This window comes from Felis catus, chromosome A1, assembly GCF_018350175.1.
Source record: "Felis catus isolate Fca126 chromosome A1, F.catus_Fca126_mat1.0, whole genome shotgun sequence".
NCBI classification, from domain to species: Eukaryota; Metazoa; Chordata; class Mammalia; order Carnivora; family Felidae; genus Felis; species Felis catus.
Window position 1 is genome coordinate 3,333,736 of NC_058368.1, and position 144,179 is coordinate 3,477,914.

Consider the following 144,179-nt stretch of genomic DNA (forward strand, 5'->3'; position numbering starts at 1 on the left):
GGGGCACCTGGGTGGCTCAGGTCATGATCTCATGGGTCGCGAGTTCGAGCCCCGCGTCGGGTTCTGTGCCCACAGCTCGGAGCCCGGAGCCTGCTTCGGATTCTGTGTCTCCCTCTCTCTCTGCCCGTCCCCAGCTCACACTCTGTCTGTCTCTCTCGAAAATAAATAAACATGAAAAAAGTAAAAAGATAACATTAAAAAGAAAAAGGAAAAAAGAAAGACTGACAAAATCCAGTCATTTCTTTTATGATCTAGCAATTTAACTTCCCAATTTGTATCCAAGAGTAATGAGTGTGTAAGTCCATCAAAAACATGTACAAGATTTTTTATGGCATTTTTATCTCTTTAATTTTTTTAAAAATGTTTATTTATTTTTGACAGAGAGAAAGAGAGCGAGACAGAGGACGAGAGGGGGAGGGGAAGAGAAAGAGAGGGAGACAGAATCTGAAACAGGCTCCAGGCTCTGAGCTGTGAGCACAGAGCCTGATGTGGGGCTCAAACTCAGGAACAGTGAGATCATGACGTGAGCCAAAATCAGATGGTCAACCGATGGAGCCACCCAAGCACTCCATTTTTAAAAAACTTTTTCATGTTTATTTATTTTTGAGAGAAAGAGAGAGACAGAGTGCCAGCAGGGAGGGGGAGAGAGAGAGATGGAGACAGAGAATCTGAAACAGGGGGGGCATCTTTATCTCTAGTAACTTTATTCCTAACAACTGAAAGCCGAAACAAACCCAATGTCCTTCAACATGAGAAGGGGTGAATAAAGTATATTTATATTACAGAATGCCACACAGCAACAAGATAGCAGACATTAATGTGGATGGATGTAAAAATATAAAGATGATTGAAACAATCCAAATAGAAAATTGTACATCATGTCCGATGCCATTTTAATGAAGTTCAAGGACAGGCAGGATAAACAGAGGGTACTAGAGGTTAAACCAAGTAACCTCTGGAAAAGTGCTACTGAGTGGGAAGGAGAGTTTGGAAACCCGCTTGAGTACAAGAAATTTTGTCTTTCTTCATCGGAGTGGCGGTTACACCTGCTAATTACCTCTAACGAGCCCTCAAGCTGTATACATTAGTGCATGTTACTGTAGGCATATTATACTGTAATATTTCTTTTGAAACAGAAAAGCGTGTTTTCAAAGCATGCGGAATCCAGAGTGACTAGGTACAGTGGGTATTCAGCTGGGGAGCGTAACTCTATACTGAAGAGATCACAAACTCGCCACCGATGTTGCTAGAGTGGGATACAGAATCAGAATTCAAGGACAAACAAAATAAGTAGCGTCTAATTCTAAAATAACGATTCCTTGAATTTTATAGGTGTAGGTCGCAATTAGAATCCTTTTCAGGGCCTGTGAAAGGCAGCATTGTGGGGCGCTTGGGTGGCTCAGGCTGTTAAGTGTTAGACTTGATTTCTTCAGCTCAGGTCACGATCTCACGGTGGTGAGAGCGAACCCTGCCGTGGGCTGCACACTGGACAGAGAGCCTCCTTAAGATTATCTGTCTCTCTTGCTCTCTCTCCTCTCTCTCTCCCTCTGCCCCTCCCCCACACGTTCTCTCTCTCCCTCCCTCTCTCTCTCTCTCAAAAAAGGGCAGGATTGCAATTGGTGTCCAAGGCTATGTTTGCCTTAATGCCTACGTGACTTTAAAATAGCAACTTTCTTATAAAACTTAGAGTGTTCCACACACAACACAGTACTAGTGTGGGGTCAAAACATGTGGACAGCAAGGCCTCTTGTGAACTCTCTAATCCTACTAAAAAAACGAAGATTATTACTATTATTATTTGACCGGAACTGATGTTGCAATGTGTGATGAGGACAAAGATCCAAGTTTAAAATAAAGGAAAGAGTTTAGGGAGCAAGGGACCTTTGAGAATTCTGACGTGAGAGTTCCTATTTATTTTTAGCTACCGTAACATCCCAGGAGAAGCACTTATCAATTATTATAGAGCTCTTTTGATACCACAGAATCATATGTATTTGGGGTTAGGTAATACCCATATATATATACATATATATATATATTTTACTGGGATATATTATATCCTAACGTGGCATTAAGAAGCAGATAGTTAATAGGTTGGTTTTACCCACATTAAAAAGAAATGTTCACACTGGAAAAGTGGAAAAAATCAGCAAATGAGATACTTAGTGTTTTTATTTTTGTTTTGTTTTGTTTCCATCTTTGTTGAGATATAGTTGATACACGACATTACATTTTGTGGGTGTAAGGTGTGCAATGTGTTGACTTAATACACTTAATGTATTGCAAAATGAATACCATCTTTGCAGAAGTTAACGGCTCTATCTCGTCATGTAATTACCATTTCTTTCTTTTTTTTAAGTTTACTTATTTATTTTGAGAGAGAGAGAGGGAGCAGGGGATGGGCAGAGAGAGGGAGAGAGAGAGAGCGAGAATCCCAAGTAGTCTCTGCTCTCCAAGCGTGGAGCCCAATGCAGGGCTCAAACCCACGAATCACAAGATCACATGAGATCAGGACCTGAGTCAAAACCAAGAATCAGACGCGTAACTGACTAAGACACCCAGGTTCCCCCTACTATTTCTTTTTTGCAGACAGAATATTTAAGATTTACTTCTTTTGCTACTTTTAGGTATATAATTCAGAATAATTAACTGTAATCATCAAGCTATGCATTAGATCTCCAGAAATTATTCTTCTTATAACTGGACGCTTATGGTCTTTGATCAACACATCCTATTTCTTTCACCCTCCAACCTTGGCGACCAGCTTTCTAGTCCCCGTCTTTAGGAGTTCAGCTTTTGTTAGATTCCACACACCAGTGATAACATCCAGTATTTGTCTGTCTGTCTCTGATTTATTTCACCTCGCGTGATGCCCATAGGTCATTCCATGTTTCCATACACGTTCAGATTTTCTTCTTCCTTATGGCTGAATAATATTACATTGTGCATATAAACCACATCTTCTTTATTCATCCATTTACAGATACTTAGGTATCTTTAAAAAATTTTTTTTAATGTTTATTTATTTTTCAGAGAGAGAGAGCGTGAGCAGGGGAGGAGCAGAGGAAGAGGGACACACAGCATCCCAAGCAGGCTCCAGGCTCTGAGCTGTCAGCAAAGAGCCCAACGCAGGGCTTGGACTCACAGACCCCGAGATCATGACCTGAGCTGAAGTCGGACGCCCAACCGACTAAGCCACCCAGGCGCCCCCGGTTGCTTATACATCTTGGCTGTTAGTAAGGCTGCAACATTGGGAGTGCAGATATCTCTTCAAGATCTTGTTTCCATTTCGTCTGTATATATACCCAAAATTAGGATCTCTGGATCATATGGTACTTCTGTTTTTAACATTGCGAGGCATCTCAGTATTGTTTTCCATAGTGGCCACTCTGGTTTACATTCCCACTGACAGCACACAATGGTTTCCTTTTCTCAACATGCTTGTTATCTCTTACCCTTTGAGAAGCTCAATAAATGCCAAGCAAGATAAAGGCAAAAAAACAAAACCAGAAAACAAAACATACCAAGACATCATAATGAATGTGCTGTAAACCAACAATGAAGTGCATATCATTAACGCAGGCTGTTTCACACAACGATTCATTTCATGCAAGTAAGCAAAGGTAAGAATGACTGCTGATCTCATGAGAAACCATGCGATGTGCAAGAACTGAATAACATCCTTAACATGAAAATAAAAATGACAGGCGTGTGCCTGGGTGGCTCAGTCAGTTGGGCGTCCAACTTTGGCTCAGGTCTTGATCTCACTGCTCCTGAGTTCAAGCCCCACTTCAGGCTCTTTGCTGACAGCTCAGAGTCTGGAAGCTGTCTCCCTCTCTCTGGTCCTCCCCTGCCTGTGCTCTCTCTCTCAAATATAAAAATAAATAAAATAAAATAAAATAAAATAAAATAAAATAAAATAAAATAAAATAAAATAAACATGAAAATAAAAATAACAAAAGAATTGTCAACCAGTAAATTTAAATGTAACAAAATTATTAAAAAACAGAAAAATAAAGATATTTCCCAATAAACAATATCTTAATAAAGTTGTCACTGGTGTTTCTTTAAAGATCTATAAGACATCTTTAAAGAATTTCTTCTAGATTAAGGAAAATAATTCCAAGTAAACCACAAAGGCATGCAAAAGAATGAACACAACCAGAAATGGTATATATGCGAGAAAATAAGCAAGGCTTATTTTTTTTCTGTTTTTTTAAGCCTTTTAAAAGATAATCAACTATTTACAGCAGAAATAAGTATGCTCTGCATGATCATTACCATTTGTGGGAGTCAAATATAGGCAAAGGAAAAGTCAACCTCCAGATTTTCAGATTCAGTAGACATGAAGTGGGGACTGAGAATTTGTATTTTTAGCAAGTTCTTTTTGAAAAAATTTTAATGTTTATTTATTTTTGAGAGAGACAGAGAGCGAGAGGGGGAGGGCAGAGAGAGAGAGAGAGAGAGGGAGACACAGAATCCGAAGCAGGCTCCAGGCTCTGGGCTGTCAGAGCCCAGAGCCCGACATGGGGCTCGAACCCATGAACCCACAAACTGTACGATCATGACCTGAGCTGCGGTCAGACCCTTAACCAACTGAGCCACCAAGGCACCCTTATTTTTAACAAGTTCTCAGGTGATGCTAATGCTGTTTGCCAGAGACCGGTTTTTGATAACCATTGATTTATAGATTTATCATTATCCCTATATAAATCTCAGCAAGCTTTTTCAAAAATAAATTGACAAACTAATTCTAAAGAGTTTATGAAAATTTAAAGAACATGGAATTGCCAAAATATTCTTGAAAAAATATAACAAAATTGGAGGACTTACACATTACCTGATTTCAAGATGTATAATGTAGCTACAAGAATCATGACGTGATGATATTTCTGTAAGGACAAGCATATAGAAACAGAAAATAAGTTCCAAAAATGGAAATTTGCATAGATAGGGTCAATACATTTTTAACAGACTTTGTCAACATAATTCAATAAGGGGGGAAAAAGCCTTTTAGACAAACATTGGTAAAACAACCAGAGATATTTACATATGTGTGTGTGTGTCTGTCTGTATACACACACACACACACACGTACACACATACACGTACACACATACACACACACACACACACACACACGTTTATATCCATATATGGAATTGAACCTTAATCCTTAAAATCACACCAGAAATTAAATAAGCTTGAAAGGTCACAAGTCTAGGGTTGCCTGGATGGTTCGGTTGGTTAAGCATCCAAGTCTCGATTTCAGCTCAGGTCATGAGCTCAGGGTCTTGACATTAAGCCCTGTGTTGGGTTCCAAGCTGGTCATGGAGCTGCTTCTGAAGATGAGATTCTCTCCCTCCCTCCTCCTCTCCCCCTCCCCTGCTTCTTACACTTTCACTCTCTCTCTCTCTCAAAAAAAAAAAAGTAAAAAGAAAAGAGAAGAAAAGAAAAGTCACAGGTCTAAATATAAAAGATGAAACTACAAAAGTTCTAGAAAATAAAGGAGAAAATATGGATGATATTAGTGTAGACAAAAAACAAATCATGAAAGAAAAAAACATATACAGTAGATTGCAACAAAATGAAAAAAATTCGCTCCTCAGAAGACACAGTTAAGACAACGAAAAGGCAAGTTAATGAAGGGAGAAAATAATCTCAATTCCAATATTTGATAAAGGACCATTATCTAGAATAAATAACTAACACATCAATAATAAGATGGCAACAAAGCTTGAACAGACCCTTCTTGAAAAAGACAAGCAAGTGGCAATGTACGTGGAAGAAAAAAAGTTCAGAATTACTCGTCATCAGGGAATTATAAACTAAAATCCCAGTCATATACCGTTACATGCCACGTAGAATAGTTAACATTCAAAAGACGAGCAATACCAAGGTTTGGTGAGTATGTAGAATGACTAGAACTCACCTCCCGCACGGCTGGTGGGAACGTAAATGACACCATGACTTTGTATTGCTTTTTGGAAGTTTCTTGAAAATTAAATGAACACATACCATATACGACACGACAATCCTACACATAGGCACCTACCTCGCAGAAATGAAGACACACTCGCACAAAAATGCTTGTCTACGGATGTTCATAAAGACTCTATGAATAGATGCAGTTGGAAACAAGCCAGCTGGAAATAAGTTCAACGTCGATCAACTGGAGAAGAGATGAACAAGGTGCGTCGTAGTCACGCAGGGTGCGTCAAGTCACGTCGTAGTCACTCAAGAACGTAACAACATCATGGAGGTCAAAAACATCAGGCTGAGCGAGCAGGCCCAAACAGAAACAACTTACAAATCCTCTACCGTTCTGTTTATCTAAAACTCTAGGAAAAACATTGAACTTTTAGCGATGGAAGCTAGATTAGTCATTGTCTGAGGCCATGGATGAGGGAGAAATTGACTATTAGGAGATGACGGATCTTTTGGTACTGATGGAAAAGTTCTACAGCCTGATTTGCACGCTGGTTACACGGGGACACACGTTTGTCAAACGGACTTCATTTTCTGTTGACAGTGGCTGTATTATATTGTAGGTAAGGTGTATCTCCCCACAGAGGATTTTAAAAGACATTGGACAAAGGGGAGTTCGGGATTACCTCTATTACATAAGACAAATACTGTAACATTCTTTTTTGACAAACTATCTTATTTACAATGTTTTTAGATGATTAAACGTAGTACTATACCTTGAGGAATCTGTTCAATTTCTAATGACCTATATTTTTAGCCTCTTAAAATCTATAATGTGCATCATTAGCTGTGGATATTTGAAGATAGATTTTTTTGTGTTAGTAATTTGCACATGAAATAATATGTATATATTTGTAACATTACACACAATCAAGTTTTTACAGTTGTAAGTATGTTAATATTGTCTCATTATGCAAGTATAGAATACCACCTAATCCATATTTTGATAATATTTGATCTCCAGCAAAGTATCCAATAACAATGGCTTCCTGTGACAAAATTTTTATGATTTTGTCTAATCTTTTTGCAGCAAGAATGCAATGATCATTAATAATTCTAATCCAAAGGCAAAAAAAAAACAGTCTAAAGAAAGGACCAAATTGTTCTCTGTCACTATGATGTTCTTGGGTTTTGGGGGTTTTTTTGTTTCGATTTTATTTTGCCTTGGTTAAATGAAAATGGTTGATGGATTTTAATTTCATTTTATCCCTTTAATTCTACAGTAAATAATTAATCTTTTATGATGAAATGTAGTCATGTTTAATAATTCTGTCATTGTCTTTCATTGTAGCCCTGACTCTTAAGACCTTTTGATCCTTAGATTAGGCTTTAGCAAATTTTCTTTCGACGTGCAGACAGACATCTTTCATCAGATGTAGGATTAACCAGGATTAGCAATCTTGCAGAGACAGGGACACCCAGGACTCTATTTTCTGCAATGATCCTTTTTCTGTGGGTTGCAAGGAGATGTAATGAACTACGGTGAGCTCTTCAACGTATGATTTATTTAAAATGGAAGAGACTAGAGAACACGGGGGTGGGGAAGAAAACTGTGAAAACATTTTTTAAGACCTAAAATGTAAAACTAGACTCCTGAACTTTGAAGGAAGTAAAAATATTGCATGAAGTGGGAAGAGAGATGGGGAGAAATAGTATCTTTTATGAAGACATCACTGCCACATTTTGCTTTCATGGGGCCTCTTGTCGCTCATACAATTCTCCAGAATGAATTGTGAGAGACAGTACACTTGAGGCCGAACGAGTTCTCTAAGATTTCCCAGGAACTCTCAGGAAAGAGGTGTGCAAGGCAATCCTTCCTTTAAATAATTAGCAAATTAATCTTGTAAATGGAGTAGGATCTTTCACAGCTCTTGTTTCTGGAGGGGCAAAAGCCTCTATATTTTATACTACTTTTGGGGGGAGAGTAAAGAAGTCATTCCCAAACTTCCAACATCTTGATGTTATCCAGTTTCCCAAATATTAGCATCGCTACGGTTTAAGCAGCATGGTGCTGGTGTATGTACATGGTAGGCACACAGGCACGCACACACGGACATGCACACACAGACACAATATGGCTCAACAGCAGAGACTCAGTAATCCAGACAGAAACCCCATAATTAAAGCTTGCGGGGCATCTCCACTCATGGCACTTTTGGGTTCCATGAACAAATCAAGTTATGACAGGAGTCAAGGTGGGAAAGCAATCAGTCTCTGAAGAGACACCATTTCCTGCTTGGGCTGAAGGTTGTCTCCATATAGGCAATTTGGACAAAGATGTGCTTAGGTTACAAGGAAGACCATCGTTACAAACTCTTCCCCTAATTTACTCCAATCCAATCCAATCCAATGGCATGGACATCTACATTATCAACAGGATGGGGAGGGGGGATATCTGTGATGAATGAAGGAAACACGTCAGAAATTATAGGATAACTCAGCTTGCGAATATGGTCCTCTCTCTCCTCCATCAGTTCTTGGCTCTCTATTAGCTCATTCCTGTTGGCGTGTAATTTAAAGAAATTCTCTTACACCTGTTTTTGGTGCCAGGTTAAGACTCCATTTGGCTCTTCCCCTTTACGGCAAAATGCATTCATACATACTTGCGTAGGTACGTAAATGGAAGGGTAGCGTTTTACATTCTCAAACCAAACTGTCTATATTCTAACCTCCCATGTCTTCTCTCTTTGTCCCTCCTTTGTCTTTTTTTAAAAAGTGTATTTACTTTGAGAGAGAGAGAGAAAGAGAGAGAGCAAGCAGGTGAGGGGCAGAGAGAGAGGGAGAGACGCAATCCTTAAGCAGGCTCCTTGCTGTCAGCCTGGAGCCCAACGTGGGGTTCAAACTCACGGACCAGGAGATCCTGACCTGAGCCAAAATCAAGAGTCAGATGCTCAACCAACTGAGCCACCCAGGCACCCCAATTTTCCTTTTTTTAAGTTTATTTATGTATTTTGAGCACAGCCACATGTGAGCGAGGGAGGGACAGAGAGGGAGAGAGAATCCTAAGCAGTCTCCGTGGTATCAGCACAGAGCCGGACGTGGGGCTCTCACAAACTGTGAGATTGTGACCTGAGCTGAGATTGGGAGTCAGACACTGAACCGACTGAGCCACCCAGGTGCCCCTCCTGTATTTGCTTTCAAGCAACAAAAATTTTATTTTAACTGGCTTCGAAGCTAAATATTTATTGCACAAAACTTTACAGATTGCAGTGTTTATAGACCACTCCGGCTTTTGAGAGCAATTAAGTCAGCCCATGCAAAACTACCACACGAATGAGCCAAGTACAGGCACGTTTGCATCTCGTTCCCCTGTTGGTATAGAATGGGAGAGAGCCGGTTCTTAGGATAAGCCCCAGGGACATAAGAAAGTAGATTTTGTTTGCATCCTGCTTCAAACACATTGATTTTTTAAAATGACACTTGCATACGGAGTTACATTAGGTAATATTTTTGTTCGACGTTAAAATGGTAGGGCGGCTGTGCTAAACAAAATTTAAGTACCTTCTCAGGGAATTTATGAGTGAATACAATGACGCTTTATTTTTTTAAGTTTATTTATTTATTTTGAGAGGGAGAGAGAGAGAGAGAGAGAGAGAGAGCGAGCACTAGTGGGGGAGGGGCAGAGAGAGAGGAAGAGAGAGAGAATCTGAAGCCGGCTCTGCACTGTCAGCACAGAGCCCGATGCGGGGCTCAAACTCAGGAACCGCGAGATCATGACCTGAACCGGCACCAAGTTAGACGCTTAACCGACTGAACCTCCCAGGTGCCCCCAAATGATGCTTTATAATCCTTTAGGGAAAACTGTTTAGCAACATGGATAAAATGAAATTAGGAAAATATTGGCAGTTGATGAATGTTGGTAATAGAAATACGCGAATTCGCTCTAAGTTCTACTTTGTTGTATGTTTGAAAAATCCTAATAAAAATTAATCTTATTAATGTAAGAATAAATAACATACTATTTTTCCTCCATATATTCAATATCAGTAAAAGTTCAAATATACACTTACTAATGAATAACTGAATTCCTACTCAGCAGTCAGTAGTCCGTCCTACAAGGAACAGAAAATGCCTATTTATGCGAGGATTTCAAGTTGGCCATACATTGTTCAATATGGTACATATATACTAAAAATAGAGACTAGGAAACTAAATGCCTAACATGATATGATTGTTTTTGAAGCAACTTTTGGTATCTGACTTAGCCACAGAAGAATTTTAACATGTGAAATATATACTTTAAATGAAATTGAAATTATACATAGCATAACATTTTATGTATGTTTGCATGAAGTCTTAGTTAAATCTGCATATTTTTAAAAAGACTGGATATGAAACAGAATTCTCATTCAGCAACAGAAACTACATAACGCCTGTTATTTTTCAAAAGGCCCAAGAAAACTCTTCATTAAATTTCTCTAAGACTAAATTATATTTCAGCTAGTCATAAATAAGGTATTTATTGATTAAATGATAAAGCAAAGCCAATTTACTACCAGATTATTTCATGATACTCACAGGCATTCGGTAAGATTTGTATATCCCCCCACCCCAAAAATGGAGGGAATCAATTAAATTCCCAGTAGGAATCATAGGTGTGAACTTTATTTGTGAAATATGCCTATCAAATTATATTTCACTCAAAGGATTAATATTAAAAGATGAGATTTGTTTTAGATTTATAATTTCTCATCCTCGAAAGAACTCATCCTTATGTCCTAGACATAAGGACAATGTCTAATAAACATATAATGCAAGCTACAAATGTAAGTTTCAATTTTTTTGGTGTCCACATTACAAAGGGAGTGAAAGGAAACCGGCAAAATTAATTTTAAAAGCGTATTTTATACAGTTCAATGTATCCAAAAGACAATTTCAGGACAAAATCGATCTAAAACATTTTAATGAACCTAACTTACTTTTTGTTACTCATATTGAGGTTATGAAATCTATTCTTTTTAATACATAAATCTATTTATTTAATAGGTAAATAAATAAGTCTACTTATTTTTTCCATTTATTTTTTCTATTTATTCAATAGATAAATAAATCTATTTTTTCTATAAATCTATTGTTTAAATTTTTATTTGAATTTTAGTGAGTTAACATGCAGCGCAATATTAGTTTCTCAACACTTCCATACATCACCCAGTGTTCATCACAACAGGTGCCCTCCTTAATCCCCATCATCTAGTTCACCCAGCCCCCCCACCCCCATCCAGGCTGGTAGCCATCAGATTGTTCTCTATAGTTACAGGCCTATTTCTTGGTTTGCCTCTCTCTCTGTCTCTGTCTCTGTCTCTGTCTCTCTCTCTCTTTTCCTCTTTGCTCAATCTAGTGTGCACTTCGTGCTTATAGGACATTCCAATTTGAGTGCTAAATTTTCACTGGAAATGTTTGAGCCACATTTTAAGCCCATAAAATTTATAGTTGAAAAAGTAGATTCATAGACTCACGTTGTTCCAAAGGTACCTAAAGTTTTCTATAACTTCACAGAGTGCCACTTTTTAAATTTCAGTGAAAACTAATCAATTACAATTATAGTTCCTCATTCTCACTAGCTGCAGTTCAAGCGTTTTGTAGTTACACGTCACCAGTAGCTGCCGAACTTATCCGCGCAGGCCTGCAGTCTTTCGGCACAAGCAGTTCAGGCATTGAAAGTGAAGAAGACTGAGTGATACCCATTTGGACTGTATATTTTAAAAGGGGGAAAAAATGAGGAAAATAAAAGTATTTCGGACTTTATCCCCCCCTCCCCAGAAAACAGCAAGGCACAATTTAATTATTTTCGCTTTTATATATTAGCCACAGATAAAGTAAAAACTTCAAAGTCGGTCTAGTATTCACCATTATACTTTTAAAAAGTTTATTATCCCTTTGAGTATAAAATATTTGCTTTTGGATAAACAAACTTTGTAGTTATTTCGTTTAAAGATACAAAAATGTCCTAATAATAAATAGCCTGGATCTTTGCAATTTTATTTCCAAGCCCTGGGCTGTGGGCTTATTGCAGGCTATAAAAACTGATATGGGGTAACTTTGAGCCACAGATGTCCTGCTAACTACAATTCCAGTGACATTTAGATCTACGCGTTGCCAATGGAAATTTATTAGTTTTCCTCCACAAGCATCATAACATGGATTTGCACTGCACCTAGGTTATTTATATCCCTGAATTACAGGGATATAATATGGTTTTTAACCCAAATAATTTATTTCAGTATGATCACACAAAGTGAACACTTGCATAGCACATACAATAGCACCCACGCTGATCTAGGAACGTTACTTGTTCAAGGCTGTTTCTTCCTCCTAATCCCCCTTGAATGTTGTATTATTATCTTTCTCGTTTACAGATGTGGGAACCATGACCCAGAGAAGCGAGGGCTGTCGCCCAATGGTACTCCCGTTGGTACTCCGGAATCCAGGAGTCTGGTCCCAGTGTCCACATCCATCCACTATATTCCCTATCGCTTCACCATAAAGGTCTTTGGCCCAACCTCTTGACAGTCATGTCCTGAAGTCAGCTTGTTTCTTTGGAATGACATGTCATTTCAGTTGCTGGTCCCATTATTCCAGGAAACATAAGCACAGCTAATCCATACAGAACCTGTCTTAACGCAATATACAGTCTTTTTATTTTTTTAAATATAATTTATTGTCCGATTGGTTTCCATACAACACCCAGTGGTCATCCCAACAAGTGTCCTCCTCCCTGCCCATCACCCGCTTTCCCCATCAACCCTCAGTTTGTTCTCAGTATTTAAGTCTCTTATGGTTTGCCTCCCTCCCTGCCTGTGACTTGTTTTTTTCCCTCCCCCTCCCCGCTGGTCTTCTGTTAAGTTTTTCAGGATCCACAATGAGTGAAGATATATGGTATCTGTCTTTCTCTGCCTGACTTATTTCACTTAGCATAATACCCTCCAGTTCCATCCACGTTGCTGCAAATGGCCGGATTTCATTCTTTCTCATTGCCAAGTAGTATTCCATTGTATACAGAAACCACATAGAGTCTTGACGCCAAGATTCCTCTTAGCCCCGCCTACATCACAGAGACTACAATGGCCATGAGTTCCAGCAGGGGGGTTTCAACCACCTGAGCGGCGCATCTTTGTAGTCAGGGAAACAGCAGTGTACAAGACACTTTGAAAATCTTTTCACTAGCTCTGGATTTAGGAGTCTCACTTCAATATTAAGATATACACGAAACTCTCCTGCCTCCTGACCTCAAGGTACCGGAAGTACCTTGAATTTGACTCATACTGAAAGTAATCTCTTGCTCAGTGGCCTTTTTCTATCACCAATAAGCTTCTGTTTGCCCTTCCTGGAACAGATCTCGATTTTGACTACGTTTTAGATATTGGCTATTAATGCATATGTAGATGGCAGTACAGCCTATTTGTTAACCTCAAACCAATGGTTTATATTTCTCTAAAATGAAAGAGATGGTGATGAGCTTTTTCCTTAAATTCCAGATAGCAATAAATTATTGACCTTTTTTGTTTTTTGTTTTTAACTTCATGATCCTGTCAATCACTGACAGTTGAATAAATGCCTCTAAAAACCTACCCCTTAATAGATTTGCATTTTTTTAAGACACATCTTTTTCTGCCCTCTATTTTTAATGGGTTTTTCCTTTCCTTTCTTTTTTTTTTTCTAATGTTTATTTATTTTTGAGACAGAGACAGAGCATGAACGGGGGAGGGGCAGAGAGAGAGGGAGACACAGAATCGGAAGCAGGCTCCAGGCTCTGAGCCATCAGCCCAGAGCCCCACGAGGGGCTCGAACTCACGGACCGTGAGATCGTGACCTGAGCTGAAGTCAGACGCTTAACCGACTGAGCCACCCAGGCGCCCCTTCCTTTCTTTTCTAACTTTAAATTTCTTTAAAAAAATTTTTTAATGTTTATTTTATTATTATTATTTTTTTTTTTTTTGAGAGAGACAGAGCATGAGTGGGGAAGGGACAGAGAGAGAAGGAGACACCAAATCCGAAGCAGGCTCCAGGCTCCGAGCTGTCATCACAGAGCCAGACGGGGACCCAAACTCAGGAACTGTGAGATTGTGACCTGAGCCGAAGTCGGAAACTTAACCCACTGAGCCACCCAGGCGCCCCAACTTTACATTTCTTTAAAATCTCGGCATAAGTCAGGACGCCTGAGTGGCTTAGTCGATTAAGCTTCTGACTTAGGCTCAGGTCATGATCTCACGGTTCTTGAGTTCGAGCCCCACTTAGGTGCTCTCTACTGTCAGCACAGAGCCTGCTTCTGGCCCTCTGTCTCCCTTTCTCTGCCCCTCCCTTGCTTGTGAGCCTGCACTCTCTCTCTCTTATAAATAAATAAGTAAATAAATAAATAAATAAATAAATAAATAAATAAATATTTAAAAAATAAAATAAAATATCAACATAAGTCAATATTTCAAAAAATGATATTTAGGGTAAGTGACATTTTAACAGTCATTGTTTTGTCTTTGATCCAAATAATCTGTGTTTTCTTTGTTTTCCCTTTTGCCTATAATCCTTCCACATGGTTCAGTCCTCCAATCGTGAAAGTGCATGGGTGCGCGGGTGTCTCTGATGGGTGTAAGTGATGGACAGGAAAGGCCCAGGGGGTCGGTGGGGGAGAGGAGACGGCTGCTTTACCATGATACAATAACACACTATGGGTCTATGCTTTCTTGAAACTATTCCAATTAAGGTTTCATACTCACCCACCATACTCTGGAATCACCAAATCTTCCCCCAAATGTTCCTGTGGCCCATCCAGTAATTGATAGGAATCCTCACTAGTCACCTTCTCAGAAATATTTGACCAAGTTGATCACATTTCCCTTTAAAAATGTGATGACTCAGTTTATAGGACACCTTACTTTCCTGGTGACTTTTTTGCAGTCACCTTTGCTACTCAAGATTCAGACCTATTATTTTGTCCCATCATATTTATTTTGCAGGTGATCTCATGCAATCTTATGCTTTCAATATCAACCATTCACTGATGCATCTCAGATTCTTATGTCTAGCTTTAGCCTTGAGCCTGAGACTCACTCTTAAATATACAACTTTCTACTGAACATCTTCGCTTAGATGTTTTGAATTTAATACATCCAATACTGATTCTTGATTTTCCTCCTTAATCTGCTCCTCCAATTTTTTTGTGTTTTAGTAAATAACAGTTTATGCAGTTGTTTGAACACGTAGCAATCACTTTTTGTTCACTCTTTCATCAATATTTCATCCCCAAAGCACATCTACCTAACTGATAAGAAGATGCTGACAATGTCAAACTGATAATTGTCTTAGCTCAGGCTGTCACAACAAAGTGCCAAAGACTTGGTGTCCGAAACAATAGAAGCTAACTTTCTCATAGTTCTGGAGGCTGGATTCGAGGAGCTGGCAACATAGGTTCATCCTGCAGTCTTTTTTCTTGGGCTGTAGGTATCTGCCATCTTGCTATATGCCCACGTGACACACATCTTTCTTTCTGCATAGATGAGAAAAAGAGCAAGCTCTCTGGTATTTCTTTGTATAAACACTTAACCTAATGACAACCCCACTCTCATGACCTCTCCTAAACTTAATTACCTCCCAAAGGCCCTACTTCCAAATATCATCACATTGGAGATCGTCATCATATGAATTTGTGGGGACACAAACATTAATCCAATATAGTCACATATGAGTCTCACGACCACCATTGAGTTTCAGTGCCTCCTTTGCGACACCCTAGATCAAACATCATCATCTCTCTCCCGAGTGCAGTGACACCCTAATTGGATTCTCATATGTCCCTGTTGCTACTTTACAGACTACTTTCCATAAAGCGTCCAGAGAAATCTTTTAAATTAATTGTACGTTTTAATAGGCGATTCTGGTACAGGGTAGCCTCCAGAACATTTGGTTTTGTCAATAGCCATGTTTTTTCTCTCATCACGAGGACCACAAATTAGAGAGTCTGAGAGCTTAGAGGCACACGTCTGTTTGTCATTCGGAGGTGCAATGAGGCCTTCTTTGAACTGTTCTTAAAAGTCTAGGTCATCCTATTCCAACTCCCTGTGAGGTGCTAAAGCTGTATAATAAAACGTTGATCTGCTCTGCTGGGGGAAAAAAACAATGGATAATATTGCTGGCCATATCTTACCACAAAACAGAGTCATTAAACTTGCAGCTTAGTAAAATTCATGGAAAATTTAAGTCTTAAAAAGCAGCAATACTAAAAGCTAAACAAACAAGAAATATTGAGGTATAAATGTCACAAAATATGATCAAGATCTGTACCCTTGAAAACTAAAAATACCAATGAAAGAATTTGCAGAATATGTAAACAAATATAGAAATGTACTGTATATATCCAACAGTCCCTCCTTATTTGTCCCCAAAAACCACAGACCTAGGCAACATTTCACATAAATGGAACCATGCTGTATGTGGTCTCTTGTGACCAATTTCTTTCATTTAGCATAATGTTTTCAAGGTTCGTCCATATAGCATGTACCATGTACCAATATTTCATTCCTCTTTCTTGGCAAATAATATTCCATTATATGAAAATACCTTGTTTATTTACCACTTGATATATATTGGGGTTGTTTCCACATTTTTGGCTATTATAAGTCCTAGTATAAGCATTCATGTTTGTGTAGATATATGTTTATATTTCCATATCTTGATTATAGCCTGGATGGGTGTATAGTGGCATATCGTTGTGGTTTTGGTATGCATTTCCCGAATGACTAATAATGGTGAGCTTCTTCTTAAGTGCTTATTGCCCATTTGCACATGTTTGGAGAAATATTTATTTAAGTCTTTGGGTTATTGTGAAATGCTTCATTTTTCGGTAGTTGGTAGAGTTCTTTATGCATTGTAGATATAAGTCTTTCAGCATACATGACTTGCAAATATTTTTCATTCTCGGTGTTTTCTTTTCACTCTCTCGATAGGATTCTTTGAAACACAAAAGTTCTAAATTTTGATAAAAGACAATTTTTCTATTTCTTTTTTGTTGCTTGTATTTCTGGTATTATATCAAAGAAAACTTTGCCTAACTCAATGTCACAAAGATTGATCCTATCTTTTCTTGTAGGAGTTTCATAGTTTTAGCTTTGCATTCAGATATATGACCTATTTTGAGTTAATTTTTGTGTATGGTGTGAACTTGGGATTCAACTTCATTCTTTTGCAGGTGGATGTTCAGTTGGCCCAGGCCAATTGTTGGAAAGATTGTTCTTTCCCTCCTTGAATCTTCTTGGAACCATTGTCCCAAGTCAACCAAGCATAAATGTAAGTTAAGGTTTATTTGTTGACTCTCAATTCTATTCCATAGATCCATATTTCTAGCTTTACACCAGTAACATACTCTCTTGAAAACTGTTGCTTTGTCATAAGTTTTGAAATCAGAAAGCGTGAAACCTTCATTTTTGTTCTTTCTTAGTTTGTTTTGGCTATTCTGGGTTCTTTCCCTTTTTACAAAATTTTATTTGAGAGAGAGAGAGAGAGAGAGTTAGTGAAAGTGGGGTAGAGGGGCAGAGGAAGAGAGAAGGAGAAGGTTCCATGCTCAGTTCAGAGCTAGACCCAGGGCTTGATCCCACAAGCCGTTATCCATTATTCCATTATCTGGGATAATGGCCTGAGCCAAAATCAAGAGTCTGAAGCTCAACCAACTAGGCCACCCAAGCGCCCCAGCTTCCTTCCTTTTCTATATGAAATCTAGGTTCAGCTTGTCAGATTCTGCAAAAATCCTGGCTGGTATTTTGTTAAGAATTGTGATGAATCTGTATATCAATTTAGAGAACATTGCCATCTGAGCAATAGTAAGTCTTTTGATCTATGAAAATGGGCTATCTTTCCATTTATTTAGGTTTTCTTTAATTTTTCAGCAATACTTTGCAGCTTTCAGAGGATAAATTTTTCACTCCTTTGGATAATTTTATCTTAAAATAAATTTCATAAACAAAATACCTAAGAAAAAGAAATAAAGTATTTTATACCATTAATGCTATTATAAATAGAATTGTTTTCTTATTTTAATTTTCAGATCTTTTATTGTTAGTTTAGAGAAATACAATTGATCTTTGTATTCCAATATTGTACCCTGTAATGTTACTAATTTGTTTATTAGTTCTATGATTTTTGTGAATTCCTTGGGATTTTCTATATACAAGATCATGTCAACTATGGAGTAGAGATAGTTTTACTTCTTCCATTCTAATTGGGATGACTTATTTTCTTTGTCTTTTTGTCCGGCTAGAATCTTTTGTAGGAGCTGGAATAGAAGTGGTGAGAACAGACATCATTGTATTGTTTCCTATCTTACGGGGAAGCATTGAGTCTTTCACAAACAGATGTTTGCTGTGGGCTTTTCATAGATGCCCACAGGTTAAATTTGAATTTATCAGATTAAATTCATGTTTATTGAGATGATAGTGTTTTTGTTATTATCCTATTGACAAGATAGATTAATTTATTTTCAGATATAAAAACACCTTGCATTCTTGGGATTAATGTCACTTTGTCATGGTGTGTAATACTTTTTATATGTTAGTAGATTAAATTTGTTTGTATTTTGCTGAGAATTTTTTGCATCTATATTAATAAGAGATATTGTCTACAGTTCTTTTGTTTAATGTCTTTGCCTGATTTAGATATCAGGAGAATATTGACCTCATAGAATGAGGTAGGAAGGGTTTCAATTCTTTATTATTATTATTTTTTATTTTTTTAATGTTTATTTATTTTTGAGAGAGAGAAAGAGCATGAGCAGGGGAGGGACAAAGAGTGAGCCATAGATTCTGAAGCAGGCTCTGGGCTCTGAGCTGTCAGCACAGAGCCCGACGCAGGGCTCAAACCCACGACCTGTGAGATCATGACCTGAAGTCGGACGCTCAACCGACTGAGCCACCAAGGCGCCCCTCAATTCTTTATTTTTTGAGCCTCTGTAAAGAATTGGTATTAATTCTTCTTTAAAAGTTTCATAGAATTCACCAGTGAAACCATTTAATACTGGGCTTTTCTTTGTGTGAAGTCTTTTGACTGTTAATTCAATTCTTGTTACACTTGCTTAGTTGTTATACTTCCCTTGTTATTCAGGGTTTTTATTTCTTCTTGAGTCAGTTTTTATAATGTGTTTCTTGTAGGAATCTTTCCATTTCATCTAATTTATCCAATTTGTTTGCCTACCATTGTTCATAGTATTTTTTATCATCATGTTTCTCTAATGTCTGTATTGATGTCTCCTATTTCATTCCTGATTTTAGTAGTTTGAATTTTCTTTTCTTTCTTTTTTTTTTTTTTTTTGGTCAATCTAGCTGGAGGTTTGTCAATTTTGTCAATCTTCGTGAAGAACCAACTTCTGGTTTCTATTAATTTTCTATCTTGAATTTCATTTATTGATGCTTTAACCATTATCATTGCCTTCCTCCTTCTTTCCTAGGATGTTTTTTGGTATTTTTCTAGTATCTTAAGAGAGAAATTTAGGTTATTGATTTGAGATGTTTCACATATATACACGTAAGCATTTACAACTATAAATTCCCTTCTGAACTCTGCTTTAGCTGCATCCCAATGTTTGGCATGTTGTGTCTTTATTTTCATGTATCTCAAAGTATTTTCCAACTTCCCTTGTTTTTTTTTCTTTGATTCATTTATTATTTAGGAATATGCTATTTAATTTTTATATGTTTGTGAATTTTCCAAATTTCTTTCTGTTATAAATTTCTAATGTTATTCTATTGTGGTCAGAGAACATATTTTGTATGATTTCAATCCTTGTAAACTTAATGAGTTGTTTTATGGTCTACTATATAGTCAATCCTGTAATTCTATGTGCACTTGAGAACAGTGTGTATTGTGCTGTTGGGTGCAGTGTTCTATAGATTTCTGTTAAGTTTGGTTTATAGATAGTGTTGTGCACGTGTTCTATTTCCATGTTGATCTGCTTAGTTTTTCTATCCATTATTCAAGCCTCCAACTATTATATGACATTATCAGTTTTTCTCTTTACTCAGACTTTTTCATATATTTTGAGGATTTGGTATTAGGTGAATATAACATTATAATTGTTATCTTTTCCTTATAGATTTTTAGCTTTCATCACTATAAAATGTACCTTTTCGTCCCTTCTATCCATTTATTTTCAACCTATTTGTCTTCTAATGTAAAGTGTATACAGCACAAGTTAGATCTTATATTTTCTAAACTCTGACCATCTTTGCCTTTTCATTCAATTTTTCATTCATTCGCATTAATTTTTTAAATGTTTATTTATGAGAGAGAGAGAGAGAGAGAGAGAGAGAGAGAGAGAGCAGGAGAGGAGCAGAGAGAGAGGGAGACACAGAATCCAAAGCAGGCTCCAGGCCCCAAGCTGTCAGCACAGAGCCAGATGCGGGGCTTGAACTCACAAACCAGGAAGGAGATCATGACCTGAGCTGAAGTCAGATGCTTAGCCTATTGAGCCACCCAGGTGCCCCTCAATTCATTCACATTTAATGTTATTGATATAGTTGCATTTACTTTTCACATCTTACTTTTCATTTGCTATGTGTGTCATGTTTTTTTATTCCTATTTTTTCCTTTCCCACTTTCTTTTACATTAATGAATATTTTCTAGGGTAACATACTAATTCCTTTAATTATTTTTCAATCTGCATTTTTTTGGTTATTTCATGAGTAGTTGTTCCATGGCTTACAATATACTTCCTAATTAATTAATATTAAATTCAGGCTTCCACTAATTTAATTCCAGTATGTTATAGAAACATTACTTCTCTGTACTTCTATTAACTCATCCTATTTTCTGTGCTATCATTTATTCATAACATCTGTGTACGTTAAAGGCCCAAATACGCATTGGTATAATTATTAACTTGAATAATTGTATTCCCTTCAGGGAAAGAGAGCAAGCATATGTGTATAGAGTCTGTTGTATTAACCTTGTTATTTTCCATTTGTTCCTGTAATTTCACTACACCGTGTTGTGTCGTTCCCTTTAACACAGCTTTCCTCCCACCCATCTGTTTTGTACTGTTATTGTCAAGATGTTACATATCTGTATTTTACACGTCCAATTCCATACATATTACTTGACATTACTGCTTTTGAAATAAGTTAATAGAAGAAGAGAGAAACAGATAATTATATGGTTTTTAGAATTACCTTAGTGATTACCATTGGCTGAACTCTTTGCTTTTCATGTAGATTTGAATTATCCTATGGGGCCTCTTGCTTTCAGCTTAAAGAGCTTGCTTGATAAAGTGATATGCTTCCAATAAATTCTTTGAATTTTTGTTTCTGGAGAGAGAGCACTGTCAGGTTTCCAGGTACCACTGCCAGACAGGCTTAGATAAATAACCCCAGATCCACTGAGGTTACCAAAGGAAGCATAACCATTAAGGACGATGCACCCCCGCATACGAAAGGCAGAAAAACAACCCAGAAGAAAGATAGGTAAAACAGAGAGGGGAAGGTAATCTACAAACTAAAATCTGAGAAATGGTAAACGTTGGGCAAACAGGTGAATGTCGATGTAAATGTAATATGTGTGTGCTGATGGGACGGGGTGTTTGCTGAGGTCATTTATATCCAGCAGAATGAGTCTGGAAGAATCAGTGGGACATAGGCTACCAGACAGTATTTGTAAAGGTGAACAGGAGTCTGCATCCTAAAACCAGCCCAGTAGGAACAGCAAAGTCAGCAATATGATGTCATTTGTAAATCCCTTCAAATCATTTTCCTGGTCAATGCGACACTATTTTTGTCACTTTGTTGTTTTACGTAAAGGAATGACAGATATTTGAGCTTAATCATCTAGCTACTGAGAGGTCTATAAACACATGAGGTGTTGCTTTAGGCTTTTTATCTTCACCTACCAGGTATTTACGCCAATCTAAGCAGTCTTCTGAGCGGATGAATCTAACCCATCAGACACGGGTATGTCAGAGGGCAGGGAGGGAAAGAGGCGCGCGAGAGATGGCAGTTAAGGACAACTTCAAAGTTGTTGGCATAAACAAAGGAGTGGCTGAATGTGACAATTACTGGAATTGGGACCCTGGAGAGGACAAGGAAAATCATATCGGGAGAAGAAAAATCTGTCCAGAGTCCATTCAGACTGTTTTGAGAATTTACTGAAATAAATAATAACGCAAAGGGGCCTGATCCAAATATTGATGGTGATGATTGATTGCTACCTTGCAGCCATGGGCTTCCCCCTGTACAAATATTTTGAAACCACTTCTATTATGTTCAACTTCATATTAAACACTGCCAAAATGTTTCTAGCTGTCTAGCCTATGTTTTGGCCCTAAATATAAATGTGAATGCTAATTCTTTTATACTCCTTGGCATCTCAGTCTTCAGTATTTTCTCATTTCACTGGGATAAACATAGCCGAGTGTTTTCTTCCAAAATACATCTACAGCACATCCAAGGGTTTTCCTATCGACATATTCCCAGAACACTGAGCAAAAACTAAAAGACGGAGTATAAACAAAAGCATCTCTATTTATAAAAATTGAACTTGAGATTGAACAGAGGAAGAATGAGTCAACACCACTCGCCATCAACAGATGTTAGAGGTCACCGGGGGTTGTTGTTGTTGTTGTTTGGTAAGCTCTGTCAGTTGTTGTTTTTAACTTTAGTGAGCATGAGATTCACCTGGTGGGCTTCCTACATGAAGATTTCCTAGGACACCCAGAAAATCCGATTCAATAACTGAATAAATCCCAGGGAACTGCCTTGTTAGCAATAATCAGAAAATAATGGTGAGATGATGTTGCCCGTGGATCACACGGGGAGAAACCGTCCATCATTTTGGTCGTTCATATTTGGCATGCTTTCTTTCCCTCTTTCTGCCTACTTTTGAAGATGACAACTGTCGGTAAGATTAAGCACACCGCGATGCCTAATGCCACAGCTGTGCAAGGGTACTCGCCTTCGCTGCATGTCTGTAGATGCCAGACTCCTCCTGCTGTTGTCACTGGTCCCACGGAACACTCTAGAGCTGCCTTGAGGCTAACACAGCTGCCTCACAGAGAAAGGAACTGAGAAATGTTTCTAATTAGACAAATCTGATGACCAGTTATTTTCAAAACATTTCAGAAGCTGTTTACCAGAGGACATGTACAGATTTAAATTTGACTTGATGATCTGTGTTCAGGGGAGTGTATGTCAAAGCCACATATTACATAATTGCTTGAGATTTCCTGCTGTGTCATTCAGCTATGTCTTCCTTGTAGAAGGCTTTTCTGGAGAAAAAATATTGTCACGACCTCAATTTCCCTTTGTCTTACTCCTTATTGGTGGAGTGCTCTAAAGGTTATAGGTATCGGAATTACAAAATTGGGATTGTGTGAGAAGAAACACATTAGCCTTGGGAGATTGCAAGCATTGGACGTGTCCTAAGATTTGAAGACGTATCTGAGCTGTTATGTTGGAACTCTCCAACCCACCGGAAGTAGGAGTAGATAGTAACTTCTGGAAAATGGAAAGTAATTTTAAAAACCATCAACTTATGATCAAATGGGCTTTACAAACCGTCTTTCAGAGTTTAACTTCCTTTTTATTGAATGTCAATGCTTCCTGAAAATTGATATGTGTTGCAGCTTTCTTGGGTGACACGGGACACAGCTAATTAGAGTTCTGAGGGGAGATGGTCATGACTCTGACACTTAAAGAGATGATACTCACCATCTTTTCTTCGGTGGAAATGGGAGGAGGAATTCCTAGAGCTAGGAGGGAACATTCACAATCATTTCGAGAATATTGGGAAAGTAGCTAATAATTCTTTTTCTTTTTTTTTTCAGTTTTATTAAGCTACAATTGACAAATGAGATTGTAAGATATTTAAAGTGTACGATGTCTTCTTTGTCCATTCATCTACCAATGGACACGTATTTACATATATCAGTCAGCCATAAAAAAGAATGAGATCTTGCCATTTGTGACAAGGATGGACCCAGAGGGTATTATGCTAAATGAAAGAAGTCAGACAGAGAAATTCCATACGATTTCACTTACATGTGGAATCTAAAAAAAAAAACAAAAACAAATGAACAAACAAACACAGAATCAGAATCATAAATAGAGAGAACAAATACCAGAGGGGAGGGGGTTGGGAGGATGGGCAAAATAAGTGAAGGAGTTTAAGAATTCCAGTTATAAAATAACTTCCAGTTATGAATGAGTCATGGGAATAAAAAGTACAGCATGGGAAATGCAGTAAATGATGTCGTAATAATATTGTATGGTGACAGATGGCAATTAATTACTTATCCTGGGGAGCATAGCTTAGTGTATAGAATTGTTGAATCCCTCTGATTCTAATCACTGTGCTCTAATCACTCTGAAACTAATATAACATTGCATGTGAATTAGATACTTCAATAAAATAAAAGAATAGATAATAAAAATTTAAAAATAAAGTATATAACACGACAACTTGATGTTATGTATACGTTGTGTGCACATACATACGCATTCCTTTCAGAGAAAGGTTTTTAAGCGTCAAGGGTTTGTCTTGTTTGTTATTATTTTGGTACTCTGGTGTGTAGTTGATATTCAATAAATAATGAGTGAATTAAATTTCCTAATTATTAGATTATTTTGATTGCCCTTCTCTATGAAAATATTTCTATGTGTTCATCATTTATCTTATATTTGAGCTTACTCCGAGTGCTGCAACATATCATGTTTTTAATCAATGTTTTTTTTTTTTAAACATACATTCTAGTCCTTCTTGAGCTCCCTTTCTAGCTGGGACTAGGATAGAATCTAGATGGAGAGAAAAGCAATACATAAGATAAGCAGCGAATTTCATGTTATGGTAGAAAGTGGTCAATAGTATGGATGAGGAAAAGAATACAGGGGGATCCAGTGATCCCTGTGATTTCCCAGTGATCCCAGTGATTTCCTTAGCCAAAAGCACCAGGCTAAGGAAAAATGAGGAAGCAAAGACTTGAGGGAAATGAAGGAATTAGCCATGAGCCATGTGAGGGAAGGACATTCAAGGAAGAGGGATTTGCTGATGTAAAAGCTCCAATGTAGCAGGGTACCTGGTGTTTCAGGAGGAGTGAGGAGGCCAGTGCAGCTGAGCAGGGTGGAGTGGGGGAATAGTAGGATTCTGGGGGGTATCATCGAGGGTCCTGTAGAATTGGCGTGTGTGTTCTCCCCCTCAAATCCCTGAGAACTCTACGTTTCTGTGCTTCACTCCGGCTGCTCTGCCAAGAATAGACTGTAAAAGCAGACTGACCAGTTGTGAAGTTACTGCCATATTCCAGGTGAGATGTGATGGGGACTGTCCCGTAGGTAGGCGTAGAGGCACCGGCATGAAATGGTCAGGATCTGTGCTTCTGGCCATGACGGTTAAGGTTTGATCAGCCTAATCGTAGTGGGACACTATCAAAAGATGATAAAATTGGAACCACAGCCACAATCTTCCGAAGGCCCCAGGGAACAGCCAAGGTACCTACAACTTGAGTGATCAAGAAGCTTAGAGCAGGAAAATGGCATTGAGGTGAGTCTACCGGGGCTCACCGCTTCTCTCATCCAGGTACCTGTCAATATATAAGGATGAGAGTCTGAGAGGATAAGGTGAGAGCAGTGAGGACATTTCAGAACTGCAGAAATTCCACAGATACGGGGAGACGAAGGTTGAAATCTAGAGGTACCAACGCGGCCCGGATTTGAGAAGGGTAAAGCCAGACAAAAAGGTAATCGCAGAAAGCCAAGTCTGTTATTTTTCATGGAAGCATTTGCTGATTCTTCAGTTAGATGGGGGTGAGGGGAGATGGCAGGTGAGAAGCCAAGGAGTCAAGCAGAACTAAGGTGACAATTCCATGCAAATCAAAGCATGTAATTCAGCATTTGGCTGAGAATGCAAACACCAAAGTTCAGGACAAGATAAAGAGGAGGGGTCATGTAACACTGCGGGCTTTCAGATTGTTAGGGAAAAATCTGTTATATAATGGCCAACAGGACTGACAAGGGAATTTCAGTCCCTGCCTGAAGACTTCCCTTCTGGGTTCTTGTTCCCACCTTGCTTGCCTCAGGTGCCAAATTATTACTAATGATGAATGAGGAAGTAACAGACTATAAATTGTCCCTTCTGTTGATGCTCTGGGCTCAGACCTCTGGAGAATGACCTCCTCTGATCCCACCCATGTAAAATAAACCTCCTGCCTTCCAAGATCTCCGAGTGCTACTTGGTTCTTCTCCCGGGTGATCCAGACCAGTTTCCATAACAAGATGAGATCCATGAAAGACTGTTTTCTAGGAGAAAGGCAAAATTAGAAATAGATTATCCTTCCCTGAGATAGAAACCCAGTTTGAAACATCTATCCTGGAATGGGTCAAGTTCATCTGAACTTAGAATAGGAATTCTAAGTATCTTCCAGATCAAAGGAAATAAGCCCTAGATGAAGGATAATATCTGTGAAGTCTTTACATATGTAGACACAGTATCCTCCATTCAGTAATGTATCATCAAGCTCTTAGGAGATCAAACCAGGTAATCAAAAACAAAGAGAAAAAATAGACACTAGCAGCAGCTTCACAGGTGATGGAGTTGTTGGATTAATTTGTTCAAGTAAATAGATGACAAGCTGGAAGTTTTTATCAGATGATGCGGATATATTCAATCAATCAAATGGAAATTATAGAGCTATAAAATAAAATCACTGAAAACAGCAACTCAATAAACAGTCTCAGCATCAGGTCAGACCCAGGACAGAGGGCAAGTAAGCTGGAGGATAGATCTTAGAGAAAAGACTCCCTTATGAAGGATAGAAAGAAACTTTAAAAATGAAAAGAAAAACAGTATAGAAAGTACATAGAAGATATTGTGAAGGATCTAAAATGTATCTATTCTCAGTTCCAGAGAGAGAGAGGCCATGGAATAGAAACAATATTTGAGAACATAAGAGCTGAGAATTTTTTAAACTGATAAAAGACACAAGTCAAAGATTAAAGAAAAACTATGGAGTTAAGTTAAAAAGCAAGTTAAGTTAAAAAGAAAATAAAAAGCACACATATCTGCACATCAGCAGCATAATAAACCTGCTAAATGACAGAAGAAATTTGCAATCATCCAAAGAAAAATAGACCTATTACATTAAAAGGAGTAACTGAGAGCTGAGTTCTCAATAGAAATAATTTAAGCATAAAGAAAAGGAAATGACAACTTTAATATGCTGAAAGAAAATAATCGTCAATCCAGAATCCTTTATTTAGGAAAAAAAAACTGAAAATGAAGTCCTTTACACACACAGAAGCTGATATGATGTATTGCCCTCAGACCTACGATGAAAGACAGAATCAGGGAGTTCTTCAAGCAGTAGGATGACGGTGGAAACACGGGAACAGAGAAAGGAATGAAGAACAATGGGAAAAAAGTGAATATATTAGTAAGTCTAAATGATGATTTGTCTCCACAAAGATAATAATAATGTCATAGACTTGAAAATATAGGTACAATGAAAGTACATGATATTAGTAATACTAAAGTAGAAAGAGGCTGATGGAATTCATCCTTTGCGTTGATGAAAAAGTGATAAACATTATTTAGAGCAGCCTTATTCCATTTAGGATTTATGTTTAAATCTGTAGAGTAATATACTAATAAAACTATAGACAAGAAAAATGAAATAAAGAACAGAATCATAAATATTTGATTGACTTAAGTAATTCAACAGAGTAATAAAAGAGCAAAGAGTAGAGGATAACGAGTAAATATTTTATAGATGTAAGATTAAGTAAATGCTTCAATTAAAAGGCAAGGGTTTACAATTTTTTAAACTCTCCAATATCTGCCGTTTATCAGAGATAAGCTTTAAATATAGGTTAAAAGTTAAAAGATGTAAATGACACAACATAAAGACTAACCAAAACAAGCTTTAATGACTGTGCTAATGCCAGACAAGGCTGAATCTAAGGTGAGAAGCAGTATCAGAGACATTTCATGAGGATGAAATGGTCCGTCTACTGGTAGATACAATTCTGAATTTGTTTGAAGCTAATAAAATAATCTTAAAATACATAAAGTAAAAACTGAAGAAACTGAAAGGAGAAATGGAGAAGTCTACGATCATAGTCTTTATCACCCTACTCTTGTTAATGAAACATACAAAAAAAGATCATACATAGAATATTTGAATAGCACATGTAACACATTTGACCTAATTCATACATCTGGAACACTGCACTTAACTTGTCAATGCACTTGAGATATACACTGCAATGGGCCCTATTCTGGGCCTTAACGCAAGTGTCACCAAATTTCAAACTATTGAAATCATACAGAACATGTCCCATCCTCCTCCTCGCCAAGGACTATGCACACAAGACTGCGACTGCTGGGAAGGAGCCCCCTTTCCTGGTTGGTACGAAGGCATTGGACAGGTGGCTCTGGGAAACTTGAAGGGAAAACGAAGTAACACAGGTAATTCTGAAAGTATTCTTAAAGCATAAAAGCACCAAGCAAACTGGGTTGACTACCAAAAAAAAAAAAATCAGATACTCATGTTCCTATGAGTCCTTGTTAGTGAAGCTGAGGATGAGTTGTCTGCAAATGCCAGACATGTCAGGCAGACAAGAAAATGATTAGGGAAACTGTCCTGCAACCACAGGGACTGAAAATGAGCAAACATTGTATGTGTCTGTAGAACTACCGGAAGTATGGTAGTTGAGGAAAAGTAAATGTTATATCGAGGGTGCAGAGAATGTGCTGATTGCTTCATCTGTAATACTTGAGAGACAAAGATTCTAGGTCATATCATGCCCAAAATTCCCGTAAGAGAAGCACAAGGCTGGGCATTAAGAGAAATAATATTGTTGTCTGAAGTTGGGTGATAGAAAAAAAATGAAAAGAGAGAAAAAAGAAATGAGATCACTTGGGGCACCTCGGTGGCTCAGTGGGTTGAGCATCCGACTTCGGCTCAGGTCTTGATCTCATGGTTCGTGAGTCCGAGCCCCGCGTCGGGCTCTGTGCTGACAGTTCAGAGCCTGGAGCCTGCTTCCGATTTTGTGTCTCCCTCTCTCTCTGCCCCTCCCCAGCTCACGCTCACTTGCTCTCTCTCTGTCTCAAAAATAAATAAACTTAAACAAATTAAAAAAAAAAGAAATGAGATAACTGTATGATTGATTGGAGTTTAGAAAATAAAAGAAAATAAAGCATGAACTAAATCCATTATTCTAATATATGGTTCTAATAATAATGGCCACTTCCACAACAAAAATGTAGCCTTTCCTAATTATCGGGGCTTCATAAAGAAAATCAAACAGAGGAAGAAGATTGCATAGCATATAACAGTTATAAATATAAATCAGAAACCAAAACACATTGTTTGCGGCTATAATATGGGCAGCGATGTGTTGGGCAGCAATCACATGTGAGAGAGGAAAACACTCCAGAGAAACCCAGCATGAGGGGCAATCTCGCACTTTTGTGTCAACTCCAGATCAGAGCCTAACCTGCTGGGACTATGTCAGCGGCTAGCTGACCCGGGGAAGGGAAATTGCCAATTCCAGCTCCCTGTATCCTTCCATACGGGAGAACGAAATATCCAACTCCAGGCTCCTCTAGCCATCCTTCGCCACGTGAGGCAGAGGGACCTGAGCTAGGGACGCAGGCTGACCAAGAGACTAGAGGATGCTCCCTGTTCCTGCACACCTTACCACTACATGACCAAAGGCCTACTTACTACGTTCGCTTTCACCCAGTGCCTCATGTTCAACTTTCAACAAAAAGTGAACGCTAGGCTATGGGGCGCCTGGGTGGCTCAGTCGGTTGAGCATCCGACTTTGGCTCAGGTCATGATCTCACCGTTCGTGAGTTTGAGCCCCGCGTCGGGCTCTGTGCGGACAGCTCGGAGCCTGGAGCCTGCTTCCGATACTGTGTCTCCTTGTCTCTCTACCCCTCTCCCCTGCTTGCATTCTGTCTCTCTTTCAAAAATAAATAAACATTCAAAAAAATGTTTTGAAAAGTTAATGCTAGGCTAAAACCAAAAAATATAATTTGAAGAGGCTGAGCAAACATCAGCACCGGAGTCAGCTATGGCAGATATTTTTAAAAATATGATGAATACATTGAGGGATTTGATGGGGAAAATAGGCAACATGAAAAAGCAGATAAATAAGGTCAACAATGAAATGAAAATTCTAAGAGAAGTCAAAAACAAATAATGGAGATCAAAAAGTCACTAACAGAAATGATGGGTGCTTTGGATAAGCTCATTAGTAGACTGAAGAAAGCTGAAGGGAAAAAAAAAAAAACATTTGAGTTTGAGGATATGAAGGGAGATAATTCCAAAACTGAAAAGTAAGGAAGAAAAAAAACCCAGAATATCTAAATAACAGTGGGACGTCTACAGAAGTTATAACAGATGCTTAATGGGAATACCAGAAGAAGATAGAAAAAAACAAAACAAAACAAAAAAACAGAAGAAATATTTGAAGTAATAATGACTGAGAATTACCTCAATTAATGTCGGACACCACAGCACAGATCTGGGAAGCTCAGAGAACACCAAACAGGATAAATGCTAAAAATTCTACAGTAAGCATATCATATTCAAACTTTAGAAAGCCAAAGATAGAAAACAATTTTTGAAAGAAGTCAGAGGAAAATCTTACCTATATCTTACCTATAGAGAGGAACAAGGATGAGAATTACATATGACTTCTCAGAAACGTTGCAAGGTAGGAAAAAAAAAACAAAAACAAAAAAACAAAAGACCAACCTAGAATTACGTAAAATTACCCTTCAAAAAGTGAAAGAGAAGCAAACACTTCCTCAGACAAACCAACCATGAGAGAATGTGTTGCCAGTGTATCTGACTCGTAAGAAATACAAGAATTTCTTGGGAATGCAAGCTGGTGCAGCCACTCTGGAAAACAGTCTTTAGGTTCCTCAAAAAACTAAAAATAGAACTACCCTACGACCCAGCAATTGCACTACTAGGTATTTATCCAAGGCATACAGGTGTGCTGTTTCGAAGGGACACGTGCACCCCCATGTTTATAGCAGCACTATCGACAGTAGCCAAAATATGGAAAGAGCCCAGATGTCCAAAGATGGATGAATGGATAAAGAAGATGTGGTCTATATATACAATGGAGTATTACTCGGCAATCAAAAAGAATGAAATCTTGCCATTTGCAACTACGTGGATGGAACGGGAAGGTATTATGCTAAGTGAAATTAGTCAGAGAAAGACAAAAATCATAGGACTTCACTCATATGAGGACTTTAAGAGACAAAACAGACGAACATAAGGGAAGGGAAACAAAAATCATATAAAAACAGGGAGGGGGACAAAACAGAAGAGACTCTTAAATATGGAGAACAAACAGAAGGTTATTGGAGGAGTTGTGGGAGGGGGGATGGGCTAAATGGGTCAGGGGCATTGAGGAATCTACTGAAATCATTGTTGCACTATATGCTAACTAATTTGGATGTAAAATACTCTAAAATAAACGATACACTTTGATACCTTCCCTCCCACACACCCCCCCCCAAAATAAATAAATAAATAAAAAGAAATACAAGAATTTCTCCAGAGAGAAGGAAAATGATAGAGGCCAGAAACTTGGATCTGTGCGGAGAAAGGAAGATCTTGAAAAATGAGGACGCGAAAGTAAAATAAAAACTTACATTTGTCTTACTCTTAGCTGATCAAACAGATAGCAGTGTGTTGAAAACAATAATAGCAAAACATACTCAATTATGTGGCTTATGAATAAGTGAAATGACAGCGATGATACATGAAATGCGGAGCAGGGATGAGGTGTGTTGTGTCGGTCCAAGACGCTTGCACCACAAAGTGCTACAGTGTTACTGTTGACATTTTGAGGAAACTCCATACTGTTTCCGGGGTAGCTGCACCAGTCAGCACTGTCACCCACAGCGTCTGAGGGTTTCTTTTTCTCCACATCCTCTCCAACACTTGTTATCTTTTGTCTTTTTGATCGTAGCCGTCCTGACAGGTGCACAATGATGTCCATCGTGGTTTGGATTTGCATTTCCCTGATGGTGAGTGAGGCTGAGCATCTTTTCATGTGTCTGTTGGCCATCTGTAGGTCTTTTCTGGAAAAAAGTCAACCAAATGCACACTGAAAAAAAACAGACGGATTGCCAGAGTGAACAAAAAAACAAGACCTAAGTGTATGTTGTCTATAAGAAACACACTTTAAATATAAAGACACGTATAAAGGAAACAGATGGAGAAAGATAAACCATGCTTCCACTCATCTAAAGAAAGTTGGCATAGATATGTTAATTTCAGAAAGAGCAGGCCTCAGAGCAAGAAAAATTATAAGGGATAAAGAGAAACATTACATAATGGCAAAATTGTCAATACTCTAAGAAGACATAACAACTCTTAGTGTGCGCACCTAAGAAAAAGGCACCACCATACATGAGGCAAAAATAGAACTGCAAAGAGCAATGTATTGGTCCATTACTAGAGCTGGAGAGTTCAAGACCTGTCCTATGAATGGACAGGTCCAGCAGGCAGAGAATCAGTAACAATATGGTGGAACATCAATCAACTGGATGTAATGGCATCTACGGACTACTTCATCCAGCAAGGGAGAATTCTCATTCTTCTCACGCTTACATGGAATACAAGCCAAGATCAATCACATTCTGCACCCTCAAACACATCTGAACCGATTTAAAAGAACAGAAATGGTGCAATGTCTGCTCTCAGAATACTACGGAATTCAACTAGGAATCGTTAACAGGAAGATAGCTGGAAAATCCCCCAAATACTTGGACATGAAACTCCATACTTCTCAACAACATGTGGGTCAGAGAAGAAGTCTCAAGAGAATACTTAAAACATTAATATTGAAATTAAAGAAACCTCAAGGGAAATTAAATGTTTAGTTCGAAACAGTTGAACGGAATGACAATGAAGACGCAACTTATCAAATTTTGTGAGATGCGGTGAAACATTGCTCAGAGGCCAATTGATAGCACTGAATGCAGATATTATTATAAAAAGGAATTGGTATTGACTAGGAATAAAGAATAGCAGGGGCTCCTGAATCAGCCATGCGGTAGGAGTGACCATGGCTCCCAGGGGCCTGTTCTGCAGAGGACCCTGCACCACCGAGAACCTCAACAGCCCTTGCAGAGGTCAGAGTATCCACAGATTTCGTTACTGAGAACCTCATCGTGGACCCCAGTGGATGATTCCACAAGGAGCCCCAGTGGCTTTCACCAGCACAGCAGGTGCAGACCTGCTGTGCATTCAGTGCTGAGGCCCCCACTGGTTTTTGTGCTCACAGACTCTAAGACTCTGGGTCTCTCCACACCTCACCACAGAAGCTCCAAGCCCCAGGGTCCAGTGTGACCTCCACACCTTCATGCTGCCGGATCAGCCCCCTGCAGCTGCTTGAGTCAATGCAGATGACCCCGCCACTATGCCCGTGCCCATGACTAGCCCGCAAAGTGCAAGGGCACACTGCCAGCAGCTACATGTCTGCCAACAGTTGGCCCCGTCCCCAGCCCTTCCCGTTCTCTGGGTGCCTGTAGCCTATCTCTGCCACCACACAGGCACTTGCAATTGACCCCCACAGTAAAGCATGTGTATACCACTGACTCCAGCCCCCATTTTCACGTGACTCAGTCCCTCAATGCCGGACCTAGAGGCACTGCTTTAGGTTCAACAATCCTTGAAGCCACTGAAGATCCTCCCCAGCATTCGTTACCGAGGACCATACCATTGTCAACGTCATGGACCCCAGTTTCCTACGCCAGAAACACAGTGACTCCTGGCCCTACAATTGCCACATGTCCCCCTCCTTGGTGCTCCACACCACCAGATTCAGTGTGCTCCCACCTGCCTGTGAAGGTATAGCCTTATTAAAGTCAGTCCATATAGTCTGGAAGAGGTGACTTCTTCTTCAAGTGCACTGACACTTATGCAAGGCTATAGGGATCATGAAAAGTCAGAGAGACATGACTCCATCAAACTAATACAATAAACTTCCAGTAACTAATCCCAAAAAAGGGAGATCCAAGAACTATCTGACAAAGAACTAAAAGTAATTGTTCTGCAGAAGCTCAGCAGGCTACAAGAGAACACAATTTAATAAAATCAAGGAAACAATACAAGGACAAAACGAGAAGTTCAAAGAAGTGAGAAAATATGACAAAGAACTAAACAGAAATTTTGGAGCTGAATAATACAGGGAACAAACTACAAAATAAATTAGAGCTCTTTAATAGCAGATTCAATCCAGCAGAAGAAAACCACCAAACTCAAAGAGGTCATTTGAAGGTATCCAGGGACTCAAGAGAAACCATCAAAGGAAACAATATTCAAGTTATGGGAGCCCCAGGAGGAAAAGACAGAGAATGGGAAAGAAAGCTGATTTAAACAAATAATGGCTGAAAAAATCCCAAATATGGGGAAAGATATGGACATTGAAGGTCGTGAAGTTAAAAGATGCCCAATCAGTTTCCATTAAAGGAAATCTTAACCTAGACACATTATAATAAAACTTTCAAAAATCAAAGTCAAAGAGAGACTCTTGAAAGCACCAAGAGAAACAAAGCTCATCGCACGTGAAGGAACACACATAAGGCTATAAGCAGATTTCTCAGCAGAAGCTTTGCAGGTCTAGAAAGAGTAGGATACCAGATGCAAAGGACTTAAAGAAAAAAGCCAACAACCAAGAATATTTTACCCTGAAAATCTATTCTTTGGAATTGAAGAACTCATAGACATCCCCGTACAAAGAAAAGCTGGAGCCTACCACCACTATAATTGCCTTATAAGAAACGCTAAAGGGAATTCTTCAAACTGAAAAGGGAGGATGCCAACTAGTAAAATAAAATCATATGCAAGTATAAAACTCACTGGTAAAAGCAAGTATATAGTCAAATTCAGAATATTCTGCTATTGCGATAGTAGTATATAAGTCAGGAATAACTCTAGTAGAAAGATAATAAGGCAAAAGTAAAAGTAAGTATAGCTACAATAATTTAATGGACACACAATGGAAAAAGCTGCAAATCGTGATGTCAAAAACATAAAATGGGAGGGAATGAAAGCATTGAGCTTTTATACTCAAACTCAATTTGTTCTCACCTTACAAGTATTTATGTAAGCCTCATGATGTCATACCCTGAAAACTAAAGGAATTAATATTGTTAAAATGTTCACACTACCCTAAGTGTTATACTGATTCAAAGCAAGCTCTATCAAAACTCCAGTGGTATTTTTCACAGAAATAGAGAAACCAATTGTGAAATTTGTTTGGAAACACCCAATAGCTAACACAAACACCTAAAGCAATCTTGACCAAGGAGAATAAAGCTGGAGATACCACTTCCTGACTTTAAACTATATTTAAAGCTATAGTAATCAAAACAGGACGACACTGCCCTAAAAACAGACATAGATCAAGGGAACATAGACAAGACCCCAGAAATAAAGTAATGAGTGCACAGGCAGCTGAGTTTTTAAAATGGTATTAAGATGACACAAAGGGAAAGGATAGTCTCTTTGGTAAGTTGTGTTGGGGAAACTGACTATCCACATGTAAAATAATGACATTGAATTATTTTACCATCTAAAAAAAAAAAACAACTCAAAATGAATTAATTAGGAATGGAAGCCATGCAACTTCTAGAAGAAAACAAAGGAGGAAAAGCTTCTCAACATTGGTCTTGAAAATAATTTGGGGGGTTTGACATCAAAAGTATAGGTAGTAAGAGGAAAAACAAATGTCAGACTACATTAAACTAAAAAAAAATTGCACAGTAGAGGAAACGGCCAACAAAATAGAAAAGAAACCTATAGAACAGAAGAAAAAAATTGCAAAGCAAATATCTGATAAGGGATTAATATCCAAAATATATAAAGAATTTACAAAACTCAATAGCACAAATCCCGAATAACCTGATTAAAAAATGGGTAAAGGACCTGGGTAGACATTTTTCCCAAATGGCTATTAGTTGCAAAGATGCTTAGCATCACTAATCAGCAAGGAAATGCAGATCAAAACCATAATGAGATATCGCCTCCACCTCTTAGGATAGCTATTATCAAAAAGTCCAAAGGTAAGTATTGATAAGGCAGTGGAGGAAAAAGAACACTTGTGCACATTAATTGGAGACAATAAATTTTAAAAATGTGATATATATAAAATGAAACATATTAATATATTGCATGTTATGCCATAACATACGTTATAACACAATAATGCTATATTATATTAGCATATGTGTTATATATAAATATGTAATAAATAATACCATATACAGCATATATGTTATATATAATGGAATATTACTCAGCCACAAGGAAAGGACACCATTTGTGACAACACGGTTGGACCTTGAGGGCATTCTTCTAAGTGAAAGAAGTCAGACAGAGAAAAACAAATACTGCACGATCTCACTTATATATGGAACCTTAAAAAATACCAAACTCCTAGAAACAGGGAACAGATTAGTGGTTGCCAGATGCAGGGGATGAAGGGTGCAGGAAATGGGAGAAGGTGGTCAAAAGATATAAATTTCAGTTATAAAATAAATAAGTTCTGGGCAGAAATATACAGCATGGTGACTATCGTATACTTGAAAGTTGCTAATAGAGTAACTCGAAAGTTTTCATCACAAGAAAAAAAATTGTTACTATGTGCGGGACAGATGTTAACTAAACTTATTGTGGCCATCTTTTCACCATATATATAGATAGATATAGATATATAAAGATGTAGATAGATGTAGTTATAGATATATAGATACAGATAGGTAATCATTATGTTACATTACACACCTTAAGCTAATACATTATATGTCAACGATATCTCAATGAAACTGGAAAAATATTGAAGACAAATTTTAAAGAAATGATTATGCATTGTAATATTGTTTATAAGAGCGAAATATAGAAACTCACCTGTAAGGATACCAACAAGAGTCTGGTTAAATACATTAGGGTGAGCAAAGAGAGATCTCTTTTTCAACTGAAGTATATTGACATACAATGAGAAATCTCTTTTAATTATTGTATAGACTAATCTTCAAAGGTATTGTTGGTTTGTTTTTGTTTTTGTTTTTGTTTTTTTTTTTTAATCAGATGCAGGGGCATCTGGGTGGCTCAGTCAAACATCCGACTCTTGGTATCAGCTCAGGGCATGATCTCACGGTTGGTGAGACTGAGCCCTGCGTCCGGATCTGCAATGAATGACAGTGCAGAGCCTGCTTGAGATTCTCTCTCTCCCTCTCTCTCTCTGCTCTGTACCCTGCTCACACTCTAAATAAATAAATAAATCAACATTTTTTTCTAAGTCAGGTGCAGAACAGCACATAAAGTATGCTACCACTCATGTAAAAGAAGAGGACAGAGGGCAATGACAAAATACGTAAGCATATTTCTTCCATTTGTGTAAAATTTCAGGAAAGATTACGGTCACCAGACAAAATATAGAGCACTAGGTTAAATTTTAATGTGCGATAAACAATGATTTTATTTTAGTATATGTGCATCCCATGCAATATTTGGAGCATGCTTACACTAAAAACATGTTCATTGTGTACCTGAAATTTAAACCGAGTTAGGAGCACTTTGGGTTTTTTTCTGCTAAATCTGGCGATGCAATGCAACTTATAACAATGTTTAGCTATGGGTGTGAAGAGTCTGGGGTACTCATGGCCAAACGGGAGGCAGGGGCTGAAGGAGGACTTTCTCCTTTGTACACTTTATACTTTTTGATCTTGAAACCATGTACCTATTACCTATTAAAGAACATAAGTAAAAATAAATGTGAATCAAGCGGAATATCCATATAAGTGCACTACCAAAAACCACGTGTCATTATATTCTGTTTATAGTGAGACCAGGTCCCATCCATCACCTTATAATTTGAAAATACAAATATTCAGAATTCAGTGAAAGTCGAAACATTAAATGATTTTTACAAAGTGCCCAGGCTCCCCCTAGGCTTCTTGTCGTCCCCATTTAAGCGGTGGAAAGAAAAAAATATCAAACATCTGAGGTTTGGGATAGAGGATAAAAGTGTCAGAAAGTATTATTCTTGAGAAGGCAAGCTTAGCCAGGTTTTTGAAATCTTCCCAAATCTTCCCCGCCTTTTGACAGCTTCTCAGATAACTCAAATGGCCAGTCAGACAGGTTGCTGTGTAGCGAGCACCAGGTGTGAAAAAAATCAAAGAGTATGACACACACTTGTTAGCGTGGCAGGCTGCACATCGACACCTGGTGAGCTCATATACATACACACACACACACACACACACACACACACACACACACACACACAATTACACGCGCACAGGAACCGAGCTGTAAAAGTAATGCGAGATTCTCTCGATCATTAGCAACTTGGGTTCTCATTCTAATCCAGTAAGTGTAATACTCAATTGGTGGGGAAAGTGAAAAAAAAATAAGTAATTCTGACTAGCTTTGGTCTCTCTTTTAAAAAAAAAAAAATAACATTATGAAGTTAGTGCAATGAATTAAGTTTTCCACGTGAATATCTTTGCTGTGTTCCTTTAAATTTCATTTTACTGTTTTTTATGGGGCGCCTGGGTGGCGCAGTCGGTTAAGCGTCCAACTTCAGCCAGGTCACGATCTCGCGGACCGTGGGTTCGAGCCCCGCGTCGGGCTCTGGGCTGATGGCTCAGAGCCTGGAGCCTGTTTCCGATTCTGTGTCTCCCTCTCTCTCTGCCCCTCCCCCGTTCATGCTCTGTCTCTCTCTGTCCCAAAAATAAATAAAAAAAATAAAAAATAAATAAATTTCATTTTACTGTTTTTTAGACGAGGTATATGACAAAATTACTATCAGAGGCCTCTTAAGTATTAAAAATGTAGCAATTTTTTTCTCTTAAGCAGGTTTTTGAAAAATTATAATTAAATGACCTGTTCGAGGAATGCAGGTAATATGAATTAGAAGAGATATTTTGAGCTGAACATTTCCGAGGCCATTATTGTTTGGGAGAAAGGTTGGGTTTTCCTTTGCTCAGGATTGTGAAAGTAGAGTTTATGAAAATGTCACAGCCATAGTTCTAATCAGCTGAGATTCCCACCCTCCAACCTTATGCCAGCTGGCTCACGTAGCCTCAGACTTTTTTGGCAAATTGTCAAATACAACACACACATTTTCAGCATCTGGATTAATCAGTGATAGAAGGCTGGTATTTTACTGCAGTGTAATTAGAAAACACACACACACTTTTATTCCTAATCAATAGAATTATTTCTGGAACGAAAACATAACTTTGGAATTTCAGTGGAAAGATGTTGTTAAAAGTAAAAGCTCATAAATTTACAATTCTTTTCAGTACATAGTTTTCTGTTCCTTTTCATTTTTGGTTATAATTTCATCTCGAAAGCGGGGGTGGGGGGAGGCAACAGTTCCCTTTCTGTCTTAATTGTCTGTTCTTTAAAATAAAAATCAAAACAGCAACACAATTAAGACGCTAGAATTCTTAGCTGAGCATTCAGGGTTGATTTTCTTTTTCTTTTTTTTTTCTGTCTGAGATTATAATCAAAACAGTGTTGGTCCTTCTTAAAATTTCACAGTCTCCGTCATGATGATGTTTGCAATGTTTTAAATGAGAACCGTATGTTCTTCCCTAACCTACTTAACAGTGGTAGCCAGATGTTTGAACAAATTATGAAGGACAGGTCTACCAGCTTATCCTAACAGAGAAGCATAATGCTGACCACTTACCAGTTCTAACGATCTGTCCTCACCTCAGCTAGCAGAAAGAAAAAGAAAAGTATGCCTTTAGTAGCAAATATGATTGGGACTCATTGTGTCGGTCCACGTTAGAAGGTGACAAACCTTCCAAGAAGTAAACAAAAAAAGCTTTAAAAAATATTTATAGAGTTCAGATGGATTATGAAAAACTAGCATCCTGCAAAAATACTAAAGTCAGAGTGAAATCACAATAGCTTTATTATCAGCTACAGCTGTGATTTCTCAGTAGACATTCTTTTGATTCTGCAGGTTCAATAATAGATTCCTTGGTGTTAAAGACATTTGCTGTCGAAGCCATGCAAAGCAGGTAAAACAGATTAGACATTATCTCTTGAAGTAAATGTCTAAGGTAACCAACTCAACATGGAATACATCACTACCACTCCTTTCTACACATAAGGATTGCATTTGCTTGCAATTGTAGCTAATTGTAACCAGTTACTTAAAACTATTACTACTTGGGGAAAACGTACATATTTAAGGTATATTTTTAAAATAAGCAAAGAGACAAATACTTTTATACATGTGCTTATAAACAGCTCTGGACAAGCAAGCTAGATCTCCGGCAATTACATAAAAGAATGATACATCACTACAGCGTTGGTTACGTATGATATGATGGCATGTTTTTTTAAACATTTCAAAATCGATTCACATAACTAACTACAGTAGTAGGTGATTGATGACAATAAGAAAGTCTCACTGAAATAAGATTGAAAGAAAAGATCCATCTCAACCTGATAAAAGCCCTCTACAGCAAAGCTAGAGCTAAATTATATTTAATGGTCAAACACCAAACACTCCTTTCTCCTTTAATAGTTGGAATGAATCAAGGGTGTCCTCTTTTGTCACTTCTACTAACATTTTACTAGAGGTCATTTTCAGTGTAATGAGGCAAGAAAGAGAATCAAAAGGGACACAGGTAGAAAAGGAAGAAGTAATAAAAAAAGTAAAAAAAAAAGAAAAGGAAGAAGTAACGTTGTTTTATTTATTTATTCATTCATTCATTCATTCATTTATTTATTTAAATTTTATTTTGCCATTTTTCACATTATCATCTTGGTATTTTTTGTTTCGTTTTGTTTTCAGGTTAGTTAACATATAGTGTAGTCTTGACTTCAGGCATAGAACCCAGTGATACATCTCTTGCATCTCTTATATGACACCCAGTGCTCATCCTGAAAAGTGCCCTCCTTAATCTCCATCACCCATTTAATCCACCCCTACGCACCTCCCTCTCCATCAACCCTCAGTTTGTTCTCTGTATCTGAGAGTCTCTTATGGTCTGCCTCCCTCTCTGTTTTAACTTTATTTTTCATTCCCTATGTCCATCTGTTAAGTTTCTCAAATTGCACATATGAATGAAGCCATATGTTATCTGTCTTTCTTTCACTGACTTATTTGGCTTAGCATAATACCCTCCAGTTCCATCCATGTTGTTGCAAATGGCAAGATTTCATTCTTTTTCATTGCCAAGTAGTATTCCATTGTGTAGATAGATAGATGATATAGATACATATAGATCTATGTACATATATATAGATCTATCTATATATATCCTACATCTTCTTAATCAATTCATCAGTTTATGAACATATTTTGGCTCTTTCCATAATTTGGCTATTGTTGATAGCACTGCTATAATCCTTGGGGGTTCATTTGCCACTTCAAATCAGCGTTTTTATATCCTTTGGATAAATACCACAATTGCTGGGTCAATAGGGGCAGTTCCATATTTGATTTTTTGAGGAACCTCCATACCATTCTCCAGAGTGGCTGCACCGGTTTGCATTCCCACCAACAGTGCCAGAGTGTTCCCATTTCTCCACATCCTTGCCAATATCTGTTGTTTCCTGAGCTGTTCATTTTACCCATTCTGACAGGTGTGAGGTGGTATTTCATCGTGGTTTTGATTTGTATATTGTCTTTATTTTTAGAAACTATGATGGTATAAGCAGAATACCCTAGAAATTCACAAAGAAACTACTGAAACTAAATGAGTGGGTTTAAGAAGGAGGAAAGTGGAGGATAAAAGGTATGTGTCTCTAAAATCAGTCATATGCCAATATACCAGTAGCACTAAAAATAAAATGGTAACATAAATGCCATTAAAATACCCATAAAATCATGAAATATTTAAGGATGAATTTAACAAAATATATATGAGCCCTGTCACTGAAAACACAAAATGCTGCTCAGAGAAAATAAAGGAACTAGTGATATATAGCCCAACAGGGATGAATATTAAAAACATTATGGAGGGGCGCCTGGGTGGCTCAGTCAGTTAAGTGTCCAACTTCCGCTCAGGTCATGATCTCACGGTTCATGGGTTGGAGCCCTACAGCTGTGCTGACAGCTCAGAGCCTGAAGCCTACTTGATATTCTGTGTCTCCTTCTCTCTCTCTCCCTCCCCTGCTAGTGCTCTGCCTCTCTCTCTCTGAAAAATAAATAAACATTAAAAAAGCTTTTTTTTTTAAATATTATGCAAATACCTGATATATTGTGTGAAAGAAAACAGACACAAATGACTACAGACTGTGTGAAGTCATTTATAGGAATTTCCTGCAAAAATTCTCGGTATTGATACAGTACATATTGTTTTCCAACATTTCACATGATTGACACTACACCAAAATGGTCCCCAAGATTCTTACCCACCTGTGGTATACATGCATTGGATAATCTCCTCATCAAGTGTGTGTGGGGAAGAAGCTTTTGAATATATAATGAGATATCATACCCATGAAAAACACAATCACTGGAGTGTTTCTTAAATTTCCATTCTTCCAGGGCACCTGTGTGGCTCATTTGGTTAAGCCTCTGACTCTTGGTCTTTGCTCAGGTCATGATCTCATGGTTCGTGAGATCGAGGCCTGCATTAGGCTCTGCGATGACAGTGCATAGCCTGCTTGAGATTCTCTCTCCCTCTTTCTCTGTCCCTCCCCTGCTCATGCTCTCTCTCTTTCTCAAAATAAACAAATAAACTTAAAAAATTATTAAAATCTCCATCCTTCCTACTATTGGCCTCATTTCTCAGTTTGTAAATAAAAAATAAATCACTTACTTCCATTATGCCAAGCTATATTACTTGTAACTATGGTCTGTAAATGGATACAGAAAATAAAGATAACAATAGATGGAAATGTTAGTAGAGCACAGAGTGGAGAAGGGAGTGAAAACGTCTTGATTTTTCCAAGAAGGAAGTCCTATGCTGACTTTCACGTGGAGGGTCTGTAAGAGTAAAGACACATATCTCTGAAGTAAGTCCATGTAGTGGAAGATAGGAATTACTTAAGCCTGCTTACTTCAACCATTACACCTCAATACCTCATGATTGATTGCTTTAGCTGGAGATTTTACTTTGGGCTGATAAATTCCTGATAACTCTGCTTGTGTCCATTGTTTTAGTAAGTCCTTCTCCCCTTGCCCCTTGATGACCCCATGTATTTTAATAAGATCATAGACTAGGACAAATTAGAATAGTTATAAAAGCTACTTATTCTCATCTGCTAGTTTCCCTTATTTGTCATTTCTTGGCATATTCCTAATGATTAAATTTTCTCCTCATTATCAGTCACACTTCCAGTTTGTTTTTTTGTTTGTTTGTTTGTTTGATCCTTGGTAGTTTGTGATTGGATGGCAGATATTGTGAATGTTATATTGTTGCCTGCTGGATTTTGTTTTATTCCTTTAAAGAGTGTTGCCTCTTTTTCCTGTCAGTTAATTATATTACTTGAAATCAGATTCCTTTCAGATTTCCTTTTAAGCTTTGGTAAGTCAGGACTAGTGAATGTACAGCTTTAATGTACAGCTAATTTAACCACACTATTAAGGCAGGTCTAGTCACAGTAGCCTTAGCACTCCAGTGGAAATGCAAACTATTCTCAGCTTTGTGTGGATCCTGCGAATTTTTCTACCTTCTCTTTTCTAGTTGTTTTTTCCTCTAGCTTTGGATCATTTTGGAGCATTTTGACTCGTGCATGCACAGATAAGTACTCAGCCTAAACCCCAAGGCTACTCCCGTGCAGATCTTTCGGTGCAGTTTCCTCCTTTGTAGTGTCCTGCCCTACAAATTACAGGTGCCTTAGCTTCCCTGAGTTTTCATTTCAGTCTCTTCAACTTAGAGAGAATGGTAGGCTCTGTTTGAGTTCTTCTTGAAACTACCTGTAAGCATTTAGCTAATGCAACCATGGGTTTTCTTTATTTCACTATTTACCCAATTTTATGTTTGTTTAGTTAAGTTTTAGTGTGTGTATGGGGAGCAGGAGGGCAGGGTCATTAAATACAACTCTCTTACTTCATCTTTACTGGAACTTACTTGATTTCTTTTTAAAGTAATAAAACTACAATTCTAGAACCACAGAATTCTATAATTCAGCCTTTTTAATAATACAGAACTATTTTCAACCCATCCACAAATTCATAATTTTTCATCTGCATTTTTGAAAAGGAACATTATACTGTGTTAATGATAATACTTCCCTCTCCTCCCCAACATGTTAATGTTTGGTATCGTATTCATTTTGAACCAAGAATTTGGTTAAAGTTAAAAGTATGTATTCTTAATTTTCCATAGACTTTCACAACTGTATGTGCATTACACATACAAATGTAATACAAAACTATTAATACAAACAAAAACCCAGAGAAGTAGAGGATGGAATGGAAAAGGACATTGGAAAAAGCTAATTGGGGTCAAGTAACTGAACCACATAAGATGAAGTATAGCACATGTGCTTTATGATCAAGTGGTTTTCCACATCCTATGTTTTCATTTCTAATTTGATGGTGACAAGACCACCCTCTAGTGGGATAGAGAAGCATGTTGATTGGCCAAGTTGTAAAGGAAAGCAATGAAATATTCTGCAGTACTTACCTCTCATCTTTCTTTATTTAAGAGATTTTACTTCAAATTTATTAGCATAATTTGGAAATTTTAAAGTTTTACATACTTTGAAAAGTAATGTTTTATTCTCGTGTAATGCTCATGAAGTGGAGAGGGCAGGGATTAATAACCTTATTGTACAGATGTTGAGGCCATGGATTGAAATAGGTTTAACCGAGTTGGTTAGCTATATTAATAATTAAGTGATGTGATTAGCATTCACAAGTCTGGTGTTAGGAATAACATTCATTGTATCATGAAAACAACTGTACGCATCTCTACAGAGAAGGCTGCTGACTGCTCCTAGATTTTTAATAACAATCATGGTGTGGAATATCCATATTTCCCTTTCGGGAATAACTTTTCCAGTCCTTTTTAGTATGCAATCTTGATATTAAGATTACTTAAGATTACTAAAATCATTACAGAGAAATAAAAACATCTTCCTAATTTATTATATGTATTTTAAAGTTTAAAATAACAAAACCAAACAGTGTAGATATCTTTAATCCTGAAGTTAAAATTTCCAAGAATATTTGGAAAAAAAAGTTTCCCTTGTGTGAAAAAAACATCTATCTTCTTTACTGTATCATTTTCCAGTAAGTACCAGTAAACCTCTGACTTTGGGGGTCTCTGAGAAATTCCTAAATACCTCTTTGGTTTTGTGGTGTGAATTTATTTAAAGGCTCCATTAACTTTATTTTGCTAAGAAACTCTTTATCCCCATTTATTCATTGTGGATTTTTGTCTTAGTGGCTAAGATAGATGTGAAGTTCAACCCAATAACCTAACTTCTAATTTTATCTCATCACCTCAAAATCATATTTTTACACCTATTACCTAAAGGAGTAATTAGAGGGAGCAGTAGTGTGGTTTAGTGGTTAAAGACTTAGCCTGAGAACTAAAGAAACTTTACTCCCACTCCTTGAGCTGACTGTATGTCATTGGTTAACCCTTTAAGTTCTATAAATGTAGGGTTTTCAAAAAGAAAACCAACACTTCTCCAGAGGTGATGAGGCAAGTATTTTCCAGAATAGAGCCACGTTGTAATTGTCTTGAATGACCGCAATTTAATTCGAGGTTTTACAATCAATGGTAGATTTTGAGGGAAGCTATTAAAAGATCATGACCTGGAGTGAACAAAAGGCAACTCTTCCGTTGGCCCGGGTTTACTGTGGCATGCCACAGAAGGCACAAGAGAGTCTGGAGGACTTACTTTATTATAGAAAACAAGCCAGTTACCAAAGAAGGTTGCAAGTATCAACTCCATTTTACTTTTGATCAAATCCATAGTGCTCTATAGAAAGTAGTACACTATAATAGCTGCCATTTAATCTAAAATGCTAAAGCTTTCAGAGAGAAAAGGAAGAATAATATATCTTTCCAGCTCGGCCTACTACACACTCCCAAATCCTCTGAAAAGAAATACAAGAAAATGAAGATAATTCATTCACACTAAAATTACAATAAAACCCAAGTTTGTATCTCAAACTCCAGAAAGTAACTAATCAATTAGGTGTATAGATCACTTTAAATTAAGCTGAGGGAGCACATTAGGAACCTTTTAAATATCACAGCAAGTTAAAGTAAGTATAGAAATTTTAGACAGATTGTACTTGTATCCCCTGAAGAATTTTTAGATTACACAATTTCCACTCAGGGAAATTTTCAAAAAATTAACTCGTTGACATAGAGTATAAGACAATAGAATGATATAAATGAGACTATGGTACATCTAAAAGGCAAAATTACAGGAAAATAATAAAATTTGAATACACACAATAAAACATGGGCAGAATTGACCCTGGAGGAAATAAAATTAATAACACTGAGGTATGAAATAATCACAATATAAAGAAGTCTTACAACTCAACAACAAAGAGATACAACTCCAATTTAAAAATGGGCTAAGGCTTTGAATAGACATTTCGCCAAATAAGTTACACAAATGATCACAAGCACGTCACTGTCATTAGTCATCAAATAAATGCAATCAAAACCACATTCTGATAGTTTAATCATGAAGTTACCATATGATCCAGCAATTCCACTCCTTGATTGACATCCAAGATAGATGAAAACATATGTCTGCACAAAACTTTTACAGAAATATTCATAGCAGCATTATTTACAATAGCCAGAAGATGAAAATAATCCAAACGTCCAACAATGGATAAGGGAATAAACAAAGTGTGGTATGTGTGTACAAGGAATGTTGTTCAGTCTTCAAATTGAAGGAAATTCTCACACACACTATAACATGGTTGAACCTGGGTGACATTATGCTAAGTGAAATAAGCAAGACACAAAAGGACTAACACTTGGTGATTCCAAATAAGGTCACATTCTGAAGTCAGGTGAACATCAATTTTTGAGGGACACTGTGGAAAATCTGATCATTTTTGCGCTAAGAAATAATAATGAAAAGAATATTTACATCTAATATATAATTTATTCCTCACAATAACCTGGGAAGTCAGTACTGTTAAAATCCATCTTTTCAGATAAGGAAACCACCATGGATAATACACACAGCTGGGTGATTGAGTCACATTTGACCCATGGTCAAATTTAAAAGCATTTGGCTATGCACTCGACACTGATGAGCAGGCTTGGTTTGGCATATTTTTGTATGTTTACTCTCTTTCACTTAAAGGATTTTTCTACTTTCCCATTTATTTATTTATCTTCAAATTTATAGTAATCGATTCTCATTATGCATTATTCTTAATGGCAAATAGTCATATAGTGAATGCTTAACAAACTAGGTTAATAATAACAAATGTTTAACAGTAAGATTTATCCTTAGGTTTTTAAAAGTTATGTTTTTAATCTCAAAAATAATAGATGTTAATTTCCCGAAAAAATAAATAAGTAAATAATCGTCAAGGATGGAAAACACAATTCCTCAGCTCACCTACCCAGTGATAATCATTATTACGACTTCAGGGCATAACTTCCTATCAGGGCATAATTCCTATAGAATTTCTTTTACTATGCAGTCATGTTTTACACACTTTTTACATATTTCAGTTGTAAAATTAGAGGTTTGATTTTTATTCACTTCATTTGTTTGCGTATTCAGTAACAGTTTCCCAGGTACCTGTAATGTGTTGGGTGTTACGCCAGGAATGGGGTACAAAGGTGAACAACTTGTGAAGAGTCCCTGCCCTCATGCAATGTACAGTCCGGTGGGAGATACATATTTTTATAAAATAATCATACACATAATGGGGAAAACACAGGCAAAAAGGGAGAGCAAGACATTTCAAATGGAGAATACATCATGTGCACAGGGCTTAGAGATACTGTAGGTGCTCAGTGGATTCCATGACGTTAAAGGATCAGCTAGCCAAAGAGAGTTTGGTTCTAAATCTACCAGTCGTGTGAAAGATGCCCCAGGAGCCTCTACAAAGCAACATTTGATTCACCCTACTGTGGAGAAACATGGCTTTTTATCACTCCAGTGGTAATTCTGAAACCTAAAGGTAACATATAATTTCAAACCTTTCTTTCACTGAACACTTTTTACTAACAATGGAGAAGTAGATTTGATTTCTCTTTGGGCCTTGATTCCAACACAGGTGGTTGTCCAAATGCATAGAGAGAAATTATAAAAGGGAAATATAGCATATTATAAATTAAAAGCAATGTCAGTAGGGGAAAATGTCATGAATAAACATTTAAAGAATCAATAAAAGAATATTTGTAATAATGAAGAGATTTTCATACTGAAAAGGCAACTAGGTTCTAAGCTGAATTTATAAAGCAAAAACGCCAACCTCCTCTACAAACACAGGAAATTTTTTAAAATTTCCCAGAAAAAAGGAATAGATTATTTGGTGGATGTTAAGCTTCCTGGCAACAGTAATTACTAGAAGACAATGGGGTCATACCTTCCATATTCTGCATGAAAATAACCTTGAACATTGAATTTTAAGCCAAAACAAACATTCAGCCAAGCCCCAGAATAGGGGCGCCTGGGTGGCTCAGTCAGTTAATCGTCCAACTTCAGGGCTGGTCAAGATCTCACAGTTCGTGAGGTCAAGCCCCACATCTGGCTCTCTGCTGTCAGCCTGTTTCCGATCCTCTGTTCTCCTCTCTCTTTCAGCCCCTCCCTCGCTCATTCTCTCTCTCTCTCTCACTCACTCTCTCTCTCCCAAACAAATAAATAAATAAATAAATCTAAAAACAATAAAAAATAAAGGGTGAGAGTAAAGTGATAACATTATACATGCATAGAACAAAAACTCTATCAATTACTTACCTCTTCTAAAATATGTACCAAGGGATGTTTTTCAGAAAAAAGAAGGTGAATCCTGAGTAAGACATATACAAAAAGTAGAGAAAAACAAACATTTATTATTAAGCCAAAATGTGTTGGATATATGTGTCTGTCAGAATTGAATCTGGAAATATGACAAAATATGCAATTTTATACTCATATATCTAAACAGATTTTTATTGACATGAAATTGACAAAACACACAAAATTAGTCATTTTAAAGTGGACAATTCAGTGGCACTTAAACTTTATCCGATGCCTTTGCATATGTTGTGGTTTCATACTCATTTATCTCTAAGTGTGTTTTTTCTATTCTAATTTCTCTTGTGGTTTCCTCTTCAACCCATTGGTTGTTTAAGACTATGTTGTTTTAAATATCTAAATATTTTAACGTTTTGCCCAGGATCGTTGTGGGCTGTTCAGTTAACCTTATGTTTTTAAGGACTGCTCAGTGCTTTTCCTCCCTGACTGAGTCATGGGACCCCCCAGGCAGGTTAGAACAGACAAGCATGATTATTTGTGACCATGATCTGTAATGCTCCCTCCAGAGTCAGGGATCAGGGTCCCACACCAGGAACATGGGCTGCCATCTTCAAAAATGCCGTGAGCCAGAAAGGGGTGGGACAAAGGCAATTAAAAACACCACAAAGTTTTCCTACTATTTTCAAGGTGCCTGCTCCTCGATTCAGGATTCAGTTAGATGTTATAAACCTTTGACCATTTTTCAGAGTTCTAGCAAAATTGGTTCTGCGTCTGCTTGATTTCTTGATGTTTCTGTGGAGGCATGGGTGCTCAGAGATGCCTCCTGGGCCATTTTTGCTGACGCCATTCTCCTACACCCACATATATCTTTTCTTTTTTTTTTTTAACATTTATTTATTATTGAGAGACAGAGAGAGAGAGAGAGAGAGAGAGAGAGAGAGAGAGCAGGGGAGAGGCGGAGACAGAGGGAGATACAGAATCCGAAACAGGGTCCAGGCTCTGAGCTGTCAGCACAGAGCCGGATGTGGGTCTCGAACTCACAAACCGCGAGATCGTGACCTGAGCTGAAGTCGGATGCTTAACCGACTGAGCCACCCAGGCGCCCCTACACCCACATATTTCTGCCCTGTGGGGGAATGACACTTTCCTGGGGAAATGTGAATTATATTTATCTCAAGAAAAGGTAGGTAACTGGAATGCAACAAGAAATAAAGAAAACGCTGAAGTACTAATCAAGATCTGACCCAGAGAATGGAACAAGGCTCTGGAGGTTTTATAGTTGATTTCAATGAGACTCCTAAGAAATAAATAACCCTGAGCACATAAGACATAGAGATTTATTCCTTTCACATGACTGCTTTTTGCTAAAGTCTTTAAAGAATTGTGAAACATGGCTAAGAAAGTTTATCATGAATGTAAAGATGGCTCAATATGAGATAGTCTATCAATGCTACTCTATACTAATAGAGTTGATGGGAAGAAAATCAGTCATTCATATAGATGCCTAAATGACAGGTGAGAAAGTTCACCACCCAACTCTGGCTCAAAACTTAACTAATACACATTTCCTTCTAAACCAAACCGAAATTCTTATTCAGTGTATTATTAAAACATGAACAAATGCAGATCTGATCTAGACAGAAAGTGTAATATCCAGATGTCAGAAAAACAGAAGGCACTTGTAACTGAAGATAAAGCCAGCAAGTTAGAGATGCTGTGGTCCCAAGGGATATTTTGAATCTGGATATAAATTCTCTATCTGTGCTCATATAATTGGTCTGATTTCCCTAAGAAAATTTCAGCATAGAGGAACAGAAAGACAAGTAACCGAGACTAATACAAGGTTTTGGCCTCTAAATTATAGGTGGCCACCATTGGAGGCCGCAGTGGCAAATCCCCGGCTCTCAGAGGTCACGCAACATTCACTGTAGCAGCAGAGTTGAAAGCGTAGGCAGTGGAGGGAACTGGACTGAGCCGAGGAGGGTGGCCCATATAAAATATTTAAAGCCAATTTTTAAGAAGTAAATGCTGCTGGCAAACAAACAAAGAAACACATCCTCTTGATTCATAGTTGAATAATTCCCTGGCTGGCTTTGGCTTCTGGGGGACCTATCTGCAATGGCGTGGGGGAACTCACATCATTCCTCGGGGTGGGGGGGGTTGGTCAGTCCTGCCCAACAATTTTACCCACAGCCAAAGGAGAACTCCTTTCAGTCTGTCCCGTGTCAGCAAGCTGTTCGTGTCAATCATCAAATTAAAATATGTGTCCTCAGCATTCCCTCACAAGCACAGATGTGTAGGCAAACCACATTACAATAGAACGTGAAGAATATCCATCTTGCCTGTTTAAAACAGTGTTTGAGCCCTTTGGCATATTTTTTAATACGTACTCTGATTTCCCTGATGTCACCAGTGGGTTTTCAAAAATTGCTTAGTATTTATTTAATCCCTATATAAGCCAGGTCTGTGCTAGATAGAGGGGAAAATGGGGGGCGGGGGGGAAGAGAGGGAAAAACAGCCATTGACCAATGTAATTGGAACTTCTGGTAAGAAACCTAAAGGCAATTACCAGAGTTCATTAAAACAGGAAAAGAGCAGTATACGTGGGCTGTGAGTGTATTTGAAGCCAGAGACTACGTTAGATAAGGGTGTGGTCATGAGAGGCCCCATTGAGACACAGAGCCCATGTTCAAGGTTGATTTCTGTCTTCTTTCCCTGGAGGTCAATATGGTGTTTAAGCTCACCTGACTGAACACGTAATGTTGCTATTAAAGGCACCTAATTATAAACCTAGATGCAAACCTAACACAATTTCATTTCTAAGTACAAGAATATTTTTGAACCAGATTATTAAAATAAACATGCCGAACTTGCTATTAATTTTTTTTAAAGACTGCCCAAAGAAGCTTGCTCTCCCCCGTATTAAGATGTATTATGAAACCACAGTAATTAAAGCAGTGCGGTACTGGCAGAAATAAGTCAATGGAGCAGAAATTCATAAAAGCTATACAAATTATTGAAAGCTTGTATAAATGTAAAAGGTATAAATGGTTGTCCCTGTGTGGTATAGTCACAGCCATAATCATGTCCCACCTTTTTCTCTTTTTGCTGATATGGAATTGATAGACCACAGCAAGGGGCTTCCTTGAATAAGGCTTTCAGTTGGGTTCAGCCCATGAGAAGCACAGCAGGAGATTGAGGGTAGGAGGCGGACTGCGAGTTTGGAGTATTCATTCTTCCAGCTCCCTTGCTGCTATGTTGTTGGGGCTTGATTGTATCCCTCTGCCCGAAAGCCACAGCTCCTACCAGGTGGCACTCTCTCCCGCTACTCAGTGTTGTTCCGGTGTCACTCCTTCCCTTGGCTTCTCTAAGTTATGCTAAAGGATGTCCTGTGGCTAGCGTCAGGGTACTTCACTTTTCTTTATTCATTTTCCTCAAACCTGCCAATACCTTTGTAGTAGTTTTATTAAACTTCCTTCAATTGTCTTCTGTGATTGTTCTATCTTTGTCCTATCAGGGCTCTAACCCATTCAGCAGAATGGGGGTGAAGGAAGGGATGAGTTGGCCACAAGTCGAAAGAGCACAGGGATAACCTCATTGCTGGGCAGATGTGGAAATACCTTGTTAATTCATAAAAACTTTGTTAATTGGTTAGTCATGAGACACTCTGCCATCCCTGGGAAGAGGTGCTATTAGAAGTCGCGACACTGGGACCAGCAGCAGTGAGTTGTTTTGGCAATAATGGTAATCGTGATGGTAGTTGAAAGAGTTGATTCTGTTGGCTATAGAGATTGTACTCTGTGAAGAAGACCGATTGAATGCCTTGAATTACTGGCTTATAACTTGTGTGTGGGTGGGGGGGTAGGAATCAGACTCTGTGATATCTTTGAAGGACTCTCTTCCAGTGGAGAGGCAAAATTGTGGAGTTGGGTTGCTGAATCCCGCCAGGTTTCTTATGTGAATGTCTGGAAACTGGTAGAGCCTGACAGGGATTCTGAGATGTGGGAGGAAGAACTTTGGGGAGATACAAATGAGTTGAGAACTTTGAAAGCCCTGATCCTCTGAAATTCTCTTGTTGATTTAAGGAGGCAGTTCCACCAACTGATCTGGCAGGAGAAGTTAGTCCCAGAAAAACATCCTTAAGTAACTACTTCAGAGGTGATTGCCTCTCAAGAGATGCTGCTTGTCTTCAGAATTCATTCCAACCATTCCTCCCCGACTGCAATTTCATAAAGAGAATTGGGTCCCATAAGAACCTACACCTAGGAAGTGTGAAGCATAGTCTTGAGAAGACTTGTTAGGACTTAGAAAATTGTACCGGTGGGAATCTGGAGAGCAAACATGGGAATAGAGGCTCAGGTGTTAAACCAAAGAGGGTACAATTTTGAGTTTTGATCTCAAAATCTATTGATTTTATTTATTGATTTATTGATCCAAAAGTTTAACTTTATTGATATAAATGGGTTCACTGGAAATTTGGAATTTCATGTGTGGATTTAAGCACCTTGGAGTGGCTAAGTTTGCTTGTAGTCACCTAGACTCAACTCATTGGGTTACGACCAATGAGGTTCAATGCTGGAACCTGGCTGACATACTACAGAGGAAGATGTCTACAGGCTCAGGGAGTTAAGAATGTTGAATTGAATGGATTTTGTGCATACTTCTCAAATTCACCTATCACCTATTTTTAAAAGACCTGGAGAACATTTCTTTCTCTCCATCATTAAGAAATGCATTAGAAAGAGGTTCACTGAGATTCTTGAAAAGCCCTGTGGCGATGCCCTCTCTGGGATGAAGACGTGGTGGGATGTGAGTTCAGGCTGGCGTCATGATTTCTATGGAAATAATGAATCCTAGGGTGGGAGGTGCTAGAAAGGATGTGGTACGGTTATTTATAGTAAGACCCAGACTTGGAGTCATAGCACACATTTCAGCATGGAGGGGTCTTTGGTGATTAAGAACGTGGGTAAACTACAGAGTTTTGGCTTGATATATACATTTTCTGAGATGTGATAGGCAGCAGCATGATTTGATCCAATGTGGAGGATGTTCACATCAACTTACCCAGTCCCCAGAAAAACAGTTCAAAACAGAGCACCTCAAATGAGGAGGAAGCTGAGTCCCTTAAAGGAAGAGCGCTTCAGCAGAGACACCAATATATATAGGTGACCGTTGGAGCAATGTGGGGGGTTAGGGAAGCCAATTCTCTGCACAGTTGAAAATATGCATATGACTTTTGACTCTTCCAAAACTCAACTGCCAATGGCCCACTGTTGACCCAGTCTCGCCGATAACATAATTAGCTAATTAATCCATATTTTGTGTAGGTATTATAAACTGTATTCTTCTAATAAAGTGAACTAGAGAAAATAAAATGTTAAGAAAATCACAAGGAAGAGAAAATACATTTACAGTACAGTACTGTAAAAGATCCACATATAAGTGGACCCGTGTAGTTCACACCATGTCATTGAAAGGTCGACTATACTCTGAATTATCTCAGTACTTTTCCCAGGGGGATCTGCATCCTTTCACCAGTTTGTACCTGGGAAAGGGAATACCTGGTGTTGCCGCAAGTCATCAGAATGGAACTTTAAGAGACAGCAAACTCCTGGAGACTCACAAAGTCACTGTGGCCTTAGGTCAGAGAGGAGTCTTGGCCTAAGTCCACTTCTCTCTAAGGCCAATAGACTCACTGCCCTAATTCTAGGTCTCGGTTGTAAATGTCCCAATGTGATCTCAGAGGGCTTTGGCCTTCTTGATGTTCCACTGAGCATTCCCTTAATGCCATTCCACTACTGGGACATAAGTACAGGAAGTTCCCGCAACATAACTCTGGGTGCTTGGGCTTCTAGACTGTCTATTCTCTACAATGACCCCCTTTCACCAGAATGTGAAATGTGAAATGTATTCCATTCCAAGAGGTTTAGACTTTGTCTTATAAGAAAAGGCAAGCAAAGCTTGCTTTGAGACTGAAACGGTCTCAAAGCAAGCAAGTGGACAGATTTTTATTTTTGTGCGAATCACTCTGGCTATCGTATAAAGGGGGAAAAAATGGAAGTCCAGTGCAAGACGGCAAAGAATAATGCCTCAGATGTGGGGAGGTAGTGGGAAATGATGCAAAGAGGGAGCCAAAACCAGGATCCTCACTTGGTTGTTGTGTGGCTTATCATGGCATAATTCAACATACGAAATAGAATTGGGATGATTAGATCCAGTTCTGCATACATCCTAAATCCCTGGGCTTCACACAATGTGGAATCATTCTGCTGAATAAGATGCCAATCATCACACACCAAAATGTGGTACAGGATGATAATGAACGTCCAAGAAATGTTGCTCAGCACTATATCCAGGTGATATGAAGTATTCCTTATTTGTAAGGTCTGGAGGGAGAAAAAAAAATCTGCTTTAAATGATTCTTCTTAATTGCTACCTAAAGTCCATAAAATTTAATGGTTGCCACCTCAAAGTGGTGGTTAACACATGCATTGCATTTTCGTAAAACTGTATAAATCGAAGTTCTATGAAAATAAATCAGTAATTACTCACGAAAACTTTTTTTGAATCAACAACCATCATTATATAGGGCTTGACTTATAAAAACCCTGCATAAAGTAGATCAAAAGTAAAGCAAAATTATACATATTTAAGAATACTGAACGAACACCCTAATGAGTAACAGAAAAATAAAAGTAGCATTCCTATAGTTTCAAATAACAGGTTTGGTAACATTAAGTAAATACATGTCAAATAAAATATCTAATCCATGCCATAATAATCAATCAAATGGAAAGGTCAGACAAATTTACCTAAGTGAGCCATGAAGCCACTGGTTTTCATAATACATTAAAAATGCGAATTTCATTTTTCTTGGTTTTTACCCATAGCGTTCCCAAAAATAGAAAATCTAACACCTAGAAAGTATGTACACGTGTATATTTTTAAATTCATCCCAGTAGTAATACATGCAAGTGTTTGGTTTACAATCCACGCATGTATAAAGGCTAAAGATGTTGGTACGGCATTTTAATTAACCCACGGGTCACCAAGGTTAAACAGAAGCCCAGGGGAAAGTGACAGAGACAAATCGAATCCTTTACAGCTCATTATATTCTGCTAGTGGAAATCAAATGTTCATGGCTAATATCCTCTGTAGGAACCTGTTTCTATACTTCTTTCTCTAGATGTAGTGCGAATCAGTATTTCATCAAACTTGGGGAGGGGAATGTAATACCTATCTTTGAAACATTAACGCCTATGATTCGTGATTTCTTGAGGAGAAGGGAGGGGGGAAAATCACATTGAAGAGAATGGTCTTTTTTTCCTGAGGATCTCCAAGCACGATTCATGTTTTCAGCATTTGGTAACAAATTAGAGATGGAGCAGGTCCTAAAGAATTTACTAATCCTCACCTGTACTCGAAGGCAGAGGGAGAACCAGGGAAAAGTACGAATCATGAATATTCACAAGGCAGTCCCCTGAGGGCTACTCCAGAGGCCGCCTCCCGGGGAGCCACCAGCAGGGAAAGGAGTCCTGGTCCCGGTCCCTCAGCAGGTGTCACTGTGATTCTTAGAGGTGGTAGCTTCTGCACCTGTGGCTGGGTTTCAGGGTGTGCAGCCAACGTCCCAGCCCGGCGTTCCCTGCGACAGGTGTCTCCAGGGCCCGAAGCCTGCGGAGCAGAGACACAGAAGCAGTGGGTTACTCTTTCTGGAGTGTTGGAGGAGCCGCCACGTTCTCAAGGGGAGCACAGCACAGCCTCAGACACGGCCACCCTCAGCCAGACAGATTTGCGGGGCTGGCAGTAGTTCTGGCGGTCCTTTCTCACTCTTCTCCCGTCTGCGGCCGCAAAGAACACCCAGGTGCCCTTCTTCCGCTGTTGAGGTGTGCGCTCAAAAATCTGTGCTCCTCTCTGGCTGTGTGATACGAGCAGCCACTGCAACGTGCCACCAGCCTTACTATTTTCTCATCTCCTGAATGAGCGCAATGTCAACCTTGCACGTGGGGGGTTCAAGATGCCAGCTGGAGGCAAAAGTTATCCCGCACCCATCACCCCCTGGGGACCCACGACTGTGTCTTGGGGTAAAGGCTGTTGGGGGGTGGTTGCTCTTCTTTTTGCTAATAGAGCCTGGGCTACCTGGTGCCCTGCATTGACCATGTGGAGCCAGCTTCCTAAATGCATCGTCGGTAACTCCTGTGACCCAGAAAAGCAGTCCCTGTAAATCCTTCTTTAAAAGAGCAGGGGCCACATTGCGAGTCTCAGGGAAGGGGCCAAGATGGTCGATCCGAGCGGCTCCCTCTGTTATCCTGGGTCTGTTTGCACAGCAATATGTTTGTCCCCGACATGAAACTGCCTTCGCGGATCGGGGAACAAAACAAAAAAGCAAAACAACACACAAGTTTTAAAATAACTTTGAAAAGCCCGATTGAGCATGGGATTGAGGTTGGGAGAGACATCCGTAATTGTAATAAATATTGTGAGCGATCCAGACTTGACATGTGGATGAAGCTAAAACAAAACAAAACAAAACAAAACAAAAACAAAAAAATCAGTTTCCGTTGTGAAAGAGTCAACGTCATTCTGTTTAAGACTGCCTTCCAATGATCCTTCCGTAGGAAACCCTGCAGCGTGCGCATGCCTGAAATCTACACCACAGGGTGGCAGGCAGTGGGAGGCTCCCCCCGGGGTGCTGGCGCAGTGCACTTGCTTTCAGGGCAGGACCGCGGACGCCCCGCATCCCCGCAGGAAGCGGGGGATCCGCAGGAACAGGAGTCGAAAGGCAACTGCCTGGCACGAGGCTGGCACAATCTGTTCAAGGGACTCGCCTGCCGGCATGGGGTCAGCGTGAGCGAGAAGGACCTGGTAACAGATCTCTCCTCCGGCCACGGAGTTTCCCAGAGATGAGATTGGTGCCAGGTAGGAAAGGAGAGGGCTGGCCAGACTTTGGAAAGGGGAGAAGGAAAGGGGAGGGCTGTATCCTCCCATCTTTATTACCCACGCAGAAGACTGTGTGTGTCCCAGCTATCGAGGACCTTCAGTTTTGTAAAGCAGCATGTTGGGGGGGGGGCAGGTTTGCCATCAGTAACTTCCCTCCTTGCCTTCTCTTTATGGTTGTATTAGATAAGGAATTATGATATGAGCCAGAGTCCAGGCAAGACAGAAGCAGAACATACAAAAAACAAGACATCCGTTCAAAAGCGAAGGAGAGCTTAGGTAGATAGCAAAGCAGATAGATTTCTGTGTGGAAATCCAACATTTCTATTTCTATTTGGGAAATCCAGCTAACATACAGGAGTCTAGGTATAGTTTTACTTTGTTATTTTGGTTAAAGGCTAAGAACGAACCTTAAATGTATGACTCTAGAAATGATAACAAAGGATCTATTGGGTTAATCACAGAACCTTCCAGCTCCGACGCCTGGAGTGTTTCTGAAAAGAGACTGAGACGAGGGTTTTAACCTCCTGGTTTGTCCTGCAGAAATACAGCCTCTTGACCTCTCTTTGGTAAAAAGAGAGCCGACGGGAATTTTGCAACAAATATACAAACTTGACCGTATGGCAGGTCAAAGAGGAGACAACGACGCAACGACTCACAGACTGGGTTAAACAGATCCTTCTTATGGGACACAATCTGTATCCACCTCGTGCAAAATATGTTACAATCACAGGAACAAGCAATAGCATATACTGAGACAGCTAATGGCTATCGCGTGTGGACTGGACTCTTTGCCCCCACAATAACAATGAACGTACTTACGAGTTTGAGAGCCTACTATCTACGAGGCAGAAAGACTCAGCAATTACCTATGCTAAAAGAAAAGTTAGAGAGCTTTACTTGATACGGATGTTTTATGGAGTGAGAAAGAGACGGTGAACAGAGGGGCTTCAAACAAGAATGTGGTATGAAGGTCAGGGTCCCGAAATTATGGGCTGACTTATAAAATGAAAATGAGGAAGTTGTTTCATTTCATAATGGTTGGTGAATACAACGGGAGTTTCCAGGCAGCAGGGGATTGGTTAAGAGTGATTATCTTACATCATTTGATACGACAAGTGCATGGGTTAAAATCTTATATCACTTTAGGAAAATGACTTATGTTTCAGTTATGATTTTCAGAAGCATTTGCAAGAAATAAGCTACGTTTTGCTTACGTTTATGAAATCGGCCAGCTTAAGTTTCTGTCACATGGCCTCACTAGTATTGTCTGTTTGGGGGATTTACAGACCTGGGTTCCAATTGATTTCATTTCATCCAACAGTAGATGAAATTCCCACTTTCTAGATGAGCAAGTTGAAACTTTATATTCACTTAAGTTAAATAAGCCTACCTGGAAAGATGTCAAAGGTGGCTCTTACCTTGTAAAAAATGTAGACATAGCATGGCCTCGTTTTATAAAATAGATGGCCTATTGGCACCTGTGGTTTTACTTGGGTGGGTTTTTTGCACACTGGAGAGCAAGGTGAAAGAGACTTTTTGAATCTTTTGAATTTTCTTCTTCTCTCTCATTCATTAGAACATTATCGGAAATAAAGGAAGATTAAAAACGAAAGGTACAAGCCTAAGGGACCGTGTTCACCAAGAGGTTATTATTGTAAACAATGAACAGAAGCTGAAGGAGACACATAGATGACCAGTGAATTTTACAGAAAAATTAGACTTTTTGTACCAAAGTCCGACCAAACACCACCGTAAAGCAATGCTTCCCTGCTTTCCTTGTTGATGTTCATCTTTTGTTTTGTTTAACAAACCTGCATCAAACTTGTGCCTTTAATCTCTGATCATTCTGGAACAAAAGGAGAATTAAAACTTTTGACATTTAAGCGAAAGTGATAGGTTTTAGACACTGTCTGGTGAACTCGAGTTCATGAGGAGTGGCCAGTCCAATTCCGGTCACGAGCAGGTACAAATGACAACATGTCAGCACATCTGTCAGCCAAACAGGTTTTCAAGTTTCAAAGGCCATGATCCTTCTGAAGTCCGTCCAGGATGACAGCTTTTATCAGGGTGCTGAATTCACCATGATCACTTTCAGAGTGAAAGAAACTGCTCTCCAACACAAAGTTTGGACAGTAAATAATCTCCCGTTTTCCCTCCTTGATGTTCCGCGAGATTGTGACTGGCGTAAGTATAGTCCAAGTTACCAAAGCAAAGGGTAAAAATAGACAAGATATTTTCAAAGATTCCAAAATTTGGGATGGAAATTCTTAGCGCCAATGCTTTTGAAGATAACAGGAGAGAGAAGCCAAAATTCTTGACAACTCAGAGTCAAAATACTTTTGGAGATACCACTGAAAGGTTGGACAACTCCAGCCACAGCCATGGCCACGGCTGCAGAGAATCCAACATTGTCAAAAGAGAAAATTTCAGCCTTCTGAGAGAGAATTCACCTTTCCTTGATCTCTGATTTCACATAGTTGAACTTTTGCTCGTGTCTTTTTTTTTTTCCTTAGTATAGTTGACACACAGAGTTGCATTACTTTCAGGTGTAAAACACAGTGATTCAACAAGTTTAGGTCATTTGATTTTAATCTATTAATACAAAGATCTCGCTCGCCAACAAGAGTTTAAAAAATAATATGAAAATCTTCTTATGAAGCATCAAGAAAAGATCACTCCCCACATCAAGGAACTCAAGATCAGCAATAAACAAACTTAACAAACTTCTCTCTCTCTCTCTCTCTCTCTCTCTCTCTCTCTCTCTCTCTCTCTTTAGTTTAGGAAATGCCTTACGGAAGAAAATTGTTTTTAGAAAAACAAAATTGTTTTAGAAAAACAATAGAGATACACTGCAATGTGTGAGGGCTTGGAGGAAAAGCTAGCACAAAGACTGGAAAGTTCTCTTAAGGCTCATGATGTGTGAACCTCAAGCCCAATGTGCTCCACTCAAACGTGGCTCATATTTGAAATAGTTTAGAGGTTTTCTTACTTAATACTGGGAAAAAGAGTTTTTATTTAAAATTTTATGATTTGCTCTACCTACTGCAATGTATTTTGCAAGAATTTTATCCATTATACACACAACGCGATACATATACCTAGTAGTATGCCTGCATACATTAATTCTAGTGACTAATACACATGGGAAAAGTACATGGTTTGTGAATTTTGATCTTAGACATAAGAGAGAAACAAACTTATATACCTCAATAAATCTTCTGGGCAGTGACTCTCTTCATTCTAAACCCCAGCTGAATCATGGAACTAATTCCAGGTGAGAAGCTTAGCAGCCCATGATGCCCAGAGTTCACTGTCATCATCAGCAGAAATTCAAGCTGTTTTGTTTCAGACTTACATACGATCTCTGATTTACTTGACACCTTAAAGACTATATTATAAGGTTCAACATTTCTTTCATTTGCTAAGGCAGGTAGTATACCCTCTTTATGGATAAAAAAAATTACGGGAACAAAAGATTAATTGATTTGCCTACATTCTTTCATTCAGTTTGTTAATGGTACTAATGATGAAAATTATGAGTCTTTTGATACTAGGTTTTTGTTGTACTTCTCTCTAGACCAGTATTTTTCTAAACGATTTTGACTGGGATCTACAATAAAAATTACGTCTCATAAACAACCCAGTGAAATATACATCAACCAACACTAAAAAAGAAAAGAGCTTTATGAAACAAAACTTAACATTTCTTTCTTCTTTTTCTTTCTTTTTCACACTTCTCTCTCTCTCTCTCTCTCTCTCTCTCTCTCTCTCTCTCAGTTGCTATTCTAGTCACTTAGTCCACTTCTTTTCTTTAAAACCAAAATACTGGTTTTCCAACCCTCGAAAGGGGCCCAGATATGCAGATTGAAAAACACTGCTTTACATTTGACATCATCACATGCTTTTTCTGTTGTCATTTTGTTCTATTATTCAGTTTTAGAAAAATAAAGCACTCATAAAAGCATGTCAATATTTTGCAGCAGAACTTCTAGAAAACTACCATTTTTCTGACTACTAATTCTCACTCCTCTTTGGGGCTACAATCTCATCCCATCCATACTCCAATGTCCTTTGCTTTTTAAAACAGTGATGATATTATCTCAATAATTATTCCTGTTTTAACATCTTGGGAATAATTAAACAGTTGTCAATTTTGTGTAAGTCCTCTAAATTTTATTTGTTGTTGTTAAAAGTTTTGGTTAGTGTTGAAATGTTTATGTCTGTTGATATTTTTAGGTACTTGAAATCATAATGTCTAAGAGCTATGAAAAATGACCCTATGATCTGCCTACTGCTATTTCTGGGCTCTTATGTATTTCTGTATACATAAATATATCTCTAAAAAGCTGACTTTGCCAAAAGAATAGCACTGTTCTTCAATAAGAAACAATTATTTTGCAATTTGGAAAAGCAAACTTGTCTGAGAAATACCCAGGACGATGAGGCTTACCCTATGCAGCATTTTTTTGAGGGAAGGTGTTACTGATCTCTTTAAATCTGCTGAAAGCTGCCAACCTGTGCTGTCCAAGAAGATAGATACTAGCCATATGTGGCTACTGAGCACTGAAATGTCAACAGCATGACTGAGGAACTGAATTTTAAATTCATTTAATAGCAATTAATTTTCATTTAAATTTAAGCATTAGTATTTACCTAGTTAATGGAAAATTTTTCACTGTGTTATTCCAATAACTTAAGCATGTGAATCTATTTTTCAGAAAATCTAATTACAGATCAAGTATTTCCAATGCAGATATAGCAAGGTGAATTGAGATACGCTACACGTGTGGGATACACCCCAGGTTCCAAAGACTTAAAACGAATAAGCCAACAGGGAGGAGTTAAGATGGCAGGCTACTAAGGGGACCCTGGGCTTGCCTCATCCCCCTCACACAGCTAGATCAAATGAAATCATTTTAAACACCTAGGAAAGCGATCTGAGGATTGAGAGAGCAATCTACAAAATTTGAGGGAGAGAATGTGGCAGGTATGTGAAAGGAAAGAAAAACCAAGCCACTGTATCATGGAGGGGTAGGAGCCCTTTTCACAGAGAGGAGAAAGAGCGAGGGGGAGAGAGAGCAGTGCATCAGGTTCCTGTAAGAAAAGCAGTGCCCCACCCCCACCCTCCCCACCCCTAAAAGTAACTAGAGAGAAAGAGTGAAAACATGTGCAGGGGACTGCACAAGAAGACTGTTACCCAAAACCACTGACAGGGAAAAAAGAGAGGGTTTCAGTACCTCTAGTTTTTTATGAAGAGCGGAGCACAGAGTCTGGAGTTTCAGAGGTGAGTGCCTGGCAGTGTTCTGATGAGGAAGCAGGGCTGAGCCCTGGGAGCAGGCAGCACGGGTCTGACAATCCCCTGGGTCTCACATATTCCCCTGCTTGAAGTGTATTTGGTAGAGGTGATATGGCCTCTCTGCAGGTAAAAGACCCAGTGAACGCCATCAAGCAGCCCCATTCACCCAAATAGGAACAAAGACACCAGTTGAGGGCAGCAAACCCTGGTGCCAATCGTGTGTGGCAATTTGCCATAAACTTCAAGCTGCTGCCACTGTGTGGTTGCACCACTGTTTCCTGGGACAAGCCACAGTGCAGCAAGACCCTCCTCCAGAGGATCAGCACGGGTCCAAGCCACAGGGGTCTCTGAAGTGTGGGGTTTTGAAGCATAGCTGCAGCCAAGATAAAACTGAGGACCGAAGCACCACCTGGCAGGTGAACGGTTTGTACCCAGACAAGGAGAAGGTGAGGATCTGACAGAAGCTGGGGACATAGGAGTGGTGACTGTGCATCTGTGAGGGGGCGAACTTCCTGCTCCGGAGACTAGAGATTGAGGTGAAGCCATTTTTACCCCTATCCCACCAGAACTGATCCACCTAAGTGGGCTAAATAAACAATGCCACCAGGTGGAGAATAGAGCTGTTAAGCCAAGCCTTGCTCCCTGCACCCTCCAAACACATCTCCACTAGGACAAGTCGGCCTGAGAATCAGAGCAGCAGGTACCTCCCCCAAAGGACCAGCACAAATCCCTTCCACACACTAATCTACTGATCACAGAGTGCTACAAAGTTTTAGCTCTAGGGGAAGCTGGATCTAACCTCCTTTGGGTCTTTTTTGTTTGTTTTCTTTGTTTCTGTTGTTGTTTTTGTTTTTATTTGTTTGTTTTTTGGATACAAGAAAGAGCAATTTTTGTTTAATTTTATTTCACTTTTTTAATTTTGAATTTTTATCTATTTTTTTCTTTTTTTCCCCAAGCTTCTCTTGACAAGTAGACCAAAACACACCTAGGATCTAGCCTCCTTATTATTTAATTTTTTTATTTTAATTTAATTTTATTATTATTTTTTTCCCTCCAAAATGACAAGATGGAGGAATTCACTCCAAAAGAAAGAATAGGAAGAAATGCTGGCAAGGAATTTAATCAATACAGATACAAGTAAGATGTCTGAATTTGAATTTAAAAACAATATAAGGATTCTAGCTGGGCCTGAAAAAGCATAGAAGACACTAGAGAAACACTTACTGCAGAGATAAAAGACCTAAAATCTAGTCAGGCCAAAATTTAAAATGCAATAACTAATATGCAAACTTGAATGGATGCCATTACAGTGAAGATGGATGAAGCAGAGGAATGAGTTAGTGATACATAAGATAAAATTATGGGAAATAATGAAGCTGAAAAGAAGAGGGAAACAAAGGTAATGGGTAAAAAAGGTAGACTTAGAGAACTGTGTCACTTATTAAAACAGAATAACATTCATATCATAGGAGTCCTAGAAGATGAAGACAGAGAAAAAGTGCAGAAGGTTTATTGGAGCAAATTATAGCTAAAAGCTTCCCTAATCTGGAGAAAGACACAGACATTGAAATCTGAGAATCACAGAAAACTCTCATTAAATTCAACAAAAGCCAGCCATTTCCAAGGCATACCATAGTCAAATTCACAAAATACATAGACAAGGAAAGATTCCTGAAAGCAACAAGGTGGGGGTGGTGGTGGCGGGGAAGACCTTATTATACAAGGGAAAACAGATCCATTTCTTAGAAGATCTAAGACACACAAACTTGGCAGGTCATAAGGGAATGGCAGGATATATTCAACTTGCTGAATGGCAAAAATATGCAGCCAAGAACACCTTACCCAGCAAGGCTGTCATTCAGAACAGAAGGAGACAAAGACTTTTCCAGAAGAACAAAAACTAAAGGGATTCATGATCACTAAACCAGCCCTGCAAGAAATATTAAGGGGCACTTCTTCAGGGAAGAAAAACAAAGACAAAAAACAATAAAGACGAAAAAGGAACAGAGAACATCACTGGAAACACCAACTTTACAAGCAATACAATGGAACCAAACTCAAATCTATCAATAATCACCCTGAATGTAAATGGACTAAATGCTTCAATCAAAAGACACAGGGTATCAGAATGGATTAAAAAGCAAGACCCATCTATATGCTGCTTACAAGACACTCATTTTAGACCCAAAGTCATCAGCAGATTGAAAGTGAGGGGATGGAGAACCATCTATCATGTCAATGGAGAACAAAATAAAGCCAGAGTAGCCATACTTATATCGGACAAACTAGACTTTAAACTAGATGTAACAACAGATGAAGAAGAGCATTAAAACATAATTAAAGGGCCTATGCATCAAAAAGATGTAATAGTTGTAAATATTTATACCCCCAACTTGAAAGAACCCAAATTTATAAATCAATTAACAATAAACATAATGAAACTCATTGACAATAATATGATAATAAGAGGGGATTTAACACCCCACTTACAACAATGGACAGATCATCTAAGCAGAAAATTAACAAATAAATGACACACTAGACTGGATGGACTTAACGCATATATTCAGAACATTTCATCCCAAAGCAGCATACATATATATATATATATATATGTGTGTATATATATGTATATATATATATTCTTCTTGAGTGCACACAGAACATTCTCCAGAATTGGTCACATGATGGCTCACAAATCAGCCCTCAAACAGTGCAAAAAGTGTGAGATCATACCATGAATAGTTCAGACCACAATGCTATGGAACTTGAAGTCAATCACAAGAAAAATTTGGAAATTCCACAAATACATGGAGGTTAAAAAACATCCTATTAAGTATAAATGGGTTACCCAAGGGCACCTGGGTGGCTCAGTCAATTAAGCGTCCAACTTCACTCAGGTCAAGATCTCTGTGGTCTGCTTCATGGGTTGAGCCCCATGTTGGGCTCTATGCTGACAGCTCAGAGCCTGGAACCTGCTTCCAATTCTGTGTCTCCCTCTCTCTCTGCCCCTCTCCCACTCGTGCTTTGTCTCTCTCCCTCAAAAATAAATAAACATTAAAGAAAAACATTTTTAAAAAAGGAATAAATGGGTTAACCAGAAAATTAAAGAGAGAATTAAAAAAGCACGTGGAAGCAAATGAAAATGAAACCATGACAGCTCCAAATCTGTGGGATGCAAAAAAGGCAGTCTCAAGAATATAAGTGTGCCTCAAGAAGCAAGAAAGGTCTCAAGTACACAGCCTAACTTTACACCTACAGGATCTAGAAAAGGAACAGCAAATAAAGTCTAAAGGCAGCAGAAGAAGGGAAATGATACAGATCAGAGCAGAATAAATGATATAGAAGCAACAAGAACAACAAGAACAACAAACCAGAACAGATTAATGAAATTAAGAGACGGTTCTTTGAAAGAATTAATACAATCGATAAACCCCTAGCCAAACATCAAAAAGCAAAGAAAATGGACCCAAATAAATAAGATCAACAAATGGAAGGTAGAGAACACAACCGACGTCACAAAAATACAAATGATTATAAGAGAAAATTATGAACGCTTATATGCCAACATTTTGGCGATCTGGAAGAAATGCATAAATTCCTAGAAACATACAAACTACCAAAACTGAAACAGGAAGAAACAAAGTTTGAACAGACCATAATCAGCAAAGACCTTGAAACAGTAATCAAAAATCTCCCAAAAAACAAAAGGCCAAGACCAGATGACTTCCCAGTAAATTCTACCAGATATTTAAAGAAAAGTTAATACATATTCTTCTCAAGCTGTTCCAAAAAATAGAAACAGAAGGAAGACTTCCAAACTCATTCTACAAGGCCAGCATTACTCTGATTCCAAAGTCAAAGACCCCACTAAAAAGGACAATTGCGGGCTCATAGCTCTGATAAACATGGATCTGAAGATTCTTAACAAGATACTAGCAAATCAAATTCAACAGTACATTGAAAGAATTATTTACTACAATGAAGTGGGATTTATTCCTAGGCTGCAGGGCTGGTTCAATATTAGCAAATCAATCAGTGGGATATACCACATTAATAAAAGTAGGGATGAGAACCATACGATTGTCTCAACAAATGCAGAGAAAGCATTTGACAAAATACAGCACCCATTCTTGATAAAAACCCTCAACAAAGTTGGGATAGATGGAACATACCTCAACAACATAAAGGCCATATACAAAAAATCCACAGCTAGTATCACCCTCAATGGGGAAAAACTGAGAGGCTTTCCCTATGATCAGGAACAAGACAAGGATGTCCACTCTCATCATTACTACTTAACATAGTACTGGAAGTCTTAGCCTCAGCAATCAGACAACAAAAAGAAATAAAGGGCATCCAAATCAGCAAGGAAGGAGTCAAGCTTCCACTATTTGCAGATGACATGTTACTTTACGTAGAGAATCTGAAAGACTCCACAAAAAAATTCCTAGAACTAGTACATGAATTCAGGAAAGTCACAAGATATAAAATCAATGTACAACAATCTGTTGCATTTCTATACACCAATAATGAAGCAACAGGAAAATAAATCAAAGAATTGACCCCATTTTCAATTGCATCAAAACAATTAAATTCCTAGGAATAAACCTAACCAAAGATGTAAAAGATCTGTACTGAAAACTATAGAAGACTTATGAAAGAAATTTGAGAGGACACAAAGAAATGGAAAAACATTCCGTGCTCATGGATTGGAAAAACAAATATTGTTAAAATGTCAATACTACCCAAAGCAATCTACACATTTAATGCAATCCCCATCAAAATACCACCAGCATTTTTCACAGAGCTAGAAGAATCCTAAAATTTGTATAGAATCACAAAAGACCCAAAACAATCAAAGCAACCTTGAAAAAGAAAAACAAAACTTGAGGCATCATGATTCTGGATTTCAAGCTATATTATAAAGCTGTAGTCATCAAGACAGTATGGTACTGGCACAAAAACAGACACATAAATCAGTGGAACAGAATAGAAAACCCAGAAATGGAGCCAAACTGTATGACCAATTCATCTTTGACATAGGAAGAAAGAGTGTCCAATGGAAAAAAAAAGACAGCATCTTCAACAAATGGTGCTGGGAAACTGGACGAATTTCTTACACCATACACAAAAGTTAGTTGAAATGGACAAAAGACCTAAATGTGAGACAGGAAACCATCAAAATCTTAGAGGAGAACATAGGCAGCCACCTCTTTGACCTCAGTCACCACAGCTTCTTACTAGACACGGCTCTAGAGGCCAGGGAAACAAAAGCAAACATGAAATCTTGGGACTTCATCAAGATTAAAAGCTTCTGCACAGCAAAGGAAACTATCAATGAAACTAAGAGGCAGCCAATGGAATAGGAGAAGATATTTTTAAATGACATATCTGATAAAGAACTTACCTAATTCAACATCTAAAAAACAAATAATCTAGTTAAGAAATGGACAGAAGACATGAATAACCACTTTTCCAAAGAAGACATCCAGATGGCTAACAGACACATGAAAAGTGCCTCAACATTTCTCAACATCAGGGAAATGCAAATCAAATGAGATACCACTTCACACCTGTCAGAATGGCTAAAATTAACAACACAAGAAACAACAGGTATTGGTGATGATGCTGAGAAAGGGGTCCATCATCCAATGTTGGGGGAATGCTAACTTGTGCAGCCACTCTGGAGAACAGTATGGAGGTTCCTCAAAAAGTTAACAATTGTGGGGCACCTGGGTGGCGCAGTCGGTTAAGCGTCCGACTTCAGCGAGGTCACGATCTCACGGTCCGTGAGTTCGAGCCCCGCGTCGGGCTCTGGGCTGATGGCTCAGAGCCTGGAGCCTGTTTCCGATTCTGTGTCTCCCTCTCTCTCTGCCCCTCCCCCGTTCATGCTCTGTCTCTCTCTGTCCCAAAAATAAATAAACGTTGAAAAAAAAAATTAAAAAAAAAAAAAAAGTTAACAATTGAACTACCTTACAATCCCGCAATTGCACTACTAGGTATTTACCCAAAGCATCCAAAAACACAGATTCGAACTTATAGCAGTATATATATACGTGTGTGTGTGTGTGTGTGTGTGTGTGTGTGTGTGTATAATACACACACACAGTGGAATATTACTCAGCCATCAAGAAGAACGAAATCTTGCCATTTACAATGATGTGCACAGAGCTAGTGTATATTATGCTAAGTCAGTCAAAGAAAGACAAATACCATGTGAATTCACTTATATGTGGAATTTACAAAACAAAACAGATGAACATACAGGAGGATGGGGAGAAAGAAAAGGGGAAAGAAACCATAAGAGACTCTTTAGGATAGAGAACAAACGGGGTTGATGGAGGGAAGTGGGTGGGGATGGTCTAGATGGGTGATGGGTATTAAGGAGGGTATTTGTTATGATGAGCACTGGGTGTTATATGCAAGTGACGACTCACTGAATTCTACTCTTGAAACCAATATTGCACTGTATGCGAACTAACTAGAATTTAAACAAAAAATTGAAAAATAAAAATAAAACAAGACAAACAAGAACGTAAAATCTGGTTAATAATTCTTTATGTTGATTTCATGTCAAAAGAATAATATTTTTAATATATTGAGTTAAGTAAAGTATAAAATATACAATTAAAGTAAATGGCACAATTTCTTTTTACTTTCTTAAGGCTACAAACAAACTTAAAAGTGCATACGTGGCTGATCTATTGATATATCTGTGGGACAGCATTTTTATAGACCTTTCCTCTTCCCCATTTTGCACACATGCCCCCATATCAAAATAGTTCATGTAATTCAGAATTAATAGACTCTTTGAAGCCTAATCATAAGCTCTTGTCCAGGTATCTCAAATAAAAAGCCAGGTCTTATCACTATATCCATTGTACAGAAATGGAAACCACATCTCTCGAAAGTTTAGTGACTTGAAGTAGGTCAGCTAATAAGTGTTGAAGCTGAAGTAAAACCATATTTGATTGCTTTCATTATTTTCTCATAATCGGCACTCAAGTGTATAAATTCTAATCTTAACTGCATGGATGCTTTACTAGGTTTTCAATGATTGTTTTCAATGTTTGAGAGAGAGAGTGCACCAGCAGGGGAGGGGCAGAGAGAGAAGGAGAGAGAGAATCCCAAGCAGGCTCAGTGCTGTCATTGCAGAGCCCGACACAGGACACGATCCCACAAACCATGAGATCATGACCTGAGCCAAAATCGAGAGTTGGAGGTTTTACTGACTGAGCCACCCAGGCTCCCCTTTAAATGATTTTTGTGTGAGAAAGATAAATGAATATCAGACCCAATGAAACTTTAAAATGATGTGAGGGCTTTGAAAATGATTATCCATGTTTGAAATGTACCATTACAAAGGTCACAATTAGTAAATTTAAAATATATAGAAGAGGGGTGCCTGGGTGGCTCAGTCGGTTGAGCGTCCGACTGGGCTCAGGTCATGATCTCACGGTTTGTGGCTTCGAGCCCCGCGTCAGGCTCTACGCTGACAGCTCAGAGCCTGGAGCCTGCTTCCGATTCTGGGTCTCCCTCTCTCTCTCTCTCTGCCCTCTCTCACGCACGCCATCTCTCTCTGTCTCTCAAAAATAAGCATTAAGAAAAATTTTTTAAAATAATAAAATAAAATAAAATATATAGGAGGGAATCAAACCCATACTTGATTTACCAAAGGATGTCATATTTCTTACTTGTAAGTCACCCATGAGATTGACAAGGTGGGAAGTGATCAAGGCACTGAAAGACCAGGGTGGCTAGAGCATAGGGGTGAGGGGACAAATAACACGTGCTGGTAGCTGGAGAGGTAGACGAAGCCAAACTGTTACATGCGCTGCCATAGAAATTTTGCCCCAAACCCAAGAAGCCAGGAAATACATCTCTGGGTTAAGACTCCTTGGGTCCTCACAAGAAACATGCAGTGATGCCTAGACTGGTTCTAAAGCCTTTACACTTGCCCTCTGCTCATTTTAGAGATTACTGCAAGATTACTGTTCCCACAGCGTCCAACCACTTGGAGTGCCAGTCCTTCTATGGCTGTGTATCCTAAATACTGTCCTTTGAGGTCTCATGCCATTTCTCATGGAGACTTCTCTGACCTCACAGATGGCAATAATTGTATCATTTTCTTATATGGTAGGTTTTGCCTTATTTCTCTTATAATGCTTATCATATTCTCACTTAGACTAATGTTTCCAAGTTGTGAATAGTAACCCATTTATAACTCACATGAGCCCCACGTTGGGCTCTGTGCTGACAGCTCAGAGCCTAGAGCCTGCTTCAGATTCTGTGTCTTCCTCTCTCTCTGCCCCTCCCCCATTTGTGCTCTGTCTCAAAAATAAATAAATATTTAAAAAAATTTTTTTAAATAAAATATGAGTGCATTTTTTGGTATTAATTTGTGTCTATTATTTTACAAAAAATAAATATTTAAAAAATTTTTAAAAATAAAATGAGTGCATTTTTTGGTAATAATTTGTGTCTATTATTTTACAAAAGTACAGTATTTTATAGTGTTTCATGCTGAAAAAACTTAAGAAACACTGTTAACTAGAAAGTATTTTTTCTTGAGAACATGTGCTGGCTCGTATTCACCTATTTGTAAAAAGTGTTGAGCAGAGTACAAAGCATTGAAAGATTTTTGTTCAATGAATGCGTCATAGTTTTCTGTGTTCCTATTATTTCCCTCATTAGACTGAATAAGCCTAAATATGTCAATCATCACAAAAAATGTGAATGTGCTAAGCCTCTTACAAAAAAACGAATGAGTAACGACCATTTCCGTGCATTTCTAAAAAGGAATCAACTTGTACTAGACGTTACTCAAGCATCAGTTATCTAATTAAATGTATCTAATCTGTGTTCTAATTAAATATCTACGTAATTCTGAGTGTCCCCACTTTACAAATGAAGACGCTGACCAGGCCAAATATCTTGGGTTGGTCTCCCTAGGAAATAGAGATTCTCGTCTTAGTGCAGGCTCCTACAGCAAAACATCATGGGATGCATGATTTATAAACAACAATATATTTCTCACAGTTCGGGAGAATGAGAAGTCCAGTAACAATTGCCTACCAATTCTGTGTCTGGCCGGGGCCTGCTTCCTTGTTCAAAGACAGCATCCTCACATGTGGGAAGGGAAGAAGGAGGTCTCTGGAATCTCTCTTATAAGGGCACTAATCCCATTTAGGGGGCTCCACCCTCGTTATCTAATCACTTCCCAAAGGCCCACCTCCAAATGCCATCACACTGGGGTTTAGGTTTCAACATATGGATTTGGGAGGGATACACAGAAATTCAGTCTCCAGAAACCCTGAAGCAGAGACTGGCATCCGGGAGGCTTATTGGCCAGGATCCTGGGGGCAGGAAGAGAAACCCACACCCACGGTATGGGTTGATTTGGGGCAGATTGAATCCCTGCTCCCATCATAGTAGGAAATATTTAATGTAACCAAATTGCACAACTGGTGGTAGTTTCCTTAAAGGACGGTGCCACACTGGGCGCGTGGCTCTCATTTCTCTTGGTGGCAGTTTGGCCATTTGGTGGCAGTAATAAGAGACCAGCCCTGAGGAATGGGAATTCATGTTTGGTTCCAGGCATGACCTCCATTCCTGAAATCATGGCTAATTATTTCCTGAATTCATTTTGCTAGCACTGGAGTGGCCATTGGTAAGGCTAACGACAGCTGGCTGAGTCATTTTGTCTACTTCATTGTTTAGCACTTTTTCCATGGTGGGTGTTCACTAATTGGCGCTGACATATGATACAAAAAATCCTCATACTTCGTGCCTGCTCCCACAGGTCCATACACATGCTGCTTCTCCAGAATACCTTGCCCTCTAGCTTCTAGGCCTTTGCCTGGAAAGCAACGACTTGCAGCTTTTCCCAGGAGTCTATGTATATTCTTACCTCAGGCCAATACTCTTTCCACGCAAAGCAGATAACCAAGCGTAGTGGCCAAAACATTGTCCGTTTGAGGCTTTCCCCTGAGCGTTGTCTTTCAACTTGCACTTACATATTTAGCTAGCCCATCTCTATCTTTTCCCTTTTTGTCAAGCAAGTCATAAGGGATCGCCTGTGGGGCTAGAGGTGTCAGCTGAGAAAGAGATGATAGTTAGGCATTGGTGGAGAGATGGGGAACTGGCTTATATGCTCATGAAGTTTATTTGTTCTCTCTGACCTTGCTTGTACACAATCCCGCATGCCCTATGCCATCTTGTTTTCGTTGGGCTTCACAACCCAGCTCACTTTGGACATCCATCCCTGGCTGCACGGTTCCTTGATGTCCTGAGGTGAGATGTTCTGTTTCTACCAGCCCAATGGCGTGTCAGGAGTCGTCTGCCAAGTGATATTTAATTCTGTGCATTATCTGGCATTACCTGGCCAGGCTCCAAACCCCCAAAGGTCTCTAACACCACAGAATCTGCTAGGCTATGTTGCCCAAGCAGTGGGGCTGTTTCACTGCAACTAGAACCCACTGTAGAGCTCTTTACTGTTCTAGACTTCTCCCAAAACCGGAAGACCTTCCTTGTTCTTGGTATGTGCTGGGACAGTGTTCCCACGACACCCAGGTGATACAACATTAAGTACAGGATTTGTAGTCAGCCAGCGTGGCTCAACAGCCCATGGTTTTAACTTCTGCATTACCGCACCTCTGTAGGATAAAGAACTAAATAGGATGACTTACAAAATAGAAGGATATGAGAAAACAAAAAAATGGAAATGCAGAAGTAGCACTCTTTTTTTTATTATTTTTTTTATTTATTTTTGAGACAGAGAGACAGAGCATGAATGGGGGAGGGTCAGAGAGAGGGAGACACAGAATCTGAAACAGGCTCAAGGCTCTGAGCGGTCAGCACAGAGCCTGACGCGGGGCTCGAACTCACGGACCGCAAGATCGTGACCTGGCTGAAGTCGGACACTCAACCGACAGAGCCACCCAGGCGCCCCCAGAAGTAGCACTCTTAATATTAAGGTAAAATTTAAGACACAGTAAGAAAACGAACAAAGAAGGATTAATAATAGTGTTAACATGAAAAATACACTAAGATACAACAAACATGAGTCTTTAAATGCTAAACAGTACAGCATATGAAGCAAATTAGGAGACGCCTTGTATCTAGTCTTGCATGTAAGGTGCTTGTAGTCTCCATTTCATCCTGACAACAATGAAAAAGCTGAACAAAGTGAAAAATCAACTCATTTTAGATCCATAGGAGAAACGGGGTCACAGTGCAAACTGCCCCCAAGGTTGGAAAGACAGACAAAATACAGAGAATTATAACTTTACTGGAGCAAAACTCCCCAGGGAGAAACCTCTGTGGGAACCAGTGGCAAAGTATGTAAACATGAATTATAATTGACAAGTTTCCAGAGACTCAGTCTAGAAAAGTCTGTGCATTAAAAACGCCAGGGATAGAGAACACACTGTGAGTTTTATCTCTTGAAGCTCTACCAGGTTTTAACAGTGAAGATTAGAGAAGGATCCCCTCTTGCTTCCAGCAGGGGGAAAGGGAAAAGGAATAATTTGGAAGGGTAATTATTGAACCAGAGTCTAATTCCTGAATTTTTATCAGGGCCTAACGGACTGGGGGGAAGGGAAATACTGAACTCTAGCTTCCTCTAGTCATCCTGTCCTACCTAAGAAATCCTTGTAAATTTCGTAGCCAAGAAGCACAGATTACTAAGAGATTGAACTTAATCATAGGACTATAGAACACTTCCCCTCCCCCTACACCTTACAGCCTTATTACTAAAGGCCTGTTTATTGAAGTTTCTTTCACCCAGGGAGTGGAAATACCTCACCTCTGGCTATCTTAAAAAAAATTACAAGGCATACTAAATGGGAAGAAAACCACAGTTTACAGACAAGAGTAAGCATCAGAACCAGACTCAGATACGGCATTACTGATGGATTTGGAACATGAATTTAACTATGACTAATATTCTAAGGACTTTAATAGAAAAAAAATAGCCTGCAGGAATATATAAGTGGAAAGATATTTCATGTTTATGAACAAGAAGCCTCAACATTGTTAAGATGTCAATACTTCCTAACTTGGGCTATAAATTCAATACAATCCCAATCAGAATCCTATTGAGTTATTTTGTGGCTATTGATAAACTGATTCCAAAACTTATACGGAGAGCACAATACCTAGAATCTCCAATTAGTATTGAGTAAGAACAACGTCAGAGGACTGACGCTACCTGAACGATAGACGTACTAAAACTATAATAATCAAGAAAGTGTGGTATTGGTAAAAGAAGAGACAAATTGACTAGTGGAAAAGAATACAGAGTCCAGAAATAGATCTAGATTCATAGAATCAACTGATCCTTAACAAAGGAGCAAAGATAGTCTTTCCAAAAATGGTGATGGAACAAGGGGACATTGTATGTCAAAAAAAAAAAAAAAACACAAAACTCTAGACCTAAACTTTAAACTTTACACCCTGCACAAGTCTTAACTCACAATGGATTATTGAACTGTATATAAAAATAGTAAACAAAACCTGAAAAAATAGCAATACACCCAAGAAAGTAGAAAGAGGCTATTAATAAAACATGAAAAAGAGAAGACAGTAACTGATTTTTAGAAAACAGGTTTTGTGTGTGTGTGATAACTTCAAAGACATCAAAATTAAAAATTTTTAATTTTATTTATTTCATTTCGGGAGAGAGAGAGTGCACAAGTGGGGGGAGGGGGAGAGAGAGGGAGACAGAGAGAATCCCAAGCAGGCTCTGTGCTGTCAGCGCAGAGCCCCATGCAGGGCTCGAACTCACAAACCATGAGATCATGACCTGAGCCAAAACCAAGAGTTGGATGCTTGACTGAATGAGCTACCCAGGAGCTCCTGAAATTACAAATTTTAAATGGCAGAACCTCCATAAATTAAAATAAAATTAAAAAACAGCGTGTGAAAAGGAATTTGTTACATAAAAGGAAAAAAATAATGCTTTCTTGCGCACATCATATAAAGAAGATCTATAATTCAGTAAGAAAAATGGGAACAACCAAATAAGAGGAGGGACTCTCTGGGGATGCACAATTGGCAATAAAGAAAGACAAATAGTTGGCAAGCATTTTCAAAGCTTCATGACCTCCCTAATAATCAAGATCTTTCAAGATTTAAAAGAAACATTGGTAATTAAATTATTAGCTTCTCAATAATTCAATGGAATAATATGTAGCAGTTAGAAAAGAGTAAGTTAGATCTTTATATATTGACTTAAAAAGAATCTCCAGGGGCGCCTGGGTGGCGCAGTCGGTTAAGCGTCCGACTTCAGCCAGGTCACGATCTCGCGCTCCGTGAGTTCGAGCCCCACATCAGGCTCTGGGCTGATGGCTCAGAGCCTGGAGCCTGTTTCCGATTCTGTGTCTCCCTCTCTCTCTGACCCTCCCCCGTTCACGCTCTGTCTCTCTCTGTCCCAAAAATAATAAACGTTGAAAAAAAAAAAAAGAATCTCCATCCAATTTGCATTAGAAAAAATGGATATTCCAGAGCCAGTCTTATATATGGTATGATATTCTTGTAAAAATATGTAAGAAAGTTGTACGGTACTAGAGTGTGGCAGAAAATATGTGGTAAGTGATGCATTCAGGTGATGATGGCCACCACTGAAAGGACTGGGTGCGTGGTAGCCGAAAAAGTGTATTTTATTTGTAGTGTCTGATTTTTTTTTTTTACATCTACCCATGACTTCCAATATACTTAAAAATAAAATGTAATAAAATTCAAGCCAAGGAGAAATGAAAAAGAAAACAAATTAAAATTTTAATTTTGTTCAAAATAAAAAGTAAAACGTGTTGAGTTTATATATTAAAGCATTTTTTGAAGTGTTTTTGCCAATATTAGCTTATTTAACAATCCTCATAACGATTCTGTGGACCAGGTACTATTTTTATCCCCATTCTAAAGATTTAGAGAGGACAGGGAGTTTAAGTAGGATCAAATGAGATAACAGTTTATGCTCTTCATACATTTAAGAGGGAAAGGAGTTAAACAGTAGACAGAGTTAAAAGCAGACAGGCCCTTCTGGGGAAATATTTATTCAGGGCCATCCCTAAGCGATTTCTATAAACATAGGAGAATATGTGGTCCAAATGGAAAACTCTAAAATAGACCTGATGATATAAAACTTAAAATTCAGCCCAGCTCTGATGGTGAAGGAAAGATCTTATGTACCTGCCATAAACTGCTATGTCCTCATTTCATTATGAGTCTTTGGATGTAGCTGGTTTAGAACAAATCAAGGAGCCTCATGATTATCCCTACTCTTAAGTTACAGTCTTTTGTAAGATTATCTGCAACCGTCTGCCAAATTCGGGACTCAACTTCCCTCCACCAGCCTGGTAATAAATGTAGGTAATTAGTCTAGAGAGCTTTCTAGTGTTCAGTAAGCAGTGCCCATAGATACATCACATGGCAGGACCCATGGAAAGAAGAGCGGGGCACACGCCCCAAAGCCACGGGTACCACCGTCACCTCTCTCTGCTCCTGCTTTTGCTTTGTATTCCTTCCTGTTGTCTCTGGCAACACGTATGTCATTATCCTTATGCAAGGGACACTGTAGGTGTGTGTGAAGAAGAGAACACTTTCTAGAAGATCCTTTCTACATCTGGTGCGTGAATGATGGACAAATCTAAGAGCGAAAACACGTACAAAATCACCACCATACAAGGCAGAGACAGTGAAGTGCATGAATAACGTGAAGTATAATCTTCTTAGAATCAGCAAAATGTTCCAATTGTGTGCCATATTTTCCGTAATGACATGCTACTCTGTAATTGCACTTTATTACACATGGTTTCTCAGAATTTTATGAATTTGTAGGACAATAAATAAACAAGAAAATAATTCAGCAAGGACAAATAAGGCTGTGGTGGATTTTTCCCTGGAATGTACATTTACACCATTTTTCTTTCCAAACCACATTGTGCATTTGATTCTTTTAAAAATGTGTGAAGGAACCAAAATGACAGGTTAGTCTGGATATGATATTGCTCTTGGAGCGATTTATGTGATTTTTTTTTAACTCTTTGATCTTAAATCAAGTTCACCAACCATAAATCCTAGAACAAAACTAACAGGGCAAGAAAGGCTTCATGGTTGAAATATATATCGATACTCTATAATGTCTTAAAAATCATCTCTTTTTCTGATAGAAAACTTTTTAAAGACAAAAGTTACAATCCAAGCATTGTGAGTGATTTGTACCAACGTATTCTTAGTATAATTGAAAACTAAATTCAGGGAAAGTGATCAAATGGATGAAACTTAACAATTTTAACTTTAACAACCAACCTAGTTCAACAGTTTGATCTCAGTTGTTGAAAGACCAAATACACTTTCAAAGTGGAGCTGGCTACAGATGAAATTGTGATAGGAAAAAATGTTGTTTTTGATGTTGCCATTCTCCAACCTTGCCAAGGATTTCTTTATCCCTGTTCTTTCAGCCTGAAAGGCTGAAAGTTAGTCAGTACTATTCCCTCTCTGAAAAAACTTTTCTCCGGAAAGAGATTCACTCATCTCATTACTTCAGTTCGCAGATAATTCAGGTTTACGCTAGGCATCGGGGGCGGGGGGTGCAAGTTTGACCAAGGCTTAGCAACTCCTCTCCTAAAGAACCTCCAGTGTCACCTAGGAAAAACTCTGTGTCCAGCTGGTATGTGACAAGAAGGCAAATTCAGTGTCACCAAAATGATGGTGCATGGCTAGCATGACTGAGAGGGCGTCAGAACAGAGGCATGCTTTTGACGGGTCTGGCAGAAGGATCAATTGCACTTTGATAAGCAAATCCACCAGAAATGGCTAAATAAACATATTCTCAGTGTGAACACTAAATATGAAGCATTATTCCAAGTGGAAAGAATAGCAGTGCAAAGCAGCACATGTCTACGGAGGGTTTTAGGAACCTAAAACTGAACCTAAGAAGTTGGGGCACAAATGAATAGGCACCTGAGTGTTTGAGTAGAGGTTTCAGATTCCTGGGACTTAAAGTCTGTCTTAGGGAAACGGTGAAGGTTTATTAAGAGAAAATTAGCACGATGAACGCTCTGCTTTTGGAAGGCTAATATCCTAGCCCTGCACACTGGGCGGAAGGAAGAGAACATTTTTGGAAGAGATGCCATTTTGAATGGCTGCCGAGGCTGCCAGGTAGCAGTGGGATCAGAGCAGGGTGTCTCTACGAGAACCAGAGAGAAAATCTGACAAAATTTAGCACTGCTGACGTCTTCTTCCGATTGCTACTTAACATCCTGATTCATCGCCCTGCTTGTTGTTCTGTGCCATCGTTATCATCATAGGTAGTTTCATCAGTGGCCTTGGACAAGGTAGTTTCATTCATCTCCATCTCCAATCTGTCCAATCTGTCCACTTCCCTGCCTTCTTCTGCTCCACTAGAATTTGCAGATACGTTTCCTCAAATCACTCCCCCTTCCTGCCAATTCAGTCGCTTTGCTGTCATCCACGGTTGCAATTGTATTTCCAGGCATTTATGGGTGCTGACTGTATATTTAACCTTTATTCCCTGTCCTATTAGGTTGAGAACAGGGTGATTTTTAGTAACGGATGCATGAACAAGCCCCCATGTGCGTAACTACTATGTGGATGAGTGTGTCTTTAACTGATAAGTGGAAAATTACAACGGTGAGAGAGCAGATACGAGTATAAAATACCCTCGTATTTGTATGTCTTTTAATGTGAGAAATATTGTGTTTGTCAGGTCATTCAGCGCTGCGCTTTGTTGAATAACACATTCCTAGAAATTTATCTAAAACCAGATGTGAGGAACTTGAACTGTGGGTTTGAAAGTTTAAAAGGGGATTCTATTCTTTGAGAACTAAAAGGCATTTGAAAAATCCCTATTTTAGCATCTTTACTTTTAGATTTTAGGCAGATTTGTTGATTTTCTTATAGAGATCTGAATTTTATTCCTCCAACTGAACCCAGAATCATTGCATTCATTTCAATAAGTATCCAACTATGAATGAATTTTTTTTTTTTTGCTTCTGACACACCTTAAGATGTCTACATTCGCCTCAATGACACTGCTGAGGCCATCTGTTTCCCACTAGGGTCGGCACTTTTAGTATTCTGCTCCACATATTTTCATATGTAATAATATTAAAGAAAAATTCAGTGCAATTTCTGATTAGTTGAGTAATTCCAATTTGATATATCAATATGGTAACTGCAGCTATAGGCTGCGAGACATCAAGCTTTTGGGGGAGAATAGTCTTTGAAATCTATAAAAGTTTCTAATTTTGCATAAGGAAAGCGCCTTAAGTACATCAATATATAATAGCAAAAATTCAAGTTCTTGAAACTGAACATACAAAAAATAAGCTTTCTCTCTCCCCAAACTGGCACACATGGTCTTGGAAAAATATGCTACGTATGAATCAAAGAACAAGAGAGCTATACAGGGTTTTAACGATTTGTCGCCCAAAAGCCTGTTTTGAGAATGAATAAACCGAGACCCATACAGGTAGAGAGATTGGCAGAAGATAATGTTCTTTGTAAGGTACATAATGGATATGTGCTAAAGTAAGCAGGAAGAAAAGAATGTGCTTTGACTTTTTTATATGAAACTAACATTGCACTTTTAAGCTTCTAAATTTGATTTTTTTTAATTGTGGCAAAATACACATTATGTAACACTGGCCATCTTAACCACGTTTTCTAAATTTGGTTTTAAGCACTCATGACTTGGGTCTCTGCCACAGCGTCTAAGACACAGCTCTGAAATGAGTACTGTGTCTTGTTATGCGGGCTACCGCTAGACGGGGAGTGTCGTTAACAGATCAGAAAACTTTAGTTTTAATAAATGTCAACTTATCATTTTCTTTCTGTTCTGCCCATGCTTTTGGCGTTATATCTAGGAAGTTATCACTGTGCCCTCAGTCACCTAGATTTTCTCCTACATTTTCTTCTACAAGTGTTATAGTTTCGAAATTTGCATTCTTGTCTATGATCCATTTGGAGTTAAATTTTGTGAAAGTTTGAGTACTGTGTTTAGATTCATTTTTTTAAACATGAATGTACCAGCATCATTGTAAAGAGGACAATCCTTTCTCTAATGAATTTCAGCTCTGCTCCTTGGTCAAAGGTCAGTTGACTATATTCATGGGTGTTTCTTTCTGAGCTTTCTGTGCAGTTCCATTAATCTATTTATCTATTCTTTCGCCAAAACTCTACTGTCTCAATTACTTAAATGTTAAAGTAGTATTTGAAGCTGATCGTGCCAGTCATCCAACTTGGTTCTTCAATATTGGGATAAGTATTTCCGGCATTTTGTCTTTATAAACTTCAGATTTAGTCTGTTGATGCCCACCAAGTAACTTGCTGACATTCTGATTGTGTTGAATCTATAGATCAAGGTGGGAAGAACTGATATCCTAATGATATCGAGTCTTCATATACATAAACATGGAATTTCTCTCCATTTATTTAGGCCTTCTTTAATTTCTTTTATCCTAATTTTGTATTTTGCCTCATACACATCTTGTGCATATTTTCTTAGACTTATGTCTAACTGCCTTGAGGTCTCCCTAGTGTGTTGTTTTAAATTTCAAGTTCCAATAGTTCAGTGCTGGTGTATAGGAAAACAACTTATGTGTGTAGATCAGTCTTGTAAATTACAACTTTACTATAGTTGTATATTAGTTCGAGAAGGTTTTTTTTTTTCTTATCAGGCTTTGGCACGTTCTACATTTATCTTCTACAATGTAGCTTTCTTCTCTTATTTTTATTATGTCTTTTTTATACTTGCTCTAGGTATAAATTATGATTTCCCTAATGCCCCAAGAGGGAAGTTTGATTACTGATTTTAGATCTTCCTTCTTTTCTAGTAAATGTGCTCCATGCTGTAAATTTCCCTGTCAGCAATGCCTTCACTGCATCACACACATTTTGATAAGGAGTGTTTTAAATCTTGTGTAGTTCAAATTTTTATAAAAAGCTATCTTGAGACTTCCTTTACTCATGTGATATTTAGAAATGAGTTGTTTAATGTCCATATATTGGGGATCTTCGGACTCTCTTTCTGTTACCAGTTTTTAATTTAATTCTAATTGTGGCCAGAGAACATACTTTGTGCGATTTCTATTCTTTGACATTAGGTATGTTTATGGCCTAGAATGCAGTCTATCTTGGTGCATGCTCCAGGTAAGCTTGAGAAGAATTTGTACTGTTTTTGAATGGAAAATTCTATAAATGTCAATTAGATCAAGTTGATGATAGTGCTATTCAGGTCTGCTGTGGCCTTGCTGATTTTCTGGCCACTCGATATATCAATTAATGGAAGAAGAACATTGCATTCTCCAGATATAATAGTGGATTTGTCTATTTTCCCTTGCAGCTGTGTCATATTTTGCCTTATGTATTTTGATTTTCTCTTGTTAGGTGCATACACATTAAGGAATGCTACCTCCTTGGAGAATTGACTTTTTTTTTAATTAGTATGTGGTGTCTCTCTTTTTTACCTGATAATTCCCCTTGTGCTGAAGTCTGTTTTGTAGGAAATTAATATTGCTATGCCAACTTTCTTTTTATTAGTGTTAGTATGATACATATTTCCCCACCTCTTCTCACCTGTGTCTCTATATTAAAAGGGGGGTTCTCATAAACAACTTAGAGGGGGGCCTTTTTTTTTTCAAATGCGCTGTAACAACCTGTCTTTAATTAATGCATTAAGACTATTCACATTTAAAGCGATTATTGACATAGTTGGATTAGCAGCTACCATGTTTGCAACTGGTTTTTATTTATTGTTCTTTCTCTCCTTATATTTTTTGCCTTCTCTGGATTTAATTTACCACTTTATGGGATTCTGTTTTCTCTCAGCATGTCAGTTAGACTTATTTCAAAAAGCTAGTTTCCAAAAGTTTGCAATATGCACTTATAACTAACTTAATTTTATTTTCAAATAACACTCTTGCCATTCTATGGGTATTGCAGGTGTCTGATTGCAGAGTATTCCACATCCACCCTCCCATCACTGACAAAATCACTCTCATTATTTCCACTTTACCATATGCTAAATCACACAACACATTGTTATTACTTTGAGCGAACGTTTCTGTATTAAATCAATTAAGAGTAAAATAAATGAAAGATTTTACTTATTTCTTCTCCACTGCTTTTTTCTTTCTTTCTTTCTTTCTTTCCTTCCTCTTTCTTTCTTTCTTTCTTTCTTTCTTTCTTTCTTTCTTTCCTTTCTCTTTCTTTCTTTCCTCTTTCTTTCTTTCTTTCTTTCTTTCTTTCTTTCTTTCTTTCCTTTCTCTTTCTTTCTTTCCTCTTTCTTTCTTTCTTTCTTTCTTTCTTTCTTTCTCTTTCTTTCTTTCTTTCCTCTTTCTTTCTTTCTTTCTTTCTTTCTTTCTTTCTTTCTTTCTCTCTTTCTTTCTTTCTCTCTTTCTTTTCTTTCTAAAATGTGGATCCAAGTTTCTGACCTATAACATGTCCCTTCTGTGCGAAGAACATTTTTTACCATTTCTCCCAGGGCAGGTCTGCTGGTGGTGAATTCTCTCAATTTTTATTTGTCTGAGGAAGTCTCTACTTTTCCTTCATTTTTTAAAATAAAATTTAATGTCTATTTACTTTTGAGAGACAGAGACAGAGACAGAACGTGGGGGAGGGGCAGAGAGAGAGAGAGAGAGAGACGGCAGAATCCGAAGCAGCCTCCAGGCTCTGAGCTGCCAGCACAGAGCCCGATGTGGGGCTCAAACTCACAAATTGGGAAATCATGACCTGAGACAAAGTCGGGCACCCAACCAACTGAGCCACCCAGGCGCCCCTACTTTTCCTTCATTTTTGAAGATTTATTTCTTTTTATATAGAATTCAGGGTTAGTGGGTTATTTTTTTCCTTTCAGCATTTCAAATACACCATTCTATTTTCTTCTTGCTTGAATAGTTTCTGATAAGAAGTGTGTTGGTCTTTTTCCTCTAAAGATAATGGGCTTTTCCTCTTCCATCTTTCAAAAATTTCTCTTTGTCTTTGGTTTTCTGCAGTTTGAATGTGATGTGCCTAAGTATAGATATTTTGGTGTTTATTCTGTGTGGTGTTCTCTGAGTTTCATGACTCTATTTTTTGATATCTGTCATAATTTTGGAAAATTCTTGGCTGTTTTCAATTCAAATATTTCTTCTTTCTTTCTTTTCCTTTTAGTATTCTAGTTATGTGTATGTCACATCTTTTGAAAATATCCCACTTTCTTGGATATCATGTTCCCATTCTCTTTTATTCTCTATCATGTTCTCGTTCTCCTTTATATTTGTATTTCAGTTTGTAACGTCTATAATGACATTACTTCAAGTTCAGTGATACTATTTCCTTAGCCACATATAGCCTATTGAGGAGCCTCTTAGGCATTCTTTTTCTCTGCTACAATGTTTTTGGTTTGTAGCATTGCCTTTTGATTATTTCTTAGGCACATCACCCTCTCTCTCTGCTCACATCACCCATGTATTCTTACATATTGTCCACTTTTCCATTAGACACGTTAGCATATTAATTAGTTATTTCAAAATATTGACATGAAAATTCCAAAATCTCTTCCATTTTTGATTCTGGCCTGCTTCGTTTCTGCAAACTGTTTCCGTCCTCGAGATGCCTTGTAATTATGTTTTGAAAGCCGAAAATGATATACTGAGCGGAAGGAACTGTGGCAAATGGGTCTTCAGTGGGAGATTTTATACTTATCTGGGTAGGACTTAGGCTGTGCTTACTGTTTGCTGTGACTGTAGGGGTCAGAGACTAACATTTCCTGTGGCGTCCATGTTTTTGTCTCCTCTATTGGGTTGGGGTTTCCATAGAGACTCCTTAGTAAACAGAGTCTATACTTTGTAGCTGTTGGGTCTGAATACACCCTAATTATTCAGGACCCCGTTAATGTGACAGTAAGGAGTGGTGACAGTAAGGAGTGGGGGAGTGGAAGCATTCTATAATCTTATGACTACATTTCAGCTTTTTTGTGTCCTTTGGCTGTGTTTTCCACAACTATTTCTTACCTTTTTTCTAACCTCCTTTCTTTTTTTTCTTTTTTTTTTTTAATTTTTTTTCAACGTTTTTTATTTATTTTTGGGACAGAGAGAAACAGAGCATGAACGGGGGAGGGGCAGAGAGAGAGGGAGACACAGCATTGGAAACAGGCTCCAGGCTCCGAGCCATCAGCCCAGAGCCTGACGCGGGGCTCGAACCCCCGGACCGCGAGATCGTGACCTGGCTGAAGTCGGACGCTTAACCGACTGCGCCACCCAGGCACCCCTCTAACCCCCTTTCTTAGGTGAGACAGGAAGGCTAGAGTTGGCTGGAGCTGGGTTTGCCCTTCAACCTTGTAAGACAACACTCTGGTGACTTCTTTCGCTGGAGAGTAAGCTCTTCTTATAGAAAAGAGTGGGCATATTTCAAAATAAATAGTGTTTTCCTCATAACAAAGACACGAGATGAGTTTTCTTGTCCCTGCATGAGAACTTGCTGGGGTCCATTCAGTTAAATTCCAAGAGATTATGGAGGATTCACAGAGACTGAGCCTTCAGAAGTCCCTCACTATTGTTCTAGTCCAAACCCACCCTCCCACACTTCATCAAATCACTCTTTGTGTCCACTAGTCTGTGCCTTCAGTGGTTTCTGCTCTGGGTAAGCTCGTCTTGACTATGTTTCCCTGATTTTGCTTGTATCACCAGATTTGGGGGTGGGGTGGGGCGGTGGTGGCAGCTGCAAACTTAATTCTCTGATGGCTTCAAGAAAAGCCTCTGATTTAAGGTTTTTGTTTTTGTTTTTGTTTTTCAGCTTTTCTCTTACTGTGAGTGTGAGAGCAATGATTTCCAAGCTTTTTACCTGTTGGTGCTGAAACCGGAAATCTTGTGCACTTTTTTTTTTATGTAGTATTTTTCAAAAACACTAGCATTGTGGTTAACATCTGGTTAGTAGATTAAAATTTTGTGGTTAGGAAAGTATTTTTTAAAGTACAAGGCTGAGAGATCAATCCATAAAACTTTGCACACATGAACGAGTGTTCCATGGAGAAAGATCCCTTTAGCAATTTGGGAGGGAGTGTCATAAATCCCATTTCTCACAGGTGATATTGTTCATCACAGCTAGAAAGAAAATATATCGTCTAAACAAACCATTTCCCTATTGGTTGAGTTAACGGAGACGTCACTATTTTCTTATAAAGGAATTTATCTTTTGAGGAACAAAACTTGGACAAGTGAGGCACTTATCTGAAGCTCAAAATCTGAGACATCAAAAAATGACTAATCACAATAAACAATATTTTACTGCAATATTTTAAATAGAGATGAATGGGAAAATTCGAAATAAACACAAAATAAAAATTTATTTATTTATTTATTTATTTATTTATTTATTTATTTAATGTTTATTCATTTTTGAGAGACAGAGCACAAACAGGGGTGGAGGAAGACACAGGATGTGAAGCAGGCTCCAGGCTCTGAGCTGTCAACCCAGAGCCTGATGTGGGCTCGAACTCACGATCCATGAGACCATGACCTGAGCCGAAGTCGGACGCTTAACCAACTGATCCACCCAGGCGCCCCATCATAATGTATTTAAATTAAGAAACAGTGCAATACAGAGCCATATTGGAGCCTAAGACAAAAGACAAAATCTTGATCGTTTTGGCCCTTAAATTTTGTGCCCTACCTAAGTGTCTTACTTTCATTCCAGCCCTGGTGGGGAATGTTCACTCATTAGACAGCAGAAAGAATGCACTTAAATGTGTATATTAGAGATGACAAAATCGAGGTATTTAGAGACAAATAAGCTTTCTTCCCTACATAGTTTAATATCATTATCATTTGGAATACAATATAGCTACATGGAAAAAAAACTCTTTTGTTGATTTTTTTTAATAGAAAGCTATGATTTCATACAGTAGGTCTTCACAAATTGAAAATAATATTGATATGGTGCTAAATGTTTTATGTATCTCCCTCTGTCTCTGCACACATACGTACACATTCACACACACACATACAAGTATTACAACTGTAATCAGAGATTGAAAACTAGACATCCCCATCAAAAGGAATTTTCTTTGGCTTACTTCCCTCTGTAGCTTCTGGTCTACCCATGACATTGTGCTCTCCCTTTCCCTCAGGACCTTGCCACCTGTTCTTTCCTCAGGTTGTTCTCTGATTTTCTTTATATAAGAAAAACTATCTGTTAAGTGTCTCATATATATGTATATATGTGTGTGTGTGTATATATATACATATATATACACACTGTATATATATTGTATATATACTGTGTTTGTGTATATATATATACTGTATATATACAGTATATATAGCACATATATGTATATGTGTATATATATACTATATATATAGTACAAAGTATATATACACATATACATACATATACACATATATAAAGTATGTGTGTATATATATATATATAGTGCAAAGGGTAAAATGATTAAACTATATATTAAATTAAATGTCAGCTGTCCTCCCGCAGAGTTAGTTGGTGGGCCAGAGGCAGACTGAGCACATGTGACTAAGTACTGAACCGAGCAGCCTTGTGAAGCACAGGTGTTGAGAAACGAGACAACTAGAAAGAACAGAGTCTCTTTTGTAAGTGTGCCTGGATGATAATCAGGACAACATTATTTTTCAGAACTTTTATCTCCATAAAGTGCTCTACAGCAATAAAGGGAAGAGGCTGTAATTATCTGAATTTTATAGATGGACAGGGTACATAGAGTACTTCTAAACTCATACACTCAGAGATGACATACTTAGCTTAAAAACGTGTATGAATTTAAATTGTGGCGTTTCAAGTCAGATGGTTAGGTCTGCATCTGAAACCAGTCCATGCAGACAGCTTTGGGGAATCAAAGCTCCTGATCGCACTATAACATTCTTTTGTCTCTTTTTATCATGTTTTGTTGATGTCTTATAAACTGCATGTTGGCTTTCTATTTTCAGGAAATATTGACCTCAGGGCACCTGGGTGGCTCAGTCGGTAAAGCTTCCGACTTCGGCTCAAGTCATGATCTTGGGGTTCGTGAGTTCGAGCCCCGCGTGGGGCTCTGAGCTGACAGCTCGGAGCCGGGAGTGTGCTTTGGATTCTGTGTCTCCCTCTCTCTCTGCCCCTTCCCCGCTCATGATCTGTCTCTCTCTCTGTCAAAAAATAAATAAACGCTTAAAAAAAAAGAAATACTGATCACGAGTCCAATTTTGCCATTATGGAAAACAACAAAGGAGGACTTCAGCCCTACACACAATCATGTTATTTAGGCATATGAATCATAGAACATGTAAATAAAAATATCATCACCATGTATAAAGGTAGGGAACAAAGACCTAAATTCCAAGTATTAAATTCCGTGGTTTGTGGGTTTGGTCAAAAGCCTTTATCAATCATAATACTTTCAGGATTCTCTCCACAAGCTGCAAAGATGACCAAAAGAGTGTGGGAGACTAGGAGAGAAGCAAAAAAAAAAAAAAAAAAAAAAAAAAAAAGGTAGGCATGAGGCCCAAAATAAAATGAATAAATGCAAGAAGGAATCAAATCCAGAGCAAGGGCTTTTTCACTTCATAAATTACCATCTTGATGTAAATTCAATACGAGCAAATTCAATACACAAGCAATGCAAAGAATTTTCGTGGGTGGGAAAGGCTGAGAGAAGAGATCAAGCAACAGTGTCAGTAGCTCTGGATAGTCTGATAATGGCCCCGGGTTTCAAGCCCATACGTAAATACATTTCTCACATAGCTTAGCCTACCCGGGTGTTACATCTCACAGGAACGGTATACTCCTTGCGCCCGTTTTGTTTCTAAGTGGAATCTTGAAAGATCGTTCTAAGTAAAATGCTGGCAAAAGCATAGCCCCATCACTAAGTGTCCCTGTCATCTTGTCTTTTATGTGATTGGTTGCAGATGTTTCTTTGAAGAAAAAAAAAATGCTTCCTCGTCTTTGTCGCTCAACCTACCGTCAGTTCACACTCAGGGGCCAGTTGGGAGAAATATTGAACGTACCACTTGGCTATTGGGATCTAGCTTTTAATTTTACATTTCCTTATCTCAACTTACTGGTGCTTATTTTGTAAAGGAAAGTTCCAAGTGATTTCAGACTGTAAAATAAGTTAATAATCTTAGATAACTTTATATCATATATATGTGTGTGTGTGTGTATTTATATATCTAATATCTTAGATAACTTTATGGAACTTGAGATTAAACTTTAACACATTTTTTATTCAAATACAAGAGATACCAGATATACTCAAACCCAAGACCAAGTTGAATTCAAAGTAGATTTGGACTGGGGCAGCATGAATATTACTTAATCATATCTTTTAACACAAATATAAAAGGAAGGTTGTAACAACTGGGTGCTTACTTAAGTGAATGAAAACAAACAAGGGTTGTTCTTTTGTTGTTATCGTGTATGATTAAAAGTTGTATAAGCAGGGACGTGTTATCATAATGTAATACACTGGTTTATTGTAATATTTGCATAGTCATATTACTGTATACTATGATTATTAATTTACCAGAAAAGGTGCTGTAAGTATACTGGGAGATCGGAAGGGGGTAGTTTATGTGAATTAATGGCTATGAGGATTGTATAAAATAGATTAAAATCTCAACCTCAATAATAGAAAAGTAATAGATATCACTTAAAAGTTAAAAATCAAGAAATAGTTTTCTAAGCATTTTATTTGGGAATGTGGTGGCCAATTACATTAGAAACAGCTGAAAAATGTGAATGAATAGAACAAAATTGGGGCGATGGGCAGAGGACCATCATTTTTTTTTTTAATTTTTTTAATGTTACTTATTTTTGACAGAGAGAGAGAGAGAGAGAGAGAGAGAGAGAGAGCATGAGTGGGGGAGGGGCAGAGAGAGAGGGAGACACAGCTATCAGAAGCAGGCTCCAGGCTCTGAGCTGTCAGCACAGAGCCCGACGCGGGGCTCGAACTCACAGACCGCAAGATCATGACCTGAGCTGAAGTCGCATGCTCAACCGACTGAGCCACCCAGGCGCCCCGCATCATTTTTTTTCTTAATCACGTATTTGATTATCGCTCCAATAGTACCATCTGGATATATGTATATTATTATTATTTTGATAAAATGAACACTTAAAAAGGTTTTTTTTTTTTTTGAGAAATTAAGTCCCTGTATTAAATTTTGTTTTGTTTTTGTTTTGGTGTGAAGGGATAGACCACTGCAGTATTTCCCTTTAGCTAATGTAGCAAAGTGCAAATGTTAATCAGGCCAAACTGTTATTTCTTGCCAAAATAGTAAAACACCATCAAGGACAATGAGACTTGAAGAATATAGGCTGCAATCCTGCCTCTCCAATAAATGAAACTATCTTCATATTCTTGTCTAAATGTATTTATCAAGACTAAAAGCTCTGAGTCACACTATCTTGTTTTGGATCCTGGTTGTACCTCTTATTATGTGATTTTGAACAAGTTAATTCAACTCTTTAGTGAACACACATCGCTGCCTTACTTAAAAGTTAAAGAAGAGAATAAATGTAAAACACTTACCTTGAGTGCCTGGCACATATTCGGGTTCCATAAATGTTAGGATTTCTCTAGCCCATCATTGAAATCACAGCAGGGGCACATTTGCATCTTACCATATAAATCCCATTCATAAACCACTTTCCATCTTCTGATGTCGTAATGCCCTGTGTTCTACGAACTCCCAGCCATTCTCTAGAAATGCCTTCACTAATTACTCCTCTGTAGATCAGATTGTTCCTTTTCTTTGTTTACGCTCTACGGCAACCGGCTTATTTTCTTAATAAAACTTAGTGACACACAAAATAAATATTTCTGGGGGTAATTATTTGTTCCACGTCAATTTGTGGCTGATAGTAGACTTGAAAGTCTTTGGAGCGGAGACTCTTTCTGTCTCAATCATTATGTCCTTAGCTGTGAACGCAGTGTTTGACACATGGTAGGTGTTCATAATATAATTGGCTCAACGAGTGATTGGACAATCATTACTATGGCTGCATAACTTTCCATCAGGTAACTGAGTGAATTCTTCCTCAACTGTGTCTTACTGTTAGAATGCTACCAATTTTGGGGCGCCTGGGTGGCACAGTCGGTTAAGCGTCCGACTTCAGCCAGGTCAGGATCTCACGGTCCGTGAGTTCGAGCCCCGCGTCAGGCTCTGGGCTGATGGCTCAGAGCCTGGAGCCTGTTTCCGATTCTGTGTCTCCCTCTCTCTCTGCCCCTCCCCCGTTCATGCTCTGTCTCTCTCTGTCCCAAAAATAAATAAACGTTGAAAAAAAAAATTTAGAATGCTACCAATTTTCACCTACCCCCCCCCTTGTTCATCGTGCCATAGTACGTACTTTAGGATTTTTTTCTCATTTGGGATTATCCATGTTTAAAGAATACACCCAAAATGTGGATGCTTCTGTCTCAATTCTCAGATCGTATTTATACTACTATAGTATAATAGTATACTTGGATAGACCATCAACATATGTTTGAACGTGTAAGTGAGCAAATGAAAGAATGAATGAGTCAAGACTGTCAGGAGATTTCCTGATCTGAACTCTACATTATGTTTGTTTGTTTGTTTGTTTTTTTCCTTTCCTTAATCCATCTTCCCAGTGACCAAATATTTTGCATGGTTAATGCCTCATCTTTTGAGAGGGAAATAGTACAACATGGAGTACTCTTATGCTCTTTTTCTTAACATGTTGATAACTCTATCTCAATGCCCACATACTTCCTTCATAAATGTGATTTGATGCCTTGTTACTGAAAGCCAACTTCAAAAATCTTCTGTTGTGAGTGACTTTTTTAGAGAAGTCTGCTTTAGTTACCCACCCCCACCCCAGGGATCATCAGCATTGTCATTATCATCACCTTATAAAAAAATGCTGAGAGCTTACGTGCATGGCGTGATGGTGAACACACTACATATATGATCTTGTTCGTTCGTGCAAAAACCAACAAATCTCGGATCATTGCCCTATTGCAAAAACGAACCCCCTAAACTTGGTACCTAAGGCCAATCAAGTTACTTGGCTTTGACCCACTTTCAGTTTTATTTTATCCAGTAAATAACCTTGCCTTCCTTTTGACAGTTGTGGAAACTGAGTCTTGTAACATGGAAATAATTAGCGCAGACTCACAAATAGAGAATGATCGGTCTTCTTGTCTCCAAAGCCTACATTCTAAGCGAGCACACCACAAAGCTTCCATACTCCATTTCTGTTATGAGACCTACCATTTGGTACCTCTCTGTCCTTCAAGCATGTGAAGGACACATACTATGCCTCATTCATAGTTGCATATTTGGCACCTATCACAGAACCAGCAGATAAAAGTCATCCAGTGATACTGATGTTTACTCCACGCGTAAAATGTATTTCCACCCACCATTATGAATGGGTTCAACCTATGATCTTATTAAAAAACTCTTGCCCCAAACAAATTCTACTTTCATATTTCTACCTTTCATTTCCACTTTGCAAAAGTTATTTAACTAACCTAACATTTCGTGTTCTGTTCTTACTTTAATTTCCTGGTCTGAATGCCAAATAGTATGCTTTCTTGGTTCCATTTGAAATATCAGAGAAAGAAGTTCCAGTCATCCAGATACAGCTTTTTTTTTTCTTATTTCTCTGTCAACTTATCCTTTTCTGTGTGAGGCCCCTTCTAAATCTAAATAGTTAAATGAATAAACATTAAGTTGTTTTTTTTTTAAGGGGGCGCTTGGATGTCTCAGTTGGTTGAGCATCCCACTTTGGCTCAGGTCATGATCTCATGGTTCGTGGGTTCAAGCTCCATGTTGGGCTCTGTGCTGACAGCTCAGGGCCTAGAGACTGCTTTTGATTCTGTATCTCCCTCTCTCTCTGTTCTTCCCCCCCCCCCACTCTCTCTCTCTCTTTCTCAAAAATAAATGTTGAAAAAGTTAAAAAATAAATACATAAATAAGTAAATGAATATTAACCATCTGAAAACAGGAGGAATGCAAGAGAATGGCAAAACATTCACATTGTAGTTTCCTAGCAGCCTGGATCTAAGAGGAAAAGTGCTTTATTTAAATGTATATTATTGCAACACAAATACCAACTAAAGTCACCCTAACCCTTAAGATGTAGCTGGCTCAAAATCCCATCTCTTCAGTCCCATGTTCTCCCCAGGTATCTGTGAATTCCTGGTGTTCATGTGCCCTCGGTTTCTGGCTCTCATTCCAATCATGACTGATATAATGCTGATGTAAAGTGGACCTCACTGGAGATTCGGGTAAAAAGAAACCGGAGATAACCCTGCCATAACATTTGATCAAGAATTCAAATGTGAACACTAGCTGCTCCTATGGTTTCTTGACAACTTCTCACCAGCACAAGGGGCAGGCTTCCGTCCTACATCCTTCTTCCCTCTTCTCTCCTCACCTCCCTCTCTCTCTTCCTAGGTCACTCCTACAGCCTCTTAACCCCTGCTCCTTGGGTATTGTCCTTGAGGTCCTGACATCTCACACTGCTGCTTCCTTGTCACGATAGGACAAGGACTCATCCAAGCATTAAACCAAAGGAGGCCCTCCTCTCACTTCTTTTCCAGAAATCCCCTGATTGCTCTGCAAGGCTGTCTTGCCCCCAGGCCCGGTCAATACTCAGGCATATGTGTCTATCTCTTTCTTTGCAAGGACATACCTGCAGACCTCTGCTCGGCACAGAGGTAGGACAATATGCGACTTTTATGTTAGGCAAACCAGAAATATTAATACGTCCTCAAATCCCACCTGAATTATCAGTTATTTCTTTTCCATTTTGGTGGAAGCATAGAAACTGTTAGTTTTTTTGTACAGGATTCAAAACAAATTTTAATCATTACTTTTTTTCGGGAATTGCACATCTAGATGTCAGCTATCAATTAGCTTTGATATACATATGACCATATACATATGTTTATATACACATTTATACAGATTATATAAATATAATAGCTATATTGTTATGTTATATATAAATCATCTATATACTATAGATGATCCTTTATCAATGCTAATTGATAACTATGTAAATGCAATATATATATAAATTGTAACTACGTAAATGCAATATATATAAAACTGTGTATATACTAAGTCATATATACACATGTACATACATATTAATTTATATGTATTAAATTTTATATAAATATACACATACACGTACACAACACATATCTGCATGGCCATGTTATGTAATAAGATATGTGTGTAATCTATCTCACGTCCTGTTTGTCTCTCCTGCAAGGCACATTAAAGACAGGAAGTTCACCTTGTCTATTCATACACACGTTCATCCATGACTCGATAAATGCTGTCACACAACAAAGATGTATCCAATGCTCTATAACATCTGGCTTATTTTCTTTTTTTTTTTTTTAATTTTTTTCAACGTTTATTTATTTTTGGGACAGACAGAGACAGAGCATGAACGGGGGAGGGGCAGAGAGAGAGGGAGACACAGAATCGGAAACAGGCTCCAGGCTCTGAGCCATCAGCCCAGAGCCTGACGCGGGGCTCGAACTCACGGACCACGAGATCGTGACCTGGCTGAAGTCGGACGCTTAACCGACTGCGCCACCCAGGCGCCCCTGGCTTATTTTCTTAATAAAACTTACTGACACACAAAAACGTAACCAGTAAGTGTCAGGTGCCTCCTGTTATTCTTGTTGGCTGCTGATTTCAAGGTCATGGAAGCAAATGATGGAAAGTTCTGGGGTTTATCAAAATCATACATTTAACGCAAAATGACTGGAATGTGAACGTATACACATGGAACCCCTGTTACTGGTTTGTCACACTGTAGAAAGTTCTCTCCCTCCTTGAGTACTCACAAAGCAGTCTTGTCTTCTAACGTCACTGAAAGGGTCCCTTTTCTCAAAAATTGGTCATGAGCAAGCATACACGTGTTCGAGGTGATTCTTCAGTGAAGCAGGTTATGTAGGAAAAGAACCTTAGATTGCAATTATTTCCATCTCTCATCCTTTTGAAAGCTTTAATATTACTTCTGTAGATGTGATTGTTCAAAGCTATAAATTCCCCACTTAATCATTTTGAAACCCCTCTGACATGTGACCAAGAGTTGGAAATACATAAATGTTAAATTTTACGTTTTATTTTCTGTGTTACCGTAGCTTACTATTCTCTTGTCAATTGTCATCTGTTACCCAATCAAAAGAAAATGGGTAAGGAAAGCTTATTGTAGTCCAAGGAACATTCCTTTTTGCATGACTTTACCAACGTTAATAGGATGTAGGCTAGCAGAATCGGAGTTCTCAAAAATGGTTGGACCGACTGGGAAAGGAACACGTCTCATGTCTCTCTGTTCTGCCTCCCCCTAAGTCCAGTATAAAAATATCTGATTTTCAATACGTGTTGGGGTGCCCTCTGCCATCAGAAATATTTCCCTGGTGACTCAAGTGCATTCCCTCTTATTGTTTTATAATTTCAAACTCAAACTCAAGTTTCCATGGCTGCCTTGTTCAGAAATGTGCCTTTTTCATAAAAGAAATGTTGGACACACGAGTTGCAACAGAGCCAGTTTACTCTGTCTCTCACTACAGTTCAACATCGGGTGGCCGTAAAACTGGTAACAGGCGTTTCCCAGATTTTGTTTCGACACCTGCAAGGTGGGAGGAGTCAGATTTTACAGCCTGAAAGACTTCTGTGATGATTCTAGCTCCTTTCACTAGTGTAAACTCTTGGGGCACTTCCTGTTTTTTGTTTGCTTGTTTGTTTGTTTTCTTAGTCTGTTTTCTCATCAAAATGGCAATGTTCATATTCACTGCAGGGGTTTCTGCTGATGTTTTGAGGCTTAAAAGAAATAAGGGCTTTATGTCACATTGTAAATAGAAGACTATTGATTATCTAGACTATTAATTATCATCAAGTATGATGACACCTCGGTTTCCAAACTAAGTTTAAATCATTATTTTATTTTTTATTTTTTTTCCTGTTTATTTATTTTTGAGAGAAAGAGAGAGTGAGCCTAACAGGGGAGGGGCAGAGAGAGAGGGGGAGACACAGAATCCGAAGCAGGCACCGGGCTCCGGCTGTCAGTGCAGAGCCACACGCGGGGCTTGAACCCATGAACCGTGAGATAATGAACTGAGCCTAAGTCAGACACCTAACACAACTGAGCCACCCAGGCACCCCTGAATCATTATTCTAGTATCTCTCAGGACTCCTTGAGGAAGGGGTTGATTCCAGGATGCAAGCAGGTTAAAACAAGATGATCTGGAGTGCGCTGAGGTTCCCAAAAGTGAGAAAATGCTCCAGAAACGTTAGGAACATATTAAAAGGGCACAGTAGACAACCTGAAAAAATCTCCCAATGGTCAAAACAGCAATAGTTTGAGGAAAAAAATCAACGGAGTACTGGATTGGAGTCCACAGACTAAAATAAACATCCATGAGCCCAACATACTGGTATAAGCAAATAATTGAAAAACTTAACAGAGAAGGGATATGCCAACTGATGGATAGAGAAGCAATGTGGAAAATATGAACGTTACAACACCACAGTAATAATTGTTGCAGGCAAGATTTACAAAAGGATAGGAGAGAAAATCTGAGGAGGAACAGAATAGTCTCACAGTATCTTTCCCAAGATAATTAGGAATTGCAAAGGGAAAAAAGGTATCTTTATAATGGAAAAAACCCACAGACAACATCTTAACTAAGTAAGCGATCAGGGTTATAAAACATCTGCACATCATACACCCTTGACATGTTGCAGTGAGAAAGGCCCATCGTGTCTGCAATCTTCTTTAAAAACTACCTACCTTCAATCTAATAATGAAAATATATAGGGTTAACCCAAACTGGAGGACGTTCTGTAAAGCAAGTGACCAGCACATATTGAGTGCCAAGGTTCTGCAAGGCAGGGGAACATTAAGGAAACAAAGGAGATTGGCACCTGACTTCAGTGTGAGTTCTTGACTGGACGTGGCACAGAAATACGGTTGCTGGAAACACACCAATGTTAATCTCTTAGTTTTCGTAATTGTGCCCTGGGTGATGTAAGGCATTAACATTATGGAAGACGTGGTGAAGGGTATGTGCAACTGTTCTAGAAGTCTAAGTTTATTATAAAGTTAAAACCTATTTTTCAAAGCCAAGTTATTTTCTTTGGGAATATATGCCGCAATAGCAATGAAAATGGGTAACTTCTGGTTATATTACCTATACTTCTGAAAAGTTTTGAGGCAAATTCTCTTCATGTATCCCTGAGTACATGCCCTTTTTCAAAACGAAATGCTTCTGTTGTTCGTCAATGGCATTTTTATTTTTTTAATTAATTAATTAGTTTGTTTCTTTTGGTTAAGTAGCTTGAACTCAGGCTCAACGAATGATGTGGAGAGAAGCAAACCGAGATGACATCATGAGTTAGAGTCTAAACCCAGAAAGGATATCCAGAAATAGTCTGCAAATTTCCAAAAGTCTTCGAGAGAGCAAAGAGATTCAGGATGGAATGAACCACCAAACTTTACCATTTTATGCTCTAGACTCTTCAGGATTTTTAATCTGTTTAAAGAACGAAGAAACACTTGATTTCCTTTCAGAATAAGCATTTTATAAGAGGCATGGTAGATCGGGGAAAGCATCAGAGTTCCAGAGATGAAGACAATTCTTGTAACTGCAGAACGTGAAATAAGGCTCAGGTATTAATTGGTACAGGTACATTTATTGCAAAATGATGCAAAAAAATTGCATACTGTTTTATTAAAATTACACACCTGAAAACACTTTTTATTTGGATGATTCCATCAACTAGTCATAATAGTTATAAAGCTTCTAGGTTTCAAAACTACGTAAAATTTTCAAAAGAAACTGTGAGACTTCACCATATAGGTGCATCAAAAATAGATTATGATTCACTGTAATTTAATTAAAATAGCCACATGCGTGTTTTTAAGCTTGTTGGTTTGTTTATTTATTTGTTTGTTTTTTAGTAATCTCTACACCCAAGGTGGGGCTTGCACCCACAACCCCAAGATCAAGAGTCACATGCTTTTTCTTTTTTTTTTTAATTTTTTTTTCAACGTTTATTTATTTTTGGGACAGAGAGAGACAGAGCATGAATGGGGGAGGGGCAGAGAGAGAGGGAGACACAGAATCGGAAACAGGCTCCAGGCTCCGAGCCATCAGCCCAGAGCCTGACGCGGGGCTCGAACTCCCGGACCGCGAGATCGTGACCTGGCTGAAGTCGGACGCTTAACCGACTGCGCCACCCAGGCGCCCCCACATGCTTTTTCAACTGAGACACCCAGGTGCCCCGATAGCTCTGTTTTTAAAATGATGTCATTTTTGCTTTTAATTATATAAAAGTGCATGGGATTCCCAGTAGAATTTTAAAAGACGTGTTAATTTCAATGTTAAAAATATTTAGTATTACTGCTCCTGTCCATATATGTCTTATTCTAACTTCTCAGGAGTAGTCTCATTTAAGCTGAAAGTTTTGATAACATCTGGTATATAACTCCATATTCTGTTGTGGACTCCAGACCCCAGGAAAACTAATGTTAGCATTGGTGTTTTACACAGGATGTCCTTATGAAGGCATTTAAAGTAATTTTACTTTTAAATAATGAAATCTAAGAGCAAAATTATACCTTTCATAAAATGTGAATTGTTTGAAGACCTAGGATAGTGTAAGTTAATGTCACCTCAGTCTTATGTCTCTGGATGATTAAAGGAATCTGCTGGTAGGGGCGGAGGGTGAGGGGGGTGAGGGGGGTGGGGGGTCAGCTCCATTCCCCAACTGTCCCCAAGCAGAGAGAATCTCCATTGTGATGGTTTCTCTCTCTTCTCTTCCAATTATCCAACATGTTCTTTTCTTTTTCTTTCTTCTTTCTCTCTTTCTTTCTTTCTTTCTTTCTTTCTTTCTTTCTTTCTCTCTTTCTTTCTCTTTCTTTCTCTTTCTTTCTTCCTTCCTGCCTTTCCTTTTCTCTTTCTTTCTTTCTTTCTTTCTTTCATGTTTATTTATTTACTTTGAGAGGGGGAGGAGGGCAGGGCAGGGGCAGAGAGAGGGAGGGAATACCAGACAGGCTCCACGCTAGCAAGGCAGAGCCCCACACCAGGCTGGAATACAGGAACCAGGAGATTATCACCTAAAGTGAAATCAAGAGTCGGATGTCTAACCAACTGAGCCACCCAGGCACCCCTACTATGTGTTCTTAAATTTAAGCACAATGATCCTGAATCTTTGGGGATGATAGGCCTCTCTCAAAACACGATGATATTTATTGCTTATAAAAAGAAAAGTGTCTATATACAAATGACACCGAATTTTGCTTACTGATTTCAGTGGTTCCTAGGTCTGAGGAAGTTCTCCCATGAGCTTTAGTTTGACACCTCCTGAAAAAGCCATTTTACTCTTAAAATGATTGCGTATTAGGCACAGATCTAGGCTGGATGAACACGAAGCAGAAAAATTAGTAGGAACTGTCACCCTGTCTCTCAAGGCAATTACAGTGCAGCCGGGGAGAGTACGCATCCATTTACAAAAACAGGAACTATCCCTTGTTGAGTATTTTCCACATGCTAAACTGGGGCTACCTCACTTACTTCTCAAAATAAGTCTGTGTGTAACTGGCCGCATACTTTCAGACAGGTGCAAAATGAAAATGTGGGTCCCCAGGTTTAAGGAAGCAGGAAAACACTACCTGCAAGGGTGCTAAAACACGAAGCTCTCTACTTTCTTGCGCGCTCTCTGTACCCTTCGCCGCAGGATTTCGGCGACGATTTCACAGTTGGCCCCAATCACGCGCAGGGATCATCAATGCGCATGCGCAGATCCTCCAGGTGCCGGAGGGCGTGGCCCCCACACCGGAACTAGGCCCCCCGCCCGCTGTGAGTGAGCCCCCCGCTGCGTGGGCGGGCTGCTGCGCTGGCCGGAAGACAGGAGCCCCTGCCATGCGTCCCCACTCCCCTGGGCCTGCAGTTCCAACCAAAGTGGGTAAGCATCCCCTAGGACCACTGCGCCTTCCTTGCCGGTGTGCCCTGGGTGACTTTGTCATGCCGCGGGGGGGGGGGGGGGGTCACCCATGGTGGGGGAGGAGACAGACCCTCCCTGTGGAAGTGGACGAAGCAGCAGGGGGGAGACGTTGTGTGGGCTGAGGCCCCCAAGGCCCACCCCTCCCCCCATCCCATGCTCCATTGTCCCATTGGACTTCACCTAAGAAGCACAGATTCAAAGATGAAAGGATTAAAATGGCGAGACGTTAGAGATCGTGAGGATCAGGACATTTGAGTAGCTGGTGGAGGCACACAGAGCTAGTAATTGCGGAGCTGGGGTTCCAACCCGTGTCTGCGGTTCCAAAGCCAGCTCGTAAGAACTAAGGCACACGGTGAAGGGATGATGACAGGTATGAACCAAGTCGTGGCAAGGGCTTGGAAGAAACGGCTGAAGGGGAAAGGCACCCTTAGGTGGAGCACTGGGCTCCTAAGAGGAGGGGCAGGGACTGAGCAGGGGCTGGTGACATGTCTGGGACGTCAGAGACCTGCACCGATCGCACTGGGAAATGGGCAGCAGAGCAAATGAGACAGTTGTCAGAAGGGCCTTCTGATTCAAAGGTGTGAAAAACAAGGAGAGGGACTGAGATTCGATCTAAGAGGCTTCAGGAAGGTACTGGGGGATCATGAGGCAAAGCTTTCTCCGGGTAACCAACGTCCGGCTGACCCTGGAACAACATGGGGTTAAGGGTGCAGACCGCCCACACAGTCAAAAATCCATGTATATGCTCCCCCAATGCTTTGCAAATAGCCTACTGTTGACCAGAAGACTTGCCAACAACATAAATAGTTGATTAATGCATGTGTTGCAAGTTATATGTGTTATATGCTGCATTATTACAATGAAGTAAGCTAGAGAAAAACATTAAGAAAATCATAAGGAAGAGAAAAATACATCTATAGGATAGTATTGCGTTTATTGACAAAATTGACATCTAAGTGGACTTGTGCAGTTCAGACCTGTGTTGGTCAAGGGTCACCTGCAAACTGTGGCTCGAGGCACTGGATCCAGATGTCATGAGAGCAAGGGAACGTTCCAGAAGTTTAGCACTGAAACAAAGAATGTCAGGAACAGGCACAGGAGACCCTGCAGAGAAAGAACCAGCAAGTCTGGGGTAACGGATTATGTTTGGAATGAAAGACAAGAGCAAATCATTCAGGGAAGGATGGATGAGGTATTTCAAGGATGTTCGTCATATTCCTTTTCAAGCCATAAAGCTCATCAGGCTCCACTGAACTGTATTCATTCAGATGTAACTTCTACAGATACTGACTGGATAGAAGCACTTTCTTTTCTTGCAAGTCTTACCACAATTTTTACAGCCCCCAGCTAAGATTCCCGCAGAGATTGAGGAAGAGCGGCAGAGTCTGGTACATGATATGAGACATCCTGCATGATTCCCAAAGACCTCCAGACATCGGAGCACATTCTTGCTTTTTGCTGGGCTGCATGTTTTTGTCGGTTTCCACAGCCTCACATCTGCATCTCAGTAAGGCTTTGTTGTTAGTCACTTTGCCACAGAGGGATTTAATAGAAGAATTAAATGGGAGGCACCTGGGTGGCTCAGTGGGTTCAGACTCTGACTCTTTGGCTGAGATCATGATCTCACCATTTGTGGGTTCGAACCCCACACCAGGCTCTGTGCTGACAGCATGGAGCCCGCTTGGGATTCTGCCTCCCTCTCTGTCTGCCCCTCTCCTGCTTGCTTTCTATCTCTATCTCAAAATAAATAAAAATAAACTTTTTTTAAAAAAGAAGAATTAAATGGGAGGACCATATTCTTGGCTAATCAGGCTCAACATTGTTGGTTTCTATAGGGGAGCAATGCATCAGGCTATCATTGGCACGGCAACTAGGTGGACCAGTCAGAACAGCTCATAGACACACAGCCTCTATCCCTACCCAGGTACATCCATCTAAGCATGGCAGGATGGTCTCAGAATATAAAAGAGCCTAACTGTAGCAGTAACCGGCACCTTTTTTTGCATAGGATTTATTTGATGGTTCTTTTTTCTCACTCAAATCGATACATTATCTGGGTACATAACATCTCTAACAAAGCCTTCTGGATTATCGCCCATCACGTCGAAGAGTTCAACATTGCCAACCCGCATTTACTCAGATCAGTGACCCCACCAAAGTTAGCTCATTGGTAAGAAAGTCATGCCTACACATGGAAGACCCGTTGACTTTAAAATAGAATTCTACAAAATAAAATAACATAACATAAACTAGCACTCTCCATTCTACGAAGTATGCTAAATGCCTTTCTGCATCGGTATGATGTCTTCGCAGTTACCCATCATGCTCTGGCCCTCTGCCCCTTGTACGGAAGAAAAACATCATCCCACTGCTCGCAGCCAGATTCCCAAAGGAACGGGCTGGAGCTCAAAATGTTAACCTCAACTCTCTCTCATAAGAGAGATAAATGTTGGCATTACTCTTTATAAAGTTTAACTTACCCTCCATGTGCACCCATTCGTACAGACACAGATAGGATAACCGAGGGGGAAAAAAATAAAGGGAAGAAATGCATGTTGGTTTCAAAATCTTTTCGTGCACATTTCAGAAAATGAAATCAAGTTCAATATTATTAGTTCTTTAGTTTGGTGGGGCTGCCATAGCGAAGCAGCACTGACTGGGTGGTCTAAACAACAGAAATTCTTTTCTTATTTTTTGTAGTTCTGGAGGCTGGAGGTCCGTTGTCAAGATGTTGCCAGGATTGGTGTCCTCTCTCCTTGGTTTACAGATGGCCGTCTTCTCTCCATGTCTTTGTAGGTTGTTCCTTCTGTCTGTGTTGGATTAGGACCCACCCTAATGACCACACGTCACCTTACCCACCTCTTTAAAGCCCCTCTCTTCAAACACAGTCACATTGTAAGGACTCCAACGTATGAATTGGGGGGGGGGGGGACACACTTCAACCCATGACAACTAATAACTCCACTTTGCAAGCCACAAGTCCTGATGTAAATGGAAGAGTCAGTTCCAAGTATCACGTATAAAGTTCAACAGTGTTTTGAAAGCCTGCTTGATTCGACTTCGCATAATATTTCACTTCGGGGAAAAGACTTTCATTTGTTTTTGTTTTCTATCCCTCAGGCAAATCTTCATTTAACATCCATCATGCATAAAAAGCTGTTAAGTGTGCTCTGAATGGAAATGGATTCAAAGGCGCGTGTCACACATGGCCTCCTCTATCAACACGATTTCAAATCTTAATTGATAACGGATCAGGTTCTATGGTTAGTATGTGACAAATGCCAAAATATAAGCTAGCCCTGAAAACAGTGCCTAGAATATAGGAGACAGTCACCAGATGTTTTGAGGAAATATTATATGCATAAGATGATTTTTTAGCATTTCTCTTTGGTATCTGAAGGGGATAAAAGGGAAGCTGGGGCCATAGTCCAGAAAATTTCTTCCTGGAATTCTCCCAGTAACAACTGAGGCTTTGGGATGAAAGATGGGACCACACCTTCAGGGACTCTGAAGTAAACAATTAAAGTCAGTGGCTGTAGAGCACTTGTGACTCATCCTCCTAATTCCTTACCCAGAGGACAATTTTTGGCAATTTCTTGTGAAAATAAATTACGGGGAATTGATAAAGAAGATACGCAGAAAGTTTCCAAATTGTATAATATTTCAAAAAGCCCTATGTAGTTTGACCATAGGTTAATTTTTATTAGATGAATACATTTACTTGGTCACAGTTTATAGATCTTTTTTCCCCTTACGACTAGAACTCTACAATTTTTATCGTATGTCTCGAAAAGAATTTTTCCCCCCTCTGAAGAAGCCCGAGTCAAAACAACAGTGTATTTCCTTTTTTCCCCTTCAAATGTTAGGAACAATACTCTTTCTAGATTGATAGCCAACATATCACGCTTTAATCCTGCTGGACCTTTATCTGTGCCGAGTTAGAAACCTTTAAACACAGTTGTTAATCGTGGCCTAGGCGGGCAGACTTTGAACTGCTATCACGCACTCATGGCTGTGATTTCTACAGACTCGAAGCGAACACTTAGGTTTGCACAGTGTTAAGATCCTGGGCGTTAGTCATAAAGGAGTCATAAATTATTCCTGTGCAAAGCTCTCTACTTCTCATCCGTCTTTTAGACTTAATACAAAGGCATGTTAGAAGCGGGTCCTGTTACTGTCTGTGAAACAATGCAAGGCTGCGGTAGGTCTATTTGAGACAAGATTTTACAGCTATGTCATAAAACATATCTGAGTAAAAACATATGGTTGCTTGATCATTAAGATTTTTCCAACTGAATGCGCCAAACTTCGCAAGACAGCAGAATTTCGTTTTTGCTTTGATACCTGTAATGAGTGACCAAGTAGTCCCTGAAGACCACGACTTTTAACAAAAGATTAACCATTTCCTAAAATTGTGTGCTTGTTCACAAAGCACGTGAAGAAACCTCTTTCCTGACTGAGCCCAAAATAAAACATGCCCAGGTGTATGGGCTCAAGTCCATTCCGTTTTGCTCCCAACAGCTTCTCTCTGGTGATGTCAGTGCGGATTTCCTGTCCCAAATCACCTCTTGAGGGTCAGGAAGATCTCTTCTCCAAAAAGATACTGATAACGACCTGGGAAAGGAATCACAGAGTAGAGTAAACCCGAGAAACCTCGGGTCAGGGAAACATTAAGCAAAATTATTTCCTGAAATTCCTCCTTTTAACTCATTATGGAGAGAACCCGTTTTCTTACGACACTGAAAAGATTCTGGCCGTAAAAGAACACGCACCTATTTTCAGATTTCAGATGAACGGCCCAGGTTCAATTTGGATTAAAGAAAACCTGGTGCACCTAGCAATTATTCATCCCTCTTTCGAGTGGTATGCTTATTGGTTTGGTTTTCGAAACAGTTTCTCCTCCACACACAGAATGGCTGAAACGTCCCGAGCGTCACGGTCTTGTGACAGCCAGCTGTTGTCCCAAACCCGATGCTGGAACCGTGGCCCCAAAGAGCATGTCACATGCAGACAGGGAAAGGTGCCATCGCTCTGATTTTATCTCTGGCACGGTCCCGAGAGCAAAACTCCCCACACCCACCCTTGCCGTATCCCAGCTTTGGCTACAGAGTTGCAGATTCGGGGAAGTTCTGGGAAAAAACCAAACGATGGAATCATTCGGTGAGTCCCTTAAACTAAGTGTTTTTAATGCCACTTGGCTTATTTCAGGTTCTTAAGTTACACTCACTCCCAGTGTGCTTTCTGGCCGTGGGTGGCCCGGGTAAGTCACCAGCAACCCCAACTCTGGTTCCCCACACATGCTGGCCTCTGACAAAGAGCCGTCCTCCGCCCCGCTCCCTCCCTGGTCACAGGGAGCAAACAGGAGAGTTTGTTCTTTCAGAGCATTAAACACTTTCCTAAATTGGAGCTCAGTTTCTACAGCATACTCACATTTCACCTAAGAGACCAACCAAAATAGTCTGATAACATCTTACACACACACACACACACACACACACACACACACACACACAGCAGAGCAGAATGATTAGAAAATCACTCTTCAGGTGATTTTGAGGAAGGAATACATGATGCCTTTATTACTGATCATCAGTAAATGCAGCTGATTTTGGATTCCAGGAGAATATTTTAGATTTTATGTATCTACGTGGCCAAAATTTATACCTGGATTGAACACCTAAGTCATTAATTACTGAACAACGTTTGGGTTTTGTGATCGAAATAATAATAGGTACTAATAGATATTGACTTAGTATTATCTATCACACATACGTGCTTCCCTTTTTAAATTTTTTAACGTTTATTTGAGAGAGACAGAGCATGAATGGGGGAGGGGCAGAGAACGGGAGACAGAGTTTGAAGCAGGCTCCAGGCTCTGAACTGTCAGCACACAGCCCATTGCGGGGCTCGAACCCACAGACTGTGAGATCGTGACCTGAGCCGAAGTCAGTTGCTCAACCGACTCAGCCACCCGGGTGCCCCTATAAGTGCCTCCCTTAATCCACACAACAGCCTCATGAAAGAGACACAAACACCGAGGCGTAGAGCAATAATGTGACTAGTCCCAGGCCTCTTGCACCCAAGTAGCTAACCTCGGATCTCACCAGAATTCCGACTCTACAGCGCAAACGGAGACCAAACACACAGTATCCATTGCGGAGTGTTTGGAAGACAGGAACTGCTCAAAGCAGCTTCAAACTAGCAGTGTTGCTAAAATTGCAAGAAAACGGATTATTGCTGCTACATTCCGACAAGTAATTATTTTGGCCAATAGGGATGTGAACAAACAGGACATTCAACGCGTCTCAGTTACGTAAATGAGTGTTGCACGTGTTTTCTGACATAATCATCTCCACCTCCAAATTCATTAGCTTCCACTTATGACATTGCCCTTCTGAAAGTCTGAACCTCTAGGCTAATAAGAGGTTAAAATATTTTAAGCTATGGGAACTTGGGGAGAAAAACCAAAGGGAATCATTTACGAAAGCTAGTTGGGCAATAAGGTATTCTTATAAGTAGATATACTCAGCGATTTTCAGGTCTTTAAGTTTGGCAAAGGAAGTTGTCCAATATTAGAACCTGTGTTAAACCTTTATTGATTATATGGGAATCAAAGAAATACACATCACTACATGCCATTTGCAACCATCGGAGAAATGTTTTATGTGCAACAAGACGAGAGCCTTTAAAACACCTGCCAGACTCCGAAGGTATTGCCTACTGCAAAAAAATCATAAGCTTTGGGCCTGACAGGGCTGGATTTGGATTTCTCATTATGGATGTATCCCCAGGAAGGTTTACTCAAGTGCCTTAAGTTTCCATTATCTCATCTTTGAAAGTGTTACTGTGCGGCTTATGTGAAATAATGCGTTTGAGGCACCAAGCAGAGTCCGGCATACAGTGGTACTTTCTATATATAGTGGGACTGTGTAGCCTAATACGTGGTGCTTTCACATCGCCTTTATATACTTGGGGGTAAAGACCCTTGCCATGAGCAAAACCCCAGCGACCACTTGTCTTTCAAGGTTAGATTCCTAACATTTGTCCGTCAGGAGCCTAACTTCTCCACTGTCTTTCATCGTCATGGGCAGGGGCAACGGTGGGAGATGGATGTGCATGTGGAGCGCGGCTAGTGCATCTGGAAGGTGGGCGCTGTGAACGATGCTACCTGGGCAGCCTGGGCCCTGGGGGCTGCAGAGCAAGAGGTGGGATGCGGTGTAGGTGGGTGGATGAGAGGCACCTGCCCCCAGGCATCTCGCTGTGCCTCTTCACTCCTCCTGCCGCCCCCAGGGACACACACACACACACACACGCACACACACACGAGCTCTGTGTGCATGCATTCTCAGCGCCGTCCTGGACTGCTTGAAGCCATGACTAGAAAGACAACACGATCGATGTGCCTGTCCTCACTAGGATTTCTCATCACTGCCTTCCTACACCAGCTTCCAAGCAGCCAGCCCCGGGTTAGGGCTGAGAACGACAGGATGCAATGGAGACGAGAAACGCGTGGCCTGTGGTGGTTGAAAATGGGTTAAGGACAGAAAACAACCATTTCTGGAGAAGACACACCCGGAGGCAAAGTCCTGGAGGATGGCTCTGTAAACCACGTCCCTCCCCGCAGGCTTCCTCCGGACGTGTCTTTCACTCCAGCTTCCCAGCTACTTCTCAGGGGGAGTTACTCCCAGAATTCCCACCGAGAAATCTGTCATGCACCCCTTCCACGTAGGTGACTTCCTCAGCCGCCAGCAAGCACCTCTTACATTGTTAATGGTTTTACTTTTGGTTCTTGTGATAATGTAACAGGTATTAACTGGGCTCCCTGTGGCAAGGAAAAATAAAGATTTTGCTGGAAATACGAAGATGGAGGAGGCATCGCCCTGACGTGCTAGGAGCCGGAGGTCCAGGGCGGGAGTCAATGTCAAATACAGAAGTAGAGCATAGTGGGAAAAGGCAGAGGTTGCCGTGGGAGCAGAGAGGGCCTTCCTGTGCCAGGGAGAGCGGTCAGAAGGACGTCCTGGAGGAGTAGCTTCTCTGCTGAATTTTAAATAAAGGAAAATTTTCAGGGGACCAGGAGGGTGCCACCACTTAGGTCATTCACTCGCTCGCTCGCTCTTTTTTGCATTTAACATACTTGATGGGCTTACCAGAAGGAAGGGAAACGCAGAGAAGACAAACACAGAGAAAGAGAGAATAAGTTCCAACACAGCTCGTCCAAAGTGACACATGGCCACGTGCTTCACAGAGACAGAAATCCCGAATCTGGTGGTGACCACAGGCCACAGCCCACAATAAACGGATCCTAAAACGAATTCCAGACGCTCTCTGTGCACCGTTCCTCTGCCCGAGTAAAACGTGGCATCTGTTTGACAGATGCCATAGTCTGACTCCCCACCGCCGTGTGCCCTGGGGCCGGTGGCTGAGGGGGTGAAGGGCGCCCGAGCTCTCTGTCCCCATTGGCGTTCAAGCCATGGAACAGTTAAGCATAAGGCCCTGAGAGGAAATCGACTTTTAGGCCCCAAACCAGAGTTGTAGGTTTTCTCTGTTTCTGTTATTAGCACAGTTTAATACATTAAAATATCTAGAACCAGAGCGCACGCTTTATTTTTCTAATACTTTCAACCACAGTGTATTCGAACACCGGCCCTAGAATAATATTACCCAGGAACACAGAGGTACCACAGGAGGGAACTGCTGTAGGCCAGTTCCACGTTCCCGCTGATGTTTCCGTCTCCCCGGAGCCCCAATCCCCCTCCCAGACCCTTAACTATATACACATGTGCGTGTGTGCGAACGTATATGCAGGAGTGTACACAGAGACATGCATATTTAGAGTCATGCCCTCTGGTATATTTGTGTTGTAGCTAAACGTGATACATTCAACATTATTTAGAGACGTTCTTTGCTTGGTGCCTCAACCGTGTGACTCCAGAGTTTCTTAGACTGGAAGATGAGCCAATTTTACAGACCAGGAAGTTAAGCCTGAGACTCTGTGTTTACCCAGGCCGCTCTGGAGTGCGTGGACGTGGGACAGGACCAAGGATTTCTTACTCTGAATTTCATCTGCCTGTCCCTCTGTGCCCGGCCAAATTCTAAAAAGGCAGAGGCAAGAGATCGTGCATTTGTAAGCGTATCTCAGCGTATTTCCCAGTTCTTCTCGGATCCCAAGCAAAGCTGCCTGTTCAAAGCCCCTTCCACAATGATGATCACCTAGATTAAGGAGGAAACCTTACTGAAGGCACGGTGCTATTTCCATAGAGAAATCCATCTTGCGACGTTGACATTTTTGTTGCCATTAGAAAACCTGGAGCTCGTGGCTACGAAGAAGGCGGACGAGCCCGTGCAAGAGTGTCGTGTCAGCTCCTGATAACGGTGCCATTAATCTTAGCGTCACTCACACTTGAGCAGACTCCAGCAGGTCATCTGCCCCGTCGAGAGTGGGTGGATTTCATTATTTTTCAGCCGTCCCTGATTAGATGGGAGGCAGTGCAATAACAAATGTCACCCAAGGCGACCCCTCCTCCATAAATAACCACCGGCGCCTTCCGTGTGCGGCGCTGGGGCTCCCGATCCGCTCCCCGGGTCTCCAGCACGTTCGAGCGGGGCTGATCTCTGCTGTGTGCGTGGAATAGCCCCTGGTGGGGCTACCAGAAGCCAGGAGGCGGAGTGTCTTGGTGAGGGAGTGCTAAAGAGGGAAGGTATTTGTCCTCTGTCCTCTTTCAGTCCTTGGAATTTTTCATCAATTTTTCAGTCATCCTGAATCCGCTCTGGAATTCGGGAGACTTAATAATGATGCCATGTAAAGGAATTATTGCAGATGTCTACATGATCCTTTCCAAGTAATCCTTTACATTTTCAAAAAATGCCTTCCTTTGAAGACGAGATGCCCATAAGGGCCTATTGGCTCCTACCGACCTACATAGTTTTGATTTCCTAATACTCCAAGCTCGCTTTTGGCAATCCACCAGGGGTCCGGGGTAGGAAAGCTTTGAGTGAGATAGTTTCATACAATAAATTTTCTCTGACAGTTCGAGCACGCGCTCTTACGACATCCCATTTTCCCAGACACGGACGCTGTGCCGATTCAGAGGGCACGTGCACCCCACGCCTCGCCAGGGAGGCCCACGTGCTCATTACTAACCTTTCTTCCCACGAGCAAAAGTGAGACTGTGTTTCTAGCTACACGTCACACAGAAAATATGCTTTTTTCAATAAATGCCTCCGCACTTCTATGACAAACGTCGCTAGGAAGATCTGTAAGCCCAACTTTAGTCAGGCTACCAGTGATGGTTCCTCGTTGTTGTTTTTTTAAATAAGGTACTAACTATCTAACATTTTTTTGTCTTCTTTTCACGTAAATACAGCTGCTGAGGAAGAGGAGAGCCTAAGGTGTTTTAGTTAGTTGAGCAACTTAAAGACTGTCCCCTATTGGGTATTTGTAAGCATGAAAAGCTTTTGGTCTTTCACTCCGGATGCGGAGAGAAAGGCTGTGACCTTCCATCCCAGTGGAGAACACAATTCATCTTGCCGGCTACAACCATGGTTCACTCCACAGTACTTAGAGAGAGATGGAAAACGTATAGTGTCTGATGTCAGGCAATCAGGGGTGTGCCTGACCAATATCAAGTTAAAATAGCAACGCGAAACCCGTTCAACCGGAACCGTAAACCTTTTACCCAGAAATGAAGTTTGCTCAAGTTTTCAGCAACTTCTCCAAACCCTATTTCCGTCTCTCTGAATTCTTTTTTGCTCCAGAATGAGCCTAGAGGGGAGTTAGCATCCGTGCACCGGTCTTCTGGCGTTCATTCATTCATTCATTCATGTAATAAGGAAATACTTCTTGACTTTCTTGGCCTGACCCAGACCGTGTTTCAAAGGCCACACTGAACAGAGCCAAGCACGTGGAAATCCTGGCCTGACCGCTTACAAATGATGAGATAGCGGACAGGGACTTGACTTAATCTCTCTGAGCCTCGTTTTCCCCAGCTGTCAGACAACCGAGTGGTGCTCACCTCTCGTGGCTTCAGACATTGGATGGGGGACGTGGCTGTACCTTCCAGGAAAACAGAATTGCAATAACCCTACTTTCATATTTTTTCCTGTACGGTGCGTTAAGCTTTTTCTGTGAGTGTCCGTGTAGAGGATCTCATTTCATCCTCAAGCTAGCTCAGTGAGGTGGTGTTTCTTATTTCAATTGCCTTCGAGAATTGAGGAAACCGAAGCCAGACCGGGGGGGGGGGTCACAGATTAGCCGAAGGTTCCTACTCACCAGCGTCCTGGATGACACCTGGCACTGCCTCACCAAGCTTCCCTCGCACAGAATCACGTGCTGACAAAACTATGTTAAAATCGACAACCATCTGTAGCCTTGGGATCACATTTTAATTTTTCTGTAGTCGACAGTTATCTGTGGGCTCCCCGAATCAGCTGGCAAAACACCTTGATACAAACCCACCGATGCCAGAAATCCCCACAACGGTAACCCCCTCCTTGAGGGTAAACATCGACCTCTTCCCATAATATGGATCAAAAATATACACAGACCTAAACGTGGGAGCATATTTAGTCTATAATACTGCAGAATGCGTGCTTTCGTCAGCTCTGTGCTCGAAAGGAAAAAAAAATCCAGGCAGAAAGAGAGATCTGGAGTCTGGGGAAAGAGAGCCCTGAGAAGAACAGAAAGAACAGAAAGCAGTCGAGGCAGTCCTGCAGCCGGCAATGTGTCCTGCATGTGTCCACCTGAGCAAGAATCCCTTCTCTGCCAGCGTGTGCCGCCCGCAGCCAGAGGGGACAGGCAGGGCACGTCGGGCCATTACAGCAGACGCACTTCTCGGGACGTCTCATCCGACCTACCTGGCCCTGCTGAATCTAATTTACACTTTTATTAATAAAAGCCAAGTTTCTGCCCTTCTGGCTGTCTCGATAAACCTGCTTGCCTCTTGATGGAGGCTGATCCTTTGGAGGATAGCACCTCTGGAGGCCTGAATTCACTTTTTTTTTTTTTTGTAATTTTAACAAGGTGTTAAATATGCAGTTTAATTATAAGCCTGAAATTCCAGTGAGGTCGATGACTTTGCCGCTGAGGGACAGAACTACAGGACCTGGAGTGAGGATCATTTCTGGAGTAGGAACGTGGGGACTCAGCACACAGGCATGCGAAAGTGGCCGAGAGGAGCCTTTTAGGTAATGTCTAGGAATATCTGGCTTCAGTTCGAGATTTTGTGGAAAGAGCAAGGTGGGGGATAGACATTTCTGGAAAGGGGGAGAATCGTGGTTCAATAGACACAACATGGGTTATGCCTGCATGTACGAATTCTCTTCTGCTATTTTAAACTAGGTTCATGGAAAAGTCCAACTGACAGACCAATTATTAATGGATTCACTACATTCCAAACTACATATGGAAAATTTTTCTATGAGAAATGAACAAAGTATGTATTATTTTTTTATAGAGAGAGGTTTTTAAAAAATTGTTTTCCACATTCCAAAACTTACCATGTTTGCCATAGAAGAAAAAAAAACACAAAGCAAAACAACAAGTATTAATAGAGCATTAGCTTATAGATATTTATGCTTTGTATCCCTATTATATATTTTGAATTAAAATTAGAGCATTTTTATTTTGTAAGGACCTTTACCATTTCAACTGATGATTAATATGCTAATTTATGAGTGTTTCATGATTTATCTTTTAAAGTACTAATATGGGGCCTTAGGCTTATTAACAAATTGTTTATGTAGATGAAACAAAGTCATTAACAGTATACTTAAATCATAGTAATATTAAGAATAAATTTCTGGAAAGAAGACTGCGACATCCAAAAGCCAGTTTCCAAATAAAAAATGCATTGAATACACCTAACCTACTGAGCATCATAACTTAGCCTAGCCTGCGTTATGCTTACGTTAGCCTACAGTCGGGGAAGATCATCAAACACAAAGCCTAGTGTCGAATAAAGTGCTGAATGTCTCATGGAATGTACTGAACACCGTACTGAAAGTGACAGAGTGGCTACCTGGGGACAGCATGGTTGTCACCTTGTTGGCTGTTGATCCTCATAATCGTATGGCCAGCTGGGAGCTCCTGCCACCACCAGCATCATGAGAGGGAAAGGTCCCACATACCGCTAGCCCCGGAAAAGATCTGAATGCAAAATTCAAAGGACGGTTTCTACTAAAGCACATCTCTTTCATACCATGGTAAACTCAAACAATCCTAAGTTGAACCGTTGTAAGTCAGGGACTTATATTGTAGCCAAGACCATTCCGATGTTGCTTTGTCTCTTCTAAGTTTTGATTGATTTTAATTGTGAATTGTCTTTAGCCCAAATAGATAAATGCATCATCTAAAACTAATTACCTATTTGTCCCCACCTTTTCTTTTTAGTCTTATTAGCTATGATCATAAGGAACCCTTTTTAAATATCTGACTCTCATATTTCACCATTTAACATAAGTTTGATATTGTAGGTATTTCTATCGGGTAAGCAAGTATATCCTTCTCTCCCCTGTTTATCAAGAGTTTAATCAGAATGTACACTCGATTTTCTTAAAGTTTCTTTAGGAATTTTGGTAGTTCTAAGCACTTTATTATAACATCTATCCTCTAATTTCAGCTCTTAGAGATAGGGTCCCCCATACTTCAACCAGGCACACACTACCAAAAAACAAAAACAAGACTATTTCCCAGCTTTTCTTGAAATTACATTATGTGGCTAATTTCAGAGTAATGGGACATGAGCAGAAGTGAACTGAGCAGCATTTGGCTTACTTCCTCCTATAGACTTTTTTCTTTACACACTAGAATAACCCCTTGGAAGAAGAGAAAGAAATTAGTTGTTGAGTTTGATGGTGTCCACCTACCTGACCAAAAGTCTGGATTATCTCTAGAATCAGAGCAATTGACCAGTCAAGACCACTAGCCTCTTCTAGACTGCCATGTAAAGGATATATACTGCATAATTTTATGCATAAATATAGAAGTGTATATCTTCTATATGTTAATATTTTATATATATATATTATATTATATATATATATATAATTACACAACTGATTTTAAGAAAGTTGTTCAAAGATGTTAACTTCTTTTCACAAATGATATGTTTTTCACTTCTTCCACTGATCTTATTCCAGAACTGACTGCCCTTAGTGATTATTTCCCCTAAGTCATCACCAGAAGGTCAAGGCTACTTGAAAGTTCCTACATGCTGAAACAAAAGTTTCAAAGCCTCTGATGATGTGTTAAACAGGTCCCTCCAAGTGCAAGAAATGACTCTCTGCCGCATTCAAGTTGAGGCCATGATGACCCTCCACACGAATTCTTGAAACCATCCAAACCTGATCCCCCGTTCCTTTCCTTTACCAAAGACACATGACTGGTGAACAAAGGTGCCCGTTCAGTGTGTTCACACATACGGTATGATTATCACAAGACAAGTATGGGCTAGATGGAAGGGGTGAGCAGAGACAAGTAACACAGCTGTAGTTTTCGAGACTTGTGCTCTCCTCTATCTTCCTGCCACACTCCTCAAAGCTATGAGGAATGTCTGTGTGTTATAAACATTAGATGGAAAATAGTTAGCCAGGACAAGTCACTTTCCTGTCAAGAGAACAAAAGTTGAAATAATCAGGAGACAGGAAAAGTAGTTATGGTTATTCTAATGCATTGAAATGTTCCCCCAGAAGATATTAAGTCATAAACCCCAGTATCTGTAAATATGACCTTATGTGGAAGTAAAGTGTCTTAGCTGTGACTGAACTATGAAGAGGCCATATTGGACTAGGGTGGGCCCCAATCCAATGACTTTATCTTTACAAGAGAAAGGAGAAGAGGCTTTGTACTCCAACAGAAGCATCAGGGGAAGGAGGCTGTGCAAAGACCTGCAGCACAAAGAATGAGGCAGCTGCGAGCTAGGGAACAGCAAGGATTGCTGGCGATTGTGGGGGGCTAGGGGAATCAAGGAAGCATTCTTCCCTGGACGTGTCACAAAGAAGGCCCTGATTTAGAGAATGGTCTGCAGACACCTTGATTTCAGACTTGTAGGCTCCAGAAGGGTGTGAGAATAAATTTCTGTTGTTTTAAGTCACCCGGTTCCTGGTGAAATGCCATAGCAGCCTTGGGAAATTAATACAGCTGCCAAGAGAAAACCAAAGGGTTCTGGTCTTTCCCCACCACCCACCCTCCCCATCCATATGCCTTTTATTTTTCTCTTTTTCTTGTCTTATTGCATTGAGTATGAATTCATTTTTTATTTGGGGAAGAGATCTTTGATCGTTCTCCATTAAGGATGATATTTAGCTTTGACTTTAGGAAGCTACAAAAGAAAAAGCAAGTTAAGTTCAAAGTATGTAGGAGAAAGTAATTAATAACTGTAAGAGTGGAAATAATGTAGTCAGAAGATGTGCAGGATCAACATCAAGTTCTTTAAAAACTTAAGAGAGGTAATAACACTGATGAAATCCGTCATGAAGAAAAAAGAAAGCACAAATTAAGAATATCAGATATTTCACAACGTTAAAAGCAATATTGAGGTAATATTCAGGGAAACTTTAAGCCAATAAATTTGACCATATAGACGAAACTGAAAAATTAATTGAAAAAACTCATCAAGCTGACATAAGGAGCTATAAAATATCTACATAGTCCTTTATGTATCACATATATTGACTAGAAAATAAAAAATCTTTCCACAAATACTATAAATATGATTTAATTTATATATGGAATCTAAACAAAACAAAGCAAATTAACAGAAACCAAACCAACCCCTAAATGCAGAGAACTGATGTTGCCAGAGGGAAGGCTGGTGGGGGCATGGGAGAAATAGATACAAGGGATTAAGAGATACAGACTTTCAGTTAAAAATAAATAAGTCTTGGAGATTAAAAGTACAGCACAGGGAATGTAGCCAATAGTATTGAAATACCAATGTGTGTGGCCAATGGTGGCGACACTTATTGCGATGAGCATTAAATAATGTACAGAATTATTGAATCTCTATGTTGTGCACCTGAGACTAATATAACATCTTGCTCTGTCCTGACAGCACAGAGCCTTCTTGGGATTCTCTCTATCCCTCCCTCTCTCTCTGCCTCTCCCCTGCTTGCATTCTCTCTCTCAAAAATAAATAAACTTAAAAAAAAAGAAATAAAACTGTCTCCTTAAAGATATGATTGTGGACATACGAAAACCTCATGGAAAATATAAAAGAAAAAGAAAACAACAGACTACTAGGGGTGCCTGGGTGGCTCAGTTGGTGGGGCCTGCGACTCTTGATGTTGGAATGATAAATTCGAGCCTCACGTTAGGTGTGGAGATTACTTAAAAATCAAATCTTGAGACAAAAAGAACCTACTGGAACTAATAAGTGAATTTACTAAGGTCACAGGACTGAAGGGTCGATATACAAACATCAAATATTTTTCTATATAACAGTAAGGGAAAATGCAAATGTTAAGTTTTTTTAAAAAATATCATTTAAAATGCATTAAAAATCAAAACCTAACACCTAGAGACGAATCTCACAAAATGTGCAAAAGAAGATACACAAACACCCTCTAAGCAAATGTAAACGCACCCAACTTTTTTAGCCATCAGGGAAATCGAAATCAAAGCCACAAAAGATGCCATTACATACCCTACAGATGAAACTTCCGCACATTGGACTTTGATGTGTCTTTTCTGATCCCTCAATTATAGCAGAGCTTTCAACAATAGCCAAATTATGGAAGGAGCCTAAATGTCCATCAACTGACGAATGGATAAAGAAGATGTGGTTTATGTATACGATGGAATACTACTTGGCAATGAGAAAGAATGAACTCTGGCCATTTGCAGCAACACGGATGGAACTGGAGGGTGTTATGCTAAGTGAAGTAAGTCAGGCAGAGAAAGACAGATACCATATGTTTTCACTCATATGTGGATCTTGAGAAATTTAACAAAAGATCGTGGGGGAAGGGAAGGGGGGAAAGTTACAAACAGAGAGGGAGGGAGGCAAACCCTAAGAGACTCTTAAATACAGAGAACAAACTGAGGGTGGATGGGGGGTGGGGGAGAGGGGAAAGTGGGTGATGGGTGTTGAGGAGGGCACTTGTTGGGATGAGCACTGGGTGTTGTATGGAAGCCAATTTGACAATAAATTATGTTAAATAAATAAGTAAATAAATAAATACATACATACATACATGTAAGGACATGAGGGAGGTTGCTTCCAGAGGGCCTCAATGCTGTAGCTCTCCCTTCCCCAAAGTGAACAGTGTTGGCAGGGAATAAATTGGTCCATTTGCTTTTGGATAGCACAACATTTACACAGAAATGCGTTCCAACCTTTGTTTCTACCCCGACTTAATGTTTCTTTCAGCTTTCCTGAGGGAATATTTTCCAAAATAAAAATGAAAATTACCTGCTTTCCTACAAAGACGTTAGCTCTCCTTTGAACTTCATTCCTTCAGTGCCCTTAAAACTTCATGATGATCACAGTAGGAAGACAGAAGTGGGGAAGATGAGCTGTAAGTAAACTATATGTATGAGAATTTGTCTCTTGTTTGACTGTGTCTAATATTGAAAGGACTTTAGCGAAGGTGGTACGTCGAGGGCAGGATGGGACCTTCACTGGAATGATGGCAAAACTAATGGAAACTTCAAGAAACAATATGCCTACCTTCACTGATGACTGTCCCTCACAGGCATCCTCTGGATTTTTATACATATACCTTTTAATTACGTGTTCCCTTATCAAAAAAAGATTATGAATGTATGAAGAAAATAAGCTGGACTTATTCTAAGGAACATTACATGACAAAACTTCCAGCATTCTGAAGATGTTTAACTGGTTTCCACTGGACAAGCTCCATGGAATAAAAGCGGTCTGAATTCGACATATCTAAAAACACTGTCCACGTTAATATTTCAAGAACTCATGTTATTCTCAGGGGATTCTTCGAATGTAAGAAGTAAATTACTAAATCGCATTTATATGCATGGGGTGATTTTATTCGTACCTGAGGGTGCTGGAAAATAGATATAAATATTTGTCAAGAATGGTATGCATCTTTGATTTGCTTTCAGTAGGTGTATTCAAAGAAGTCAGCAGGCATGCCAGAGGTTACCAGCATTCGTCCTAAATATCAGCAAAAGGAACCAAACAATGTGCATATTTTTATTAGATGGTTGGTTTAGCAAACTGGGAAATATTTTTAAAAGAGGAGTATCATAAAAGCATCACAGCCACTTTGGTGCAGATGTAGCTGACTTATTATCTAAGGAACATAACTCAGTTTCCCCCCCTACTTACAGAAATTCCATAGAAATTTATATTTGTGTGTGCACAGGCACTTTGAGTGTCTAACTTTGATATTATTTCACACAAAAAGAGCACTAGGTCTTTAAGGTTTTCAGAGTAAGCTAATGATATTTGTGTGTTGAAGTGTACCAGAAGATTCCTGAAAACTTCCAAAAGTTACTCAAGAATTTTGAGGGGATACACTTGATTCGTTCATTCATTCACTCAAATATTGGATGACCTCAATGCCTCCTCAAGGCCAGGGCAATGCGAGTTTTCCATCTTTCAATGAGTTAGAACAAAACCCGGACTCGTGATTTACCTCCAGTGAGTTGCATGGTGGAAAGAATTTGTAGAAACCACATTATAGTAACTGTGTGGGGACTGGCAGAGAAAGGGCAAAAGAATGGAAAATATATTGAGCTTTCACTACCCTGCCTGTGTTTAAGGACTCATAGTGGAGAAAGAACCAATAGATGGCTGTCCTTGTGAAGGGCTCTTTTTTGTTTCAAGATTTTCTTGAGCTGGGATGACCTTCCCTGCCTCCTGGAGATCAGAGAGGCCTGAAACATCTCTCTCTCTGTCTCCAGAATGATCCAATACAGTTTATTTCATTATGGCTGGATATGTAACAACCTCATTCTTCCTTTCAGATGGAGAACTGCTCTAGGTTACAACATAAGTGAAAGCTCAAGTGAAATTCTTGGTTTACAAGCCTTTTACTGAGCAGAGTTTGAATGCAGAGAAAGGGGTAGATTGTGTCTGAATATAGGATTCTCATGTTTAGAGACAATAGCCAGGTAATCTCAGACTTCTCTCTGGGCTTTAGATCCTTCCTTCTTCCCTTCCTTCCTTCCTTCCTCTTTCTTTTTTCTTCCTTCTCTTCCCTTCTCTTCTTTCTTTTCCCTTTCCTTTCTTTTTCTTTCTTTCTTTCTTTCTTTCTTTCTTTCTTTCTTTCTTTCTTTCTTTCTTTCTCTCCTTTTTCTTTCATCTTTCAGAGAGAGCTCAAGCCCACAGTTCTCTTCTTAGAAAACCCTGAACTGACAGGGAATAAGCCTTTTGATCAACACTTTTATATAAAAGTCCATATGGCACCCAGGACAAGGAATTCACTACAGTCTTGCTGAAGATTCATAAACTTTTCTCTTGGAAGAGCAGCAAGATTTATGTTTCCCTCGTTGTCAGTCGACAGAAATAATACAGTATGATTTGCTTCTCTCTTAGTTCCTATAGTCTTCCTCCCAAGGTGTGAACTTCGAAGCTTCCTGACATGAATAGGAGGATTGTTGGTAATTCACCTGCTACCCTTTCACTTAACCTACTCTCAATAGCCTTTAGTGGAGACAGAACAGACCAACTCTTGGGACCATCCATGAGCTTCTGTTCCAAACTATTGTTATGACAGAAAACTAAATCCAACTGTACTTGTTTACTGCAGTGAGCTTACCCCATTTGGAAAGAAGAAAGGAACTGGTATGTTTTCAGAAATTGATTTTACAGGAAAAGTATTAAATATTTAAACTGTTATCATTCCTATGATCTTTCAGATAGAAATTTTCGCCTAAAAAAAAAAAACAGCAATCAGATACAGTGGCCATTTTACATGTTTTTAAATAAAATATTTAAAGGGTTATAAACAACATAAAGATTATAAAAGCTTAAAGAAATATACCTATATCTATGCATTGGGAATCCACCGGATGCAGCAAAATATGCTTTGTATTTCACAAAATAGATATTGTTAGAATTTAGATATCTCGGGTGCTGAGGCTTCAGATGTTTCCTTAGATGCCTTTTAGAAGCTGAAATCTAATTTTATGAAAACTTAATGAAAACCATAATGGTAATTTTAAAGTTCTAGATGTTAGAGTCATTAAACCAAGCAAGATAGGAATGTCAACAACACCATTTATCTTTCCTCTTCAGAGATCTTCTTCATCGTGAGTGACCTTATGCCACATGGTATGGTGAAGGCACAACATTATTTATTTTTGATGGTTTTATTTTATTTTATTTTTTCTTTTTGAGAGACAGAGAGAGATAGAGCATGAGCGAGAGAGGGGCAGAGACAGAGAGAAGGAGACACGAAATCTGAAGCAGACTCCAGGCTCTGAGCTGTCAGCACAGAGCCCGACACGGGGCTCGAACTCACGGACTGCGAGATCACCCGAGCGGAACAAAGTCAGATGCTTAACCGACTGAGCCACCCGGGCACCCCGTGGTCAAGGCACAAGTTTCAACGGGTATTTATCCTATTAATTTACAATTTAATACTCATAGCAAGAAAACAAGTGTTACACGTGGTCATATGCAACCAAGAAAATGAATTCATTTTGATTTTGCATATTTAATCCTAAAATCATTACACAAATTTAAAATTTTTCATAATTAAATTACATTCATTTTTTTCTCTAGTGTATAGCTAAGTTTCTCTGTTTCTTTAGATAGATAGATAGATAGATAGATAGATAGATATAGATAGACATAGATAGATGATAGATATAGATATAGATATAGATATAGATATAGATATAGATATAGATATATGTGTGTGTGTGTGTGCGTGTTCTTAGATGAACAAATGAAAATATGAATGGCCCATCTACTTCCACCTCAGTGTTTCAGAATGAGGATGTGCCTATTTGATGTCTGCCCTAACCTTCGCCTGGACCACTGGGTATTGGAGAGCGTATCAATAGGTCATATGAAAAATCAGGAAAACTTGAAACTATTTGCCATTGCTCAATATTTTCTTCTTGCCACCCCATCTACACAGCCAGGGTAGAAATACCCAGGGCTTCCGCAGTTTTAATTACCGGGGTTGTCACTGAATGCTGCCCACCATGGGAAGACGGGATGTTCAGTTGGCTCTGCTCTGCCTTCTCTCAGGTCTCAGGGCTAGGTCCAGGCATCTCTACCAGGACACTGGCAAAGACTTGCAGTTCCATAGTTTCAGCCTGCTTGCCTACCTCATTCTCCACAGTGTTGTTTCTCCGCCTGGAGTGGGTGTGGTGCCATATTGTCTGCTTGATCCCTTCCCTAGTAAAATCACAGATTGTTTCCATTGAGTACTGTCCTTCTAAAACATGACATTACATTATGAAACCACAACCACCTACAATGTAGTCTGTTTAGACGCGAGGAAACGCAAGGGGAGGGAGATTTCCCCAAGGGAGGGAGCATTTCTCCAGAAGGCTGCTCAAGGTTCTGTGTGCCCTCTATTTGTCTGTCTCGTAACTCAGGTGTTCTCATCCTCACGGAAGCCCTCAAAGAGGCCCTATCCCACCATGGTCTCAGAATCCTGCCCAGGTTTTCCCAGGTGGAAATTTCAAAAGAATCTTCTATCCTGAAGAGGCTACTTGAGGAAGAGAATGAGTTTGCTCTCCACCCTTAGCCAAAGCACACAGGAACACACCAAGAGTTAATAACCTGGCTTTATCATTGTTTGCTATGAAGCAGAAGATACACTGGGGGGGGAGATGCTAGAGATTTCTTAGAGGATTTGGACTCGCCTTAGAAGACCTGGGGAGAGTTTAAGTAGCAAGTCTGCCTTAAATGGGATGTTGTTAATAATTGAAGGTAACTCTATGATGACACATCTCAAGTCTTGTGGGACTAGATTGAGGTTGAAGCTATAATTATTAAAGGACCAGCAGCCACTCATATTGGTGAGGAGAGGACCTGTTTGGTCATTTCTGTGGATTGGTCAATATTTGCGTCTGTGTTCAGACATGACTAGAGTTTTCTTGCTTTTGTGTTGATCCTTCGTTGTCACATTATGGCTTTGTCTGATGTTGAAATGGTTTTTGTGTTCTACAAGAGAACTGGTTCTGAGGGCCAGGCTATTTTATGGCAACCCAAAGGTCTAAGATAATGCTAGTCAGCCAGCTACACTGCTTTTCTCTTCCTTAGTCTTCTGGTTTGGCCAAAGGCAACAAAGTAGGCCATGAGACACTCTTCCATTCTCTTCAGGTTTTCACCACCCTGACACTACACTTGGTTCTCTTAGGAGATAATTTAGAGGACACAGTCTGTGGTCCAACTAGGGTTCATCTCTCCTATGTGAGGAGATTGGTCAGACCCTTTGATGTGACATTAGCTGCCCAGTCGTATTTAAGATTCTTCATAGGATATATCAGCCAACTAGAAAAGGCAGTTATCAGAAAGAAAAAAAATTATTAGTCCTCAAAATGAATTTTGAAACCAGGAGCCTATATTAGAAAATCCACATAAGGGATCTAGTTGGGTCTGTTTTGGAAAACCGGGTGATGTTTTTGCTCAGTTTAGTCATGAACTTGTTTATCTTACAGTATGTAGGGGCAGCAAAATATGTTTGCTCTGGCATGCATTTCCCCACAGCTAATTAAGGGGAACTCAAAAACTCTGATTCTGTGTAACAATTCTGGCTGATAGTTGGTCTTTTGAACTTCTCCTAGTGTCTGAGATAAGTTCTATATGAACCTTTCAGTTGTAGTAACCCTAAAATGAGAATCACAGTTGACATGGTACGCATAAGGACTTATCTCCATTGTCCCTTCTGAAAATTTTATAAATAAGCTTATGCGTACCTCATTTTGGGTGTTTGGGGGTAATTTTCTCCCACAGAGGCCCAATCAACTGGAGTTGGCATAGCGCTGAATAATTGCAAATCCCTAACAAATATCCCGAACACACAGGATAAATGTCTGCCTGGCAGGCATGTAAAAATCTAATGTCCATATAGGAAAGAATAGTCTGGTAAGTGCACAGACCGTAGTGAGAATGTAAGAATTCTTTATCTCAACAGGAAGAGGTGAATTTTCATCTCTTTATGAGGACAAATTGTTTTGAATCAATTTGAAACAGACTGAGAGTGTCTCTGAAGGAAACAAATTAACCATTGTGGTCAGGATAGCTCCAATATTAGTGGGAGGAGGGGGTTGGCTAACTCTGGTTGATAGGTTGTAATGATCTCAGCAGAAATGTTTTGACGACGTGAGGCTGCTGTTCACTTTTTAGAAGACTTCAAGGTTGGTATTAATAATGAGAGGGAGACTGAGGACCTCAAAGGGTCACGGAAACAGACAATCTATTCTCTAAAGTGTTTGAAAGAACAGCTATCAGGTGGGGGTGGCAGACCCAGCAAACAGCTATTCAGATCAGTACCTATGGGTTGGGGGAAATGTTCAGTAAAATTTTAATGGAAAAAGGAGACCTTAAAGAATAAAAATAATAGACTGAAGATCAGAAGCATCCTATTAGTGTTTTAAAAGGTGCTCAAACTCTAAGAACAGGTCGAATCAGTAGTATGGCAAAGAGGCAGAAAAATGTGTGGATGGGTTAGAAATTAATCATGTTCCATTGTCTTGGATAGAAAGTGTCTGCTTCTGTAGCCTGTGGTTTCCGGACGATTCCAAAGAATCCTTAGTTTGGGTCTTTCAAAGGATTGGACGTGTAGTGGTAAGGAGAAGCACTGTAGGTCATTTAAGTGAATCCAAGGATCGACACCTTTCACTTGACTTAATACGTCAGCAGTTCACAGCACTTCTTCCATTGGAGCTCACCGGCAGCCTTCTCTGATGCTTTTACAGACTTGCCAAAATCACGCCATGAGTAGGTGGGGTGTGCTCTGGGAACATCATCAATAATACTTCTTACAAGCAGCTCGCCAACGTCAGGCCAATCCATCTCTGCATCTCTGCTCTCATAGATAATATTGTGCAATGTCTTTGCTTTATTCCATTTCATTATTGCTATCTTATTAGGTAATCATAAAGCATTCCAAGGTTTTAAATTTTTCAATTGTTTTATAGGAGTTCTTGGAGAGGTCAGGGCATCTCATTTTCTAAAACGTGTCAAAATAATTGACACATCTAAAATCTTATACCTATTATCAATGTACGTGTTTGCATTTTATCTTTTGTCGGGGCAAGTAGCCATCTAACTTGGTTTAATTTCTGGGAGAAACTTTTATTTTAGGGGTAAATTTTTATTTTAGAGGAAGTAACCAACAATGTTGAAGAATATTCCGTCTTAGTTGCAGTTATCTTAGGATTTCTAGAGCTGATATTTTGTTACAGGAGAAAGATTTTCAAACAAGAGTTTGGGGAGGCGTCTTGGTTTGTTGTAGATCTATGAGTTGTAGAGTGTTGGGTGACTCAACGTCTCATAAGCAGTGTGTAAATTGTTGCATTTCAAAAGAAGTTGACGAGAAACATTCAAATTTTCCCTGCCTGTTTTTAAAACATCATTATGTGCCATTGTGATTTATGGCTTCACTTGTCATACTGACACCTGCAATGGATAAGATCATTAAAAACTTTTTTGGGGGGGTATTTATCAGAGCCATGGAAAAAATACATTTCTATTAGTTTTAGTTGGAAAAGTTGGAAAAGCATGTTATAACTCATTCCAGGTAATATCTTTCTTTTTTGTATAGCTATTACTCAGACCTATCTAAAGAAATAGTTGAGCGAGCATTATTTCAAAATCAAAATAGCCTTTTTAAAATTTGAAATGCATTATGCACCCGAGGTGCTGACAGCAAGGTCCATGCCAAGCATTTGATCCACGAATACCCATTTTCCAAGTACTCCAGATCCATAGACCTGCAATCTCTTCCATTTCTGCTGTGGCCAATTTTTAAATAAGGGATCGGGAAACGGTTTAGTGATCATAAATCACACTGATGGCTGGGAAATAAAAAGGGTTCCTTTGCTTCTTCAGATGTGGTTCCACACATTTTTACACATCTTCAAGCTAAATCAGAAATCCAGAGGCAAAACTATGGTGCTTGCACATATCATGGCCATTTTTGACCTTCGATGGAAGAATATAGGACCAGAAGACCTGACGGGCTTATCCTCTGGCATCCCAAAGTGAAGGTCAATACTGTAAAAGACAATGGGAAAAAAAAATCAGCTTAAAGGTGAATGTGGTTTCCAGTGCTGTGTACACGTTACACTAAGTGATTAGTTCAACCAAAACTTAGCGTTCGCTGTACTTGGTCATATTATGGCAACATTTGTGACATTCACTAAATGGACTTAGTAATAGTTTCATTTTTTTATTAACCTGCACTTACCTTTGAAAACCTTCGTGGCTGATGTGAGACAAGAGCGAGGAGGGTTATTGTGTAGGACGACTTTGACTATCACTAACGGAATCACTGCTATCTATTGACTCAATGGAATCTTTTTCTGCATGGGGGCCATTGTATACACTTACACAGATGTTGACTACAGCACAGTATTAATAAACTCTTGTCATATACCGTATTTAATGTAACTGGCAATAAGGCAGCAGAGGAAAGGGTCTATATCTGCGGGCAGCCTGACCTAGAACGCAGCAAGGCAATCGTAAGCTTACTCTTGTATGGAAAAGCAAAGGACTGTCCACAGGTGCTTTGAAGTGACAAAAAATATATGCCAGTTGTGGGCACCTTCCAACGTTCTGAAAAATCACTGATTTCTGCCAAACACTGTGGCCTGAGATCGAGCATCCGAGCGTGGATGATCACTCATTATCCCACCGTGAGAGAGAGAGAAAGGGAGCGAGAGAAACCATTGGCTCGGTTGTGATCATGTGACATTTGGTGTTACATACTACTTGGATTGCAAGACATCACTCATTTACCAAGTTAAAATTTATTAAAAATGTTTTCTTGTTGTGGGGAAACAGGTTCCACTTACCTAAATGGGTTAGAAAAAAGACTTAGGGTGGAAAGCCGCGACCACGGGACGAAGGGGCCTGAGGTTAGCTAGTGGGATATTGTCATGGGATCTCGAGTAACCTGTGATATCATCTGCAGGAATCACTTTCCATCTGATGCCAATATACTATTGTACCTTGATCACAAATTCCACTTGCCCCCAGACCCTTTGCTTCTTGTACCCAAGTTAATGATTACTACCTGATTATTTTCTTCACCTTCATCACATATATAAGATCTTGTTTTCCTCACATTCACCATGTGGGTTCGAGCGCCACGTCGGGCTCTGTGCTGACAGCTCGGAGCCTGGAGCCTGCTTTGGATTCGGTGTCTCCCTCTCTCTCTGCCCCTCCCCTGCTCACTCTGTCTCTATCTCTCAAGAATAAATAAACATTAAAATTTTTTTTAATTAAAAAAATAAATAAATACACAAACAAATAAATAAAATATTGGATATGTACCGTGGGGTTGGTACAGATAACAGATGCTACAGTAGTTCACAAGAAGGAATAAACATCTAAAATACAGGGCTAAGAAAGTTTCCTAAAAACTGAAACTAGGTTCTCAAGAAAGAATGGAATTTTTTAAATGTTGATTTATTTATTGTGAGAGATAGAAAGAGCAGGAGCAGGAGAAGAGCAGAAAGAGAGGGACAGAGAGAATTTCAAGCCGATTTCATACTCAGTGCAGAGCCAGACAGAGGGCTCACTCTTACAACCATGAGATCATGACCTGAGTTGAAATTGAGTCAGACATTTAACCAACTGGAACACCCAGGCGTCTAAAAGAAAATTAAATCGAAATGTGCTGAGAGGAGATGTTATTATGGGGGGAAATATGAATCTTTCCAAACCAGGTGAGCCTTAATATTTGTGGTGTCCAAGACAAGAGTTTGAATGGAAGCCCACATACTAAGTGTCTAAATATCGAAAAGTTGTAAGTCAAAGCTACAAACTATTGAAGAACATACCATTTGTTTTTCTACTCTGATAAATCACTTTGTAACTCGAAAGGCTGCACTTGAATTCAGCATTACTGGGAACGTGTGTGGCTCAGTCGGTTAAGCATCCCACTTTGGCTTGGGTCATGATCTCATGGGTTGTGGGTTCAAGCCTTGAATCAGGCTCTCTGCTATCTGCATGGAGCCCACTTCAGATTCTCTGCCCCCCCCCCTCTGCCTCTCCCCACGTCACACTCTGTCTCTCAAAAATAAACATTTTAAATAAATAGATGATAGATAGGTAGATAGATAGATAGATAGATAGATAGATAGATAGATAAATTCGGCATTACCAGGCCCCTCAAATGCCTGAGCTAGAATGTAACAACAGTGATCAGCCTTCCTTACCATCATCTTGCATCACCCCACCCTGCAAGAGATCTCATGCATGTATCTTTGGACATCCAGTCTAGATATCTAAGCTCAATCTATACTCTACCCCAACAAAGGTCACCTTTTGGTCACCTCTCAAGCCTGAAGGTTTATATGCCTGCTGCACAGTCTGCTCTTGATGAAATGGATGTAGGGAGAGGCCACACAGGTGCTAGATACTCTGGGATACCAGCTATCCTTGGTCTAAAAGGAGTATGCAAACTCCAATAGGCATATTCTTTGGCCAAATGACCTCCTGACCAATGGAAAAGTGCTTGGCCAGAGGAAAGGCAGGGCAGGGAGCTCTCTAAAACTCGAGGCCTCTCCTGAGCAAACAATAGGTCAAAGATAACTTTAAAGGGAAAATAAATAATTTTCTTGAAATAAATGAAAACGAAAACACAGCATACCAGAACTTTATGAAATGCAGAAAAAGCAGTTCTAATGGAGAAATTCATAGCAACAAATGCCTACCATAAGAAGCCAGAAGGATCCCAAATAAACAACCTAAATTTATGCCTTAAGGGGCTAGAAAAAGAAAAACAAACTGAGTCCAAAGCATGCATAAAGAAGGAAATAATAATGACTAGAGCAGAAATAAATGAATAGTGAACAGAAAATAAAACAATAGAAAATATTAACCCAACTGAGCTGGTTTTGAAAAGATGGATAAAATTGACAAATCCTTAGCTAGATTAACCAAGGAAAAAAGAGAGAGGATCCAAATCAAAAAACTATAAATGAAAAAGGAGACCTTATAACTGTTGCCACAGAAATACAAAAGATCTTGAGAATACTATCAAAGTTATATTCCAACTAAACAATTTAGCAAGAATGGAAAAATTCTTAGAAACATACAGCCTACCAAAACTGAATCAGCCTACCAAAACTGAATCAGGAAGAAATAGAAAATTAAATACACTAATTACTCATAAGGAGATTGAATTAGTTATCAAAATCCCCCAACAAATAAAATCCCAGGGCCAGATGGTTTCACTGGTGAATTTTACCAAACATTTAAAGAATTAACAGCAATCCTTCTCAAAATCTTCCAAAGAATCAAAGAGGTGGGAACACTCCCAAACTCATTTTACAAGGCCAGCATTACCCTGATACCAAAGCCAAGTAAGGACTATACTAGAAAAGAAAACTAGAAGCCAATATCCCTTATTAATATGGATGCGAAAATTCTCAAACACTAACAAACTGAACCCAGAAGCACATGAAAAGGATCATTCACTATGATTAACTGGGATTTACCCCGATGATGTAAGTATGGTTCAACAGACGTAAATTGATCCATGTGATACATCACATAGTAGAATAGCAGAAAAGAACCATATGATCATCTCAATAGATGCATAAAAAGCAGCTTTCAACATCTCTTCATGATAAAAACACTTTAAAAATTATGCATGGAAGGAAAGTATCTCCACACAATAAAGGGCATATATGACAAGCCCATAGTTCACATTATACTCAAAGGTTAAAAGAGTGAAAGCTTTTCCTCTAAGGTCAAGAGCAAGACAAGGGCGCCCACTTTCACTACTCCTCATCAACACGGAACAGCAAGTCCTTGTCAGAACAAAGACATCAGACCATTTGACCATCAGAAAAGGAAAAACAAAACAAAACAAAACAAAAGGCATCAGAACTGGAAAGGAAAAGTAAAATTGTCTCCATGTGCAGATGACATAATTTTATCTAGAGAGAACACTAAAGATCCAAAGGAAACTAAAATCAAAACAAAAACAAAAACTGTTAGGATTAATCAACAAATTCAGCAGTTGCGGGATACACATACAAAAGTCGGTAGCGTTTCTATACAAGAAATAAAGAAATTGATCCAATTACAACAGCATAAAAAAAAAAAAGTACTTAGGACTAAATTTAGTTAGGGAGGTGAAAAGTTTCTCCTCAGAGAACCACAAGGCAATGATGAAAGAAATCAAAAAGACCCAAATAGGGGCATCTGGATGGCTCAGTGGTTAAGTGACCAACTCTTGATTTTGGCTCAAGTCATGATCTCAGGGTTCTTGGGACTGAGTTTCACGTCAGGCTCTGCACTGACAGTTTGTAGTCTGTTTGAGATTATCTCTGCCTCTCTCTCTCTCTCTGTCCCTCCCCCACTCATGCTCTCTCTCTTTCTCTCTCACTCTCAAAATAAATGGATAAACTTTAAAAAAAAAAAGACACAGACAAAAAGGTATCCACATTCATTGTTAAAAAGTGCCAATAATATTAAAAGCCACCCATAGATTCAATGAAATCCTTATCAAGATTCAAATGGCATTTAGAAATAGAAAAAAAAAACTCCTAAAATTTATATGGAACCACAAAAGACCCCCAAATGGTTACAGAAATTGAGAAAAATAAGTAAGTCTTTAGGCATAGTTAAAACAGTCTGATACTGGCAGAAAAATAGACACACAGACCAGTGGAACCAAACCTAGAGCCCAGGAATAAACCCAGCCATATATTGTCAACTAATCTTTGGTAAGGCAGCCAAGAAATCTCAATGAAGAAAAGACAGTAGAAACAGTCCCTTAAAAAATGTCGCTGAGAAACCTGGATACTCACATATAAAAGAATGAACTGGACCCCTATCTCACACCCCTCGCAAAAATGAACATAAAATTGATTAAAGACTTAATGGAACGCCAGAAGCCTGAACCCCCCAGAATAAAACATAGGTAAAGGGCTCCTTGACATGGGTCTTGGTAATGATTTTTTGGGAATCATACCTAAAACACAAGCAACTGAATCAAAAATAAATAAATGGAACTACACCAAACTAAAAAGCTGTGGGGGGGGGGGGGCGCATTCGTGGCTCAGCGGGTTGGCTGAGCATCTCACTCTTGATTTCAGCTCAGGTCATGATTCCAGGGTCCTGGGATTGAGCCGTACCTCGGGTTCTCTGGTGAGCGTGGAGCCTGCTTGAGATTCTCTCTCTCCCTGTCCTCCATTCAAGCTTTCTCTGTCTTTATATATATATATATATATATATATATATATATATATATGATCAAATTTCAAAATGGGCAAAGGACCTGAATAGATATTTTTCCCAAGAAGATGTACAAATGTCCAACAGGAACATGAAAAGTTGCTTAGCATCATTAGCCATTAGGGAAATAGAAATTAAAACCACACAGGGGTCTCACCTCACACCTGTTAGAATGGTCATGGTCAAGAAGACATGGTATTAAGTACCAGTGAGGATGTGGAGAAATGGGAAACCTTGTGCATCCTTGTGGTGGGGTTGTCCATCGGTACCGCTTATCAAAGTTTACAGGTAGAAAATGAATAGGTGAGGGAACGACATTAGCAAGACCATGGGATAGGAGGTCCCAGCCATTATCTTCCCACAAGAAACACAATAATGAGGCAGCTCCTGTAAACAAAAATGGTTTGGGGGGAGCTCAGGAACCCAGTGAGGATGCTGCAGCCACAGTGGCCACAGTGGCACACTAAACAAGAATAAATGCACAGAAAGGGTAGGAAGGCGGGCTTGATTTCACCTGCATCATCCCATTTCTCAGGCTGGCACAACTCAGTGGTGAGGAGGATATTCTCAGCCTTCCAAGTGCCCTTCACAGGGAAAAGGACAGCAGTGTCAGCAACCACCTCCTCCAACCTTCTAGGACGCTGCCTGAAGAACTCATTTTGCTTTCCCCCCCACCCAGACCGCTGGGGTGAGATCAGCATACCTGAGACATCTACAGTCAGCTAGGAAGAAAGTTGCATGACTCACCCTCCCAGTATGAGCCATGCAGTGAAAGTCATGATTGTTCCCAGTGGCCTCCTTTGCAAAGGACTTCGGCAGCCTTTGCAGCTGAGAACCTCAACGGCCCTTGTAGGCGTAATGAACCTCCATGGCTTTCACCACTGAAGACCCCAAAGTATTCACCATCATGGACCCCATGATGGTGGCCCGCTTTGCAGAAGACCTCAGAGTTAAGGAATGGTCACCATAGCCACAATAGAACCCCGCAAACTTTTACCCCCAGCAGAGCCATGCCAGCCAACACCACCACAGGCACCCTGGGCCCCAGGACCCAGTACAAACGTTGCACATGACCTGCAGCCAGTGCCAGCCCCTGCTGCATATACAACTACAGTCAGCTCCTGAAACCATGCACACCCATACCGCCAGCTCCAGGGAAACATCACCCCACCAGTAGAACACAGTAAACTTTCAGCAGCCTACCTCAAAGAAAGGATATTCACAAATTGCCTGACAAAGAATTCAAAATAATTGTTCAAAATAAGCGCTGTGAACTCCAAGAGAATACAGCTAACCGCTTTAATAAAATCAAGAAAAAAACAAAAGAAAAAAATGAGTTGAACAAAGATATAGAAAAATTTTGAAAAAGAAAACAGAAATTCTGCAGTTGAAGAATGCAGTGACTGCACTAAGAAATGCAATACAGAACCTTTAGCTGAAGACTCTCAAGCAGAAGAAAGAATCAGCAAATCCAAAAAGTCATTTGAAGTTATCTAGTTGGAGGAAGAAAAAAAGAATGCAAAAGAGTGAGAAAGCCTCCAATATTTGTATGACATGATAAAAATAATTAACATACTCAATATAGGAATCCCAGAATAGAAAAGAGGGGGAAATGGGGCAAAAAAATTGTTTAAAGAAATAATAACTGGGGGCGCTTGGGTGGCTCAGTCGGTTAAGTCCGACTTCAGCTCAGGTCTTGATTTCGTGGTTTGTGAGTTCAAGACCCACGTCGGGCTCTGTGCTGACAGCTCAGATCCTGAAGCCTGCTTCAGATTCTGCGTCTCCCCCTCTGTCTACCTCTCCCATGCTTACTCTCTGTCTCTCAGTAATAAATAAATGTTAGAAAAAAAAAGAAATAATAACTGAAAACTTCTCAAATCTGGGGAGTGAAAATAGATATCCAGACTCAAGAAGCTCATATTACCCCAAATAGGTTGAACATAAAGAGGTCTACACTAACACATATTATAATTAAACTGTCAAAAGTCAAAAACAAAGAGAATTTTGAAAGGTGACACATTACATGTAAGGGCATCCTCATAAAACTATGAGCATATGTCCCAACAGAAACCTTATAGGCCAAGAAAGAGTGGGTTGATTGCATAAAAGTAGAAAAAGAAAAAAAATTGCCAACCAAAAATACTACACCCTGCAAAGCTATTCTTTAAAGAATGAAGGGTAATAAGGTCTTTTCCAAGAAAACAAAAGTTTCCCAATGGAATTAAAAACACAAAACACAGCAACACGAAACATATGAGAATGTAAATCTCATTAATAAAGATAAATATATAGTCAAATATAGATTGATAAAATACTGTAGTGGTAACGTGCACATTATTCATAGCCCTAACATAAAAGTTTAAAGAAAAAGTGTTGAAAATAACAATCATCACAATAATTTGGTTATGCATTAACAACATAAAAAGAAGTAAACTCTTACTTAGGAACACAAAGTATGGAGGTAAATGTGTAGAGTGTTTATATGCAAATGAACTTAAATTGTTACCAAATTAAAACATGGTTATAACTATAAGATGCATAGAAGCCTCATTGCAACCACAAAAGAAAAACCTATGGTAAATACACAGAGGACAAAGAGAAAGGAATTAACCAAAGCCATTACAAAAACTATCTGATAACAAGAGAAGAGAGCAAGAGAGAAAGAAGACTGCAAAAACAACTAACAAAATGACAATAGTAAATCAATAATCACTTTATCACTTTAAATGTAAGTGGATTAAATGCTCCAATCACAGTTCATAGAGTGACTGAAAAATCAAAAAATAAACAAATAAATAAGATCCAGCAATATACTGTCAACAAGAGACTCATTTTAAACGTAGGGGCACACCTAGACTGCAGGTAGAGCAAAGGGAAAAACTATCCCCCATGAAAATGGTTATTAATAGCAACAAGAATGGTTATACTTATATCAGACAAAATAAACTGTAATCAAAACTCTTACTAGAGACAAATAACGTAATTATGTAATAATAAAGGGTCAATTTCACAGGAATATATAACAATTATAAATATGTATAAATTTAACATCAGAGCACCTAAATATATAAAAAAATATTGACAGACCTAAAGGGAAAAAAAGATGATACAATATTAGTAGACTTCAATACCCCACTTTCTTTTTTTTTTTAATATGAAATTTATTGTCAAATTGGTTTCCATACAACACCCAGTGCTCATCCCAACAGGTGCCCTCCTCAATGCCCATCACCCATTTTCCCCTCCCTCCCACCCCCCATCAACCCTCAGTTTGTTCTCAGTTTTTAAGAGTCTCTTATGGTTTGGCTCCTTTCTAACTTTTTTTTCCTTCCCCTCACCCATGGTCTTCTGTTAAGTTTCTCAGGATCCACATAAAAGTGAAAATATATGGTATCTGTCTTTCTCTGTATGATTTATTTCACTTAGCATAACACTCTCCAGTTCCATCCACGTTGCTACAAAAGGCCATATTTCATTCTTTCTCATTGCCAAGTAGTATTCCATTGTGTATATAAACCACATCTTCTTTATCCATTCATCAGTTGATGGACATTTAAGCTCTTTCCATGATTTGGCTATTGTTGAAAGTGCTTCTATAAACATTGGGGTACAAGTGCCCCTATGCATCAGCACTCCTGTATCCCTTGGGTAAATTCCTAGCAGTGTTATTGCTGGGTCTTAGGGTAGATCTATTTTTAAGGAATATTTTTTTTTGAGGACCCTCCACACTGTTTTCCAGAGTGGCTGCACCAGTTTGCATTTCTACCAACAGTGCAAGAGGGTTCCCGTTTCTCCACATCCTCACCAGCATCTATAGTCTCCTGATTTGTTCATTTTAGCCACTCTGACCGGTGTGAGGTGATATCTCAGTGTGGTTTTCATTTGTATTTCTCTGATGAGGAATGATGCTGAGCATCTTTTCATGTGCCTGTTGGCCATCCGGATGTCTTCTTTAGTGAAGTGTCTATTCATGTTTTCTGCCCCTTTCTTCACTGGATTATTTGTTTTTCAGGTGCGGAGTTTGGTGAGTTCTTTATAGATTTTGGGTACTAGCCCTTTGTCTGATATGTCATTTGCAAATATCTTTTCCCATTCTGTTGGTTGCCTTTTAGTTTTGTTGATTGTTTCCTTTGCAGTGCAGAAGCTTTTTATCTTCGTGAGGTCCCAATAGTTCACTTTTGCTTTTATTTCCCTTGCCTTTGGAGATGTGTGCAGTAAGAAATTGCCGTGGCTGAGATCAGAGAGGTTTTTTCCTGCTTTCTCCTCTGGGGTTTTGATGGTTTCCTGTCTCACATCCAGGTCCTTTATCCATTTTGAGTCTGTTTTTGTGAATTGTGTAAGAAAGTGGTCTAGTTTCAATCTTCTGCATGTTGCTGTCCAGTTCTCTCAGCACGATTTGTTAAAGACACTGTCTTTTTTCCATTGTCTTTTTTCCATTTCCTGCTTTGTCAAAGATTAGTTGGCCATACTTTTGTGGGTCCAGTTCTGGAGTCTCTATTCTATTCCATTGGTCTATGTGTCTGTTTTTGTGCCAATACCATGCTGTCTTGATGATTACAGCTTTGTAGTAGAGCCTAAAGTCTGGGATTGTGATGCCTCCCACTTTGGTCTTCTTTTTCAATATTATTTGGCTATCAGGGGTCTTTTGTGGTTCCATACAAATTTTAGGATTGCTTGTTCTAGCTTTGAGAAGAATGCTGGTGAAATTTTGATTGGGATTGCATTGAATGTGTAGATGGCTTTGGGTAGTATTGACATTTTAATAATATTTTTCTTCCAATCCATGAGCACAGAATGTTTTTCCATTTCCTTGTATCTTCTTCAATTTCCTTCATAAGCTTTCTATAGTTTTCAGCATACAGATCTTTTACATCTTTGGTTAGGTTTATTCCCAGGTATTTTATGATTCTTGATGCGGTTGTAAATGGGATCAGTTTATTTGTCTTTCTGTTGCTTCATTATTAGTGTATAAGAATGCAACTGATTTTTGTACATTGATTTTGTATCCTGCGACTTTGCTGAATTCGTGTATCAGTTCTAGCAGACTTTTGGTAGAGTTGATCGGGTTTCTATGTATAATATCATGTCATCTGCAGAAAGTGAAAGCTTGACTTCATCTTTGCTAATTTCGATGCCTTTGACAAATTTCCTTTTGTTGTCTTATTGCTGATGTTAGAACTTCCAACACTATGTTAAACAACAGCGGTGAGAGTGGACATCCCTGTCGTGTTCCTGATCTCAGGGCGAAAGCTCTCAGTTTTTCCCCATTGAGGATGATATTAGCTGTGGGCTTTTCATAAATGGCTTTTATGATGTGTAAGTATGTTCCTTCTATCCTGACTTTCTTGAGGATTTTTATTAAGAAAGAATGCTCAATTTTGTCAAATGCTTTTTCTGCATCGATTGACAGGATTATATGGTTCTTATCTTTTCTTTTATTAATGTGATGTATCACATTGATTGATTTGCAAATGTTGAATCAGCCCTGCAGCCCAGGAATGAATCCCACTTGATCGTGGTGAATATTCTTTTTATATGCTGTTGAATTCAATTTGCTAGTATCTTGCTGAGAATTTTTACATCCATATTCATCAGGGATATTGGCCTATAGTTCTCTTTTTTTGCTAGGTCTCTGTCTGGTTTGGGAATCAAAGTAATGCTGGCTTCATAGGATGAGTCTGGAAGTTTTCCTTCCCTTTCTATTTTTTTGAACAGTTTGAGAAGGATAGATATTATCTCTGCTTTAAATGTCTGGTAAAATTCCCCAGGGAAGCCATCTGGTCCTGGACTCTTATTTGTTGGGAGATTTTTGATAACTGATTCAATTTCTTCGCTAGTTATGGGTCTGTTCAACTTTTCTATTTCTTCCTGTTTGAGTTTTGGAAGTACATAGGTGCTTAGGAATTTGTCTATTTCTTCCAGGTTGCCCAGTTTGTTGGCATGTAATTTTTCGTAGTGTTCCCTGATAATTGCTTGTATTTCTGATTGGTTGTAATAATTCCATTTTCATTCATGATTTTATCTATTTGGGTCCTCTCCCTTTTCTTTTTGAGAAGCCTGCCTAGAGGTGTATCACTTTTGTTTATTTTTTCAAAAAAACAACTCTTGGTTTCATTGATCTGCTTTACAGGTTTTTTAGATTCTATATTGTTTATTTCTGCTTTGATCTTTATTAATTCTCTTCTTCTGCTGGGTTTAGGCTGCCTTTGCTGTTCTGCTTCTATTTCCTTTAGGTGTGCTGTTAGATTTTGTATTTGGGATTTTTCTTGTTTCTTGAGATAGGCCTGGATTGCAATGTATTTTCCTCTCGGGACTGCCTTCGCTGCATCCCAAAGCATTTGGATTGTTGTATTTTCATTTTCACTTATCTCCATATATTTTTTAATTTCTTCTCTAATTGCCTGGTTGACCCATTCATTCTTTAGTAGGTTGTTCTTTAACCTCCATGCTTTTGGAGGTTTTCCAGACTTTTTCCTGTGGTTGATTTCCAGTCTCATAGCATTGTGGTCTGAAAGTGTGCATGGTATGATCTCAGTTCTTTTATACTTGTTAAAGGCTGTTTTGTGACCCAGTGTGTAATCTGTCTTAGAGAATGTTCCATGTGCACTCGAGAAGAAAATATATTCTGTTGCTTTGGGATGCAGAGTTCTAAATCTATCTGTCAAGTCCATCTGATCCAATGTATCATTCAGGGCCCTTGTTTCTTTATTGATCCTGTGTCTAGATGATCTATCCATTGTTGCATGTGGGGTATTAAAGTCCCCTGCAATTACCACATTCTAATCCATAAGGTTGCTTATGTTTGTGATTAATTGTTTTATGTATTTGGGGGCTCCCGTATTCGACGCATAGACATTTATAATTGTTAGCTCTTCCTGATGGATAGACCCTGTAATTATTATATAATGCCCTTCTTCATCTCTTGTTACAGCCTTTAAATGAAAGTCTAGTTTGTCTGATATAAGTGTGGCTACTCCAGCTTTCTTTTGACTTCCAGTAGCATGACAAATTGTTCTCCATCCCCTCGCTTTCAATCTGAAGGTGTCCTCAGGTCTAAAATGAGTCTCTTGTAGACAGCAAATAGATGGGTCTTGTTTTTTTATCCATTCTGATACCCTATGTCTTTTGGTTGGAGCATTTAGTCCATTTACATTCACTGTTTTTATTGAAAGATATGTGTTTAGGGTCATTGTGATGTCTGTAGGTTTCATGCTTGTAGTGATGTCTGTCACTTTGTGGTCCTTGCAACATTGCACTCACAGATTCCCCCTTAAGATCTCTTGTAGGGATGGTTTAAAGGTGATGAATTCCTTCAGTTTTTGTTTGGGAAAATCTTTATCTCTCCTTCCATTCTGAATGACAGACTTCCTGGATAAAGGATGCATATTTTTTTCTGTTCATCACATTGAAGATTTCCTGCCATTCCTTTCTGGCCTGCCAGGTTTCAGTAGATAGGTCTGCTACTACTCTTATGTGTCTACCTTTGTAAGTTAAAACATGTTTATCTCTAGCTGCTTTCAGAATTTTCTCTTTGTTCTTGTATTTTGCCAGTTTCACTATGATATGTCATATGTCATGCAGAAGATCAATTCAAGTTATTTCTGAAGGGAGTTCTCTGTGCCTCTTGGATTTCAATGCCTTTTTCCTTCCCCAGATCAGGGAAGTTCTCAGCTATGATTTGTTCAAGTACACTTTCAACCCCTTTCTCTTCTTCTTCTGGAATTCCTATGATACGGATATGGTCCCGTTTGATTACATCACTTAGTTCTCTAATTCTCCCCTCATACTCCTGGATTTTTTTTTATCTCTCTTTTTCTCAACTTTCTGCTTTCCTATAATTTTATCTTCTAATTCACCTATTCTCTCCTCTGCCTCTTCAATCCGAGCTGTAGTCACCTCCATTTTATTTTGCACTTCATTTATAGCATTTTTTAGCTCCTCATGACTATTTCTTAGTCCCTTGATCTCTGTAGCAATAGATTCTCTGCTGTCCTCTATACTTTTTTTAAGCCCAGCAATTAATTTTATGACTATTTTTCTAAATTCTTGTTCCGTTATATTACTTAAATTGGTTTTGATCAATTCGTTAGCTGTCACTGATTCCTGGAGTTTCTTTTGAGGGGAATTCTTCCGTTTCATCATTTTGGGTAGTCCCTGTCATAGCTCCAAACTACAGGGTACTTTTCCTGTGCTGTCCAGAGTAACTTGTGTTGGTGGGTGGGGCCACCATCAGACCCGATGTCTGTCCCCAGCCCACTGTTGGGGCCATAGTCAGACTGCTGTGTACCTTATCTTCCCCTCTCCCAGGGGCAGGACTCACCGTGGGGTGGCATGGCCCCTGTCTGGGCTACTTGCACTCTTCCAGGTTTGTGGTGTTGCTTTGATGGGATCTAGCCAAGGGCGTATTAGCTGGGGTGGATCTGCAAGGTGCACAGGGGCAAGAAGGGTAGGCTTAGCTCACTTTGCTGTCAGTGGTCCCCTGTGGGAGGGGCCCTGCAGCACCAATACCCCACTTTCAATAATGGATAGAACATACAGGGAAAAAATCAATAAGAAAACAGCTGATTTGAAGGACACTATAGACCAAATGGACCTAACACATACAGAATGTCCCAACAAACAGCAACAGAACACACAATTTCCTAAAGTGCATGCAGAACATTCTCCAGGATAAATCATATGTTAAGTCACAAAAGAAGTCTTAAAAAATTTAAGAGGAATGCAATCATACCAAGTATCTCCTCAGACCACAGTGGACCGAAATTAAAAATTAAAAATAGAAGAAAAGATGAAAATTCACAAACACATGGGAACTAAACAACACACCCTAGAAAAACAATTAGGTAAAAGATAAAATCAAACGGGAAATATTAAAAATACCTGAGACAAACAAAAATTAAAACATAACTCACCAAAATGTATAGGATGCAACAAAAGCAGAACTATGAGGGAAGTGTATAGCATTAGCAATCTACATTAAAAAAAATAATGTTATATCTAAACAAGATAATTAAAGAACTAGAAAAAGAACAAACAACTCTCAAAGGTAACAGAAGGAAGGAAATAATAAATATTAGAGCAGAAATAAGAGAGAGAACAGAAAAGTAGGAAAAATCAACAAAACCAAGAATTGGGTTTTTTTTTAGAAAACATAAACAAATGGACAAATCCTTAGCTAGACCAAGAAAAAAAGAGAAGACACAAATAAAATCAGAAATTAAAGATCAGATAGTATAATAAAGACAAAGAAATGAATCCTAAAGAATTATCATGAACAATTATAAGCCAACATATTGGACAACCTAGAAGAAATGGGTACATTCCCAGAAACATACAACCTACTGAGACTGAATCAGGAATCAACAATAGAATGAATAATCAAATTGTGGTATTCTTTTCATGTACCTTTTGTCTACTTATTTTAAATTAGTTTTGTTGTCAGAACTGGTTTAGAGTTACACAAAAATTAAGGGGATAGTAAAGAGAGTTCTCATATACACAGCACCCAGTTTGCCCTATTGACAACTTACATTGGTATGGTACATTTGTTACTGCTAAGGAACCAATATAGCATTACGTATTTTTGGAAGTTTATAGTTTACTAAATCTTCTTAGCTTTTAAGTAACAATCTTTTTCTGTTCAGGATTCCATCTAGGATACCACATTCTGCCTCATCATCACAACTCCTTAGGTTCCTCTTTGTTGTGACAGTTTTTCAGTCATTCCTTGTTTTTGATGACCTTGACAGTTTTAAGTTCAAGAATTTTGTAGGATGTCTTTCTACTGGAATTCATCTGTTGTTCTTCTCAAGATGAGACTGGAGTTCTAGGTTTTGATATGATGCCATTTTATCACATCATATCAAAATACATAGTTTAATGTTCCTGATATTGACCTTGATTACCTGGCAGACATTGTATTTGTCAGGTCTCTCCACTAAAAAGCTTATTATTTTATTCTCCTTTTCCATACTTTACTCTTTGGAAGGAAATCATGATGCAGGGCTCCACTTTAGGAGTGAGGCAATATCTGATATTTTTATATAGTAGGATATAAATTCTCACTAATAAAAAGGAGGAAAAGCATGCCCTGATAAAAGGAACAGCATAGTTAAATTTCAAAGTTATTAAGACGCATGGAAGAAACCAGGCATAAAAGTATATACGCTGTAGGACTCATTTATATAAAATTCAAGGATAGACAAAAGCAGTCACTGGCTATTGAAATCAGAACACTTGAATGCCTGCCTCCAAGGAGGGAGATTGACAAAAAAGGAGCACCGGAAATTCTCTGAGGTGATGAAATGTCCTGTGTCTTGATTGGGATGTACTCATTTGTATCAATTTCGTTAATGGAAAACTTAAGATCTTGATTTCACTTACACAATTCATATCTTAATTGAAATAACTACATTTAAAAAAGAGCCTTTTGCATGTGTTGCCAAAGACATCAGCAATGATCCTGGTGAAATCCGTTTCAGGACAACTGTTGATGTAGAAGATGTCTTGGATCTTGAATTTCCCTAAAAGACCCACAAGTATGGAATGGAGTGAGTGAAAGAACATCACTTAATAAGGCAGACCGCTAATCAAACTTGAAAAATTAGAAGATGAAGAGAGGGCTAAAGATCTACAACGAACAGAAATCAAACCTCACGAACATACAGTAAGAGTGCTGTTCTCATAAAGAACTAAAAATAGAGTCTACAGAGCATCCAAGTGCCACAGCAATTTAATTGAGGGTAAAAATGCAAGGAGATGACTAATAATGTTCTTGCAACAGGCTTACCTCTAGACCCCAGTCTAGCAATTTGGTTAGATCTTACCTCTTTTTACAGTGACCTCTGGAGGTTTGCTAAGCCCTTGAAACACGCCAGTAAGAAATAACGTTAAATTTTATGGCTTTTCAGGACACACACAGGTACTATGGAACCATAATTTTAAAAGCATGTGTAAAAGCACATATAAAATAATATACCGTATGGCATACAAGGATCGGTACAATTCTCACATGATTGTCTAATGAGTTGGTGGCTGCATTTCATTTTGTCTTGTGTAATTTGAGAAAATCTCTAGAAAATTAACAAGAGAACAGAGAAGATCATTAAAAGAATAGAAGGGGAAACTTCTCTGGAAATAAATTAGGGAAATTATCCAGCATGCTGAAGAGAAAAAAAAAAACCGTAAAAGCTTCTCTCTGTTGAAATACAAAAAGAAAATCTGCCCTGTATAAGAAATGAGAACTTTCTGAAAATCTATTTAACCTCTGATGGAGCTCTAGGTAGAAACTAAGAGAAGACACAAAAAACACTGACCATAAAGGGAAATATACAAAGAAATAGGACCTTTACTTTGTACATTTGTCGATGGGTGGGAGAGGGAATCAAGATCCTTATACAAATATTTTTCCAAAATCCTTATATTAAATCTAGAACTATAAAAAATAAGTCAAAACTGAGAGATTGAGGCTCAGATACTTTTAAGCCTACATCAAATAGAAAACATTTTGTGGGACTAAGTATTTCATTAGAAAAGCAAGAGCCAGCCTATGAAAGTCTAAATTAAATGGAAAGGATCGTTAAGATATAAATGCAGACAATCACATATTCCAGTGAAAAACAAAGAGAATATGGGTGTTAATTACATCGACTTTAATTAAAACCTCCTTCCAGAACATACTTTTTTTTTTTCTTTTTTTGGCAATGATTCACTCTACAAACATTTATTGAGGACAGCTCTTATTCTGGGCACTTGGTTTTCAGAGATGAACAAACAAAATCCCTGCTATCAAATAACTCATTGTTTGCATTTTTTCTGGATTTTTTAAAATTTTTGTCTTGTTTTTCGGTATAGTATTATTTCAAGACTGGGAGATGGGATAAGATCTCCTCTTAATATTCCTTCTAATCACATAATTTTATTAAACATCTTGTTGCCCACTCAGGAGATCAGCATTACTAACTCATCTACATTGGTAAGAGCTTAAATAAATATATGGTTATTGTTGGGCTTTGAGAAAGGATATTAGATTACATACCGAGGGAGCTAAAGCCAACATAAAGGAACATTTATGTCTCTGTTTTCCTATGGCAAGGGGTTTTGATTCCAAAGAACTCCCAAGCTTAAGCTATTTATTTAAGCATTTGTCCAATATCACAATATCAACTGGTTATTGCATTCTGTGTACCTGCAATTCTTTCACTATTTAATGCCTAAGTGTTTTAAATTGTTTAAAGATAAACCTGGTGTATTTAGATAACTGAGCAGTTATTTTAGAGATAGATACATCTCCAACCAAGGAAGGGCAGTGAAGCCTCAGGAGTCCATGAAATCAGAAAATATTTTTGTTGTAAATATTGATTCTAACATTTTGATTTTAACTATAAATACCACTTCTAATATATGAAATAGAAGCTCTAAACTGAGGGTAAAGAAATTGTCGAGTCAAATCTTTCCATGAGACTCAAGGATGGAATTTTGTCCTGATTCTTTCTGAATCTACCCATCTTATTTTAGCTAAAAGTGTTTTGCCTTGAGCAGAGCAGAGCTGGGGAAGTTTAACACATTTTCTGGCACCATAATTTGAGATTCATTGAAATTCTTTCTTTTGTTTTTTTAAATTATTTCCAAAAGTAACTGCAGAGACTGTTAGGTAAAATTAACAAGACTATTTAACAAAGAAACAATAGCCAGTGTTAAAAGCCCAAATTCTTATGGGGAGAGAGGGGTGGATTTTACACACACACACACACACACACACACACACACCCCACATATTTGAAAATGCTTCACTGATTGGTCATTGCTATCAAATAACAGAAAACAGCTGCATTTAGTAAAGTAAAAACTGGACTGCAATTGTAACCTTAGCTTTTCATTTGATACTTGGGCTTGTGGGGGGATAGGGGGACCCTTCCTCTACATATGATACCAAAATATGACCATCACCATCATTAGTAAACCAGTGAAACCAACATCAAAAATTAGCACTGATTAACTTATCTGCCCACAGTCTCTTCCCTCTGCCCTCTTTGGTCACAGGTAGTTTTCTCCAGGTAACACTTTCTGTCTCCACTGGGCACACAGTAGACACTCTGATTTGTTTAAGAAAACACATACATGACCTTAAAAATATCCATTATTAATTCCACTAGGAAGCCTGACGTTTGTAAGCTTCAAATTAAGGTTGCCACCCTGAAAGTGTGACTGGCCGAACTGCACTAGTCGACTTTTTTTCCCCTCGATTGTACAGTTGATCTTTGAACAACGCGGGTTTGAACTGCACGGGTCCGTGTACACTCATCACTCTTTTTTTTTTTTTTTTTTTTTTCTGCGAAAAGCTTTATTGTTTCTATTTGGTCCTTGGCTTGGGAGAGGGCCCCAGGGTGGTTAAAAAGCTGCCTAGTGGCTGCAGGGAGAAGCCCAGGTAGAAGTCCTGACACCAGGGTATACGAGGGGCCTGTCAAGAGCTATTGAGCCCCTGTGGCTCCCAGTTGTGCTCGAGGGTGAACCTTTCAGGGAGACAGTCGCCCAGCCCTGCCTCTGGAGGTCAGCCAAGTGGTCGCCCATCTTCTTGACTTTCACTTCCTCGTGTAGGAAGTAGCTTTCCAGGAAGTCACAGGGATGGGAGCCCACAACCGGGGCATGCAGATCCAAAAGGGCCTGGTTCAGCTTCTTCCCTAGGATCGTGGCAGGTTCCCTAGC

The 144,179-nt window shown here is 39.2% G+C and overlaps 4 long non-coding RNA genes across 6 annotated transcripts; 2 read left to right on the top strand and 2 right to left on the bottom strand.

The window, feature by feature from the left end:
* The first annotated feature begins 13,059 nt into the window (after positions 1 to 13,059).
* LOC109492533 lies at positions 13,060 to 62,154 on the top strand. The gene is made up of 4 exons (XR_006587249.1): positions 13,060 to 13,220; positions 17,168 to 17,265; positions 41,652 to 41,749; positions 59,381 to 62,154. It is a non-coding gene; the product is annotated as an uncharacterized LOC109492533 (long non-coding RNA).
* Positions 54,864 to 91,186, bottom strand: LOC123380895. The gene is made up of 3 exons (XR_006587267.1): positions 90,648 to 91,186; positions 56,282 to 56,538; positions 54,864 to 55,252 (listed from the first exon to the last, which is right to left on the bottom strand). It is a non-coding gene; the product is annotated as an uncharacterized LOC123380895 (long non-coding RNA).
* A 5,015-nt stretch (positions 91,187 to 96,201) lies between these two features.
* On the bottom strand, positions 96,202 to 99,900 carry LOC123380892. The gene is made up of 3 exons (XR_006587261.1): positions 99,788 to 99,900; positions 99,421 to 99,479; positions 96,202 to 97,758 (listed from the first exon to the last, which is right to left on the bottom strand). It is a non-coding gene; the product is annotated as an uncharacterized LOC123380892 (long non-coding RNA).
* A 59-nt stretch (positions 99,901 to 99,959) lies between these two features.
* On the top strand, positions 99,960 to 103,662 carry LOC109492534. 3 transcript variants are annotated; one of them, XR_006587314.1, is made up of 3 exons: positions 99,960 to 100,080; positions 102,820 to 102,911; positions 103,240 to 103,662. It is a non-coding gene; the product is annotated as an uncharacterized LOC109492534 (long non-coding RNA). The 3 variants fall into 3 exon arrangements; XR_006587323.1 differs by lacking the exon at positions 103,240 to 103,662 and adding an exon at positions 101,460 to 101,626 and having other exon boundaries at positions 99,966 to 100,080; positions 102,820 to 103,167; XR_002146437.3 differs by lacking the exon at positions 103,240 to 103,662 and having other exon boundaries at positions 102,820 to 103,167.
* Positions 103,663 to 144,179: the final 40,517 nt, after the last annotated feature.